This window comes from Lissotriton helveticus, chromosome 7, assembly GCF_964261635.1.
Source record: "Lissotriton helveticus chromosome 7, aLisHel1.1, whole genome shotgun sequence".
NCBI lineage: Eukaryota > Metazoa > Chordata > Amphibia > Caudata > Salamandridae > Lissotriton > Lissotriton helveticus.
In genome coordinates this window covers 1,035,217,211-1,035,361,389 of record NC_136068.1, presented here as the reverse complement: position 1 = coordinate 1,035,361,389, position 144,179 = coordinate 1,035,217,211, and the positions used below count along the sequence as shown (strand labels likewise).

General features: G+C 44.2%; 1 protein-coding gene across 2 annotated transcripts; it reads right to left on the bottom strand.

The window, feature by feature from the left end:
• Positions 1 to 34,817: 34,817 nt before the first annotated feature.
• On the bottom strand, positions 34,818 to 140,972 carry MAFG (MAF bZIP transcription factor G). 2 transcript variants are annotated; one of them, XM_078653784.1, is made up of 3 exons: positions 121,430 to 121,573; positions 92,011 to 92,075; positions 34,818 to 40,646 (listed from the first exon to the last, which is right to left on the bottom strand). In XM_078653784.1, the coding sequence occupies exons 2-3, from the start codon at positions 92,044 to 92,046 to the stop codon at positions 40,194 to 40,196; spliced, it is 489 nt and encodes a 162-aa protein (XP_078509910.1). In that variant the 5' UTR covers positions 92,047 to 92,075; positions 121,430 to 121,573; the 3' UTR covers positions 34,818 to 40,193. The 2 variants fall into 2 exon arrangements, with proteins under 2 accessions (XP_078509910.1, XP_078509909.1); XM_078653783.1 differs by lacking the exon at positions 121,430 to 121,573 and adding an exon at positions 140,839 to 140,972 and having other exon boundaries at positions 40,051 to 40,646.
• Positions 140,973 to 144,179: the final 3,207 nt, after the last annotated feature.

Here is a 144,179-nt window from a genome sequence, read left to right as displayed (position 1 = left end):
ATCCACTTTAAGATCTGCTGCACGGTACATAAATGTCTGTTTGGAGCAAGCCCTAAATATCTAGTCCAGTCTCTTGAACTGTACCAGCCCAGCAGGTCCCTTCGCTCCTGCAACCAAGCCCTGTTAAAACCTCCCAACACAAAGAAGACTAGGCATGGAGACCGCGCCTTCTCTGCTGTTGGTCCTGCCCTTTGGAACAACCTTCCCATTGACCTAAGAACCACCAATAATCACTTGTCCTTCAGAAAGGCATTAAAAACCCTTCTTTTCCTAGAAGCATTTCCACCCACATAAACCCAGGCTGCTCTACCTAATACCTTCTTAGCTGGCAAAGCGCGGAGATACCCTTACGGGATTGATTCCTGCGCTATAGAAGAAATTAAATAAATAAATAAATGAACTTGGTAATGTCACCCATACGAAACTGCCTTGGTATCGGACGCCTTTCATCATTAATGTTCATAAACCTCATGGGTCCTCCTCTTCCTCTTTGGAATCCAGTGCCATATGTGAACTGGTGGTTGATTGCTCATCGTCATGCAGATGATAATCAATCTAGAAAGGTCGATCCTACAGCCCAGCACAATAAAAGATATGCAGACGCATGGTTGTTTTTTAATTGATAGCTTACAATGATATAAGCTGTCTCACATTTTCCATGGCCAGACATCCTGTGGCAATATAACATGTCCCATAATGTCTGAAATAACAGATGTACAGAGTATCAGGCTTTAACTGTAAGTGTGCACCTTGCATTTTTTTCTCTCATGGTCACAGTGTATTATACTTGTTAATAAATGTAAATGTCGTGTTCTAGGTAGCGTAATAAATTTTATAGTTTTGATAATCACTATTGTAGTTTCTAGTATGTGCTTTTCTTCGGCTTTTTTCAACACACTAATTCTACTTTTGTCATTGGTCCCATGTTTTAGTATGCCTCACTTACAGCACTTAATGGCTTGACTAATGTAGTGGTACGCCAAACTTCATCCACATTTGGGCTGCTAATTCCTCCATACAGGGACCTTAAGTCACAGGCTTAAGTACCAAGCAGCTTCAATTGTTAAATCTTGCAATATATGCAAATGATAGATCTGCCTTACATGTGATGTCACTTCCTGTCGTGATGTCACTTCCTGTCGTGATGTCACTTCCTGTGACCACGCCTACCTTGGAGAGTCCCCCCACTTCTTTTTTTAGGACTTGTGCCCTGTCCAATTCGTACAAGAAGCTGAAAGACACTGGGTTGTCTAAAATATTCACTATTGTTTGAATTTGACTTGTAATGTCCCATAGCATTGTTTATTGAAGGTATCACTGGAATATTGTCTTGGCTACTACTATTTTGTGCAGTGGGGCTACGTTAAACATGACAAAACCAAAATGTCGGTCAAGGGGTAGTAGGTACATTGGATGCCTTTTTATTAAGGGCTGAATCTGCGCTCATACATGAAATTGACCTAACTGAGCGCAGACTGTCCCTAGATTCTCAACTATTACTGAGTCGCAATACCCTCAGTACTTTAAGCTCATATACAAGCCTGCCTGATGGAGTATTACGAACAAGCAGGTCGCCCTCACCATGTGCTGAGTTTGTTAACGCTTCGGAGAAAACTGACTCTCAAGTAACTTTAGCCAAGCCAACTGTAATCATGAAGGCTCAGAAATCTAAAACAAAAGATGTGTGTAGTTCCGCACCGCTGCCATAAAAAAGGAAAGGACAGGGAGCAACTAAGATACACAAACAAAGTCATCTTATACCTAAATCTTTGTGGAGTAGGAGCAATCAAGCGGACAGGGAGCCCACATCTCAGGTAAATCAAGCTATAGTCCCTGTAGAGACGGTCCCTAAGCCGACCCTGAGTTATAACTTGGAAGAGGGTTTTTGGGTTAAACTGGAAACTGTAATTACAGCTCATCTTAATCCTATTTCTCAAAAACTGACTGCCATTGAGAGCAGGCTATCATGTTTAGAGAACCAATTACCCAGCGATTCCACACTGTCTGTAGATCACAGAGCTAGGCCAAACAAGATCGTAAAAGGAGCAAATGGTGGGAGTGTTTATAACTTGGAATCCTCTAGTAAAACCATGATACAAGAGGGGTCCCATCAAGGGAACCCTGGAAAACAACTGTCCACAAATTATTGTTCCTCCAACATTGACAAGAGGTTTTGCGCAAGGTGACTGTCAGCCTATAAATCCTCAAAATACTAATCAAGTGATGAGAGTGTGTAATACTCCTGATGAAAGGTCCCAAAGCCTAGGCCCCTTTGTAGATCACCACCCACGCTATCCGCACACTAGTAGTTCAAATTTACATTTGCCCCCACAAACAACACCTTACATTGCTGTCTTAGCTAATGTTCCTCCATTGCTGCCTGGTGATAGAGAAGACTGGTTATCTTTGAGGAACAAATCTCTACACCTTGTAACTGAAAAGACAGGTATAAACAATAATCTCCTGTTTTCTGAACTTAGGATGGCACGTTGAGTTAGGCGGGTAGGGCCAACTAATAAGTCATTGGAGGGGGACTGCATTGTACTGACCTTTAGGCCACCAGGCCTGGTAAGATATATAAGAGATAGGATGGCTGATCAACCTATAGATGAGTCAAGGATTTCTATACTACCATTGGGTTTCTTCTACCGACCACCCAGATCGCAACCTCACTTAGGGGAAAAAGAGTGCCAATTAAGGACAAAACAAAACCCACAGTCTCAGCCATGGTATCATGAAAACCGCTTCGAGCCATTCAGCGGTCTCACAGATATAGACTGACTACAGCCAAGTGTACTAGAGAATAATGCTCATGTATCGAAGAGATCATTCCCAATTTATGTAGGAATGTTAAAGACTATACATTACTTGTGGATCCCTTATTTAATCATAGCCTTCCGGAGCAGTTCGATAAGAAAAGCCTGGGAAATAAAGAAGCTACCCAGATAGATCTGACTGCCACGCAAGCTGAACAACCATTGAATACGTGGGGATGGCAACTTTTTATATATGCAAAATAGCCAACCCAATAGGTGCAGCCTACGTTTAATTTCTTGGAACGTGGCAGGCATTTCACGATGGCTATTGGATGAGGTATGGGTTCAGTATGTCAAAACTTTTGATATTATTTGCCTACAAGAAACATGGAGTAGGAATGATTTCTCTCTGGACAGATATAACCCACTAACTGTACAGGCTGAACTATCACTGGCTGAGAGGGCAAAGGAAGGCTTAGCGACCCTAACCTCGGTACAGTATGAGTCACTAAGGATAGAAAAAGTAATTGACTCCCCATGGTACCAGTTGACCTTGTGTTTTAACCTGATTAATGTACCCATATTATTAGTCAATTGGTACTACAACATCTTTGATACACAGAATACGGACGTTATTGAATCTTTCGATATGGAGATTGTTAAGGTAGCAGGGAAGGTCTCCCCTTTGTGTATTATGTGGGTGGGAGATTTTAACTGCACCTTATGTCAGTATAGTAGGAGTAAGGTCTGTGGGATAGTAGATACTAATGACCAATCTTTGACTCATTTTAGACATACGATACAGAGTGACGCATTAAATTCCATTATTTTAGTTAACGATTTACGCATGATTGATACCTTGGCTAGTACCCCAACGGTGCAATATCCAACATTCCAGGGGGGGGTCGTGTAAGTACAATTGATTTTATGTTGATCTCTAGCAGGTGCACACACCTTGTTGATGATTTTGTGGTCGAACCTAATCCAGCTAGCGATCATAATCCTCTTACTGTATCCCTACACACTGTGGCGCGAAAGGGGAAAGCCTTAAATTGTTTAATTAAATATAGTCATAACCAAGGGATACGGCTAAAATGGGATAAGATCAATCCTCTGGACTTTGAGAAGTCTATCGTTAAAACTAACTTAACGCATGTGATGACATGTCGAACCGATACATCACAGCCAGACGTGATAATACAGTTTTGAAAGCATCTGTGATGGGGAGGCTAAGAACCTGCTTAGATCAGTGAGAAAGGGTAGTCATCCTGCAATAGGATGGTTTAATACTGAGTGTTCTGCAGCGCAAAATAGATTGAAGAAGGCGCTATATATAGTTCCATGTGACAGTTACATTATAAGAGTAGCCAGACAAACGTATAAAAAGGTCATTTAACAGAGAAAGGACGAATTGAGAAAGCAGGCCTGGGATGACCTGGAAAGAGCAAGTGCTCTGAAGGATGCTAAGAGTTTCTGGGAGGTGTTAAATCGCCCGCTTTTCAGTAATGAAATGAGGACCATGGATACTAATATAATGGGGGTGGTTTGGGAGGCTCACTTTTCCAATATATTTAATCCAGAGAGTGTTTCCTTAAATGAGTGCGAGGACGACATAACATTTAACCTTCAGACCGCACAACAGCTCAGTTTATCACTTTCCATGAGTGAAGTAGAGGAGGCTTTGAGAAAAGGTATTCCCCTAAAAGCACCAGGGCCAGATGGTGTGCCCTTGGACTAATTCAAAAATAACCCACAAATGTGGGCCCCTTTGTTACTTAATGTTTTTAAAGCTGCAATTGTGGGCCGTATTCCATCATCATGGAAAGGAGCAGTGGTGGTGCCAATTTTTAAAATGGGAAACAAAAATGACCCTAAATGCTATAGGCCGATTTCCCTAATAGATGCTTCTTGTAAATTGTTTAGGAGGGTAATCCTGGCATGCCTGGAGATATGGGCCAATGCATCCGGTATCATTGTAAATACCCAATATGGCTTCAGGAAAGGAAGGGGAATGACTGAATAGTGCCTCAACCTGTCTATGATTATGGACAAGTACATGAAGGCCAGGGGAGTTTCGATCCATCTGGCCTTCATGGACTTGTCCAGTGCTTTCGACACAGTTTGCGGGGGGGGGAAGCTGTTGGCGTTAATGGACACCATGGGATTTGAGGAACCGCTTGTTACTTTGTTGTGTAGACTGCATGCAGCCACTACGGTTGCCATCCGGTATGGTCCAAGAGGAGAAAAGACCAAGTCAATACCCTTAACTTAGGGTGTACGCCAGGGATGCATATTGGCTCCCCTTCTATTTTTAATATATACAAAAGGTTTGGAACATTTTTTATTACAACAAAAATGTGATTTTCCAAGAATAGAAGGCAAACAGGTACCTTATTGTCTTATGCGGACGATACAGTATTGATGACTTTAACAGCAAACAGCCTACAAAAATGTCTAAATGCATTTAATGAGTTCATGTTAGGATTGGATCTCAAGGTTAATTTTAGCAAATCATTTATCATGGTTTGTGGTCCAAATAAAACTAAAACACGTAAGTACACTGTCAATGACATAGGCATTGACAAAGTGTCAAATGTTACTTATTTGGGCAATCTTTTTAATAATAAGTTGAGCTGGGATCACTTGATTACAACACGGCTACAACAAACTAGCAGAACCATAGAGGGGCTCTTTCGCTTTGCCAGCAAACTTGGTCATAAGCCGATAGCTGAACTGAAAACACTGTATAAATCTAAATGTCCCCATACCCCTGCCCTATGGGGCAGGGGTATGGGGATACCACAAAAGTGCCCAGATTCAAATATTAGAAAACACATTTTTAAAACTGCTCCTATTGATCCCCAGTAGTACTTCTACTTTATTCTGTCATTCCGAGGTGGGTTTAGATTATGTGATTGACAGAATTCATGTTTCCCCGTTCCTTTTAAGGGGGGAAATCTGGAACTCAGAAGAGCTGTTATTTTCAAGAAGTATTTTAAGAGACTGTATGACCCTTGGCAATGCAATGGCGGTTCCATGGTTACACTATCAAGGAAACTTTTTATAAGATAGGCCTTGTACATTTTTATGAAAACCCGGAATCTATTCAATGTAATATGAAGACGATAATCAAGAATGCATATCATACCGTTTTAAGTTTGTGTAGTCAGGCTAGTAATACAGTGGAATATGTATCTTTAAAACAGCAACAATTTTACTTGTATTTTACTACTCAGGCTCATTTGCGCTTTTTAATGACAAGATTTCGTTTAAATACACTGCATTTTCTTGTGGCTTTTCCAAAACAGGGAGGATGGTATGAGAAACTTCCCCCCTGTCCATTTAATAACACAGCCCATCAGAGCAGAAGGCATCTCATGCTTTTTTGTTTACTTTAGAAAGACCCAAGCGCCCGTTTTATTAAGCCCATTCTAAGGGACATTCGTCCCTGTACTTATCAAGAAGGTTTTGATTACCTGAGGTCATTATCAACCGTTACCATTTGTAGCACTGTGCTCAGTTTGATCAGAATTGTTTTTTTAATTAGGAAACGTTATAAATTATGAATTTATTTTATTGATTTTATGTAACTCAACATAAATTTTTGTGTACTGTTGCTAAAACTTTTTGTATTTTAAAAATGAATGTACAAACTTTCTTGTAAACTTTTATGATTCTTTTGAATCGAATAAAGTTATTTGACCTGAACTGAACTGAACTATGTGTTGAGAATTATTTTGTATTGTATTTGTATGAAGCCTTACACACCTGAGCCCCTCGAAGCACTTTGTGGATGGTCAGTTACGTAGCTTCCCACTTTGAAGAGCGCGGTTAGTAGACTGAGTTTAGAGTGTAGCTTATTAGCTGATATGAACAATGTTGGGTGACAAGCATGTGGGTTGGGGGATTGTATGACAGAGGTATGCATGGCTGAACCACGCATGCCTCTACCATGCAGCCCCAACAACGAATGCGTCTAAACAATGCATTTCTTTACCACACATACCTTTACCATGCAATTTCCTGGTAAAGGGATGAGTGGTAAAGTTCATCCCCTATCCCCTCCGCCTTGAGTCCTAAAATCTTGGCTCCTGCCCTATAACCCGCCCCCTGAGCCCTAAAAACGACCCCACCCCTAAAACCTTATACTATCCAGACTCCCCTGCCCTGAGCCCTAAAATCTGCCCCTTCCCTCCCTGCCGATAGCCCTACAACTCTGCCCCTACCTTAAAACCTACCCCATCCCCCTGCCCTGAGCCCTACAACTCTGCCCCCTACATTAAAACCTACCCTGACCCCAGCCCCCCACTCTTGGCCCTAAAACCGGCCCCCTCCCTTAAAACCTACCTTGCTCGCCCCCGCCCTGAGCCCTAACCCTAGCCCCCTCCCTTAAAACCTACACCCCACAGCCCAGACCAACTTACCTTGCCACATCCCTGTCCTTCTGTGGTAAATAATTAATATTACCTTATCTTAGAATTTCTATATTATTAAATACTTTAGCTTAAGTAAAGAGAGGAGTCCGTGGTATTCGAGTAAAGAGGGATTTATTCAATAACTCGAGTTAAGGGAGAGCTCCTTCACCAAGCGGGTTCAGGAGTGGTCTGATGTTTTATTCACACAGCAGAATATTTATACAGTTTCAGGCAGTAGGCAAAAAGAAGTAGAAGAAAAAGAGAAGTGACAAGCAGTAATTTCCAACCAGATGTGTCAAGGTATGGGCGTGTCTTGTGTCTCGTGAGAGTGCATGTGATGTGTCGAAATGTGCTCCTTTCAGTTGAAGGTCCTTCCTCAGCCGGGGGGGTTTATCTCTGGCTTAGAGTCAAGAACAGGAACTATCTCTTAAAACAGGAACTATCTCGTTGGTTCTCGGAATTGGCCGAACCACAAGACTGTGTGGTCAATGAACGGGGGCCAGGTGCAGGATGTCTTGCTCGTGGGTCTGGAGACAAAATGGATGACACATGCATAAATGGGTGCTGTCTGAATCAAAATGGCAAACAGGCAGGGAAGGGAAACGATGGGGCACAATTGTTAATTTTATTTCCTCATTCCCTCCTTGCCCCAGAGTGTACCTGTATTTATATCTCAATTTGCATGAGATTGTCTATGCATTCCTGTAGCATAATTATTTCGTTTTCTTTCTGCTGGATATGTGGTTTAGGAATGCAGCTTGCAGCGCATAGCCCGCACAGGGCAGGTCCAAATTGGATGCAAAGGCAGCATCCAGTTATTACCAGGAATATTATGCCTGCTGCTGACAGCAGTTTCCATCCCCAGGATGATATTATTGTCCAAAACCAGTCAGACCAAGTCCAAGTGCCAGATTCTTGATGTAGGCTGGCGGCTATCTTGTGTAATTTTGTTATAGACGTATATACAGACGGAGAGTTATCAGGGATGAAAACACAGCAGCTAGAGCCGATAATTCTACAGGCTACGCCTCTGTCAGCCAGGATGACGTCAAGGACAAGGCGGTTTTGGAGAGCAAACAATCTTATGGCAGATTGTTCCTGAGTCAAGTTCCCCAGGGCAGACGTCATCTGATTTACAACAGCCTCTAAGGTCCTTGTCAACTTGCGTATGAGCTTGCTGTTCTTCACAGGGCCGATAAAGAAAAAGAATCCTTTGTTGAAGTCTGTATATTGTTCCAATGTAGTTTCCGTTTGATTAACCCCAGAGATATCGATCATTCTTTTATGTCTAACATGGGGCACTAGGAGGTCTCGGTGGTAAGTGGATGGGGCCACAAAGACAGGAGGTAGCAGAAATGCTATATAGCACGTTCCCCCCCAGTTCAAGGGCAGCCGCACATAGGCCGTTTGCCCGCAGATGAAATAAGTATGGCGAGATGCTAGAAATGATGATTTTCCCTTGTCTTCAAAACTCACAGTGGTATGGCAGTGGTATGGCAGTCACTGTGTCCTAATGGGACAGAGCCATTTTTCCGGACGCACAGGTGCCCATTTACTGTTGAGACCGAGATGGAAGGGGGCCCAGCATTCTTTTTAGGTTTGGTATTTAATATCCTGTAGGACATGGTCACGTTCCCCTGCTTGTATTCTTCGCTTTCTAGGACCGTACCTGTCGCCTGAGGATCTCCATCCTCATCTGGGTAGCAGACAGCATTAAGCACCTTATTTAAGTCCCCCCCAGGCCACCCATTCTTGCATGAATTATTTCCATCAGGGCAGGAGGTGGGGGTAGTCCTGTCGGCTGTTATTAGGGCGAACCAGGCCTCGCAAGTTCCATTATAAGAAAACAGGAAGGGGAAGAGAGGCATTCCTCCCTCCTTCTGATGAGGTAGGAGGCGGCCACATATCCAGCAATCTGTGATATTGCTGGCCTGATGCGTATAGTGTAGCATCTGTATAAAGGTATTGTTCCGGAGCGCTAGCCTATGGGCTTGCTCATGAGGGGGCAGGTCGTGGTGCATGTGCTCCTGAGTGTTGTTAGGTGCATGAGAGGTATGTGGTGCTGGCGGGAAAGCAATGTGGAGGACCCAACCGAGACACGTCATGATTGTTATCAAGAAAAACAGTGTGATCAAACATATGATAGGGCCGCTATGCAACTTCTTAACACTCTTCTTTCGGCGCCTCACTTTCTCTTTCTCCCACATAGTCAGGGTGTCTGAGTCTGCCCCCATGCTCTGACCACTTCACCACTGGACCTGTGTCCGTGGACTTAATCAGCCAGAATCCGGGTGGCGGACCTCAGCTTTGATTTATATTCCTGTTGTGGGGTCTGTTCCAAAGGCAATGAGGACTGTTCAGTCACAGTGTCACTAGGTTTGGCAATATCGCTGGCAACGGAGTCTATTTCTCCAAAGTACTTTTTACAATGACTGGCATGCAACCAGCCTTTTCTGCCTTCGACCTTCACCGCAGTTCGCGTAGTTAGGAGTACCAACTTCGGCTCTTTCCACCTGGGCTGGAGGGGATTTGTCCTTTGGAAGTTGCGGACCGAGACCCAATCCCCTGGTCGGATGGTGTTCTTCGGGGTTGGTTTTGTCTGGGAAGGCTGCAGCCACCTGTGAACGACAAGAACAGAGTGCAGACATCAAGGAAGCCAGGTAATCAGTCTATATTCTGCTATCTACATCAGTAATAGATTTTGGTCTAGGAACTCCCCACATGTTTGGTGGTCTGCCAAAAACCATCTCGAATGGTGCTAATCCTATTCGGGAGCGTGGTACCATTCGCATATAGAACAGGGCTACTGGTAAGGCAGTCATCCAATCTACGCCTTTTTCTGCTTTAATTTTGGCTAACTTAGTTTTAAGAGCCTGATTGTGTCTTTCTACCAATCCTGCTGCCTGGGGGTGTCTCACGCAATGAAATTTCCAAGTGTATCCTAATAGAAGGGAGACATGTTTCATTAGCTCGGAAGAGAAAGGTTGGCCATTGTCTGAATATATGACTCTTGGCAACCCATAGCGTGGGAAGTACTCTCTTACTAGAACCTTAGCAGTCGTCGTGGTGGTATAGTCAGGGACGGGGTAAGCTTCAGTCCACCTTGTTAACGCGCACACCACCACCAGTACATACTTGTAACCTCTACATCTCTCCATCTGAATATAGTCCATCTGAGAGCTTCAAATGGATGGTCAGGGGGTTGAAATCCACCCTGCTCCACCTTCGTGCCTTTACCTGGGTTGAACTGGTTACAAATCATGCATGTTTTCACTTTGTGTTTGGCTGCAGCTCTCAAATGTTTGTTATGCCATATGTTCTGTATGCTATCTAACATTGCTTTTTCTCCCAGATGCGCTGGTCCATGTATGGTGTTTACTATAACCTGAACCATAGCATCCGGTAGTTGCCATACTGCTCTCTCAGGTGTCATCCAACCCTGGTCTGTAAGGACCCCTCCTTTTTCTTTCCATTCTAGCAGTTCCTGTGGTGTGGTGTGACTTTGGACATCCTGGATGTCAGAAAAGGGGTCTCGCATTGCGTATTGGCGGTGTAGTGTATTCAATTCTGTGTTCGCCGCCAGTTTGGCTGCATTATCTGCAAAATCATTTCCCTGCGATATTTCATCTGTTCCTTTTGTGTGTGCTTTACATTTCAGCACCGCTATTTTTGTTGGTAACTGGCTAGCCTCCAAGAGGGCAGTTATGATGGCAGCATGTTGTATTTTGCACCCATGTGATGTGAGGAATCCTCTCTCCCTCCATAATGTGCCTAAGTTGTGTACAACCCCGAAAGCGTATTGTGAGTCAGTGTAGATGTTAACTGATTTTCCTTTTGCTAAGTGACATGCTCGTGTTAGTGCTACTAGTTCGGCTGCCTGTGCTGACAGTATCTCTATTTTGTGTGCTTCCAAAGTGATTATACCATTTGTGACGGCATAAGCTGCTGCCAGTTCTCCAGTGGGTAGTCTCATGCAAGAACCATCAACAAAAAGTGTCATCTCTGCCTCAGAAAGGGGCGTATCTTGTAAATCTGGTCTGGGTTTGGTCATTAAATCAATTGTGTCAATACAATCGTGAAGTTGTTCAGCAGGAGAGGTAAGTGGTAAGTGGTAACAGTGTTGCTGGGTTTAGAATGTTGCATCGTCGGATCTCAATGTGTGGCTGAAAAAGTGTCATCTCGTATCCTGTGAGTCTGGCTATTGTCAGATGTTGTGTTTGCGTTCTGTTTTGGAGAAGTTACACAGCGTGTGGGTCCTGGACTATCAGATGATGTCCCAATACAATAGCATCGCTTTGTCTAATAGCCTGTGCACTGCAGAATCTTCAGATGGATAACACCCAACACTCAAACGACCGTCACTCAGGCATGCGCCACTAGCCTCCTCGACTATGGCAACGCCGGCATTTCCACCCAGCTCCTCAAAAGACCATACAGAACGCTGCAGTCGGACTCATCTTGGACCTCCCAAACAAACCCACATCGGCCCTCCACTGGCTCCCCATCCAGAAAAGAGGTCAGTTCAAGGTCCTCACGCATGCCTCCAAAGCCTTCCACGACCCAGGACCTGCTTACATCAACCATTGACTTAACTTTCACCAACCTTCTAGACACCTGTGCTCTTTTTCACTCGCCCTTGCACACACTTCCCGCATCTGTCACAGCCACAGCAGTGGCTGCTCCTTCTCCTACATCGCTACTAAGACCTAGAACAACCTTCACCTCCAGCTCCCTTGCTGCCAGATTTCAGAAAGAGCCTGAAGACCTAGCTCTTCGACGATGACACAGCGCCAGATACCACTAGGGGTGACAGTTTTGCACTTTACAAATGCTTTTTTTGGTGTGATATATCTTTATGCCAAATGTAATTTTTTTTTTTCACACATGGGGAGATTATCTGGTTTGCTCAGGTCACAGGGTTGTTGTGCTGAGACCTAACAAGCATTGACCAAGCAAATAGGTACATTGTTTTAGCCCTTGCCTTCTGTTCATGCTGTACAGCATGGGCTTTGCCGACTCTGGCAATGATTTGTAGCCACGCTCTCCAGCAGCATAGCTAAAATATGATAAGAAAAAAGGTCTATTATGTATCCAACACCAATGCATTTTGAAAGAAAAAAAAATCTTATTAGCCCTGCTGTTAAATTTTCCAATGGAAAACTGCTTAGGGAAATGGGATCCCCCTGTGAGCAGGAAGGAGCTGAGAAGGCTTAACCTTTCTGTGGAAAGTTTTGTGAAGATAAGTCAAATGACGCCAAAGCTATTGGCAAACACAAAAAATCCAATCCCTACACACTGACAGACATAGACACACAAACATCCCCAGTGAGGAAATAATCAGCATATTTTCATTGAACAGAAGACACAGCTGGTCACTGGAATAACCTGTGGTCAGAGGGAGATGTTGGAGGCCTTGATCACTCAAGTTATTCCTGAAGCCTTAAGAAGGAAGGGTCGTAATTAAAGTGTGATCCGCAGGTAAGTATCTTGGAGGAGTTGAGCTGCAGGTTTTTCTGCAGCGTCAAGTGGTGGACTGCTTGAAGGAATTGTTTAATGGCATATGTCTCCACGTAAGAAAACTTTTATCACTTTAAAATGATTTGCAGAACACGTTTTTCTGACTGACATGCCTTAAATTAAGCTACCTATTTGTAGTGGGTCCGAATGAATGGGCAGGACTACAGGTCGACTTAGTGAGGGCTTTATTTTATGGAGCACCCATCTCCTTCGTGAAGCCAGTATCCAGAAATGAAAGAACAGAACAATAAAGTCTTCTTCTTGGCTCCTGGCCTTCAAGCGCTTCCCTTGTCATATATATATATATTCACTGAAAAAAACATAGGTTTCACTCGTTATAGTTAGGAATTAGCATTTAAAAAACCTTTCAAATTCACTGAAAAAACCATAGGTTTCACACCAGTTATAGTTAGCTGAATATTTTACTCATACAAAACCATTGAAATTCCCGCGTTATAGTTAGTTGGACTCACTATAACTCGCGCGCCCGCAATCCACTGCTGATGATGTCACATATTACATCATTCATGACATGGTCAGTGACATCACTGATGACATCACTGATGACATCTCAAATGACATCACTGATGACATCATCCAGTGAATGTGTGTTTCTGAAAAGTAAATATATGTTTTATATTTTGAAGAATGAGTGGATGTATGAGTGTCTGGATGAAGGATTTAGTAGGTGCGTGACTGACTGTATGAGTGAGTGATTAAATGTGTCTTACTAAATGCATTGGTTAGTGACTAAACTGTCTGAAATTGTGCATCATTGTGTCTGTTGTTGTGTAAGCTGCTGCGTGTGTTGATCAGTAGCTATATGAGTGGCTATATGGGTTATTGATTGGTTGTCCAAGTATTTGTATGTGAGGGTGAGTGTGTGTGTGGGTGGCTGGGAGGTGTGTGACTGTGCATATATGTGTGAGCAGTTGATTAACTTGGTATATGGATTCAACAGTGCATGTGGAAAGAGCTGTATGGGTGGTTGACTGTCTGCATGGGTGTGTTGATGAGTGAATAGCTATCTCAGTGCTCCATGTCCAAGTAAGTACATATGTAAAACACAGTGCATGTGAGAGTTGGCATATATAAATGACTATACATGAGAGCCTGTGATTGCGTAAGTGACTGTATGGATCAATGTGTACTTGTATCAGTGATTGTAAAAGAGAGTAAGTATGTGTTAGTATATGTTTGAATAAGTAAGGTTTAGTGTGTATAACTGTGTAGTTGAGGAAATGGGAGTGTGATTGATTCTTTGCATAACTGACTAGGTGTGTGAGTAACTTTGTGGATGAGTGTCAGCGTGTGAGTGTCTGTATAGGTGTATGAGTGGATATGATAGTGTTCTATTGATGAGTGACTGTATGTATGAGTGATTGTATGGGTGAATGAGTGGATGTGTGTGTAGACCTAGGAACCAGTGAGTGCGTATGTAGTTACGGGTATTGGTGTGTCAATAATTTCAGAAATGGTAGTTTGTATTTAACACTGGGTGTATCAAAGGTTTATTTATTTTTGCAATTTGTTAAGCGCGAACGTATGCCCTAGGGCGTCTTGGCGCACATGGATGATGTAATCAGTGATGTCATTTGAGATGTCATCAGTGATGTCATCAGTGATGTCACTGACCATGTCATGAATGATGTAATATGTGACATCATCGGCAGTGGATTGCGGGCGCGCGAGTTATAGTGAGTCCAACTAACCATAACATGGGAATTTCAATGGTTTTGTAGGAGTAAAATCTTCAGCTAACTATAACTGGTGTGAAACCTATGGTTTTTTCAGTGAATTTCAAAGGTTTTTTAAATGCTAATTCCTAACTATAACGATTGTGAAACCTATGTTTTTTTTAGTGAATTTCAAAGGTTTTTTAAAAGCTAATTCCTAACTATAACGATTGTGAAACCTATGTTTTTTTCAGTGAATTTCATTGTTTTTTAAAAAGCTAATTCCTTTGTATATCGACTTTGTAACCTACGATTTTTTTTATTAGCTGTTTTTATAAGTATTAATTATATTTTAAAAAAAAATAAAAATATTTGTTCAATGTATATTTTTTTTATCATTTTTTCCTGGTGCGCTCAGGGTGCGCGCACCGGTAAGCTTACCCGTATCATTTTGTCTTGGAGCTCTCAGGGTGCGCGCACCAGTAAGCTCTCCCGAGAGCGCAGCGAGAGCGCTATTTCTGCGTTCGTAAAAAAAAATATGTATGAAAAGTAAATAATAATGCAAGACATTCAGTACCATACTTATAAAAGCAGTATTTTTGATTTACGAAATGAAAATGATTTTGCATTTCCGTAAAGCTACCAAAACGTCACTCAGGCGCGCCGCGTGAGCCCCCCCGGAAGCGCCTACGTTCGGGCCGCGTAAGCACCCCCGGAAGCGCTCCGGTGCGTGTAGCGTAAGCGTGTCAAGTCATGTGACCTTAAAATAACACTTTTCATTGGTTGCTAACAGTTTTTTTTACAAAGAATGAAATCCCCACCCATTTCCTTCACTTCTTCTTTCACTTTTGTGACTGCAAGACCTGTCTTTTTGCTGCTTAATCTTTGTTGGATTATCATGGCTGCTACATGCTGTCACGGGGCAAGATGGCTGCCGAGACGCCGTAGAGGAGAGTTGCATCTGACCTCCCTCCTGTCGATATCGTATGCAGCGCATTTGGTGCTCTCTGCCAGAAGCCCAACTTCTTAGAATGGATGTCTCCTTTTGGGGGTAACCCGCTGACAACAGATCGATTCCGGATGGACATGCGGTGAAAGAGAGACAGGCGAAATTAAGGACCACTCAAGCGAAATATAAGAGAGCATGTGAGAGCAGCTACGGGAGGCAATGACCGGATCGTTATTATTGTGGCTTTTACGATCAGAAGTCGTCTCCCAGCTCAAGGAAAAGACTTTCTCTAAAGCAAGCTCTCTGCTCGCTACAGCAGCCCAGGCGGGACGGATCGATTGGAAGGTCCTGTTAAGATCAATGGCGCCTAAACTTTTGCGGTCGTCTAAGAAAGCTCGCGACCCCCAAGACAGATGCGGGAACGAAGAAGATGAGGAAGTGCTTACAGACGGCTCCGGGGCCCCTGCCTCTAATCTGACAGGAAAAGCACGAACAAAGGCACAGCAGAGGCAGGAGGCAGCTAAAGAAAATAAAATGCGTAAGCTTCGCGAAAAAGAAGCGGAGAAAAAAAGTATGATGATGGCTTCCAAAAAATTTTATGAGATGCAGTCCCTCACTGGCGAGACAGTAGCAAGAGAGACCCTACTCCGCCAAACCACCATAGTGGAAACATTTTCACCTTTACCCTTACCGAGTGCCCTGCATGTATTGAAGCCGGCTCCGCCTCGAGGATTCGAGGTTCCATCTTTGGCTTCTCTCTGTGGCATGGCTGGGGGGAGGCGGCTGGACGGCACGATGTGCGCGGTGAGTATGGTGAGCGCATTTGGAGAGACGTCCCTTCCGACTGTGCCCGGGAGCGGTCTGGAAGTTACAGAGCCCTCGAGATTGACAGGCTCTTCTACGGATCTCGCCGGGGGCGGGGCGGAGAGCTCAAAGGCAGGAGATATGGAAACTGAAGGTTCATTTAAAGGGACAGTGTCTGAGGCTGAGGCTGGTATACCATCTCTCATTGAACAAGGTAATAATGGCACTCGCGCTGACCTTCAACGACCTGATAAGCCTGGGCACACAGCCGCTAGTCCAGAATTAATACTAGAGCTGTCTCAGCGGAGCGGGGATAAGGATATAAATTCTGATCTGTTAAATTTGAGCACAACGCATAACCCTGGCAAAAATATTCTAGCCTTATTGGGATCAACCTTGGCTTCTCCAAGTGAGGATGTTTTTTATACAGGCAACGATGAGGCTGATGATGAGGACGAGACTGCAAGCACCAACTCGGATATTGTGTCAGCCTCAGATTCAGATTCAGATCTGGAAACATCTATGGGTCCCGAATCTGGTAACGATTCAGATACGGATAAAGAGACAGAAGGTGACAGCGCCTCATCTACTACAGATAAGGATTTGGGACCCAATGATCTGGAGTGTGAGACAGTACAAAAAGGTCCCAAGGTTTCCAGAGAGACGACCAAACCGGCACTTAAGACCAAAACTAAGTGCAGGAGTAAGACTAAAAGAAATATGCCCAAACAAAAACACTCAGCCAGGGCAACTTATGGGGGTCCGGAGAAATCAGTCGCAAAAAAGCTTGAGTACAACACACTAGAAAGTTGTACACCATCTATGACGGGAGCAGCCAATATAGCCACGAGTACGACAGAGGCTAACTCTCAGGGCCCTGAAACAAATGCTTCTAACTTCAAAGTTTTATTATCAACCTTAAAACAAATACAGGATGAGGCACGTCTTGAGAGTCAAAGGGCCAGTAAAAGAGCTAGACATGCCAATAAAAAAATACAATCCTCACTCCACAAGATAAACAAAATGTACGAGGAAGTGGTCGGGAGGGTGTCTGAGGTGGAGGCTAGAACGGGCAAACTGGAGGATGATGTGGTGAAATTACAGGACGTCAAGAGAGATCAGGATAAGACCACAACAGATATACTTTGGAAATTGGAGGAATCCGAAAACAGACAGAGACGCAATAATGTCCGGCTACTTGGCGTACAGGAAGGGAAGGAAGGTGGGGATATACGAGGATTCGTGATTGAATTACTGAAGGGAGCTTTCCCTGAGATGGCTACATGGGATTGGGAGCATGAGATACAGCGGGCACACCGGTTCCCGTTGACGCGGAAAGAATCACAGGCCAAGCCACGTGCAATACCGATTTATGTAGGAAATTTCTTACTCCGTGAAGAGATTATGGCCAAGGCAAAACCACAGGCTAGACGTACTTATAAGGACATTGTCTTCTTCGCCCGTCCTGACTTTTGCCACACCACAGTGGAAAGGCGATGGAGGATGAGACAAATGATTACTCCCTTCCAGAATATGGGGTGTGAGGCTTATCTTTTATTTCCAGCATGACTGAAGATTGGGTTAAACGGAAATTTCAGGGTCTTCCACTCCGAAATTATGGCTCAGGAGTATCTAAGCTTCCTGCGCAAGACCAGGAGTAAACATAAGGCACAAGATAAAGAATTGGTAGAGTATGACTCGCAAGTGGTGGTTGCCCGAGACACTCCTCGAAAGAAATAGAAAGGGAAAGACATAGCATTATATTAGGCAAAAGTAATGTTTACTGTTCTCCCACCTCTTTCTAGCCTTTTTGAGCTACTCAGTTTTTTAGGTGTCTATACACCTTGTAAGCAAAAAATATTTGATGTTTGTCTTCTCTCTCACTCTTATAAATTGTTGAATCAAGGACATAATTGGTGTAATGGAATACACCACACAGTGTTAGTATTGGTGATAGGGGGCGTAGACTAGGGGTTGGTGAGTGAATGGTTGGGGGGAGAAAGCTATGAGGTTTATTAGTATCGCCGGGGGAGCACCAAGCGAGAAATTTTTGGTATGTGAATATCAGGGGGAGGGAGGATGGAACACGCTGTTGGCATCGTCGGTCAGACATAGGTCCTTTCGACCTAATTGCCCGTAGGGGGGGTGGGTTTCTGTGGGTGGATAGTCAGGGGTGGGGGAGGGGGGGAAAAGGGGCAGGGCACATGAGCTTTGGAGAAAAATTCGACATAAGCTTGAATCTGGAGTATTATGTTTTACGTTTTGAATTGAAAGGTATAAGGTATAAGAGTGTCAAGATAGTACTGGAAAGCAAAGCAAGGAAGAACATATTTGTTAAGTTACTCATTATTGGATGGCACTCAGCGGTTAGTTTTAAACTTAGCTATGACACTTAGACTCGTAACATGGAATGTGTGCGGCTTAAACGATGTTCAAAAAAGACAAAAGATAGCTATTCGACTTCGTCAGATGAATGTAGATTATATTTTCTTACACAAAACTCACGTAATGAGCACTCAGGAGTTTTGCCTCAATCAGCTAGGGTTTCACTTAATAGCAAGATCTAGGCTTGGGGCGAAAAATAGAGGGGTAGCTATTTTTTCAAGAAGCAAAAATGTGGTAACTGGTAGAAAATTAGAGGATAAATGGGGCAGATGGGCAATAGCCGAGGTATTAATAGATGGAGTATGGACAACTTTGGTGGCTATATATGGTTCAACCCAAGACGACCCAGAAATCTTGCAGTTTCTAGATGCAGAATTAGCAGGATGGCCACCCCAGGTTGTTATAGGAGGTGATCTAAACATTAATGGGGCAGATGGGTTGGAGATAGGGTCTTATAAAGGTAGAAAGAAAAAAGTGCACAAGGCATTGATCAAACTTTTAGAGAATAATACTCTGCAAGATGTCTGGGGCAGTATCAGATCGGACCAAACAGGATTCACATATTACTCTGCACCACATTGTATTTGTGTTCGATTAGATTATTTTTTAATATCTAATGATTTATTGTCTAGAGTAGAAATTGAAAGGTTACCACGAATTTTCAGCGATCACAACCCTTTACTTTTAACGATCAAGGCAGGAGGGAGAACCAGATTAAGTAGGACCTGGACTTTTGAAAGAACACTTCTTTTAGATGATAACTATATACAACATATGTCTAAATGGATTAGCGAATTTTTCGAAAATAATAGAGGGAGCGCCCCTGTAGGGGTTGTATGGGATGCATTTAAGGCTGGTGCCCGCGGAGAGACATGCAGAAAAGCAGCACGTCTTAGAGATAGTAATTTGGAGAGGGCTGTATTCGAGGCAGAGGAAAAGTTTCATAAATGTGTAATAAGGGGTGAATCGATTGAACAATCAAGTATAGTATTGATGAAGGTAAAAAGTGAAGCTGAAGAGGAATTGGCGAATAGGGCAGCACAGTATTATACTATAAAAAGGGAAAGATGCTATGAGTATAGCGAAAAAGTAGGACATGTCTTAGCTATGCGGACTAGACAGATAGCAGCATCTGGCACCGTCAGGGAGATCAGGGATGAATATGGAAGGATACACTCAGATTCAGACGAAATAAGGGAAGTTTTCAGGAAATTCTATCAGAAACTATACGATCAGCAACATTTCTGTAATCCGGGAGAGATAAGCGATTATCTCCAGAATATCCCGTTTGAAGGGGTGGCTAGCGAAGACGCAGAAGGGCTGGAGAAACAGTTGGATAAAATCGAAATCCAAGAAGCTATGGCTAATGTCCCTTCTGGAAAGGCTGCTGGCCTGGATCAACTCCCTCTGGAGTTTTATAAAACATTTTGGGGGAGCTTAGGTCAGGATTTAACTAGTACGTTTCAAACTGCACAAACTGGGGAGTCTATCCCCAAATCTTGGGGTGCTGCAGATATTGTTTTAATATTAAAAAAGGGGAAAAAAGCGACTGAGCCAGTGTCTTATAGACCTATTACATTGATAAACAATGACACGAAAATATACTCGAAAATACTAGCAATAAGATTTGCAGGGGTAATTGGTGCTTTAGTTAGTAACAACCAACATGGCTTTATCCCCGGTAGAGGGACGACACATCATACCAGGAAAGTTATAACCCTGTTCGATGCTGCCGAGGTCACAGGAGACCCGATGGCCGTAATGTTGTTAGACGCAGAGAAAGCGTTCGATCGGGTCTCCTGGGACTATTTATGGCACATCTTAATAAGAGCGGGCATAAAGGGGGGCTTTGTGAAAGCCTTACAGACTCTGTACAAGGATCCGGTTGCAGCTCTGAGAGTTAACGGGGGGACTACAGATCAATTTCACATCAAGAGAGGTACACGACAGGGGTGCCCCTGCTCGCCCCTTTTATTTGCCATGTATATGGATCCTTTAATCCGTAGGATAGAGCTATGCCCAGATATTTCCCCACTAAACACTTTACTGGGTCCTTGTAAAATTTTAGCTTACGCTGACGATGTGGCGGTGACAACATCAAACCCCACGGAGGCGATAGAGGTGTTAGAGGCGGAAGCCCGCAAATTTGGGCATATATCGGGCTATGCCCTGAATACTACAAAGACACAGATTATTAAAAACTCCATGACAGTCTGCGGGGATATTCGAGTGGTCCAGGAAGGACTTTACTTAGGTATCAATATTTCAGCCAACCTCGATAACCTCGTGGGAAAAAACATAGCTCCAATTATAGATAAGGTAAAAAAAGACTTTGACCGATATGAGAACCTCCATTTATCACTAGTGGGACGTGTCAATATTATTAAAATGTTGGTCTTGCCGAAATTTTTGTATATATTTAGAGCAATTCCATTAGCAATAGATAATAAGTGGTTTAAAATTTGTGAGCAAATGATCAACCGCTTTATTTGGGCAAAAGGCAAGACGCGGAGGGCGTTGAGATTCATGTCACTCCCAAGGGAAAGAGGAGGTTGGTCATTACCAGATTTAAAGTTTTATTATTGGGCTGCAGCACTGCAATATATGGTAGGTTTGATTGGAGGGGCTGAAATGGAGGGTTGGGATAAGTTTGGGTCACTGGCAATATATGGTTTGGTTCTCGGTATGAATGCTGAAAACGTTTTTCTAAGATTCACAGAGGGCAGTTATTTCAAAAGAACACGCTTTAAGACAGTAATAGCTGCACATAATATTTGGAAAGGGTTCTCAAAGAAGGTGGGAATTGGGAAGTTTAATTTTTACACCAGATTAAAGGGTAACCCTTCCTTACCTAGCGAGGTTTTTTCGGGAGCAATTTTCAAAGAGTGGAATAGTCGGGGGATAAGAAAAGTGGGTGACTTGATGGGTCCTCAAGGTATCTTGCAATTCGTGGATTTGCAAAACAGTTTTTCGTTAGACACAAAACATTTTTTTAAATATCTCCAAATAAGAAGTTACCTTTTGAAAAAACAAGGGGGCACATTGGGCTTTGGAAGAAGCATATTGTTGGATCTTATAGAGAGTGGCTCTGACTGTACTATTAAAAGATATTATCTAGAAATGACAACCTTAAAGAAAGACGACCTAGAGAAATGGATAGATAGATGGTCGCTAGATCTGGAAACGGGCGGGGATATCTTTACTGAGTCATTGGAAATGGGGAAAAAAGTGTTATGTTCATCATCCCTCCAGGCTCAGCATTATAAGATGTTATATCATCTATATTATACGCCTGCGAAGATTGCTCAGTGGGGCGGTACATCAGGTACCACTTGTTTTAGATGCGGAAGTACAGATGCTGACTTGATACATATCTTCGCAACCTGTCCACACCTAGATAAATTGAAACGGGATATTGTGAAATTCTTTCAAATGGCAATGTCAACAACAATAGAGCTAACACCAGCCACTATGCTATTGGGGATAAGTGCAGAACAAACGAGTTGTAAAAATGTTATATTTGTGTCAATGGCGATTTTGAGACTGTTAGTAGCTTCTATCTGGTTAGACCCCAGCCCACCATCATACCACCAATGGTTAGGAAAAGTAATGTCAATACAAAAATTGGAAACAGCCATATATGCTAGGAAGGGGAAAAAGGGGAAGAAGTTGGGTATGCAAATTTGGGAACCGTTCATACGATGGAAGTTTGGAGTAGACCCCTAAAAGATTATGAAATTGTTTAAACTTTGTTTGTTGGTTTGTATATGTATGAATAAGCTTATGTTTTAAGGTATTGCATTTATTGTGTCCTGCTCATGTTACAATAAAATAGGGGAAAAAACTCTCAATAAAATAAAAAAAAGGATTATCATGGCTGCCAGAGCATCCAGCAGCAGTGATGACTCAGATGGATTTATAGATGAAGAGGTTCCTCAGCCTAGAGTTAAGGAGCATTTTATCTGGAATTTTTTTTCCATACCTGCAGACCAAAAAAAAAGTAAATGCTCCAAAGGAGGAGTGTCGAATTTGTCACACTGTCCTGTCACGGGGTGACCCTCCAAGAAAATATTCATTTGGAAATTCGACCATGATCCGGCACGTCCAGAGGAGGCACCCTCAGAATTATGCCCGGGGGAGTGTCAGGGCTCTGGCACGAGAGGCTCCAGGCGATGGTGCTTCTACATCAACTGGAGGACCAACTGCATCGGTCAGGGGGCGACCAGAACAGCTGATCCCTAATATTCAGCCTGCTTTTAATGAAGCCACAATTAAATGCAGACAATGTGATCAGCTACTTTGTTATGGGAAACAAAGTGTTATGCTCATGGTTCGAGCAATAGAGAACCACCGCTGCCGTCCCCAGCCCTAATTTTGATTTTTTTTTTGCTCCTGTTGAGCAGTTTGCTATTCCCTGTTTTTGTTTAAAAAAAAAAAAGGAAAAAAGAAGAAAAAAAAAAGTTCTTTTCAGAACTACCTCCAATTCTCATCAAAGAGGTGCATTCTTAAAAAAATAAAAAAGAGTAACTGAAGTGGAGTGCAGTGAGAGAGGAGAGGAAAATGAGTGAGAAAGCAAAGAAAGGGACCAGAGGGGAAGGGAAGTGAAGTAGGGGGACTGAAAGAAGGTGTGTGTGGGGAAGGAGAGTGAGGAGGAGAGTGAACATGGGGAATGAAGATAAGTGAAGAAAATGTAGTAAAGGAACGGGGGTGTGGAAGGGTAAGAAAAGAGCAGTGATGTTTAGGAAAGAGTGGAGATACAGACTGCATAAAGACAAGTGAGTGTGAGACAAGGTGAGTAAGGCAGTGAAGAGACAGAGAAAGTGAAAGAAAAAGTAAGAGTAGAAGACTGAAGACCTCATTTATGAGGCCATGCGTCACTTTTACGCCGCCGGTGCGTCACTTTTTGTGACGCACCAGTGGTGTTAAAAATGCACTTTGTTGAGTCATATTTACAAAGTGACGCATCTAGGTAGATGCGTCACTTTGTAAACCCCTGCGCCACATTATACCTGCGCCAGGTGTAATGTATGCAAAGGGGGCGTATTGACGCAAGGAAGAGTCGTAGAAGTGACGCAGTGAAATCTATGAGATTTCACTACGTCACTTTTAGGACACAGTTGCGTCAAAATCTTGCGCCTGCCTCACAGCAGGCGTAAGACTGACGCAGGCCCTTTCACATGGGGCTGGCCCCATGTGAAAGGATGCCTTGCTGGAGTTGCGTCACTTTTGTGACACACTCCAGCAATGCATCACTTTTGCGCTTACAGATACGTCAGAAATACTGACGTATCTGTAACTCCTTGCGACATAATGCGTCATACATTAAATATGACGCATCAGGAATGTCGCAAGGAGAGCGCACTGAGAAGTGATGCATCGCTGCTTTCACGCAGCAATGCATCATTTCTCATAAATGAGGCCCTGAGTGAGAGAGGAAAGAAACATAAGTGAGGGAGTGTGGCTGTGTTATAGGGAGTGAGTGTGATAGAAGAGGAGTGACAGACTAAGGGGTCAGAGAGAATGAGGCTAACAGAGAGAGAATGAGGTAAGAGGAGTGTAGAAGTAAGAGGACAGAGAGAGTAAGAGAAGGAATTAGTGAAGTAGAGTAAGGACAGTAAGGGAAGGGAAAACAGTGAAAGAGGAAAGGATGGGAAAAGAGAGGAAGAAAAGAATAATGGCATAGATTCTTTCTCATTTCAGACCCATATTCTTGTACCTAACCGATTAAAATTGTTCCCACATAAATTCAAAACCAAACTGCACATTTTAATTGGTTGTACATTTCAAGACTTTGAAACTCACATAACATTCAACCATCCCCCCAGTGCTCATTCACCAAGTAACCATGGTAACTCCCTCTTAAACCAGCACACAGTTCATAAGTTCATCATACTATATTGCAAAAAAATCCATCAAGGTTGTTTGACCTCTCAATCTACTAGCTAATGAAATGCAATGTTTCTTTAAATGACTTTTTCTCAACCATTTAAATGACTTCTTACAAAAAAAAAAAAGCATGCAGCCTAATTTTCAGTGGAGATTTTTAAGAAAACACAAATCATTTCTGGTTTTTCAACTGCACTGATTCCCAAGCACTTTTTTTCATAATCAAACTGCCATTTCATTTCCACAATTCATCTGACTAGAAGCACATCTACCTTCAACATGCAAAAAGTCTGGTTTGTGGGTCATAGCTATGTCCACTGGAGTCAAAAATACGCAGCTAACAGAGGTATTTACAACCTTGATTTACCAAATGTGGACATTGTATGGATTGGACAGAGAGGATTGAGAAGTCACCAATTGATACCATTGGTAAAATCCTTTATGCATTTACCACACCCTGACCTTATAATTGTGCACTGTGGTGGCAATGACTTGGGCACTTTGACTGGGGTAGGTCTGGAAATGCTTTTAAAGGACATCTTTGGGCAATTTATGTCACTTTTTCCAAAAACTGCCTTCCTATTTTCTAATATATGCCAAAGGCAAAAATGGAACTGGTCCAACCAATTTTGTCCACAGATTGAAAAAGCAAGGAAACATGTAAATAAATCTGTTTCTGCTTACCTCAGAGACTATGGTATGGGTTCCATTTACCACAACAACTTGCGTTACAACATGCAAGACATCTATAGGAGAGATGGTGTGCATTTTACAGATGAGGGGAATAGAGTTTTCCTCTTGAATATGAGACTCTGCATTGGTACCTACTTGTAGGTACAAAAAACACCCACATAACACAACAGCTCTTTTCAGAGCTACCCTACCTCTAAGCACTCTAAATTATTTTTTTACTATAATTTTTTACACTGTTTTTCCCTGTGGTGCGCTCAGGGTGCGCGTACCGGAGCGCGCACCTGGGAACGCACCCAGCGCTTACCCCGCGAAAATTTAAAAAAAAACAAACTTTTTTTGCCCTTTAGGGTCCTTCTAGGCCCCCCTCAGAAAACCTAGGGGGTCAGGGGGTGTCTACTCTGCCCCCTTTTAATTATTTCCCCCTTTATTTTTCACCTCTTGTGTCTCGATTCTGCCGAGACACAAGATGGCGGACTCTCCGGACTGTTTAGAATGTTGACAGACATCCGACAGCCAATCAGCTTTCCGCTTGCGCACTCCCGTAGCGCGCCGGGTGCGCTCCCCGGTACACGCACCTGTGAGCGCTCAGAGAGCGCCTATAGATATATATGTGTTTTTGAAGTTAATTTAAAAACAAAACACTGGAGCAATTTTCACCAAATATAGCAAAGGCACATCTGCGTACCAGTCCCTACAATTTTGCAAAGTTTGCCGTAATTGCGTTCAGCGGTTCGGGCTGTAGACTTGTCAGACCGTCCTATGGAAATTAACATGGGGAAAACACTTTGTGGGACCCCCCTTTTTTCTCAGCCCCCACTCCACGAATCCCCCCGAAACTTCTAGGGAAGGAGCGGAGCGGAGCTGGCCAAAATTTTGGAAAATTACACGCAAATTTCTCAACCGGCACCAGAGTTTTTCCCAACAGAATGTTGCGGATTTCCTATGGTAGCCAATCCTAACTATAACTACCTACTGGCGACCGCCAGTAGGTAATAGGTATATATATATATATATATATATATATATATATATATATATTATCAAAAGTTTGCCTCGTTGTAGGAACGCCCACAGCAGCTGATGGTTGCAAAACCTTTATTTCATGAAAACCGGCAATGCACAATGTGGAGAGCATTAAAATCCGACGCGTTTCGGAGCTGGCAATCGCTCCTTCTTCATGGGATGGCAGCTTCACAGTGTGCTGGAAAGCTCGTAACAGCACCCTCTTTGCATGCTTCGTAATCAATCCCAGTGGACTTTTCAGGTGAGTCACAGTAATAAGCATGCTGGTACTTGAAGTTTATGTCTCTTCGAGCAAGTATTTTCCCAGTGGAATCAGCACACTAGCAAAGTCAATTAGTGCATAAGTATTTACCCAAGTGGGCCTCCTAGTACAGTTTGCCGGTAATTTCTGTATTCAGCTGCGCCCCAAGGTTGAGAAAGTTCGCAGCCTCTGGCCCCGCTGGAAGGCGGTGGTTCGTTCCCCACGGCCGGGCAGCTGTGTGTAAATCCATCAAAAGTTTGCCTCGTTGTAGGAACGCCCACAGCAGCTGATGGTTGCAAAACCTTTATTTCATGAAAACCGGCAATGCACAATGTGGAGAGCATTAAAATCCGACGCGTTTCGGAGCTGGCAATCGCTCCTTCTTCATGGGATGGCAGCTTCACAGTGTGCTGGAAAGCTCGTAACAGCACCATCTTTGCATGCTTCGTAATCAATCCCAGTGGACTTTTCAGGTGAGTCACAGTAATAAGCATGCTGGTACTTGAAGTTTATGTCTCTTCGAGCAAGTATTTTCCCAGTGGAATCAGCACACTAGCAAAGTCAATTAGTGCATAAGTATTTACCCAAGTGGGCCTCCTAAATTACCGGCAAACTGTACTAGGAGGCCCACTTGGGTAAATACTTATGCACTAATTGACTTTGCTAGTGTGCTGATTCCACTGGGAAAATACTTGCTCGAAGAGACATAAACTTCAAGAACCAGCATGCTTATTACTGTGACTCACCTGAAAAGTCCACTGGGATTGATTACGAAGCATGCAAAGATGGTGCTGTTACGAGGTTTCCAGCACACTGTGAAGCTGCCATCCCATGAAGAAGGAGCGATTGCCAGCTCCGAAACGCGTCGGATTTTAATGCTCTCCACATTGTGCATTGCCGGTTTTCATGAAATAAAGGTTTTGCAACCATCAGCTGCTGTGGGCGTTCCTACAACGAGGCAAACTTTTGATATATATATACCTACCTCTCTCTATATCTCTTGTGGCTAACACGAGACCTGAAAAGAAGCCCCAATCATTCAAGTCATATTAGAATCAATGCAAAAGGATCCAGGAAAGATGCAAAAAGTGAGATTTTTTTAAAGATCTTTTATTGGTCATATACAAAATAAAGGACGCCTTGTATCAACAAACATACATTATATACACAAATAAATTAACATCATCTCCAACTGGAGTGGGGAAAAACAGCCCCAGACACAAAGCAACAGACCAGAACAGTACAATAATTTATCAATAAATACATATTATTAAAAGGACGTTGCTGAATAAGCCACTTTATTACGCTACTTCAATAGATTTTATTTTGAAAGTCAACCAAATATCACGTCAGTACCATTTATATTTATTTTTTGGTGCGCAATATTTACAGATTTGCCACTGTTTCATTAATACTTTACATTTCTGACTTTGCTTCCTCGACAAAAAATGTAATTCAGTACATTAAAGAAAAGCCAGTCCCCTCCCAAACACCAGCAACCCCGCTCTATTTGACCACAGCTTTGCGGTCAAGACTGGTGCATGAGGGAGACCCCGATAGCAGCCAAGGCAGCCCTTTTCACAACATGTAAGTGCTTGGAACATTATTTCTCATTTAATATTCCAGTTTGGCAAAGGGTTTTCAAACACACACATGAAACAACCCTGATGGACAACAAATCAAAAAGAAACTAATAGTCACACAAGTTTAACTTAACATTTAATTTGTCACACATGTGAGGGACATAGCTGTGCGTCAATGGGTCTCGCAAACATACATTAAATATGAATCTGAACCTGCAGGGCCCAAAGAAATGAGAAACTCCTACTTTGGTGTAAATTTTCCTGCATTCTTGTATATTTGCGCAACGATTCATGTGTGTTGGTCAGTGCATGGAGTGTGTTGGTCAGAACAATGGTCCATTCTACGAACAGTGCTGGGCTGGTGGTCAAAAGCACTTAAGCGCCTAGCGTGCCAGAGTCTGGCATGTTAGATATATCTGCTTTGGAGTTTCATGATTGGTATTTTATGTAGTTCCAAATATTTAACTAATTGCCTGTCCGAGCTTCTGCTTCGCCATCTTTAGGTCATTATTAACAGCAAATCTAACTCCACCAGGGCAGAACCAACTTTTTCATAGTTCCAAATTAGATGGGGAGACCCGGTGACGCTGTTTTTCTCAGTCACTCAATATGACATAAGAGTGACTCCCTTTCCTGAGTGCTAGAGAAGGCAGCGCTACGCATCCCACACGCACAGTATCAGAAGATCAAGCAATGCAACAAATGTCAGAAGAACTGTGTCAGCAGATCAGGCAGGGCCACAGCACTGCATCAGTGTAGCAGGTTCTGCCACACACCTAAGGAAGACAGTACCAAGCCATGTGTGACGTGTTAGCAGGGCAAGCATTACTGCACTTCAACAAGTGCCAGGAGAACAGGAAACACTAGGTGTACAGTGCCAATAGAGAAAGCAATGCTGCACCTACTGGGATCACACCACCTACTCAGCCATTAGCAGTGCGAGCAGAGCAGGTAAAGATGCAATTAATACCAAGCACACAGAGTAGGCAGTGTCACAATTTATGAGCACAGGACCTGAAAGGAACGCAACGCTGCACATGTTTCGAAGTGCGGTACTAGCAGGACCACAGAAGAGCTCACAACACTTCTAGAAGAGCAGGAGTTTCATACATTGTGCCAGAAGCACAGTCCCTGCAGTGCAAGCAGGGACACCTGATATGCTTGCACAGCATTTAGTGGTGCATTTTTAGCACAATACCTGTAGAGCAGGCAGCAACACCTGACACGCAGTGCCTGCACAGCATGTAGTGGTGCATTTGTTTGAAGTGTCACTTGTCAGGGGAAAGGTACCAGAAGACCAGGTTCAGCAACATATAGGCCCAGAGCACATGCTAAGCCATGTGTTCAGTTCTACTGGCGCACAGTGCGAGCAAAGCAGGCAGTACTACTCCTCCCAAGTATAGTGCCAGCAGACATGGTGCCCAGTTATGGCAGAGAAGGCAATGCTGCGCACGTCAGAAACATTTTGCCAGCAGATCAGAAAGATCAACGGATGCCAAAACCCTTTTAGAAGAGCAGATAGTGGCACATGTCATGCTCCAGTACCAGTACAGTTGGGTGTGCTGCACTTGAGCGGTGCCACGCATCATGAGAAAGGTACCCGCAGTGCAGTCCTTTCAACATCTACTCAGAGCATAGCACATGTGGCTAGACGCGATGTGCTAGAAGTGGCAAATGTAATGCTTGAAGTGCCAGTATAGCAGGCATCTCTGCAATGCTAGCAGGGCAAGCAGTGCCAAACTTCATGTTCAGAAGATCTGCAAGTGCCATGAAATACAGGACCACAGCCCCAAGGAGAGTAGGCAGCAGTAGTCCATGCTGCACATCGGATTCCTGCAGTGTCAGTAATCCTTAATGAGCGATGAATCTCTGGACCTTACTCCACCAATGACGACGAACACCTATTTTTGAGCTCTGCAACCATAAAACCACTGGAAGAACATCCTGTGGCGTTCAGAGAGCTCTACCTTTTTCACTCTGGTTTACAGGACCAAAGAAAAGAACCCTTCCAACTTACTCAGTTGAAATGTCCATTCTGCAGGCGTCCTTTGTCAAAAATACCTAAAGGAGCAAAGGGTTGTTTCCTAAGACTATTAAAAATAGGGAAACGCAAATTAGAGAGAGAATCATGCATTCATGAGGAAATAACTACCAGATAACAAATATATTTCCAAGTAATGGGCCTCAACATCGAATGAAGCCACCGTGGTGATGGAGATGCACAGGGCTATCAGGTCAATGTTATGAAGGTCATCACTAATAGTTCAGATGTGAAACACACTACACTGAATACATGCACAGTGTGTCAATGTTTGGATGGTAGGAGAAAAGATGCAGGAAGTACCACATGGCCGTCATGAACAGCTGTCTCAAACACTATGCCAGTTTACTGTTTCAGCAACAGTATCAAATATGGAAAATTGCACACCACACCAGGACCTGCCAGCTGCTGACAAAAAGCTTGATATGCAGTATAAGCACTTGTTGGAAGAGTGGTCCTAGCACAAAACTTGGGCACAGTGTTAGTGAGAGACTATTTCCACACCAAGGCTCCAAATGAGTGCCAGTAAAAAAAAGAAAAAACAAAGCTGCAGACAGTACCAGAATGCAAGGCTGGAAACAGCCCATGGGTGACACTTAGGCATTGCGCTGGTATTGGCTGATACTGAAGCATACCTCCATAAAGGCTCATCCATGGCATAAGTGCAGGCAAAGATTAAAGTATGTCTTTAACACAAGCTGCAGCATATTCCAAGTATGGGTCAAGGTGGAAGAACAGTGTAAATGCAAAGCTAGGGCACCGTATCAGTACTGGCTGAGGTGAAAAAAGTCTGCTAACACAAGTCTAGAGCATGGTGGCATCAATAGTTTTTGAGAGGAATGCCGCTAACACATGGTAGGAAGAGCTTGTAATAATTTTCAAAGCCCCAGGCAAAATTATATTTTGCCTTACAGCTGCTATAATCTGTCACCATTTTGTGGTCATTTGTGGTGGCAGGTTAAGACAGCTGCCAACACTGGTTTTCAAGTAGCACCGGCCCATAAGCTAGGGCATGGTATCAGTGCTGCGACAGACGTATGTCACTGATAAAAATCAGCAGTAGAGTGGAAGACAACCCGAAGCTTTGGCACAGTGTCAATACTGACATAGATGGAAGAAAGCCATTACCATAAGCAGAAGCAAGATACTGGTACTAGTTAAAAAGGAAGAGGGCCTGCTGAAGAGCTTCAAAAAAGCATCTGGAGTATGGATGAGGTAGTAGCTGAAGGGTTAGCAATCATGGAAGTACTGGCACCAGTTTACATGAGGCTATCTGCAATCTTTTGTCCCTTCTGAGAAGTCCCTGCAGTGTAAATCTAGCCTTGCAGGTGCAGTGCTAACACCCATGCCTTTGGGGTACAGGAAACGGCAAAGACATGCGCACACCTAGGAAAGCATTTCAATGAAATGGTATGAACCCCTATGAAAGTAGAGGCCAGTCATGTAGCGGTTTGGAGAATTCTGAGCTGTCCTCAAAATACACGTTATTTTCTAGGTTTTCTAAATGCAACAATCCACAAACAAGAGAGTGGTCATAACCTGTCTCAAAGTAGACAAGGAAGTAACAGAAACAATGAGGGCAAGCACCACATGTTATGAAGGCCAGTCACAATAATGTAACTCAAAGCGAAAAGAGACTGCATCATTGTCTAGTTCTGTGTCCCTAAATGGAAATAAAGAGCAACATTTCACAGTGACATCTGCATGTGGAACTACATTACCACATTACAGTGCTGCACATACTGACACACAGATACGCATAGGCACATACTGATACGCACCAAAAAGCACCAAGCTCACGACCAGGGGAAAGGAAGTTAGTAGAGTAAGTCACTTTTGGTACAACTGTTAAAAAAAAAGTTCAAATAGGATCTTTCTTGTAACTGGTTTTTACAAAGCATATACAATTACAGTTTATAAAAACAAAAATTACAAACATTCAGACTTGTCTGCATCTTCGTAAAAAGGTTTCTTGCGTCTTTTGCCAACAAACTGTGGCTATGTTTCTATTAATACTTATTTTTTAATCTCTGTAGTACAAAAGCTTCACATCAAAATGAGCAAGATACCATGGCAAATCCATAAGAGGAAGCACAGGCTTCCGCTTCACTGGTGTGCAGGAGGAAAAGCCACCTCTATCAAGATTGATATCAGAGTGATAAGTCAACTCTCGAACGTCAAAAGCAATACTAGCACCTGATCAACCATACCATCAGAACATATCACCATATTCACAGCGACACCAGGGAAACGGGTTTCCCCCATCCTCCTCCTTCAATACCTCTAGGGAACGTTAGGTAAACTGGGTACCAGCAGTAAAGGTAACCTCTCAGGCATAATAGATAAATGCTACCCCATCCAGAGTGAAACCTGCAATACATGCCACCTCAAGTATGGGACACCAGCAACACATACCACCAATATCCACGGCAGTACCAGAGGGACATGCCACCTCTATCTACAATGGTTGATACATGCCACTATCCCATTCCAAAGGTACACCAAGACAACATATTTCCTGCAGCTTGAAGTACCAGTAGAATATGCCACCCTAAGCCACTGCTGCTAGCAGGACATTCCACCCTCCCCTGCGATGCCTGAATGATTTAAGTGCTTTATCAGTCTCCCATGATGCTAAACCATTGGAACTTTTTTTTTTAACTCAACTCTCTCAATACCTAAGAGGTGCCCCAATATCAATCAGGCAGATAAGAGCTACCTGCGTATTTGCAATCCCAAAAACAAGGCGCGTTGCTCTCCACAATAGGAGAGCATACATTACAAATTGTGGGACAGTTATCCCAAGCAGAAGTAGCATCAGTCACCAAGCCATGCTCTAGCAGATTTTCTTTGCAACCCCCTTCATTTGGAAAATGGGTGGCTAAACATTATTCTGAATGCTGTTGCAGAGTTTTGACAATGTGGTATAGTCAACTGTGAGCACCGTACCAGAACATCACTGTGGTATTACCCCATGGTGAAAGGCTAGCAACACCTGTGCAATATGTATACGTAGGCATCCCTTCACGCCTACGAACTCGAAATTCTTCCACTGGATCATACTGAAGAGCAGGTGCCGCAGCAAAATCACTTTAAGAAATCTAACCTACAAAAGACAGCAAGGAAAGATCCATTTACTACTCGCTACTCTTCTTGTTACTCAGCAAGCTCCCTTACACCACTTGTTTTCTCCACCTACTATGATATTGCTTTTTTGTCTAAGGAGAGGAGAAGGAAAGTCGGCCACATACCTGAATGGAATGATGGGCGAAAAATAACTTGCTGGCAAAGTTGCTTCACAGTCACTCCAAATCTATGAATTGAAAGATTCTCAAACAAGTAGTACTTCAGTGGAAGAGAGGATACTCTACATCCAGAAGAAATAATGAAATATTTCCAATAAGACCTGGTGGTTTCATCTCTGGAACTAGCATTCTGAAAATGGAGTCAACAGAAAGCTAGAAGTCAAACTTAAGAAAATGCTTTATAAGAATCAGAGGACCCCATTAAGCTTACGGCACAAACATGCATTCCTTATATAAAGTGCCTTGAATCGAGCAAGCAACTCTCAGGAATAAAATGAAACAACTTCTGAAAAATAGCTTATTCAAGCAAGACAGAAACGAAGGGCCCACTCAACATCTCAACAATGTAAAGTAATTTCTGCTTCAGAGGAAGAACTGGAAACATGTAGGTAAATGTCTCCTGATTGAAAGGAAAGTCAGATTATCTTATGAAACATTGGAAGTGTTTTGCCAATTAAACTCTCTTCTTCTGCTGATAAGATTAAATTTCACTTACTCTACATGCAGAGGGTATGGCAACTAGAAGAACTGGGCAGTATTACACAAAGTGCCCTGGGGGTGCAATGGGTGTTTAAGCCCGCTTTTTCGCCACTGGGGCACTTTGGTATTACAGAAGGGGAAGGAGATGCTTGTATGGCACCTTCTGTAAAACCGATAGTGCTGGCACACATTCAGCGCCATCTTCGGGCGGTCCTTCATTTGGATGGGGGCGTGCCCCATGCAAATAATGGAATCCCTTTGCCTCTGCACCTGCATTCTATTACAGGCCCAGAGGCAAAGAAGCTCTCAGGAGACGCACTAACAGTTACACCACCTAAAAGGTGGCACTCTGTGTGTGCGCCCCCTGAGAGCTGCCCTCTGGAGGGCGAACCCCAGACATCTCCTTACAGGCGGGTGCAGTCACTGATTTTGCGACTGCCCTGAGGGCAGCACATTCATCATAATATGGCACATTTTCCTTCATTGTGCTGGGCTCACCTTTTAAAAGGTGGGCCCAGCGGAATGAATGAAAATGAGCTGCATGTTTAATACGGATCCAGGCGTCCATGTCACTAGTGTATTGACTGAAAGCCATCGGCTAAAAAGGCTGAGGTAACTGAGTGTCACATTGGGGGTTTAAGTAGAATGTCTTCCTGAAGCTAGGAAAAAACACTAAGGGCAGACACTTAAACTGCCATTCCTGTATAGTAGTCTTCCCCTTGCTCTATATCCTATGCCCCACGCACAGACACCTTGTTTCCAATCCTGGGCACTCATGTGACAACCTAATGAATTTTTGATTTTGTAGTTTTATTTTATTTCCATAGAACTAGACTAACACAACTGATAGCACTGGTTTGTTATGAAAAGCCCAGGGCAACGCTGTGTCCTAGAGGGCATGGAGAGAGATGAACATCTTACACGGTAGTGATCATTTCCGAGGAGCTGAAAGCAACCTGCATAGCCCATTTGCACTCTCATCAGATCTTCTGCTAAGCAAACTGTAAATAAACAAATTACTTTCTCAGAGATCATCATAAATAGGACTCCCGGTGTTATGGTATTTTTTTTTTTTTATATTTCCGTCTGTATTTATCCAGATTTATTTTTTGTCAACTTTATCTGTATTTATCCATATTTATTATGGGTTTTGTGAAAAAAATAAAGCTGGCATTGGTATATTTCCACATTTATTTAACCAATAAATATGCAGTCATGCTTGAATGCCTGCCAAGTTTTAGTGATATGAACACCTGCAGAAGTTAAATCAATGCACTATATGAAAATGTGCACATTTCTATATCAGCCTTGTGCATATCTACTACTGTGTAAGCCTCTTTACGAAAATTCCTTCCTTTTTTAACCCCCATACCTCTCAATTCACACAGTTATTGGCCTTGCAGTCATGGAAAAGTGTATTTAGAATGACTCGACAAGCACCCAATTTCCGGTTTTTTTCACATTTAAAAATAAATACAGACAAGAAAAAAATGGCTGTCTGTATTTATCTGTGACAATCAGTGAAAATTAAAAACAGGGCGCCTTAATCATAAAGCCTGACTGCGCCCGTGTTTGGAGAGTGTCTGTTACCTTGCATGTTGATATAAAGCACTGCTGTCAGATCGTCCACTTACATGTGCAACCTTCATTAAAATGACTTTCAACTCCAGACAAGAGATCAAAGGCTCTGTACTTTGTGTGGATCTAGAGAGGCTCCGCATACTGACGTACCGCAAGCTAATGATCCTTTTGTATCTAATGTTTTGAAATAAATAGCTTTACAGACATCACTACTTAACTCCGCAGTTTGAAAATTAATCTCAATCGCAACTTCACTTGCCATTTTGCAATGGGCACTATCAGAGTATATACTGCCATTAAGCCCGGATGTCATCTCCTTCTGAAAATAAGGCACTGTTTGCTGGAGGAAGGTAAACTCTTTGTGGTGGTAGAAACAAGAGACACATCAATGAAACAACAGACAATCTAATGCAATACAAAGTAGAAGTAGGTAACAATTGATTTAGTCCAAATCACAGACATCCTTACTCAGTAAATGCTATCAAAGATGCACATACTTTCTACAGGAAATAATGATTTTATTAGCCAGCCCTCTAACTACGGGTAAAAGTGAATGCGTTGTTTTCATAGTTGGACGGTCATCGCCACTGTCACCATGACCTTCGCGAGACCTTCAATGTTGAAAAGTAGCACCTCACAAAGAGAATGGGAGCCTGCAACCAGGAAAAAAGAGATTTCCAATGTTGTGGCCAAATTGGGATAGAGAACCTAACCTGCAGCAGGCTTATAGAATACATCCAGCGATCAATTGGTAGAAGCTGACTGAAGTCGTAGAGATCTAGACTCTTACAAAGATCCAGTCAAGTACCTGGAGGAAAATACCCTTCCCCTTTCTTTTAACAGAACCTAATACATTTCACTGAATTCTGAACGTCTTACCTTGACTCGCCACTAGTAGAACCAATGTACCTTAGTACACCTTTCTTAAATGATGAGCATACGTTTTAATTCAGATCGCCTGAAATTGAAGTGTTTGATCTGAAATAGGGGGCACAATGACACATTCAGTTCTTTTGGGGTTAACATTCACATTTGATAAGGTGAAGAACACCTTTAATTGAAACAGATTTTTATTTTATTTTGAGACGATGGATCATACCTAAATCTACAGTATTTCTAATAATTCGGAGCTATATTTAAAATGAAAAGCAGGATTTTGAACTAGTCTATGGAGGTTTTTATTGACACTAGAGATGGGCATTTTACACTGGCTAGTCCAGTTAAGATATAAGGCTGGTGTACCAGTGGCTGCCTCGAAAGATAGCCCACCCTTGTCACTTTGTTGGATGACAAGTAATGCTTAAAATTTAACATGCTAAGACGTAACTTTTTAATTGCTTTATTTTTTCTCACATTTGGAAGGCCCATGTCAGGATGGCTTGTTAATCTGCTTCATGTAGAGTTATTGCACACAACATCAAATTTGTTCCCTACGGCATATAAAGTTTTTCCTCAGGAGGAGGCAAAGCAGAGGCCAAGCGCTGCCAAAAATGCACGTTATTGACCTGTTGGCCTTGAAAAAACACCAAAGGGATCCTTCATGGGTGTGAGACATTGATTATTCAGTGCCATTGACAGGACTCTTGAAAATCTGCAGCATTCTTCTCCATCAACTAACTTGGTGTGAGCAATGATCTGTGCAGCAACTATTTGACAGGGCTGGTCAGCAGAGAAGCCCAGCTTTGAGCAAGCATGAAAGTCACAAAGAAGTGTGGAAGTCTACCAGGTACTCCTTAGTGGTATCACTATTTACAGAGTATGGGGCAGGGACAGATGTACTGAGGCTGTCTTTCCCAGGAAGGACCACAGAAAACAGTGGTTGTGAGGGAATAGAATGTCTAACCACTTATTAATTCAAATGTTTTGTCATTTCAGACTGAAGCTCGTGAGGTAATCACATTAGAGTAATTTAGGACAGTCGATACCAAAGCGCCATGCGCCTCAGACAAACCGCCGGTCATTTCACTGAAAGGGGTTTGAACATGAACGTCAGAGGACGCCCCAACTGCTTTGTTTTGATAGTTCAGAAAACAAACAAACTCACTAATTATCCCTTCATTTCGCTGGTATAAAACATTATTTTGGCAGATCCTATTCAAACACAATATTAACACAAACATATACACAAAAAGCACCCGGCGCACTACTAAACACAAAGGGTTCACGTACCCGATCGATGTAAAATGGGTAAACTTTCCAACAACAAACCAAAGGAATGGATGTCAGGGAACAAAAAGGCCCTCGTCCTTTTCCCACAATTTTTCAAGGAATATGATAAGTACAGGAGTAAGAGCAAAAACCTGTGAAGGAACCCACCAATTCTCTCTACATACAAACAATAGAGAGCTGGGATGCAGTACTGGAATGGGTGACTAGCAGGAGAGAGTATCAAGTGGGCAGAGTCTCCCAGTCTTGGGCTTCTGCCTCTGGGTTGCTAAATTCCTAAAGTGACAGAGCAACGGCACCTGCTCGACAATAAAGCCATCTAAGAAGACTTTCCAACAGTAGGAGAGAAGCGAGTAATAACAGTACAATTACACAAATAAATTAAATAAATAAACTGTCCCTCTTCCGGATCTAATAATAGTTACTACCCCTTTGTGCCCTCGATTCTGCCCAATGCACTTCAATGGGAAGCCTGAGTGTCGTTTGAAATTCAAACAGCTGGCCCCATTAAACACCTGAATATGGGCGGTATCAGTGACCCAGGCCTCGCGCTCACTCCGGCTGAGGACGCTCGTGCTCCCTCTGCCCTAACGAGATTTCAGTTTCCACATTTTCTGTCAATATTTTTAGCTTTTTTTAAATAAAGATATTCAACTACAAACAGATTATGTAAACGATTACACCATAAATAGCTCGAAAAGATACTTTATACGTTTAAACACAGAGCCTTGCTCAGTGCAAGTCGTGAGGCACCCCCCCATTCTTTCACGTTAGACAGAAGCTCCCTTCACAGCCACATGAGATATCAGCTTCTCCTCGTTCCTAGCCAGGCACAAGTTTAGCTACTCCCGCAATCAGCTCCCCCACCCTCACTTCCGGCTTAGGACACAAACTCCCTCTTTTCATTTCCAAATTAGAAATTAGTTTGGATACAGACTTCCGGTTTCCACCTTGGGTGCAGGCCTCGCCTTTCCTTTCACATTAAGCATACCCACCTGACCTGGCCCTCAGTCCAACATTTGGCACATGTCTCTTCATTACTCTCACATTGGGCACAAGACTCCCCCCTCCCCAACTCACTCTTGCATCACGAGCAATCATTCATGCAACAGGCAAACCCACCCATCAACAATCCCATATTAGGCAGAAGCTTCATCTCAATCTGCATTAGGCAAACACCCCAGTTCACTTCACATTAAGGGCAGCGTCCCTCACTCACCATCACCTATCGCTTTAAGCCCATGTACTCCTACTCACAGACTTAGTCACAGTCATATCACTATTGTCATTAGACACACACGAGCTCCCTTTACTCTCATATTGGGGACTTACTCCCATCTCACGCACATATTCAGTGAGGGTTATCCTAGCCCTGTCAGTCTCCCATAAAACACACGCCTTCTAACCATTCCAGATCCTTTGCTCAGATTTAGGAACAGACCCTCTTGACATATTTTCGGTTACACTCATCTACTATGCATAGGTCTTCCTTTACTCAAAGGATTTCCGCCTCACTACAGAGCCTAACGCTCATCCTCCATCTTGCCCTCACCTTAGGCACAAAGTCTACCTGACACTACACATGATTGCATTCGACAGAGCTCCTCTCACTCCTAGTAGTTGCAATAGCCTGGATATACAAACTTCCCCATGCCTTTTGCTAGTTCATCCCACTACATTTTGTCACGGCTTTCTCTCTTACCCTCCCATCAAAGCCTCCCTCTATCACCCCCAATAGCTATCTCATACAAGAGCTAGCATCTCTTGAGTCTAATGTATCCTGCAAGGCCAGCAAACAGTCTCACAGAGCTAAACACACCACAGCTCCTTCTGGGTAGCTATTTGGGCCCTTTTCTCCAACTTGTTCAAAAGAAGTCCAGAGGAACCTGCTGGCATACCATAAACATGAACAGAATGCTTGAAATGCACTATTTTCTCCGATCCATCCAGACTGCGTCCTTAGAGGTTTACCAAATCTTCAATCTGCCCAGCAATAGAGATTTGACTGGAATCAACCTTTATAAAAGGACTGGTCTATGAAGGATTCTTCCATTATAAATACATTTCAGTTAAGAACTGATAGTTACCAGTAAGAGGGGAAAAAATAAAGACATCCAATAGACACTTTCATAATTTTGGCTTCCTTCTGAGACAAGCTAGTATTTACCAACATAAGTGCTACAGTACTGCTGCGAAGGGCTGCTATAGTATTGTGTTAATAATGACAGAGCCTACTACGTCAAAACACTATTTCCAGGGAAATAAATCCGATATCCGATGATACAGGAATGGCAGCATAAATCCTCAAAGAAGTTGGCGATGATGCAGAACTTCCCAGGGCTTTGCAAGATGTGTATCAAACAAGTGTCCAAAAGCATATATTTACCACTCCTTGGGCAGAGTGGCCAGTGTTTGCCAAACATTTAGGAAACTCAGCTGGAGATAAGAAACACCCTTTTGTCCACCCAGAGGTGCAAGAGGAAGTAGGAGCCACCAACAAGCTCACAAGAAGTTAAAGCAGACAGCATCTCCAAGTAGTGGGAGGGGTAGCCACGTGGGCTGCCTTCCATGTACCTTTGGCCAGGCAGAATTTAAGAGTTGATATTTGTGCTCTGGGGGGAGTCGTGAATAGGTTCATGCCTAAACGCTCTCTCAGCAAAGACAGTCCGGTATGGCACCTTTCTTTCACCTACTATGACCTTGCGTCTGTTTTCGATTTCACTATCGTAATCACACTTGTAGCAGCTACCTTGCCAGGCAGGAGAGGTCCCATACTGGAGTTGATGGGTCCCCGTGCAGGGGCTACAGGACTACGGGCCACAGTCCTGGAAAAGTTCTGAAGTGCTTCATACTTGGAGCGGAGAGCATCAAGTTCCAGTTTCATGTTCGCATTTTCGGAGGCTAGCTTCTCTACCTCCTGCTGTAGCTCTGCTTTTTGCTTCTCAAGCTCCTCCTTCTGTGTTACCCGTTTTACACGACAACTGGCAGCATAGCCACGATTTTTCAAGGTACGCCGTCGCTGCTTCAGCTGAATGATCTCCTCTTTGGAAAGGCCGCGCAGGTGCTGGTTCAGCTCCCGCACAGACATGGTGACCAGCTCCTCGTCAGTCAAGCTGGTCCCATTCTCCCCTGGTTCCCGCTTCACCTATTGAGAGGGAAATAAATGAAATTCACTAATTTAAAACCACCACACCAGGCACTTGAGCATCAAAACATTTTTCAACATAATACATACTCAGATCTAACATATTGACTTCTCTTGATAAGCGACAACTCTGACTTTAAACCCATCCATATTGTCTAAATTCGAGGTAATGAAACAAAAATATGTTGAAAGATTCACACGCCGGAATGAGAATGTATGGCATTTGTAGGTCCTTCAGAAAGATTAGCGTTCATGCACATACCTTTATATTCTGCAACTGTGCTTCTTTATCACAGTCAGGTTGGGTGTCACGTCCATGAAAAGATGAGGCGGCCTTATACCAAAGGCCCACATATTTCAGAACAAAAACAGTCTGATTCTATAAGGTAGTTCAAGGATACTTACACTGATGAATCCATAAGAATCTATAAACCCTGTAGCCATATCAAAGCTACATTTATTTATAAGGTAACCAAACTAATAAACAAAGACAGTCACCAAGATATTACATTGAGTACCAGTTGCATCAAGCCTTTCGTGAGAGAATCAATTTCTTAAAGATCCCCTCCCACTGATACGTTGAAGTACTCATTGTATATATAGATAAATATACTCTAGATACAAAACTGCTATTTCCAACATTCATTGCAATGTTTCATTATCTTGGAAAAGACACAGCAACATTTAGGCAGTCTGGCACAGCGGCCAGATAGAGAAAGGATCTTTCACATTCAACATGAGCACTCTCATTACCCACTGGTTCAGCACACTGCCGAAAAGAAGGGTAACCTCCATACTGCAGCCTGTAAAATGACACAGCTGACATAAGCTTCTCTTTTGATGGTCAGTTACACCTCCTGGCAATAGGTCATGGAAGCTAACCACATGTGGACTTCACCATTAAAAAAACTTTCACTGAGGAAAAAACCCTCCAAAGATTCCACTACAAAAAAGTATTTAAACAAATACCCTTACAGAAAACCAACTACAGTGAAACTTCAACAATGCGTTCCTTAATTGCAATTGGAAGAAAGAACTGAGATTTCTCTTGCACTGCCTTTTCCTTGCTCCAGTTCTTCAATGTACTGGACAACTGAGAAGGCTGCCTTAGAATTCTACCCTAGGAGATACTGCTAAAACAGGGATGGGTATCTCCCCGGGGAACTTTTCTGAAGAATTACTTTTGACCCTTGCAATGAGTAGTAGCAGTGGTTGTGCAACAATTCCTAATCGTTTTCCTACCTTTACAACTTTTGATCCACTCACATATTTCGGCAGGTTTTGCCAATCTGTGAGGGGAAAACTAAATAGGCTTGAGTTAAATACCAAAATTGTAATGAAGATGAAGGGAGAAACAATTTCTGCGTGCTTCAGAATTACCAGGCAACTCTTAATGAGAGCAATATTTATGCTGGACAGTGATTCTTAACCCGGGGTCTAGAACACCTATTGGGGGGACAGTGCTGTGTGTTGGTGATTGTTTCGAAAATTAAATAATACTAGCAGATTAATAAATTATCTGTACATAACAAAAGAAAATGTCAAAACACTGTAAATGTGAAAGCTTGAAAACTGAAGGCTAAATACTAAGAGGGAATATAAAGTTTTAAAAAGTGGGAGCAATGCAGATACAGCAAACTAAATCTAGGATGGACGATTGGGGGCCTCATTTGAAGCACTTTTAAGGGCCGACAATAAGAGAGCATGCAGTAAGAGCTATAAAAAAAAATATGATATGCTGAAGTCAAGCATGTCGCTTCGTCTTTTATAATAAAATAACATTTTGGAAAGCTCCAGCTGTCACATTACATTTAAAACTTTGATTCTTGTACGTTTTCTTGTACCTTTTATGCTTGTGAAAGAACCAAAATATTTTCATAATTGTGTGTATTTGGTCTATGTATACTTGTTTTGGTATTTTGTGCATTGAATTGCAGACATTGTTTAGGCTGGGGCCCCTGGTTTCCAGTAGTGATAGAGTGTGGGTCCATCGAAGTCAAAAGGTTAGAAAACGTTGATTTGGAGAGTTTTGTATGGAGTATTGAGTGGGCATAATAAAGTTGTGCAGTCAATTCAAAGCACTTGGCGGGGAAGGGACAAGATGAGTTACAAACTGTCCTAGTTCTTGTCTGTCAGGGCGCGGCCCCTGGTATTTTTGAGAGGGGGGTGGGGGTGTTCAGTTTAGCCTGTGCGGTACCAAAACCGTTACTTGAAGAGTGATTTTTCCACATCTTTCTCGAGTTGGAGTCAGTTTGGGTATGATCTTCAAGTGAGTTACAAATCATTTGAAAGACTGTTATTTCTCTGTTACAACTGGCTCTTTTGACATGTTTTACCCCCCAACTTTTTGCTATTTGCCTCCTATTTTTGTGACCTTATTTTTGTTGGCTATATGATTCCGGGAACTTTACCACTGCTGATCAGGACTAAAGTGCATATGCTCTCTGTATAAATTGTGACAGTGGTTGGTTAGCCATGATTGGCATATTTGATTTACCGGTAAGTCCCTAGTAAAGTGCACGGTGTGTGCCAGGGCCTGTACATCAAATGCTACTAGTGGGCTTGCAGCGCTGGTTGTGCCACCCACATGAGTAGCCCTGTAAATGCATCTCAGACCTACCACTGTGGAGTCTGGGCACACAGTTGTGAACTGCCATGTTGTCCTGGCAAGTGCACCCACTTGCCAGTCCCAAGCCTTCCCTTTCCTTACATGTCAGGCACCCTATGGTAGGCCCAAGCTACACTCATGGGCAGGGTGCAGTGTATGTGAAAGGTTGGACATGTACTTGTGTGTGTGACATGTCCTGATAGTGAAATACAGGTTATTTCATTTTTCACTGTTGAAAGGCTATCTTTCCCGTAGGCTTATAATGGGGTTGCACTGTTCCATATTTACATGGGTAACTTTCCATAGGGACAAAATAAAACAATCATGTTAGGACTCTCTGATCTCAGAATTCATTAACGCACCTTTTGGTAAAGGTGTTTTTTAAATCCTGTGTTTGAAAATGCCACCTTTAAGAAAAGTGAGCATTTTCTTACTTCACTATTCTGTGTGCCTGTGGCTGTTATTGGATTCAGTGTCTGGTGTGTGTGTGACAGGAGCTGAGATGTGCATTCAATCTAGACTGTCAGTTAGGGGGGTTGAGGTGTGCCAGGCCTTGTCTGGGTGACTCGGTATAGGGCTGAATAATCCTGGTCTGCATTTAGAGTAGTGGGCGGAGAGTTACTAACACCGGAATAGGCGGTCTCCTTTTGCACAATGCTGTCTCCACCCCCTGTGGTCAGGCTGCACCAGTGAATGCAGAGCTAGTTTTATCTGGGTTCAGAGACCCTTGCTACAAAGACATTTTGGGTTATAAGTATGCGTCCTAAGACCCCATGAATTTGGATTGCTTCAAGAAACAAGAGGACCCTGCCAAGAAGAAGACCGAAGGACTGTGTGAGGAGCGCTGCCATTGCTGAGTGAGGGGTGGGTTGGCCTGCAGTTGCTGCTTCTGTCTGTGGTGAAGGAAAAGGACAGACTCTTTTTGCCCTGCTATGGTATCCTGCTTGTGAAGAACCTCCAAGGGCTTGTGTGTGCTGGCCCCCTTACTCCCCCTGAGGACAATTTGGGGGAAACCTAGGACTCTTCTGTGCCCTCCCCCCAAAAAAAACACAAAGGAGAACTGACACAGGGAGTCAGAAGGACCAGCTTTTGGAGAACTACACCACGTTAGAGGTGAGGAAGGTTGCTGCCCTGGTGGACAGAGCTGGCCGTCGGGAGTAAAATGAGCCCAGGATCATCCAAAGCGGTCCAACGGGGCCCAATTTATCCTCCGCGAGTTTGGACTTGGGACGTCTTTGTAGGATGGACGGAACTCCTTTATAACGTGGCGACGGCTCGGGTGATGACAGGCATGACAATTTCCTCGGCCTGCAGGGTGGGGCAGGGCACGCGACAGGGGTGCCCGCTCTCCCCGTTGCTGTTTGCATTGGCCATTGAGCCGCTGGCTTCTCATGCGCGACTGGGAAGGAATTATCCGGGATTATTCCTTCGAGGGGCCGAGCAGTTTATTTCCCTTTATGCGAATGATCTGTTGATCTTTCTCGCTAATACGGCCGTGGCTTTAGAGGGAGCGCGAACATTGCTTAAGGCATTTGGACAGTATTCGGGGCTGAAGGTGAACCGGGGAAAGACCTATTTATTCCCATGGCACTGGCGGTGCAGAACCTCCTGCATGTGGCGGGCAACCGCTGGAAACCCCGATATTTACCTTATTTAGGCACAAACGTTTATCACACCCCAGAGGATTTGTTGGAGGGTAATTTAGGCCGGGCAATACGCAGACTCTGGGGTAATTTTGGGTTTTGGAGTACACTGCCATTGTCGGTAGCGGGGTGGGTGGCACACCTGAAAATGGTGGCGCTACGGAGTTTATTGTATTATTTTCGGACGTTGCCAGTCTGGGTGCCGGGCTCCCTGTTTCGGCAGCTCCGCTCTATGGCAGTGGGATTTATCTGGGGAGCGGGAAGACGGCGAGTTGCTATGGCTACAATGATACGTCCAAGAGCTGACAGTGGTATGGCCGTGCCGGATTTTGAATGGTATTATCTTGTGGCGCAGTTGCAGTGGCTCACCAAGGCTGTGGGAATTCCGTGGCCCGGATGGTCCTGAGGGGCGATGGATCCTGAGGTACGTTTTATCTTTTATACTTCTCAGGCAGAAGATGCGACTTAAACCGCTCACTGCGGAGGAGAAGACGTGATGGTTGTGCTGGAATCGGAGCCAGAGGATGGTTGGTTTCAGTCGTCCGTATGCCTCGGAGATACCGCTGGGAATGTGTATGGCCTTACCACATGGCGGGGACTGGGCGGCGTTAGCCGCCCGGGAACATCTAGGGCTTCAAGTGCTGGGAGACCTCTATGAAAATGAAGCTCTGTTGGCGTTTCAAACTCTTCAATAGAAATATGATCTACCGCGGGGGGACTACTTGTTGCATTCAGCGCTTGTTTCCGCTATACAGCGTTATTGGGGGATGGGTCTATCAGAACCACGTACATCCATGGTGTGCCAATATGTGGTGATAGCGGCGGGAACCGTTAAGGCCATTACATGCCTTTACAGGCGCATGTTAACTGAAACTCAGGAGCCACTGCGTACGTTGCAAGGGAAGTGGGAGCATGACCTGGGTAGAGAAATTCCGGAGACAACGTGGGACCAGCTAGTTAGGAGGGCCTGGAAATGTACGAGGAATGCTAGATTCCAACTGGTACAGTTCTACATCCTGGACAGGGCGTGTTTGACACCGGCTAAGCTCAATCAATATTTTAGGGCGGTAGCTGCTCAGTGCCCGAGGTGTAATTTGGAGGGAGCCGACTTTCAGCACATGTTATGGGGATGTACAAGCCTAGGGGCATATTGGAAGGAGGTATTGGATCTACTGTGCCATATAACAGACCGGACACTAGAACTAGATGTGGGAGTTTGTTTGTTACATTGGTTCCCGCATACCACCAGAACGAAAGTGACAAGTAAGTTTATAGACCTGGACCTAGTATTGGCTAAAAGAGAAATCACAATGCGCTGGAAGTCTGCAAGGGGGCCAGGGTTGGGAAGGTGACGGGTGGAGATGCTAAAATGGGCGCAGAGTGAAAGTGCACTTAGGCTGAAACAGGCCCTGAGAACAAAGAATGAAAAGGCGCTGGAGGCGGCGAGGGAGGCCTTAGTGGGACTATTGTTGACCCCAGAGTCAGAATCAGGGGAGGGGTCAGAACTGGAAGAGGAGCAAGACCCACAAGAAGCGTTGATTCAAGGTGAAGGTACCTGGACTTGATTGATGGACTCAATGGTGATTTTTGAGTAACTATGTTTTAACCTGTACTGTAAAACAACTATTTCACAATCATTAATACATGGGATTCTAATGTCCAGTAATAGCTGAAAGACACCGGTGGTGGGGTGGAGGAGGGGGGGCGGGGTAGGGATACGGGAGGGGGGGATGTACCACGTCTTGATTGGTGATATCATCAGTAGAATTCAACGGGCGATGATTGTGGTACATGGGAAGACCCATTTTTGATATGTTAATATTTGGAAAATCAATAAAAATATCTTTTTAAAAAACGGGGCCCAAGTTATGCCCTTTTAAAGTTTGGCGACCATTGACCTTTACATTTCTGGAGTGCTTGGAGCTCCGCTGCTGTGCGATCTGATTCCCCCGGGGTGGGCCAGGGCCCTGGGGAGAACTACGGTGGTTGTTACATTGGGGGAGGGGTGTGCATGTGTCCCCCCTCCCCGTGCCTCTATCCCACCCGGTGACCCCATCCCCCAGGCAGGCTCATGGTAACCGGGGACCGGTACCGTATCCCTGGCCCCCATGTGCTTTCTGATGCGGGGAAGTGCTGTCGTGCTTCCCCGAGAGTAAGGACGGGGGAGGGCCGCTGCCAACCCCGTATGGTCTGCTCTCCCTGCTTTTGTGCCAGTGTCTTGCGGGAGCCGGCGACAACAGTGAGGGTTGCAGTCTGCCTGCCGGAGCAGGCAGACCTCCACATAAGTTCCCAGCTGCTGTGGTAGGGTGCTGATGGGGCAGGAAGCCGGGGAGGACAATCGGGTTGGGCTCTCCAAGCTGCCCTCCACCATGAGACGTGGTTTGAGGTGCCCGGTGGGACAGGTCGCTCCTGCAAACCTCCAGAACCAGGGATAAAACCATCCAAACCTTGAAGCGGCTCTCCCTGGCTCAGTGGGAGAGCCAATACTATGATATTCACTGCACTAAGAAATCTCGCCCATAATGCTTTGCTGGGCCTTTTGTTTGGATCCTATTTTTGCCCATAACATTGCTTGGGGTGGGAGAATGGGACCATCACCGATTCATTCAGCATGATGTGCTCTTCTTGTTCAAGTCATCTGCTTGGTCCTCGCCCTAGGTTAGCGGGACCCCAAAATCATCACCTCCCTCATTGTTTGATGCATTTCCAAGCTCACTTTTGTTAGGGCTATATGCTCTTCAGCATGTTACGGTAGATTTGTCTTACCAAAAGTGTTAGGAGGTTTACAAATGAGTAAATGCTTTTTGTTTTGATAAGATATACTCTTATTGGGATATAGGTCAATTAATAATTATATAGTTATATTGACAAATGAGTAAGTGGTTTATGCAAAGTTATAATGATAATGACTTATTGGTTTAAGTGATCTCACATGGACAATGACAAAATGGTTTATGTGATCTCATAACAAGTGCTTAGTGCAAAGGAGTTTGATGTGTTATGTGCCTTCTTAATGACAAGTGCACGCACAGTGTTTTATGTGGTTATGGTCCCATGTGGTTTTCATGCATCTTTATGACAAGTGCCTAGTGGCACAATGATTTATGTACTTTGGTCTAAAAGTGCTTTATATGCTACTGTTTTGATGTATATATAATACAAAGGTTATTTGTATACAACGTTGTGCGCAGTCTCTTTTTGTGGCTTGCCTTGTGTGTCACTGGTATGTGTGTGTTGCGCAAATGCTTTACACAATGCCTTTGAGATAAGCCGGACTGCTCTGCAAAGCTACCAATGGGCTGAGCAGGGGTTATCTTGGGTGTGTAACTCCCTTACCCTGACAAGAGTGGTGGGTTCCGCATGGCAAAGGTGTGTACCCTAGCCAACCAGAAACCCAATTTCTAACACAAATCATTTGAAAAACTGTGTTTGGGCGTGGGATAACTGATTGTATCTTCATAGTTGGAAGGGTGTAATTGAAAATTCCTGTCTCAAGTCGGGGAATGATTTGATGGAGCTGTTAGAGACAAGGTTCTCAATGTGGTGGATACTATGAGTAATCCAGGTGGACCAGTGAAATTTCCTCCCCACCAGCCATGATGGCCACATCGCACCACAATGGGGTTTAAGAGTGAACCTGGCTCAGGACGTGCACCAGCCTAAGAGCCCTAAGCAACGTGTACTCAGTGGGAGAGCCAATACTATGATATTCACTCCACTAAGAAATCTCGCCCATAATGCTTTGCTGGGCCTTTTGTTTGGATCCTATTTTTGCCCATAACATTGCTTGGGGTGGGAGAATGGGACCATCACCGATTCATTCAGCATGATGTGCTCTTCTTGTTCAAGTCATCTGCTTGGTCCTCGCCCTAGGTTAGCGGGACCCCAAAATCATCACCTCCCTCATTGTTTGATGCATTTCCAAGCTCACTTTTGTTAGGGCTATATGCTCTTCAGCATGTTACGGTAGATTTGTCTTACCAAAAGTGTTAGGAGGTTTACAAATGAGTAAATGCTTTTTGTTTTGATAAGATATACTCTTATTGGGATATAGGTCAATTAATAATCATATAGTTATATTGACAAATGAGTAAGTGGTTTATGCAAAGTTATAATGATAATGACTTATTGGTTTAAGTGATCTCACATGGACAATGACAAAATGGTTTATGTGATCTCATAACAAGTGCTTAGTGCAAAGGAGTTTGATGTGTTATGTGCCTTCTTAATGACAAGTGCAGGCACAGTGTTTTATGTGGTTATGGTCCCATGTGGTTTTCATGCATCTTTATGACAAGTGCCTAGTGGCACAATCATTTATGTTCTTTGGTCTAAAAGTGCTTTATATGCTACTGTTTTGATGTATATATAATACAAAGGTTATTTGTATATAACGTTGTGCGCAGTCTCTTTTTGTGGCTTGCCTTGTGTGTCACTGGTATGTGTGTGTTGCGCAAATGCTTTACACAATGCCTCTGAGATAAGCCTGACTGCTCTGCAAAGCTACCAATGGGCTGAGCAGGGGTTATCTTGGTTGTGTAACTCCCTTACCCTGACAAGAGTGGTGGGTTCCGCATGGCAAAGGTGTGTAAACTAGCCAACCAGAAACCCAATTTGTAACACAAATCATTTGAAAAACTGTGTTTGGGCGTGGGATAACTGATTGTATCTTCATAGTTGGAAGGGTGTAATTGAAAATTCCTGTCTCAAGTCGGGGAATGATTTGATGGAGCTGTTAGAGACAAGGTTCTCAATGTGGTGGATACTATGAGTAATCCAGGTGGACCAGTGAAATTTCCTCCCCACCAGCCATGATGGCCACATCGCACCACAATGGGGTTTAAGAGTGAACCTAGCTCAGGACTTGCACCAGCCTAAGAGCCCTAAACCACGTGTACTGAGAAGTATGAATGATCGAGTTGATGAGGGAGGGTAACCGAAGGCTTCGAACAACAAGACCCCTGGATGACTGCAAAATATGATGCTCCAGCTCCATCCATAAGAGTGTGGCCCTAGAAGTAGGCAACCAATAAACAGAATGGGCCAGCTGTTGTGCCAACAAGTAACCTCCAAATGTGGAAGACATAAGCCACCCTTCTCCAATGAGGAGTGGAGCTAAGCTCCCTTTATACTTGGTCTAGCCGAACCTCGAATAAATAAGGCTATGGAGTGCTGGATGCTCCACAGCCGGGAAACCACTTTCATCTTGATGATTTGGACAGGGACCACATAGGGACAGGTTCAGGGCAGACCACTTTTTAAAAGTGTGCTCCATACGATACACGATGGGTGGCACATTGTCCAGATCCATGTCTGTCAGACCCAGATTGATATGCACCCGAGGTTGTTTAAACGGGACTGAAGCCACTTGAATGGTAGATTACCCAGAGAGGTGGTGGTCGTTAAGGGCCCGGCCTCGCATTTCGACCAATTTATCGGATAGTCAGAAAACTTGAAAAAGGAGTCCAGTTGAGAAATCAGAGTGGCTGCTAAAGCCGAGAGGCTTGATAATGTCAAGAGTATGTCATTTGCATAGTCGAAGGCTTTAACATCACTCGCTGTTGTGTGAATAACTTTAATGTTGTCATTCGATCTAACTGCAATCACAAGAGGCTCCAGAGCCAACAGAAACAACAACAGGGACAATGGACACCCCTGTCTGGTGCCGCAGTGGATGTCAAAATACAGAGAAGAGAAACCCCCACATGTGACAAATGCAGCGGGATCACAGTACAACCCCTGGTCAAAAGAGGAATGTTGTGACCTTTGCCCATCCTCTCCATGGTTCGAAAGCAGTAACCCCAATCGACTCAGTCGAAAGCCTTTTTTGCATCCAAGGAGAGGAGGACCTTCTCTTCCACCTCGTCCCTCACCTGCCAAATAATGTGCGAGAGAGTGCACAAAAGTTGACTGAGGAGCGTCAGGGACAAAGCCCACCTGAGATGAATAACGGTTGTAATAACATTATTCAAGCGCATTGCCGAAACCTTCGCCAAAATGTTAACAAATGCATTTATTAAAGAAATTGGCCAATAGCAAGAGTACTCCAGGGGGTCCTTGCCCAACTTCTGGAGCACCGAAATTCGAGCCCTGAGGAACTCTGAAGAGAGGTGCCCATCTAGAGCCTCCTGACAAACTGAGACTAAGATGGGGATGGTCTGGGGTTTGGAAGTTCAGCCGGGAGGCCGTTCTCACCAGGAGCCATCCCAATGGCATGGCATTGATCGCCGAGGCAATTTCCTCTGCCGTGATCGCTACTTCCAGTTATGCAGATTGGGTGAGGGGTCAGCTTTTGGTAGTTCAGTGGCTGGGGGAGATCTTTGTAAAGGTGTTCAAAATATTTCCGAATTTCACAACGATTGCCATCAGATAGTTGACGAGGCGAGCCTCGGGGTGTTGTAGGACAGGGATCATCCTATAAGAGTCTAGTTGGTGGAATTGGTAAGCCAACAATCTACCCGCCTTTTCCCCTGTTCATAATGTCTCTGTTGTATGCGGAAGAGGCATTTCTCTGCCTCTGTGATACAGAGTGTATTCAGTTGGAGTTTTGCCCGCAAAAGCTCTTGGGCAAGGGTTGGACTTGGAGAGGAGGAGGAGTAGGCAGTAATCAGGGACCCAATCTGTGCTTTCAGCTGCCATCTGGAGTCTGAAAATGTCCGTATGGTCAGTGCCGAGCCCCTCGTCAGCATGCCACGAAGAACAGCCTTCCCTGCCCCCAGAACATCTGTGTCAAGGTCAACAAGCACCTATTAGCCTCCAAGTATCTTTCTACATATTTTTCCTCAGGGACCTTAAAATGGGAGGCATTGAGGTGCCAAGGTCAGCGTGGGGTGTATGCAAACACAGAATTAAGGGCAGCTCTATATAGTCATGATCAGAGACCCCGCAGAGGATTACAGACGATCACAAAAGGGGTACAAAGGCAGTAATTAATTAAAATCCAAACGTTGTGGGGGCAAGAGGTGAAAGGTATAGTCTCTAGCTTGTGGGTGCCAGAGTCTCCAAGAGTTGCAGAGAGCATGGTCCTGCATTAGGTCTCAAAGGGCATGTCTGTCCCTGTCATGGTGCATGTCAGACCTGCCCGATCTGTCCAGGAAAGGGTCAAGTGTCATGTTCCAATCCCCTCTAATGATGACTCCAGAGGTGCCAAAAGATGTCAATAACATACCGATGTCAGAAATAAACCCAGACTTAGATGTCTGTGGGACATACACATAGCCCACAATAATAGTCGTCCCCTGTATTGAGAGCTTTGTAAACACATAGCAACCGTAGGTATCCGACCAAGTTGGAAGACGTCTATACGAGAGGTGTTTATGGAGAAGTATAGCACTTTCGAGGTGGACCATCCGCCTCAACTCAACCCTGTGATGTGGATGAGATGCTAGATCCTGGAGGGCCCAGCCCACGCAGTCTCTCTGCAGTTTGTCGATCTCTGCCGGAGACAGGTGAGTTTCTTGAAGGAATCCAATGTCTAGTTTGTGGTGGCCCAAAAAGGTGAGAACTTTCTTCAATTTGATGAAATGCATCAAGCCATGTACATTGAGGGAGAGTACTTTCAAGGGTCTTTGCGGCAGGGGATACGCCATGAGACTGACATGAGCTGTATTGTCGCAATGACAAGTCCAGAGGGAGAAGTCAATCAACAGGTAAGAAGCTCCCAAAAGAGGGATGCAAAGTTAGGGCAACCTAGTGGGAGCCCTGTAAGGGATGTGGAAATGGGCAGGTGCGCGCAAGGTGGGAGAGGCGATTGGAGAGAAATGACTACCAGGTATACCCAGTAGAAGTGGAGAATCCAGCGTCTAGTGCAGAAATAGGTCCCGGGCCTTGAAAGGACTCAGACAGACCCAGAAATTCAACCTTTAAACAGGGTTCGAGAAGAGGCGCCAGTACCAAAGGGAGTGTAGCTGCCTGCCGCTAAGATAAACCCATTGTGGTCCGCTGGGGAGGGAAGAATGCGCTGGAAGGAGAAACAGTAAGAAGGGGAGTCCGCCCTGGAAAGCAAGAGCAGGAGCCAATCACCAAGGGTGCAGCGGCTGTAATCAAATTCACTACTTCAATACTATCTCCATATCCCCCCCCCAGTATTTCACCCAAGAAAAAGAACATCAGCAATAAACTATGAACAATATACCAGGTGGTCTACAACATCCATCTTACGTGAGATTATACAATCATGAAGTGATAAGAACAAAGGAGGAAAAAGGTTGCCCAATCACACAAAAAAGGCTCAAGTAAACATTACAGAGCAAGCACCACCGGGTGCCCCCAGAGGCGAGGGTCCCATTAAGTCTTAAAGGATAATCTTGATTTATCTCTTAGGTGGAAGGACTTTCCAGATCGCAACCGGGCAATTTGCAGCCTTTTCTGTATGACCGAGTCCCAACGTTTAAGTTCATCCAAGGAGGTGGAGGCATCCCCTTGGGTCACACCCTGTTGGGGTAGGGAAGAGGAGGTCGAGGGAGTCACAGAGGGAGCAGCCTGTTTACTAGTGTTGTATAAGGCATCCAAAAAGGACTCCAGATCTTTCGGTTTGTTATATTAGGATGTTCTGACTTGGAAAGTGATGAGCATGGTAGCGAGTTCCAGTAACCCATATTTAATGTCCTTCTTAGTCAAGGGGAAAGAGCCAAGAACTGGGAGGTAACATCCATGACCCATGGAGGGCAGACTAAAACACGGTATCCAAATCAGGAACAACACTCAACTCGCAGATGAGGACCCTATCCCCAAGTATTTCAGAGAAGGGGAGGAGCCCACAAGTCTAGAGGACACCTCTGGGAGGATGGGAAGCTGGTCACAGTATGCTCAGGAGAGGAGAATGAGCTTCATGGTGGAAATGAGACCTCCGGAGGCCTGCTTGCAAGGATGATACTAGAATACTGCTCCACAGAATGCGACCCCCCCCTGGGCCTTTGCGAGGGTGTACGACTCACCAATGGAAGCGATGTGCTGCTGCAGTCTATTCAGGAGCAAGGCACATTAACTCCTGGAGCCCACCTCATACCATAGCAGAATCAGAAAAGGTAATCAACATGGCCACTGCTAATTCTCTACGCCATGGCCGCTGCGACTCCTATCCCAATAAGGTAAGTCCATGATGCCTGGCTCATATTCAGAATCTAGTGTCATGAATTTTAGCACGATTTGTTTGGTCAACAGGCCTTTTCCATATTTTATTATATAAGGAAAATGCTACTTACCCTGTATGCATCTGTTCTTGGAAAATAGAGCTGTAGAGTCATATGCTTTAGCATAGATCGCCATCTGGTGTTTGCACTTTGTTTTTGTTGGAAGAAGTCTTGTAGTCACGAGGTAGGTGGCTCCTCCTTTAGGTGATAGTGCACATGGGCATCGACTCCATCCCCAGATTGTTTTGCCATAACTGGTGATGATGGAGTTAGTGAAGCAAGAAAAGAGATGTCCAATGTAAATCTAAGTAAGATATCACTGCAACAGGTAAAGGTACCCAGGGAGGCGGGTGGGCGCATATGACTCTACAGCTCTATATGCCAAGAACAGATGCATACTGGTTCAGTAGCATTTTCCGTTCGAAGCATATGAGCTGTAGATCATATGCTTTAGCATAGACTATAAAGCAGTTCTTTTAAAGCGGTGGCTAACCTGTAGCTGTTTTAGTGGTTTATAATAGTGTTTGTAAAACTGCAGCTTTGCAGATGTCGTCTATGGGTATGTTTCCTAAGAAAGCCATAGAGGCCCCTTGTTTGCGTGTAGACTGTGCCCTAGGGGGAATTGTTAGTGTGCGTTTAGCTTTGAGGTAGCATATTTGGATGCACTTAACTATCCACGTTGCAATGCCTGATTTTGAAATAGGATTGCCTTTATGTGGTGGAGCAACGCCACAGAGAGTTGTTTAGTTTTACTAAAGGGCTTTGTTCTTTCTATGTAGTAAAGGAGTGCTAGTGAATCTGGTTTAGGGAAGAAGACAGGCAACTCAACAGATTGATCGATATGAAATGCAGAGATGACTTTAGGTACGAATTTGGCATTAGTCCTAAGAACCACTTTGCTTTGGTGTATTTGTAAAAATGGTTCCACCAAGCTTAATGCCTGAAGCTCACCCACTCGTCTTAGAGAAGTGATGGCTATGAGGAAGGCTACTTTCCAGGTAAGAAATTGTATTTCGCATTTGTGCAACGGCTCGAATGGTGGGCCCATGAGTCTTGTAAGGGCTATGTTTAGGTTCCATACCGGAGAAGGTGGAAGTCGGGGAGGAATCAGTCTTTTGAGTCCTTCCATAAAAGCCTTAATAGCTGGTACTTGAAAAAGAGACAAGTGTTGTTTATGTTGAAGATATGCAGCTATTGCAGCAAGATTAAGCGTATGGATGTGTACACTATATTAGAACGTTGCAGGTGTAATAAATAACAAATTATGTTTTATAGTGAAGCATCTAGTGGATTAATGTGGTTGTTGCTGCAATAAACAACAAATCTCTTCCACTTTGCTACGTAGCATTGTCTTGTGGTAGGATGTCTAGCCTATTTGATAACATTCATACAGTGGTGGAAGATTAAGGTAGCCAAACTCTAGGATTTCAGGTGCCAAATCGCAAGATTGAGCTGATTGGGATCTAGATGTATTATCTCTCCATGGTTCTGAGTTAGAAACTTGGTAAGGTGTAATTTTTGGTGGGGAACTACGGATAGTTCCAACAGGGTTGTGAGCCAATGTTGTCGGGCCCATGCTGGAGCAACTAAGATAAGTGTCAGGGAGTGTTGTTTGAGTTTACGAACCACTAATGAAATGAGTGGGAGAGGCGGAAAAGCGTAAGCAAATATCCCTGACCAATTCATCCATAGTGCATTGCCTTTGGACAATGGATGTGGATGTCTGGACGCGAAGTTTGGGCATTTTGTGTTTTGGTGGGTGGCGAACAGGTCTATGTCTGGGAAGCCCCACATTAGGAAGAACAGCAGGAGAACTTGAGGGTGAAGTTCCCATTTGTGTATCTGCTGTTGTTGATGACTGAGCAGATCCGCAACTTGGTTGTGTACTCCTGGAAGGTGTTCCGCAAGGAGATATATGTTTTGAGGTATGGCCCATCTCTAGATGCTCTATGCCAACTGTGACAGCTGTAGAGAGTGTGTCCCTCCTTGTTTCTGTATGTAGTACATAGCTGTCATAATGTCCGTGCGGACCAGCTTAGCCTACTAGATGAAATTAAAAGGCTTTCAATGCTAGAAAAATTGCTAGCAGTTCCAAGTGGAATATGTGGAGTTGTTTTTGTTATACAGTCCACATACCCTGAATGATATGTTTTCCCATGTGTGCTCCTCAACCAGTATGGGATGCGTCTGCTGTTATCACTATTTGTGGATCGAGGAATGGCCGTCCCTTGGAAAGGTTTTTTAGGTTCCACCACTGCAGAGAGCGATGAGTACGGCCATCTATCAACACCAGATTTGATAACTGACCTTGAGTCTGGTTCCACTGTCGTGCTAAGCATTCCTGTAGAGGACGCATTGGAGTCTTGCATATGGAACGATTAAGATGCAAGAAGCCATCAGTCCGATTAGTTGCATGATCACTCTGGCTGAGTGTTGAGGTTGAAACTGTGAAACTAGAGTTTGCATGTTGCGAATTCTGACTGGGTTGGGGTAAGCTAAAGCTTTGAGAGCGTTTATTGTGGCTCTTAGATACACTTGTGTGTTGGATGGTGGAGGTGAGACTTGCCGAGGTTTACTGTGAACCCAAAGCCGTGAAGCAGTTGGACTGTCTTTAGAGTGTGCTCTATGCAGCTTTGTTGTGATCTGGCTTTTATTAACCAGTCTTCCAGGTAGGGGAAGACGTGAATATGTTGTCTCCTTAGATGAGCTGCGCCAACTGCGAGGCACTTGGTGAAAACTCTGGCTGCCGTTGTTACTCAGAATGGGAGGTCTTTGAAATGATAGTGTTGTGCGTCCACTACAAACCTTAGGTATTTTCGGTGAGCAGGGTGAATGGGAATATGGAAATAGACGTCCTTTAGATCTAGAGTGGATAGTCAAGTCAATTTTTATTGTATAAAATTATTAAAAATTATTACAAAATGCATTTAGATCATCATAGGACATAAAACACGTGTTAAAATATTGGCAAATAGAACTGTTTATCAAATGACAAAGTAAATGTCATATTTCAGTTTGGTGGTGTGATTCCATGTTCAGCTTGCTGCAAGAGAGATTGAGCTTTCATCATATATTTGACCCCCCTGCAGGCCAACATAGGACATGATCATCTAGCCATAGAATTACAGCTTGCCTACAAGTCCGAATGTTCAATTTGTTAAAAATGTTCTTTAAAAGCAGTCTCCTCAAATCCTTAAGCGCCGGGCAAACACATAGTAAGTGCGTTAATGTTTCATTTTGGTATCCACATAAACGACAATGGGGGTCAGTGTGACAATTTTTCCAGGATGGTAACAAATCCTTTTAAACCTGTAGTCCTAGTCGATGTTTTATGTATCTTTGTTTTAGGGAACTATTAAAGTGGCTTTCTAGGTAGGTCTGTGGTTTTGTCCCGGAATATGAATTTATCACAGTCCACCCGTGTCGTCTTTTTGCGGTATTTATTTTGTCTTCCAGGTAGGATTCCCATTTGACTGCGTTGTTTGCAATTTTGTCAAAAGTATGTCTATCTGGCCTCGTGTCCCAAGTTTCTTCAATTCCTATACAGTTCAGAGATTGAGACGGAACGTGCTGTTTCTGCTGGGTGTCGATTTCTTTCCAGCACAGGTTGTCCAATGAATTGTCTTCCGGCATGCGTATTTTATGGCAGAGTTTCACAAAGGTTCCCATACTGCAAAACTTCTGATTTAGAAGGCCAAATTCTAGACAAACCTGCGCCGGTGCCGACGATTTTGGGAGGTTTAAAACTGCCTTGTACACTTTTGTTTGTAAGCTGTTTAACAGCCCTGCTTCTTTGCCACACCAGGTGGCCAGTGCGTATGACAAGGACGGTAGGGTTTGTGCTTTTATCACTTTCAGCAGGTGTGTATAATTTGGACAACTTCGTTTTTTTTGTAATTGCCGGTATGCGTAGATCAGAGACTGTGCTTTAGCTTTTAGATCGATTTTATATTCTTTATTCGTCGGCCCTCTCCCCAATTTCAAACCTAAGTACTTGTATGATGTTTCCTCCTTTATTGGGGAACTATTTGCATACCATTTGAATGTTGGCTTTTTTGGATCCACAATGCGGACAACTTTAGTTTTATCTTTATTCAGTTCCAAACATTCGTGTTCCAAATAAGTTGTCAAATTGTTGATCGATCTTTGCAGGCCTATTGGTGTTTGACTCAGAACAACAATGTCATCTGCATACTGCAGGAAAGGGATAGGGATTTTTGACATGTGGGGTGGGTGGCATTCCCCGACCTCCATGTGGCTAACAATATCTGCCATGTACAGGTTGAATAAACTTGGGGCCAGTACACAGCCTTGTTTTAAGCCCTTTTGTGTTCTTATTTCGGCCGTTACGCTGCTACCGTCTCCCAGTTTTACTTGAGCCCAGGTGTTGCTGTACAAGACTATAATAGCCTCCAATAGCTTCTTCGGGATACCCCATGATCTTACTTTTTCCCATAGCCGGGTTCTGTTCACTTTGTCAAAGGCTGCTCGCAGGTCTATAAAGCAAGCATACAGTCTCGTCTAACTTTTTTCAGCTTTTTCTTTCAAGAGCGCCAGGGTTATCAAGTTTGTTAGTGTACCCGTCCTTGGCCGGAAACCAGTTTGGAACATTGGTATTATGTTCGTATCTTCCATCCAGTCCTGAAGAAGTGATAGTAGGCATGATCCGTATAATTTTGCCTCGACATCCATTAGCGATATCAGCCTGTAGTTCCCCGGCTCGTTGTGATCACCTTGTTTAAAAATGGGGTGAATTATGCTCCCATTCCAGGATCTTGGCAGTTTGTTCTGATCGTAAATTGAATTAAAGAGTGGTGTTAAGTATTCTGCCCAGAATTCAGGTGAATATTTAAAGATAGAGTTTGGAAGCCCATTTGGACCCGCTGCACCCTCTTTTTTCAGGCGATTTATTATGGCTTTAAGCTGGTCTGTTGGTACTAGGGTGTTGGGCACGGCGTTCACTAGTTTTTCTGATTTGCTAGACAGTGTGTTTTCAGGTTTGTTCTCGTTTCCACTACCCAAAGATTGCTTCAGCTTTTCTTCTGGTGGATTATCTCCTTTTCCTAGGATAGTTTCTGTATGTTCGGAGTTTCTAGTGCATACTTTGCACTCCGGTTAACCTCCCTTTTTTCACCATCCATCCTGTCGATAAACATGTTTTCAACATGCTGGGTCCATGTACTTTCTCCGATACCTGCCTCCTGTCTTAGGTGTTCCCCCTTGTCAGTTTGTTGATAATACCCCAAAATGTTCTGGCGTTTTTGTGTTTACCAGCGATTAATACGTTTGTCCACATTTCCTCTTCGTACAATGTTTTTGCGCTACTTAGCATGATCTTATATCTTTTTCGCATGACTTTCAATTTAGATTTATTTGATTTTATTCCACTTTTTATCAATAATGCCCGCTTGCGGACTTCTCGTGCGATTTTTCTTTTTTCTTCCCTCAGGGTGATTGTATACCAAGGCTTTTTCCCAGTATTGAATCTTCTTGAATTTTGATTTGTAATTGGGGGATTTCTTGTTACTGCTTCACATAGATGTTCCCATGTTTTTACCGGATTTTCTTTTTCTTCCGATGTTAGACTAAGCATTTCATTTTTGAATTTGTCCATTGTTGGTTTTATATCTTTTCCTCCCCATTTCAGTTTGCGTAGATTGAATTTTTCGGTATGCTGTATGACGGTGTTTTGTTTTTCCGTCTTGGTGACCAACATTTTCATTTTAGTAATTAGTGGGAAATGATCACTTTCCGCGCGTTGCACCACTGAAAATGCACTCACCATCGATATCAGGCTGTTGCTCAGTATTGTGAAGTCTGTTGTTGACTTTCGGTTACCGCTTAAAAAAGTTATAGGTATACCACTATCCACACTATCTTTCTTATTTAGGATAAAAAGGCCCAGTTCTTCAAGAGCTTGAGTTATTTTGTCATCTTTTGCTAGATTGCTATTAAAATCACCTGATATAATCATGGAGTGCGACTCGTGAGTTATTTGCAAGGTCCTGATCAAGGTTAGTAGTGTAATCAGTTTTTCATTTTTCTCCTTCTTTTCCGGGTGAACATAAACGTTGAGCAATAGTAGATTGCAAGAACCTGAACCAGGGACCAACTTCTCCGTAAGTTTTATTACTTGTATCCAGTTTACTAATCAATAAATAACAACCTAGGCAATCATAATTAGTGTTCACGATCAACATAAGATTTTAAAAGATAGAAGAAATGTTTTAAAGAAAGGAAATCATTTGAGGCAGCTTGGTTATTATCCTATGTATATCGTTCAGAAATGTAAGTATATCAATAAAAACATTTTGTGTTAACTAGAGATAAAAACTCCCATAAATAAATATATAAACTCTTGGTCCTTAGTTCTCCTCCATTTAAAGGACTAAGATAGAAAGATGTCAGTGGAGGAACCGATTATCTAATATTGTTTCACCAAACGACGAAAGAATAGTATTTATCAATTCTTATATAAAACTGTCCAGTTCTCTTGTTCTGCCATTGTTATAGTCCACTATTGGAGATATACAGGAAAACGAAGTAGAATGCTCTTGTTGAAATGGTTAAATGAAGCTACTAATTCTAAAATGTGTTGTTCTTTATCATGTTGATGTTGTTTTTTTGCTTTAGAATTGTTTATAATTATCTGTTTTCTGTGTCTTAATTTTTTGCATTTATAGAACATATTTGGCTTCTCCAGAAGAAGGCGCTGGTCGCCGAAACGCGCGTCGAGAATTATTAAGCCATTTCTATTGTTTTAATGAATTTTTATAATGAGTTGTGAATTATGTATGATATTTATAAAAAAAAATTCCATGTTCTATTGCTTTGTTATTCTTTTTATGTATATATAAAATTGTGTTAATTTTTTAATGTATGTGTAAATAAATATCAGAATTTGAATTCATTAGTAGCTCTTTTTTCCTTTTAAAATCTTATGTTGATCGTGAACACTAATTATGATTGCCTAGGTTGTTATTTATTGATTAGTTGTTTTTCCCTGACCTAGGAATCTCAAATCCACTGTAATCAGGGGATCCTTGTTAACTATACACCACATTGTATCCAGTTTACCACAGTGTCTACTTCTTCCATATGCCATCTATATTGTTGGGCAATATACGTTGATAAGCCTCCTCTAGGGTGACCAAAGTTAGAGAGTTTTTCTGCGAGGACGTGAAACTCGATAAAGCCCGGGATTGGGATTTGGCGCAGGTTCCAGGTTTCTTGTAGCAGTATTAAGTCATGTTGATCCAAGAAGTTTGCGGTTTCGTGGTCATGCCACATACTATTAAAACCGTGAACGTTCCAGGAACAGAGGCTGATCGTGTGTGGGTTTGCAGCAATGAATTCCTTTTAGTTATCAGCTATTATCCGTGGATGTAATATTGTATCTTCTTTTAAATGACTCGACATGTTAGGAACATTTATTGCTCAAAGCCGATGCCACCCAGGACCTATCAGTTATCTGTTCCTGAGCGCCTCCTTGCGCCACTGCATTTTCGTGTCTACTTTGTGCTATGTTTTTTTGCGGAGATACCGCACACGCTCCTTTTAGATATGATTTTTGGGTGTTCCCCTCTGCCTTTTTCTTTTTACCTATGGTTAAGGTTTTTAAAAGTGGAAATGGATATTTTTTCCGTTCATCTCGCCTCAGTGCTCTGCCCCAGGCTTCAAAAGACAAACTCATTTCAAGTATTCTATCAACTATGTCTTTGGATGACCAGGTGGTTAAGGACTCTTCTACCTCTGACATATTTTTTGTGCACCTAAATTCTACAGACAAAAGATCTCGGGATTCCATGTCGTTCAGTTCTGGGATTTCTCTTAATAGCCGCATTATATTACCTCTATTCAGAAAGTCTTGGGGCCCTGATGTCTGGTATTCCGGTATAAATGCCAGTTTATTGTTTGTTTTTACTTGTGATTGTGAGCTCGTTTTAGCTTGTGTATCTTCTTCTAAATTTGTATTTTGTGTTGTTTCCCCATTTACGGTTATTCTTCTCCCTTGACTCAGAGTTTTTATTATTAGTTCTTCATATGAACCGTCTGTTCTTTTAAGGTAAGTGATTGGTTCATTAATCCTGTCCGTATTTTTGTCGATGTTCGAGTTTTGTAGTATGTGAGTACACCTTGTTTTTTTGTTTGCTTGTTAAATACTGCAGGTTCGTCCATCTTCGTTTGAATTAATTGTTATTGGTGTTCTTTTATTTACCTTTTCATCTGCTCTTATTATGGATTGACTTTGGTTATATTTATCTATTATATTTTGTTTGGTATCCACGAAGATTGGACCATTTTGGTACCTTGTTTCCTGGTTTGCTGGTTTGACCTGGAGTGATTGCGTTTCGTCTATCTGGTGGATCGTTACTATCTGATTTAAACTGGCTTCTTTAGTTAAGACCCTTTCGTCAGTCTCATCTTGAATCTTATCTTTAATCTGAGTTCCTGGGTTTTTTTTTGTTTCTTTATCTGACTATTTGGTTGTATAATCCCTTGTATCTGTTTTGGTTTTGAGGAGGTTTGGAGGGGTGGGGATTCTATAATCAGGCTGGTCCCATTCACAGCATTTGACTGGGTTGATTGGTCCGGGGGCGTGTCAATATGTTTTGAGACAGTTACTTCAGAAGCTGGTTTCTCTTTCCTAATAGCGGTATGATGAAAGATAGGGTAGGTATGAATATCTGTTGAAGGTTGGAATTTAAGTTGAACCCTCCCTTTCCTTGCGCGCTTTCTTTGTCTTTTTGTTAACTTGACTTTAGTATGGATTATTGCGTGTTGTGCTTCCTCTATTTGACCTGCTTCATTATCAGATTTTTCTTTACATAGCTTGCTTATTTCTTCCTCTACATAGCTGTTTAGGGTAGAATCTCTTACTATGTGTTGGCTTCCAATTTCAACATCAGATTTTATTGCCTCAGTATTGCTCATAGTTTTGGTGTTATGTTTTGTATCCATTGATGATTGAACCGCCCTTAGTAAGTCATTTAATATTACTGGTAAATTTGACATATTATCCACTAGTTTGCCACATACACAGCTTGGCTGGATAGTCTCTGTGCGAAATCCCTTTTCAACCCTCCCTAGAAGCAGGGTTGCCATGTGGTCCAACCTGGTGTTTATGCCTGAAATATGGCCTGCTATGAGATTTATTAAGTCGATTTGAACGTCCATTTTATCCGACTGGAAGTTCAGTGCTTTGATTGCCTGGTCTAGGGTGTTTAATAATGTTTTGCTCCATGGGGACTTATCTTCTTCTTTGGGCGGGGTTTCCTGGACATCTAATTCTTCGTCTGTCCTGCTCATTGAAGATATCGTAATTGGAGATTCCTGGTTTAAGTTGTTGTTTGTCCATCCTTTAGTTTTGTTTTGGCCTTTGTCCCGTTCGTGGGAGTTGACACTTGGATGCAATGGTGTAGATTCCAGTCTTCCGTTACACCCTGGTCCGTTTTTCTCATGTTCTTGTGATCTATAATTGGCATGCAGACCTTGGCTGGTCTTTAGGTGTGCTTGTAACTGAGATTGGGTGATTTTTTCCATTCCTGTTTGTATGCCCAAGCTTATGTCGTCAGGTAGGGAGAAGGAGGTTGGCCATAAGTCATCCTGTGCAGCAATTTGCCCCGCCACCGATTTATTCCTTGGTGTTGCTTCTTCCACCTTGCCCTTGTCCATGCACTTTATTTCCTTATCTCTTTCATGAGATTGGGAGTCGTTCTTATTTATTTGGGCTATTACCACAATGGAATTGCCACAGACAATGTTACTTTTTTGCTTGACAAAAGACTGAGAGATTTATTTCTGGTCAGCTGGATTATTAATTGGACTACTCTCACTATGAGTGTCCTGTGAATCCTTATTCTTCTCCTTTATATTATTTGATTGTAGCTGCACATTCTCTTTTATACAAGGTGCCGGTGTGATTGGGCTTGATTGGAGGGCTTGTTCCTGCGTTTGCCCGTAAGTTGACGTCATGGGGTCCTTTAGAAAAAAGAATGTTTGGATCCCTATATTACTTTGTTTTGAACTAGGGGTTGTTAGCTCAGGTGTCGACACTAGTCTCTCTCTTTGTTGTGCCATCCTCTTCCTTTTTCTACTTGACTTTTTTGAGCCCTGGTTCCTGTCTTCTTCGTCTTTTCTTGACCTTGCACTTGTATTGAGACGCACTTTTCCAGATCTCATTTTTTAAGTCTATTTAATAGGATTAAACCTGGCAGCCTGGTGTCCTGGTATCCTGGTGTCCATTGTGCCACCTCTACCACTTCTCCTCCAAATCCCACTCCACCTACACACGCCCCCTCTTCCCAAGCCTGTCTGCCCCTCTAATAGGAATAGCTGCCGTCAGGGAGGATAGCGAGATGCGGTTGCGGTTTGCGGAGTCTTGCGAGGTGTAGCGTGAGAGGTGTGGTAGCTGCTGGCTTTGAAAGTCACTTTTGGAAGTCAGTTTTACCAGGTATTTGGTAAAGCCAGGTGGAGCCCTGTGTCTGGAGTTAGTCCGCCATTAGTCTGCCAAGAGTCTACCGTGCATGATAAGTAGTGTCAGGAGGATATTACCATTAGTTACGTGTTTTGGCCGAAGGGGCGGTTTGATAATGCTTAGTAGAGTGCTTAAAATGCGAACAGTAAAAAATCATATAATGCTTGTTGACACGATAAAAATGCGTTTAGGTTGTTTGCCAGTAATGCCGCCAGTGCGGGTGCCTCCCACCCACGCGGGCTTGCTGCAGCTGTGTCAAACAATTGCCAAATCTTTCGTTTTTTGCTGATGACTTTTTGCTTGGTTGGCTGCTGACTCTATTATTGTTTCACTGAGTTTTTTTTTAGCTCCCTGCTGCACTCTGCTGGCCACAGGCAGCAATGCTCATTGAGTCGAAAGATAAAAGGATCGAAAAGTTGGTGGAGAATCAGCTCGCACCCCAGTCAGCTTGCGTGGGATCGGTGATACAACAGGCTCTCCCCCGCCCCCCCTTTCTCATTTGTTGCAGGCAGGCAGGGGGAGTATGTCCAAATATGACCAAAAACGGCCGTGTACAGAGGCCGAGGTCGAGCTGGGGGCAGAGATGGCAGAGATGGGGGGTTCCCGAAAACGCTGGTGCTGTGAGCCTCACCTCGTCTCGCCGCTTCACCACCGCCGCTTTGCCTCGCCGTCTCCCACAGTCTGTCCGATGATCACTGCAGTCCCTGCAGTCCCTCGGTTAGCGCCGCTCGCATCCAAGGTCCCGATCCTTTACCGGCGAGCAGCTTGGGACCAACGGCACTGCAGTGAGTGGTGACGGAATGGCGACGGTGTGCTCTGAACGGGATCGCAGCTCTGGCACTGCTCCGCTCGCTCTCTGCTCACACTCTGCTCGCTAGCGCCCTCCAAGAGTTTGGTGGACAGGATCCTCCGGCACTCCAACAAGTCACCTTGCTAGAGTGGATAGAAAGTCACCTTGCTGAAGTAGTGGGAGTACCTGTTGGAGTGTGACCATGTGGAAGTGGTCTGACTGTATGTAGAGGTTCAGCTGTTTGAGGTCTAGCATAGGCCTGAGAGAGCCGTCCTTTCTGGGGATTAACAAATACAGGGAGTATACTCTGGTCCCCTGATGTATTAACGGACCAGGTTCTATAGCGTGCTTTTGTAACAGAGATAGAACCACTTGCTTTAACAGAGTGAGATGTTCCGGTGACATTGTATGTGCTCTTGGAGGAACGTTTGGTGGAGTGTTTGTAAGCTCCAGGCAGAAACCATGTTGGATAATTTGTAGTACTCATCTGACTGAGGTGATTGAGTTCCAGACACGTAGGAATTGGGAGAGACGTCCCCCGACAGGAGTGGGATGATTGGGGGGTAGTGGAGGGAAGTCATTGTTTGTTTGCGGGGGAAGAGCGTGTGGAATTGCCTCTTCCTCTAATATTGTTCCCTCTATAATTTCCTCTAGAATATCCTCTGTGGGATAGGGATTTATTTTTGCGTTTGTAAGAGGAGGAGGCCCGGTCAGTAGAGACAGCTTTTGATCCACCCCTGTAAAAGGAGCACAAAAGGAACATCTACTGGCCGGTAATTGTAAAGCCCCCATTGACTTTGCGACCTCGGTGTCTTTTTTAATCTTTCCCAGCATGGTTCCAACAGCTGGGCCAAAAAGATGCTCCATGTCAAATGGCTGGTTAAGGATAGAGGTTTGTACCTCTGGCTTAAAACCAGAGAACCTGAGGCAAGCGTGTCTGCGCAGTAAAACGCTTGTGTTGACAGCACAAGATGCTGTGTCTGCTGTGTCCTGTGCACTTTTTATGGAGGTGTTAGTAATGAGCTTACTCTCTTCTATATGGTCGTTGGCTTTAGATTTGTATTGGTCAGGCAGGTGTTAGATTGGTTTTTCCAGCTCATCGTAGTGAGCTCTGTCATAACAGGCTAACAGTACTTGGGCATTAGCAATGCACCAGTTATTTGCAGAATGTGAAGCTATCCTTTTGCCTGAGGCATCGATAAGCTTAGATTCTTTGTCAGAAGAAGGTGTGTCTCCTGTGGCCTGGGAGCTAGCTGTCTTGCGTGCGTTGGACACTACAAGAGAGTCTAAAGGTAGTTGTCCTTTAACATAAATAGTATCTGTTGGAGCTGATTTGTATTTTTTATCTATCCTAGGAGTGATAATCCTAGCCCTCACGGGATCCTTAAAGACCTCATCCGTATGTTTAAGCATACCATTTAAAATTGGCAAGGTATAAGTTGTTCTTTGGGAGGAGGAAAGTGGTTCAAAAAGAAAATCCTCTTCTAAGGGTTCTTTGTGAAGTTCTATCCCATGGTAATTAGCGGCCCTGTTAACGAGTTCAAGTTAGCCGATGTTGTCATCAGTTGGGGAAGGTCTAGAGGGGTACAAATCAGGGTCATGTCTGTATTTGGGTCTGTGTGGTAATCATCCCAAGCATCAGGGTCCTCATCCCTGCCCCCTTTATCCTGTGGGTCAGGTGTAATGGGCCTAGTAGGTGAATGTATAGGTCTAAGGAGCAGGTTAGGATTAGGAGGAGGAGAAAGAGGTGGAATGTAGGGAGGAGAAGGGTTAGTACCCACATTCTTTTTTCAGGAGGGGCATGGTGGTCTTCTGGCAAGTCAGCTTTCCGTTTTTTGGAATAGGTGCTAGAATATGTCCCTTTTTAGGATTTATGAACAATTTCTTCTGTTTTGATTCGTAAATTGGGTCATTAGATGGAAGTTCCTTGGGGGAAGTGTCTTTATCTTTCCATGGAGACTTTGGCACTGAAGATTTCGGTTCCGAGCTCTTGGGTACTGGTATTTTCAGCTCCGTGTGTTTGGGTTTATCAGAGTCTTTGGTTTTTGAGGATTTCGGTTCAAAGTCTTTGGTTTTGGAAGTTTTCGGTTCCGAATCCTTGGTTTTGGATGATTTAGGCACCGAGTCCTTGTTTTTGGATGGTGTCGGGTCCGAGTCTTTGGACTTAGAATGGCTCGGCTCTGAGTCTTTAGGCTTGGAGGGTTTCGGCTCCGAGCCTTTCGGCATAGCAGGTGAAACCTTGGTCCCGAAGGTAGGTTGTTTTTATGTTTCGAAGCCGAAGGTGTCGGTTCGATGTCGGAGCGGGGCTCGCCCGAGTTCAAAGGTTTTTCTTTTTGTTACGCCACAGGGCCGGAAGGCGGGGCATCGGAAACATGTTGTCGGTGCCGACCTGAACTCGAAGGTGTAGGAGGAACCGGATCCTTTGTCTTTTGTGGATTGGGTACAAGGGGATTTGTACTCACGGTACGCTGTCCCACAGTGATATCTTCCTCTTCTTCCTTGTCAGAGTCGGCTTCGGAGACGGAGACCTGCTCTTCTTCTGGCTCCGAAGCTGCAGGTTGGGTGCCAGAATCTTCTCCAAAGAGGTCCGGAATGGAGCCGCTGTGCTATTGCATTTCGTGGCACCAAGACCCACGATCACAAAGTGTCTTTTTCGATCGGAAGGATAGACATGCATCACAACTTCTTTCGTCGTGTTCTGGGGACAAGCAGAGGTTGCAAACTACATGCAAGTCGGTGCGTGGGAATTTAGCACAGCACACGGGACACAGTTTAAATGGAGTCCGTTCCATGGACCGCTATCGCTGTCGGCACGGGTATGCCCAACGGCCTGCCTCAAGGATTCCAGTGGAAAGTTTTTCCAAAGTCAAACGATGCGCGTCGAATGAGGGATCGCGATCGATAACTATACCGTAGAGGGTAGTGGATTGCGCGTCGAAGGGGTCTGAAAAACTGTACCCAACCGGAGCGCAGCAATACACATCCGAACCCGATGGCGGAAAAATACAATCTGGGGATGGAGTCGATGCCCATGCGCACTATCACCTAAAGGAGGAGTCACCTACCTCATGAATACAAGACTTCTTCCAACAAAAACAAAGTGCAGACATCCGTACCCAACACCAGATGGCGATTTATGCTAAAACATATGATCTACAGCTCATATGCCTCGAACCTATACTTTCCTCATTGGCTTTCATCACCACTAAAAGTAGGGTGTAGCAATTAAATGCGCATGTGACCTAGTATAGCCTTGAATAGTTCTTGAACACACTTTCTAAAGATGATCTTTTTCAGTTCACTGAAGATGTTGCTCTGCCTCTGGGTGGGATGATGGTAGTAAGTGTACCCTGCCATGTAACGGCCTCCAACAGTCTCCAATACTGCGGGTAGGATACACTTTCAGTTAATTGAAGCTGCCACTCTCCCCATGGGCCGGATGACTGTAGTCAATGCACCCCTGAAGTAACATGGGTGCAGCCGCCACTTCACACGGGAGGAAGAATGGCAAGCCCGCTCAATCCAGCAGCTAGTCAGATCTAGAGGAAACTGCTCCTCTGCCTTCCAGAGCGCCAACCCCCTCATTCTATGAATGTTTGGATCCTTCTCAACAGTCAGAACAAGCAGGAGGCCCCCACTTCCTCTAGGGAGCTAAGGGTGAGCAGCCATCTTCATCTAGGCATAGCTTGCCCCCAGTGGATACTTTGTAAAAAGAAAACGACAGGGCTCTCGTCAGGGAGTTTGCACCAGGCCATTTCTCCTATTAACGCTGCCTAAAACAGAACCAACTACTAACCATGTCAATCCCCCTTTTGCCTGATATCAAAAAGACCAAGAATGCTGTGGATGGCATGTAATAGAGGATGTTTGTATGTCGGAACACCGTGCTGATAGAAGTGAAGAAGTGCATTTCGGTATGGAATAATGCTACTATTGCTTTTAGTTTTGGTGTGTTGGACTTGAGGCATTGCCCAGCAAGAACATTATGTAAAAGCAGGATCATGTTAATGTTAGCTTTGACCACTAAGATGAGGACCACTATGTAGTGGACAGGTAAGCAAAGTTCTCTCCTTTATGGAAAATATCATGTTACCAGGCGTGCACTCCCACTGCGACCATTGGTTAAGTTGATGTACACAGAAACTAGTCTCCCAGTGCTGGTGGCAGTTGTTGGAATTTAGCTCACATTTAGACTTTGTATAACCATTTCCAATCAGGAGACATGAAAAAATATTTATTATTATATTTTTCCGCCAATTGGGTTAAGAGGAAATCACACTGTTATCTGAGATCAAATGATTACTCATGTAAGTCATTAACTTAATAGTCAGGAAGGCACATCACGATGGATGACTATCAAGATAAAAGAGAGTGATTGATGTAGTAATGTATTAACTACAAATATCTAGTTCTCTCCTTTCTTGCAAGTTTTGTTCATACTAGCTGGAAAAACCAAGGTAGACCTAGTGTCGACAAATGCATAGCATGAATGTTGACAGCTGTTGCCAGGAAAGATTGTTATTCAGGATGCTTGGATAATGGAGGATTGCTTAACGCCTGCAATGATAACTAAACTTGAGATCATTTCCTTTATCACACTGGATTTTAGCAGCACAAATACCTCTGATAGTTTTTCAGCCACAAAGCATACTTTCAGAGGAGGAAAGGCATGTCACTATACAATTTTGGGAATACTAGAGAGCAGTTTCCACCTAGAGCATCGGCATGACTAGTTCTCAGAATCACATTGGAACATGGAAGAAGAGGGAAGGGATGCTCCTGCCGGTCCTGATGAAGTAACATTATTCAATAAAGTCTAGCACCATGCTTGTCTGAGGAAGGTTCTAAAGTTGTAAATTTTTGTAATTTGTTTTATTTAAAGAATTTATAGAGCGCGCAGCTACCCAAAAGGGTCTCCCGGCGCTAGTGCGGATGCTTTGCGATGTGGCTAAAACAAACTTAGGAAAGTACTGACGCAGCTAGGGCTTAAGCGCTTTTTTTTTTTTTAAGTGCAGTAGGGCTGGATGCATCATAGTCTTTTTTGTATTGTTATTTTTACCCAGGTGCACAGAAGTCACTCTGCTATACAGCATGGCTACAACAATTGCCAAAGTCAGAAATGCCCATGCTCTACAACATGAACACAAGGCAATGGCAGAGGCCATAGTCTTAAAGGCAAGACCTTTTGGCTTTCCAATGCTTGTTAGGATGCAGCACAATACCATTGTAATTGTGAGCAAATCAGTTAATCTCCCCATGAGTGAAGCAATCAGTACTAGAAGGCAGCAAATAAGAGTGACAAAGAAGCCAACGAATGTTAAGCAACGGGCGTGCTGCAAGCCCCTCTTCATACACAATATCTCTTGCAATCAAGAGCACAGGCAGCGCATGCGCTGTCACAGGTGAGACCTAAAAACAAATGGAGGAGCCCAAGTTGTTGGCAAGGGCAATAAACTTGATTATCTACGCGAAAGGACTTGATCTTACTTCTTTTCAACCTGTTACATTTGGCGACGATCGGGAAACTGCTCCACCTGCACACACGCAAGAAATTATTGGTTTTTAATCATCCTCATGCTTCCGAGTACGAGTTTTATGAACACCATCTATACCTCGAGATCATTCTGGTAGGACTGATCTATCTTCATCTCGTTTACTCGGAAGAGGTATGTACTGTTTATAACGTGAAGAGTGATTGGTAAGCCACAAGCTTTTCATTGGCTTTTGAATTTTAGAGGCGTGTCTGGAGATATCCCCTCTCCTAACTAGATGATTGACTGGTTATTACGGGATATCCTTCACGATTGGCTCGTGACACTCAACAGTAACTAATTAAAGTTACCTCCTCGTTGAATGACAGCGATTCATCGAGTAAATGTTTATATACTGGCGCATCGTTACAGCGATGCGCACGCTTAATGGTGTTGGAAGCTCTTTGGATTAAGTTGAATTGTTTTAAACATACCTCTACAGCGATACGCACGCTTTTCTTTTAAGTGATTAACTTTTTTAAATAAAAGCGTATTTCTACAGCGATACGCACGCTTCCCTACAAATTGATTGTGTCCTTGTATCAGCGATCCACACGCTTATTTTCAATTTGATGACTTCAATTAGAAGCGTATTGTTACAGCGATACACGCGCTTACCTGTTAATTGATTACTCCATTGTTTTAGCGATGCAATTTTTATTTTAAACGTTTGGATACATTCTTAAGTGTGTAATAATTTAATGTGAACTTGGCAATTAACATAATTGTAGTAGTTTACATAAGAAGTGATTATGGCAAACAACCAATGGCATCAGATTACTCAACCACCTCCTTTCCTAAGTAAACCAGGTACTCCAGATATTATTTGGCCTCAGTGGATTGGTTTATTTGAGAATCATCTTGTTGCAATTGATGCTTCAGAATATTCTCCTCAACGCAAATTTGCGATTCTTTTTGGATGCCTTGGCCACAAAGAATATTCAAAAGCATTACTCCCATTGCTCCTCCTCCAACTCAAGATGAAAGTGGCGACAATCCATGGAATGTTTACGTTGAAGCTATAGCTAGGTTGAAGAAACAGTTTTGTGATGAACAAAATGTTATGCTTGAACGTCATAATTTGTATTCAAGGAAACAAAAGGAAGAGGAGAAAGTAGAAGAGTATATTTCTGCTCTTAGAGTTCTAGCTATTACATGTGATTTTGATCCATCACCAGACAAATTCATCAGGGATCAATTTGTGTTTAACTGTGCATCAAGAAAAATGAAACAAAGGATTTTAGGTTGTAAAAATCCATCTTTAAATGAAGTAATTGATCTCACCTTAAGTATTGAGCGCTCTACCTTGACAAGTAAGGTAGTGATGGATTCTCCTAAACAAGGAATAAATATGGTCGACACTCCTGACTGTGAACAAGAAAGAGCCATTTGTGCAATTAACATAAAGAGTAAAACGCAGTTTGTACCTAAACCTTCTCAGAAGATACAGTCTATATTCTGTTCTAGGTGTGGCTCTAAGAACCACATTGGCAATGCTCCGATCTGCTCAGCACTTAAAAGACGTTGTACAATTTGTAAAAGGATTGGTCACTTTCAAGGAGTGTGCAGATTTGCTAGGAAACCTCCAAATGTGAACTTTATTGAACACGATGTTGATGAATGCACAAATTCTTTTAACAATATTGTAGTGACTCTAGATTGTAATGGGGGTGTTGACTCTATTAAGGGACCCTTATGTTCTGCCATAATAGATAACATTCCTTTGCAGGTAATGGCCGATTCTGGATCCCCATTTTAAGAGACTCAACCTTTTATGAAAAGTGGAATAGGAAAGTTGATCTAGTGAAATCCGATGTTAATCCCAAGGCATTTGGTGAAAAAGATATTAATATGATTGGTTATTTTTCAGGTTTAGTTCAAAGCTTAGGAAGAGAAACTATAACTAAGATTTATGTTGCAGAGAAGGAAAAGAACATTATGGGGTGGAAAGATCTCGCTCGCATGGGTCTGTATCTGGTACCTGGTGATTACAACCCTATTAAGGTTGGCGACTTACCCAAAAACATAAGGGTTGACCTACCTGCCTCCATTGTTGATTGTTCTAATTCTACAGCTGTTCAAGATATTCTTTCTGAGTTTAAACCTGATTTTAATGATATAGTTGGAAGCGTAAAAGGGTTTGAGCACAAAATCAGACTGATTCCCGGAGCACAATCGGTTGCACATAAAGTCCGGTCGGTTCCCTTAAGTGTCAGGACCGAGTTAAAAAAAACATTGAAAGACTTATGTGATCAGGGTATCATAACAGCTATAAATTCTTCACAATGGGTGGCTCCGATTATAGTTGCCCGCAAAAAGACAGGAGAAATTAGGCTATGTGCAGACTTGCGCTCCCTAAATAAAAATATTATCGTTGACTGCCACCCACTTCCTAGGATACATGAGCTTCTTGCGAATATAGAGGAGGCTAGATGGTTTTCGCTGATTGATCTTAAATCAGCGTACCATCAAGTTTCATTGTCAAGAGTCTCAAGAACGAACATCTTTTATCACCCCTTTCGGAGCTTTTACGTTTTTACGGCTCCCTTTCGGTTTAGCTTCGGTCGGAAGCGTTTTTCAGAAGCTCATGGATCTTTTATTTCAAGATATTACAGGGGTACAAGCAAATCCTGATGATATCTTAATTTTTGCAAAGTCTTTGGAAGAGCACAATAAGATTCTGAAACGTGTTCTTTCAATTTTAATGTCTAGGAACATGACTGTCCACAGTGAGAAATGTAAATTTGCTGTAAATAAAATTGACTATTTAGGCCACACAGTTTCTGGTCAAGGTATCACTCCTACGTTCTCTGTTATTAGAGCCATCGAGGATGCTAAACATCCTACAGATAAGGACGCTTTACAGTCTTTTCTCGGTTTAGCGGAATACTACGCTAGGTTTGTTCCATCCTATTCTCAGTTGGTTGAGCCTTTACGGTCTCTTTTGAGGAAGGGTTCCAGTTTTGTGTGGTCTGAAGAGTTAGACAGAACTTTTTGTGAAGTGAAAAAAATTATTGTGTCAGCTAAGGCCATACATGCTTTTAGGGAGGATGCTGTTTCCATTATTACAGTAGATGCTAGCATATCTGGTCTTGGTGCTGTACTTACCCATAAAGTTGAAGGCCGCGAATAAACTGTTGCGTTTGCATCTAGAGCACTGAAAGAGTTTGAGCAAAGATACAGTACTATCGAAAGAGAGGCATTGGCATGTGCATGGGCAGTTCACAAATCCAAAATGTATATTTGGGGAAGAAAATTTGAATTGGTCACGGATCACAAGCCCATAGTTTATATTTTTAACAAATCAAATTCAGCTTCTATGTCTGCAAGACTTATGAGGTTAGTTTCCAAATTACAAGAATTTAATTTTGTGATAAGACATATTCAGTGGGGCAAGAACTCCACAGCGGTTTGTTTGTCAAGGTTGTCTACGTCCAAGGATGATGAGGAGGATGTTCTGATGGAGGACGTGGAATGTGTTACTTTAGTGGATGCGGTAAATGAGATGAGTAATATCATTTCCGAGGGCGACTGGAAGGCTGTTGCCATGGACGATGATATGTTGCAAAAAGGTATTGATTATTCTACTCATTGCTGGCCCGAACCCAGAGGTTTAAGTGGAGATTTGCGCAGATTTGCACAAATAGCAGAGGAACTTTCTGTAGAGAATGGTATAGTTCGTAGGGGGGACAGATTTGTTCCTCCCTTCAAACTTCGTGCTTCGATCATTAATAAGGCAAATCAAGGTCATTTAGGAGTGACTAAAACGGTTATGCGTATTAAACAACATTATTGGTGGCCTGCGATAGATAGTCAGGTCAGAAATTTAATTGATTCATGTCCTGAATGTTTGATGTCTGACAAGCATTGGTGCACAGTAAAGATTCCGTTACATCCGACTGAGTTTCCTGACTCAGCTTGGGAGAAAGTTGGTATTGATTTTTCCGGTCTGTATTCCATTCTGAATCAGGAAAATAAGTATGTAATTCTATTGATTGATTATTTTTCGAAGTGGATGTATTTCGAATTCGTGAAATCTCCTGATTCGGATTCTACAATTTCTTTTCTCAGAAGGATTTTTGATTTGGAGGGGGCACCGAAGATAATTGTCACAGACAACGGGACACATTTTGTTTCAGAGAAGATGTGTAGATTTTTGAAAGAATTTGACATCAAACAATTGAAAGTGGCTTTATATTCACCAGCGTCTAATGGCCTAGTAGAGAGGGGGAATAAAGTAATTAAAGAAGGTGTACAGACAGCAGTGTCATGTAATCTCAATGTCGAGGAGTTTATCAAACAAAAAGTATGGCATTATAATACGTCTCCTAATTGTGTTACAGGGGTGTCTCCATTTTCTTTGTTAAGAGGGAGAGAAAATCGTTCACTTATGTTTCCTTCCTGGTTAAATCAGAATTCTACTAGAACTAAAGTAGATTTAGACTTCATTAGAATGACAGTTCAGGATAAACAAAAACTAATGAAATCACATTTTGATGGTAGCATGGATAGTAAATTGAATGATATTGTTGCAGGTGAATGGGTTTTAATTAAGAATCCAGGAAGAGTTAACAAAGGTCGTTCAAATTTTTTGGGACCTGTTCAAGTATTAAAAGTCAGTAAGGGAGCTGCATTTGTTGGCAAGAAGGGTTGGCGGAATAAGCGTCAATTAGTGAAAGTAACGCAACAACAAGCTGAGATCATTAGGGAAAACATAAAAAACGATTTTTCGGATGGATTAGATTGGAGTTTTTGGTTGAATGAACCAAATGGTAAAAATGATCCTTCTTATTCTGAATCATTACCTGCTCAATCAGGTAGCCAACAATGTACTATTGTTATTTGTCAAAATGTTACAAATGATCAAATTCATTCTTCTTTTGGCAGACCAATTAGAGTACCAAAAAGATTTAATGAATTTGCTAGATTTTAAATTATTTATTTATTTTTCCTCTTTATTTTTGGTTGTTGTTGTAAGGGGAAAGGTGATGTAGTGTAGTACTAATGGTATACATCGCGCGGTCTGTCGCGCGATGTATACTCGCGCTGTTGCGCGTGTTGTAAACATGTTATTAATTGAATGGTAACACTCGCGCATGGACGGCTGTTCTGCGGTTGGCCTTTGTCACAGTTGGCGTTACCGCAGAGCAGACGCTTCATGTTCGGGTGGAGTATTGGATTGCAATAAACTTGATTATCTACGCAAAAGGACTTGATCTTACGTCTTTTCAACCTGTTACAGTTACTTGCGCAAAAGAGTGTCCCAGTGCCCCTTTAGCCTTTCTTAACATCACAGGGAGGTGAGAAAGATGATGCCCGTAGCCTCTGGCTGAGGCTAGGGATATCCCCACATTGCAGCAACAAAGGCCAAGCCAGACAAGTAACAGATGACCCCCTAAGTTTTCACACACGGCCTGTGGACCTGGCCCTTCACAGATTCTAAACTGCACAGATCTACACTACAGAAAAGTGAAGGAATGCTGAGGGATCAGAATAACTGACAGACCTGCACTTGCGCTCCCTCACACTCAGAGTACTGTGCTGGTATCAAAACCCAAGAAGGAAGAGACGAACAGAAAAGGTCACTGTGGTCTAAAACTCAGAGGTTCTGAGAGGCAGGGATGATGTTGAAGTGATGCCATTACTGCTAGTTCAAGGTCCATGTGATCCCTGCTACCTTAAGACAGGAAATATAGCATCCTATATCGAGGAAACTTTGTTGAATGAGCCCTTTGGCATTACCAGTAGAAGGGGACAGAGGAACCCATTGATCCCAGAGATGGGAAATGCTTGCAAGACCAACAAGCATTTTCAATGCAATCGGTCTCGCATTTGTTAGAGTTATAGCTATTGGCGCTGTAAATGAAAATGTCTTTCACCCATGTGTTTTGGTTTAGAGTGGAGTGGAATTATGCGGGTTGGATTGCTATTGTTAGTTGTGGAATTGTGTGTGGTAGAATTGTGTCGTGTGGAGTGGATTTGTGTTGTGAAATTATGTGGCATGGTGTGCAGTGGATTGTTTTGAGAGTAATGATGTGGTATTGAGTGTCCTGGAATGATGCGATGTGGAATTGTGCGATATTGAGTGCAATTATGTGGTGTGTTGTGTAATTGTGCTGTTGAGTTGAAATATGTGGTTTCTTGTCGAATTATGTGGTGTGGAATGGAAATGTGAAGATTTGAATTGTATGGTGTAGAAGTGTGTGGTGTTGAGTGAAATTATGCTGATTGTATTAGGAAGAGAAGGGGATGAGCATGTAGATGTGAGGTAATAGGCGATGGAGATGAGAGGGAAGAGAAAAGGGTGATGGTAGAGAAGTAGAAATGATGCCGATTGCAAAAGGGGATGGAAAAGAATAGAAGAAAGACAACTTGTAAGGGGACTGGTAGAGCTAAATGGGATGGCCTGGCAGTTTGGTCTGGACTGTTCCCATGGGGCACAGGGTCAAGACTGATTTGCATATGACTGGGTCCAAACTGGGGTGGCGTAGTGGGCAAAAGAACATTGGATTTAACCCAGATCCTTAGACTGGGGGAGAATGTTTGCATTGTCAGCATTCCGTCCATCATTTGTTTGCTGAGCCAACAGTGGAAGAGTGGAGGTGGGAGAAAACTAGAGCATGAAAGCGAAGCAGAGGGAAATGGGGAAGAGGGGGAAATGGCCTGACCGGAAGTGAGAGCGAACAGTGGAGCTTACCGGTTATTTTTTTTTTATGGGTGATTTGTTTCCCCTGTTGTTTGTGTGCGGAGTAAGTCACTGAGGAACGTGAATGAGAAGGAACGACAGGAGAGAGCGAGGTAAGGAAGAGAGGGGTAGAGTTAGTAGAAAGTGAACTGGTAAAGATGGAGACGAAGAATGAGTCAGAGCAAAATTGTTAAGGGGGAAGTAGGAGAGAAAACTGAAAAGGGAACTGGGACGGAAAGAGTGGGACTGATACAGGTGTGTGCAGCACCGAAATGAAGTGCGGCGCTGAATAAATGTGCATCCCCGAATGTATGTTCCGTGGTTAGTACAGAGCTGGGCAACTGTGTGTGGACTTAATATGCCCAGAAAGAAGGCATGCCTGGCATAGAGTGTACGCACAATCTAAATTACGTCAGTCACAACATATAGTAAATGCCTGCTGTATCAAGTGTCTGAAGGGCATGTTCCAAATACCGTGGTGGCAATAGTAGTTAGTATAAATGAGATTGCAAAACTCACTGAGGATCAGTTGACAACACAAGCCCTAGCTAAAACATGAAAGCGTGTGCCGTGCTGAAATAAAGTGCGGTGCCCATGTACATCAAATGTATGTGTGTGGCATCCCGTGAAGTGGGCGCCATGGCAATTAAAAAACAAAAACATAAAAGCGGGTGGCATTTCATGAATGGTCGACATATGTAATTTATATGCATGTGAGGGACAGGCTATGGAGAGATGAGGGGCCTTGCTGGAGGGTGGTAGTGAGGGAATCCATTGAGCATGAGTTTCTTGTGGGAGGCGGGGGCGCCAAAAGAAGCCTGTCGCACCGGATGCCACCACCAAAAGCCGACCCTGGTGGCACAGGTGTGTGTGTGTGTGTGTGTGCATGCGCATTCCAGATTAATCTAGATTGGACCGTTTTTTCTAAAATCTATCCCGGGACTTTTCAAAAACTCAAATACATATCACGCTATGTAGGTGAAATGCAGGAGAGGGGATGTGTGAGTATGTATGTAATTAAAGTGACCTTCCGTCTTCGCAGCATGCCGAGACAGAAGTTAATTGCCTTTAAAGACTCCACCGACGTGCTTCCTCGCCTCATAAATGCAGCACGGCTTACTGAAATCAGATGTGAGGGGGAGATGGGAGGCAATTATTGCTCCATCAGTGCGGGCTGCCTCGTGCATGGATGTAAACGCAAGGGGCGCTGTATTTGAGGACCACTTGACATTTTATTTGAAGGCACGAATAAGAGACTTTATAGAGGCTGTTCTTTCCTGATGAAGTTGTGTAGCAAACTCGATTTACCACAGACACTTTACCGTTAAAATCATCTTAAAAGTGGTGAAATGTGTTTTTTACTTTCAGTTTTATTTAGTCAAACGGTGCCTCGTCAGTTTGTCGTACGTTGCTGTTCCCATCGTGGGCGCCCAATTAATGTTGTTGAGAGAAGACCCTGACAAATATGAAAAAAAATAACTATTTACCCACCCCAAATGGGACTTGAACCCCTAACGCCCCTGGCTTAGGAGGCCAGTGCCTTAGCCATTAGGCCACAAGGCTGCTATGCAAATCATGAAACCATTAAGCTACAATTCTTTCCTCGTGTGTGCGCACCTGAATACAAAAATATCCCGGGAAGCAAAGCGCCGCAAAAAGATCAACACTGTACAGTGGCACAATGAGAAGTGAAATATTATCGCGGCAGGGCGAAAAGCTACGCACTAACCAGAGAACAAAGCTCTGAGATATCGCCGCACAGATGCCAGTACCAGATAAAGCCCAGCATGTGACGCCGCTAGTACACAATCCAGTTCACATGGGTGTGCTAACAAGGAGACAGGGCTTAAACAAACAAGTGTGAGCAAACGAAAACTGTAGTTAGGTGCCGCTGCTTCGGGACTACACGAAAGTTCTTAACGGATCAACAGCCAACAGAAAGCAAGATAAGAACAGAAATGCCACTGTTCAACGAATCGCAAGCGGTATGACAAATTACATGGAGTCCCAACATACAGATTACTCTATGTCTCGCTGAGACAGCGCATGTGCTGCCAAGGCGAGACCTAAAAAGTGAACTGCAGATGTCTAGCAAGATTGCACACGTAGAATGGCTGCCTTTGGAGCTCTTGGAGTACTGCAGAATTCCACTTCTAAAAGCACAAGGAAATTATTAGGTCACTTCCAAGGGGGACAGATTAGGATAATGTACAACCACAACAAGATTTGACTTTATCAAGACTAGGTGGTGCAATATATTGTATGTTCAAAGTTTCTATACATCGTGGATGGGAGGGGAGGACTACTGGCACATTTGTATATTGTAGTTTTATGCAGTTTTCATTGGCAAACACAGTAGAAAGTGTTATAAAAAAGGACTGGGTGGCGCCGATACATAGGAAACAGAGTTTTGCACCATCACAGATACCCTACGTTAAGACAGCACGTCCACAAGATGCCTTATGTGAAGGCAACATTCCAAAGCAGTAGAGACACCCATTTCTGTAAAAGAATTTATGGAAGTGGGAGAAAATCTCAGCAAAATCAAGAGAGGAGGTGAAGTAGACACCAAATCTATGAGAAAAGGCTATTGGTGCAGAATAAAGAGGTACTAGAGACACCCATATGAAGTAGAATCCCATTTAGCTAGAGATGTGGAATAGCCAGAGAGAAAGGCTTCTGCCAGAGAAGAGCACGGCTTAAGGCAGGAAATGTGCCAAAAGTGGTGAAAAAAACTAAGGATTCATGCCAAGTGCTGGTGGTGTCTGTTTTGACTGAGAATTCTTACTACGTTAGGTTTGCGGCAGGACAATTGGAGACATGTTGAGTGGAAGGGAGAAGTTCTGTGATTCAGGGTTGGAATATATCACCTATCCTAAGTGATCGATTCAAGGGCCTTTGGTCAGGGAAGTTACTTGATATTCAGCTTTGCCGAAATTGTATCCCCTGCACGGCCAAATGCACTCAGAGCAGCGAGATCCCCCGCCATGCATACTGGGATCCTTCAAAGTGGTGGGAAATCCTCTGCTAACCAGGTAGTCAGCTGGGTTGCCCACCACACTCTAAATGAACAAGTTACTAACCTTCAGTAACTCTGTTTCTGATAGTTACTCCAACTGCAGATTTCTCAAGGTTAGAATATTCCCAGGCGCCAGACTGGATCCTGATTTTTCAGCATAGCCCCTGAGCGTCCGAGGTGGCATTATGCAGCTCATCTCTGCTTTCCCCTGGAAGTGACGGATGTACCTACATATGGTCGTCACCCAACCACGCTGGTGTCAGTTTCTATCTGGATACCGTCCACGGCCTCAGATGTGGAACCTAAAAACCAATTGCTAATGGCAGTGTGCTGATATCTAATTTGGGACCCTTTTAAATGAAAAAGAGTCCATTCTACGGAACAGAGAGGTAGGAGGGCAATGAGGAATCTGCAGTTAGACAGAATATCCACTAGAAGGAGCATTACCAAAGGTGAGCAAATTGTTCTTCGATGAATTCTGATGGATACTTCTAAACACAGGTTCCTCACCTTTGAATAGATATCAAAGCAGTACCTTCCCAGTGGTGTATCTATGAATGACAGACTCAGGATGTAGGGAACAGCTGTGGAATGGCTCAAAAGAGGGACAAACAAAGAATGTAAGGACCAAATTAAGGCTAAACTGTTGCATTACAAAAGCTTTAGGAGAAAGCATGTGGACCAAGCCTTTGAGAAAACGCATTACAACATGTGATCTGGACAAGGACAGTTGGTCCAGTAAACGCATAAAAAGCTTACACTGAACAGGGCCCACTGCATGTACTTGCTGGGTCAAAGACAAAACAAACAGTAACAAACCCTGCAGTTTAGCTGCAACGGGTCAGATTTCTGGGTGTCACACAAAGCCACAAATTTGCAAAGCACCCGGCGTAAACACATTTTATAGGAGGATGTCTGGCTGCCAGGATTAAATCCACTACTTCTGGAGTAGATCAAATGCAGTCAACTGCTGCCACTAAATCTCCATGCATGGAGATGTAGATCGTGGGTATAGGACCCTGTCCTGCTGCTGCCACAAACAATCCTTCCAAAGCAGCAGCCTGATCAGAGGCCAGATACTCTTACTCAGAATGTCCGGGTACTACACTCTCCTGGCCTCTAGAATGAACTAGGCCCAGTTATTCCTGATCTTCTTCATAAGTCTGGACAGGAGAGATAGTGGCAGGAAAGCATACAGGAGTCGGATACTCCACACTAGGTGGCATCATGAGGACCTGAACCAGACTCTCCTTGATGGACTGCAGGAAGGCTGTCAATGCCAACTGGCTGATGTGGAGGCAAGAATCCACTGGAAACCAGAGTCATCTGATGGCCACCTCTCCCAGATGGCCTCCCCAATCCAGCAGTAATGTATCGGTCCCCACCGTCAGCTCTGGGTGGGCAGGTGAGGGGTCTGTCGCTGGTCCAACTGCTGTTGAGCAGCCACCACTGGAGATCTTTTCTAGTCTCCTCTGCAACCTAGATGTAAGTAGACAGGTTCCTTTGGTGCTGGGCCCACTGAGATGTCAGATCCCACTGCAGAGCCTGTATGTCCCTTCTGACATGGTCGACAAGAAGGATGCAGAAGTCAATTTGGCCAAGAGGACTCTGAGCCATCCTCCCTGAGATGTACCACCAAGGCTGAAACATCAGGATCATAGCACAAATGTCCCCAACTCGTTGCTCCAGAGGGATGACCCGAAACTGCACCACATTAATGGTGACTACGATAAAAGGGTGCCTCTGTGAAGGAGTCAGGGGTGTGACTTCAGCACGTTGATTGTGAACCATAGCCATGCAAGGAGGTTCGCTTTCATCTGGGTTTCGTCCACGACGGATTGTGGTGAGCCAGCGTTCAACAACCAGTCATCAAAGTAGGACAAGACGGCTACACCTATCTTCAGAGGTACACTACAACCACCACCATCAACTTCGTGAAATCCCAAAGGGCAATGGTGAGACCGAAAGAGCATGGCAAACTGTAAATGCTTGTAGCCAACCTTGAGCTGCAGGTAGCGTCTGAGGGCATGCAGGACGGGGATAGGAAAGTAAGCACCTTGCAGGTCCAACACCACCCTCCAGTCTCCTGTATGCAGGGCAGATAGAACGAGGGCTAACATGAAAATCTTGAATTTGTCTTTCCACAGGCAGAAACTGAGAGGTCAAAGATCTAAAATAGGATAAAAACCGAAACCCCTTTTCAGCACCAGGAAATAAGAGTAAGATCCAATTTGATCTCCGCGGCTGGTGTCTCTTTCTCCAAAAGAGTGTGAACTTCCTGCAGCAAAAAAGACAAATGGCCCTTCGAAAGCCGTTTTGATATGGGTGAAAGATGTGGCGGAAAAGAAAGGAATGGAAGGGTGTACCTTGTTGGAGAACCTGCACGTCCCACCTTTTTGATGTTATGGCTTGCCATGGAGAAAATGACTGATTCTGCCTCCCACGTGGTGGTCTGCTAAGGGAAAATTAAAGTGCTTGGAGGATGCTGCCAGAGGGGCTGGGAACTGAGAGGTTTGCTGTCCCCGCGAGCCAGGACACTGTCTGCTAGATCCCTTACCCTAACCCCAGAAGGGCTGCAGTGCCTGTTGATGGGGTGGTGGGCTTGACAGTTTCTGTAGGCAAAGCCCCAACAATACCTCGAAAGGAATGAAATTGTTGTGGATAATGTTTTGCAGCTGTTGAGCGACAGACGGAGTGCTCAGTGATTACAATCTCTTTGAACCACTTGAGGGTCGAGTAAGCCTTCTCGCCAAAAAGGCAAGACCTGTCAAAAGGCATATGAGTGATGCTTGAATGTACCCCGAAAAGCTCATGGATCTCAACCATGCATGGCGACAGAGCATCACTCTAGTGCCGATCCTTCTGCCTAAACTGTCATTCATGACCAAGCCTGACCATATGACATACTTGGCCGCATCTTGAATAATCTGTGCCAAGTTGGCATGAGATTTTCGCAGACAAGCTTACCATCTGTGGAGGTTCCCGGCACACCCGCAGTCAGGATACCATCAGACTGCAGACTAGTAAGTGTAAAAAAAGAAAAACACAAGACAACAGGCCTTTGCCAACTATCCAAGTAGGATCAAGAACAATATCTCCGTATCCACCAGGACCATCCCAAAGCTACGCTAATTTAGGAAAGAGTAGAAGACTTACCTCTTTAAAGAGCACTACATCGCAATGTATTAACAGTCCACAACTCAGCTTCTCATCCTATTACTCGCTGATTTTAAGCTAGCCTTTGACAATGTACAGCGCTCCAGTGCCATATGGCTAGGTTTGAGATATGGAAATAATATACATACATATATCTAGAGCTGCTTGCAAGATATCAGTGACCATGTCACATAATGCATGGAAGTACCTTCCCAGCAAACAGCTGCCGCTGACTGAACACAAGGCAAGTTTAGCTAAAGAAAACACCCTCTTCCCAAATAACCCAAAGGTTTTTTACTCTATTTGGGTAGGAAGTAGGAAAAGAGATGGAGTTATCCTTGCAATTGGTGGCCTGTACTACCAGGCTCTAAAGAGTTGGATATGGAGTCAGGAAGGCAGGGTAAATCGGAGGGGGTCTGTGATGACGTAAAACCTGTCTGTTCACAGATGGGCTGAAGCAGAGTTTAGCCCAAGTTCCAATGAAAGTGTGGGTCAGGGCTTTGTTGAACTGCAGTAGAGGTTCAGATGAGCTCTCTCTAGGTTGTAATCCTTTAGTGAGGATATTGTTTTTTAACTCAAGAGGGCAACTGGAAATCTAACAAGTCAGCGAGCCGCTCATCTAATGACCAAGGCGAATAAAACAGTTTTTTCCATGGAGGGGGCGGGGAGAATGCAGCCCCTTGTCAGGAGACATATCAAGCCCATTGGCCTCTTGTAGGTCCAGATAAAAACGGTCATACTTATATTGTGGGGACAATTAGTCTTCACCATCACCATCCTTACCATCATCACCAAAAGCTGGTTGGCTCAGGTCAGAGTCCAATCTGAATAGACTGTTGGAGATTCACAGTGTATTGGGATCGGACGTATCAAAACTGTCCAGAACGTGGCTTTGGCCGAGGTAGAGAGAGAAATATGTCTGTGTCAGACAGAAAAACTGGATCAGCGTACTCCTCTGATGCTGGCAGCATGTGGACTGTCCTCACTGCAGCAGGAACCAGCATGATCCAGGATGTGGAGTCAGCTTTGAAGTGAGTTCAGGAGGCACAGAAGGTGCCGTGGCAGGACCCACCAGCAGTAACCTGACTGCAGATCCATGGGGCCTGAATGTGGGCCAGAGAGAGCCTGTAGGGTGATAAAGATGTGGAGCATGGCCTCCTTAAATGCCTCAATCTGTTGTGGTATCGCCGAAGGACACGGAAATCCTGGGTGCATCTGCATCAGCAACAGAATCGGCTCCTCAGTAGGGAGCAGAGAAAAAACACAATGGGGCACCTCAATGTCCTCATGCCTTCTAAGACAGGAAGTGTCAGGGCTGAGACAAGGCTTATTTGGACTTCTTGCGCTTCTTTATGGATTTCGACTTACCCAAACACTTTGACCGCAACAACAACCTGTCGTGAGAATGGCTCGAGTGGGAATGAGTCTGTGTCCTTGACTTTGAGTGGGAGCGACCTAATGGGACTTCCTACAGTACTCTGAGACCTACATCTAGGCTTTGCATTCCAAGATCACCTTCGGGGGCATCAGGGCATTCTCCTCGCACAACGGAACTCAAAAACCAGAGCCACATCTCATAGAGATCTGTCACAGACATTTGTTTGTGACTGTCCTACAAGGCTAAAACCCTCAAGTTTAGGAGGGGACATGTTTCCTTGCACACGGAAAAGACATTTTGTAGAGATAAAGTTTGTCAATAGAGCATAAAAGGTTTGGAGCAAGTTACGAATCAATGTACAAAGGCGTGGAAAGAAAAGAACTGACTTCTGAGCTTGAGCGGTGCCTATATGTGGCTCCTGCTGTCACTTCCCGGGTGCAGTGGAGTCCATGCATAGCCGCAAGAGATCACCTACTAGCGTTCCGGGGCTATGCTGAAAAATCTACCAGATCCAGTTTGGAACCTGGGGATCTTCTAAAGGGGAGGAATTTGCTGTAAGATAGAGTATCCACCAGAAAGAGCAGCTAGAGGTATCTCTCTGAAAAGTCCCTTACATTATGAGGCTACTGAAGTGGAGCAAAGCGGATATGTTTTTTTTAAAGAAATGCATTAGTAGAAAAAGACTGAAATCAACCTAAGTCATGATAGTTCCTGCAACCATTAATGTTCTGGGAAACCCAAGGATGGGCAAGTTTTCATTCTCTGACCAGCACTTTCCTGGGAGAGAAGAGTGGGCTTGGAAAGTTAAGGAAGGGTGCTCACGAAAACTGTGTCATCAGCCCAGAGGACATGACACTTTGTGCTTGTATTCTCTACAAATCAGGCCCAAGAAACATTCATGTGTTAGGCAATCGCTTCCCTTTTGGGCAAGACGAAGGAAGAAACTATCACTGGTGAGATTTTGAGTACTATAATGGATGTGATCAGAGACAGGACGGACCCGATCTAATGGGACTGGGACACTTTCGGCCAAAGGAAACGCATAATTCCAGTTGATGGTTCTGAAAGATATTAGGAGGGTGACCTGTAAAAGTGAACCGGAGTGCAGCCGTACACGAATACTGACCCACCTTGATCATTTCTTGATGAGTGACACACCCCATGATAGAACAGAAGTTCTTCCCTTGACCATATTTCACTGTCAAACAAAGGCAATTTATATTGTTTTAATAGAAATGAGATGGGTGGGGTAGGTGAACTCCATGAATGCAATCAGTAGCGGATTTATATGAGCTGTGTTACTTCTTTCCTAAAAGGAAAGAAGTTAGAGCTAAGCCGACTAAAATGTTGAGCGAACTCGACACATAGCATATACAAACTTTTGCCCAAAAGACAAGGAGGAAGGTCGTGGGCTTACACTAACAACTACGAGAATTAGACATGGATACAACAAGTGCTTAACTTCAAACAAAACAGCACTTCTACGAAGGGGGGATAAAAGCAGGAACCTACTGACAAATAAGCTTGGGGTACAGGTAGTGCATGTAAGGAATGAGCAGCTCAGGAGACCATGCAGCATCCCCTTATCTTATGGAGACCTTTGCATGGCAGACAAAGAAAAGAGACGTGCAAGCATAGATTGGTGATCACTTAGAAAAGCTAGCAAGGGAAACAGCAGAGAGCTTAGAAGAGCCGGTGAGAGTGGACCAAGTATCCTGCACAGTAGGGAAACTGACACCAAAACTCACGGTCAAAGACTGTTTCACAGTTTTCTGTTATAAGATTATCTTGGCCCTGCAAATAAAGTACTCTAATAACTTTTTAAGGAAAGATTCAGTTCTGAACTCAATGCTCCGTAATCCGAAAACCTAGCAAAGAAGCCACCTTATGCAGTTCGTATTATCCCACTTCACTGTTATACCCCGATGTAATACTGTTCACTAGTCTTCTGGTCTCCACGTAAAGAGAATGTGATATCCACATTTATTCACCTAGACCAATTGTGGCTTAATGAGGTACGGCAGTTAGCAAATTGTTCAAAATGTCCACTACAAGAGGCTACTGCCAATAATAATCAAGCTGCTAGATGCTGATAATAAAAAGCTGAATGGTACTTTATGAACAACACTATGAAAGCTGCAAGTTTTAAAATAAAATTGCAAGTAAGATTTAGGGCAAATGTGGTGATAGCAAGACCATTTGGATTGCCTCAACTCGCTGCTCCCGAATCTCTGTATTTCCCACAGATTTAGTGCATGGCCCGCAGGAAGAATTTGCTATTAAAAGCACCTCTAAAGCCATCACATATCTGGCCATCCATAATGGCTCAACAATACCCTAAAGTATGAATGTCAAATACCTGTCCCTAATTATGGCTTCTGAAAGCTTGTTGTACCATAGGAGGTGGTGGCGATTAAAACGTTGCTTTTGAAATCCATTTTTAATTGAAGCATGCTGCCGCAAAGCCACTTCTGAAAAAGCACAAGCCTGAGCCTGACATATTGTTGAACTTCACAACTTATTGCGTCTCTTGGGTATAGTAGAGAACCTAGAAATAATGGTCATTTTTAGGTCTCGCCTACACAGCGCGCAGGTGCTGTTTATTAGGTTTCGCCTACACAGCGGGCAAGCGCTGCTTAGGGGGACCTTTAGCCATCGCTCAGGACTTTTGCCTAAAAGCGTGCATGTTTTCCATTAGTTTGTATTGCAACTTGTGCACGTTTGGCGTTTCCCTTGCGGGAGTGAGCAGGGGCGCCATCTGTTTTTAATGATCTTGAACGCACTCTCAAAACAGATGGCGCCGCTGCACGAGTGGCAAAACAACCCAATGCAAAACATGCACGTGTTTAAGCAAAAGTAAACGCGGTGCGTGTCTGGTCCCTGTTACCATGCAGAGATTGCTTGTTGTTTCTAATATTCGGCTTCTTTCTCCTCTCCTATGTGCCCCCTTCGAGATCCTCCTCTCCTTCCGCATTCTGCCAGCACCCTCCTCCCCGATAGTCGTCTACCACCACATCCCCCACCACGTCCCCCACCACCACATCCCCCACGACCACGTCCACCACCACGTCTACCACCATCACCACGTCCACCACCATGTCCACCACCACCACCACATCCACCACCACATCCACCATGTCCACCATCATCACGTCCATCACCACCACGTACACCACCACCACGTCCACCACCACCACGTCCACCACCACCATGTCCGCCACCACCATGTCCGCCACGTCCACCACCACATTCACATGTCCACGACCACGTCCACCACCACCACGAACACCACCACCACCAACACGTCCACCACCACGTCCACCAGCACAACCTCCACGTCCACCACCACCACCACCACCACCACATCCATCACCACCACCTCCACGTCCACCACTACCACATCCACCACCACCATCACCAGATCCACCACCACCACGTCCACCACAACCACCATGTCCACCACCACCACATCCACCACCACCACGTCCACCACCACCACGTCCACCACCACCACGTCCACCACCACCACGTCCACCACCACCACGTCCTCCACCACCACGTCCACCACCACCACGTCCACCACCACCACGTCCACCACCACCATGTCCACCACCACCATGTCCACCACCACCATGTCCACCACCACTACCACAAGACCACCAGCACAACCACCTCCACCACCACCACCACGTCCGCCACCACATCCACCACCACCACCACGTCCGCCACCACATCCACCACCACCACCACGTCCACCACATCCACCACCACCATGTCCACCACCACCGTCTCCACTACCACCACCACCACGTCCACCGCCACGTCCACCACCACCACCCGTGACGGGTAAAGTGTCTCTGGCGGGTAGGGGTAATAGGAGTGTCAACTCCGGCTGTACATGGGACATTTAAGGATGCATTGGGTGCGAGAAGACGGGAATAGGGGCTAGAAGTATTACACCAGACCCAAGATACATTTTGAAGAGGCACAATGTCAAAGGGGCTCCTATAAAAGTACTCACAGCAGCTCTACCTCACAGTGGCATACCTGCACGAGCCACTCACTCAAAACCAGCATTCGCATAGCCAATAGGTTTTGCCTTTGGGACCTTATAAGTATTTAGCCATGCAACACTTGATGTTGTTGCATCAAGGATATTGTGCTGGATAACTAAACACTTATAAAGGTCCAAAGGTGAGACCTATTGGCTATGCCAATGCTTGTTTGGGTCTGTGATTACCTTGAAATACACTACTTATTTAGCAACTATGAATCTGGCATCTGCTATCAATCAATCAATCAATCAATCATACCATTTGTATAGCGCACTACTCACCCGGAAGGGTCTCAAGGCGCTTGGGGGAAGGGTTCTGCTATTGCTCGAACAGCCAGGTCTTGAGTTGTCTCCTGAAGGCGAGATGGTCCTGGGTCAGCCGAAGGTGGATGGGGAGGGAGTTCCATGTCTTGGCCGCCAGGTAGGAGAAGGATCTGCCTCCGGCGTTGGCTCTTCGGATGCGTGGTACGGCGGCGAGGGCGAGGCTAGTAGAACGTAGCTGACGGATGGGCGTGTAGAAGGTCAGGCGGTCGTTGAGGTACTTGGGGCCCAGGTCGTGGAGAGACTTGTGTGCGTGGGTGAGGAGCCTGAACGTGATCCTCTTGCTGACGGGGAGCCAGTGCAGGTCCCTCAGGTGGCCGGAGATGTGGCTGCGTCGGGGGATGTCCAGGATGAGTCGGGCGGAGGCGTTCTGGATGCGTTGGAGTCTTTTCTGTAGCTTGGCTGTGGTTCCGGCGTAGAGGGTGTTTCCGTAGTCCAGTCGGCTGGTGACGAGTGCCTGGGTGACCGTCTTCCTGGTTTCGGTCGGGATCCAGCGGAAGATCTTGCGGAGCATGCATAGGGTGTTGAAGCACGATGAGGAGACGGCGTTGACTTGTCTGGTCATCGAGAGGGAGGAGTCCAGGATGAAGCCCAGGTTGTGTGCTTGTCTGGTCATCGAGAGGGAGGAGTCCAGGATGAAGCCCAGGTTGCGTGCGTGGTCTGTTGGCTTGGGAGTGGTGCCCAGGGCGGGGAGCCACAAGGAGTCGTCCCAGGCGGAGGGCGATGGTCCCAGGATGAGGACTTCCGTCTTGTCTGAGTTCAGTTTCAGGCGGCTGTTCTTCATCCATTCAGCGACGTCTTTCATCCCTTCGTGTAGGCTAGTTCTGGCGGTGTCGGGGTCTCTGGTGAGGGAGAGGATCAGCTGTGTGTCGTCGGCGTAGGAGATGATGTTGAGGTTGTGCTGGCGTGCGATGGCTGCAACAGGTCTCATGTAGTCGTTGAAGAGGGTGGGGCTGAGTGATGATCCTTGCGGGACGCCGCAGATGACTTCGGTGGCCTCGGATCGAAACGGGGGGAGGCGGACTCTCTGTGTTCTTCCGGCGAGGAACGAGGTGATCCACTCCAGTGCCTTATCTTGGATACCGATGTTGTTTAGGCGCTGAACTAGGGTGCGGTGGCAGACAGTGTCGAACGCTGCAGAGAGGTCCAGGAGGATGAGTGCCGCTGTTTCCCCGTTGTCGAGCAGGGCTCGGATGTCGTCGGTGGCTGCGATGAGGGCGGTCTCGGTGCTGTGGTTGGCTCTGAAACTGGACTGCGAGGGGTCAAGGGATCCGTTCGTCTCGAGGAAGGCGGCAAGCTGTCTGTTGACGGTCTTCTCGATGACTTTGGCAGGAAAAGGGAGGAGCGAGATGGGGCGGAAGGTCTTGAGGTCGGTGGGGTCCGCTGTTGGTTTCTTCAGTAGGGCGCTGAGCTCGGCATGCTTCCAGCTCTCCGGGAAGGTGGCGGTGTTGAAGGAGGTGTTGATGATGTTCCGGAGTTGGGGTGCGATGGTGGATTCGGCCTTGTTGAAGACGTGGTGGGGGCAGAGGTCAGTTGGAGATCCGGAGTGGATGGTGCTCATCGTGCGGGCTCTGTCTTCGGTGGTCACCGTGGTCCAGGTGCGGAGGGTGGCGGTGGGGGCGTTGGTTCGACGGTAGGGTGCGTGGATGGTGCGTCGAAGCTGTTGTGGATGTCGGCGATCTTGCGGTGGAAGAACGAGGCGAGGGAGTCGCAGAGATCTTGTGAAGGAGTGATGTCGTTGTTGCCGGTGCTGGGGTTGGAGAACTCCTTGACGATGTTGAAGAGTTCAACATCTACAGAAAGGATGTTCACTATCAGAGATAAGCAAATTTTCTATGCACTAAACCACACACTGCATTCTTCTGCATCGACTACTGGTCAAAAGATATCTGCTTAACTTGCAAAGCTGGGCACCCCTACCTCATACAGGTCCAGGACTAGCCTTGCGTTTTCTTCATTAAGTAAACTCGACGACCATGTGTGTCCACTGTAGGCACTCCATCTTTTAATGTCCTGTTGAAGCTCTCAATCACAGGTTAAGCCCACAGCAACAATGGTTTGTTGCAAGGCCATGAAATAGTGAGGGAACTGAGCACTTTAATGGGCTTCAGTTATTGGTAGGGCCACTGGAATTATGCAATTGTGCGGCCGCAGTGATTTTCGCATTGGTATGAATTTGTTGCATTTGCCACATAATCCATCATCTGCAAATTTTAACAAATAAAAATGTTTCTAGCGCAAACAATTCAAAAGTTACAAAAAAAACTCTGCAACACATGTTGCCACACAGTTGAAGCAAATCTGAAAATTTTGACTGGTCACATAACTGTAGCTTATTGCTATATTTGAGTGTTAAACTGGTACTAAGGAGGTGCAACTAAGTAAGTGTTAAGTTTAAAAATGTAAAAATATTGAAGTAATACTATCACAAAATGTGAAGCATAATTTGCCTTTTCTTGCAGCATAATTTACTCAATTGCCACATAATTTGGTCCTCTCCTGCCGCATAACTCCAGTGGCCCTAGATATAGGTGGAGAAAGCACAAAAACAAAAAACAAGCTGCACTTTACCTTCAAGGCTTTGTTTCCTTTGTTGGGGGTCGTCATACCACGAGGTCCGCTTCAGTCAAGCAGCCCTAGAAGGAGCAGATGGACAGGACAGAGGATCAGAATACAGAACACAAAAGCCCTTATCCAAAACGCAGTGCTCCCCTCTCCACTAAGCACCCCAAGCAATCTTACTCGAAACAAAGTGTCCAAACATAGCGCACCGTAAACACTGCTCCAAACCCTCCCCACCCCCAAGAGACAAACATGGGGTAAAATTGGGGTGTACTTGGTTACAATAATCACTATTCTGGCTATGCCCCTAAACACACCATGCTTCCTTCCTCCCACGAGAAAGACTGTTTTCCAAAACACAAATGCTCCCTTAATACCCCAACCGAACCACCCTGTCTGCAGAAGAAATATTTTGCAGCAGTAAATAAACATAAGTGACAAGGAAAATGCATTAAGGGATAACAAAATGGTACAGCTAAAAAGCACGAGTTGCATCGATTGTATGGCTCCAGACAAGGTTTAAAGGTTTCACGGCAATCATGATAACTGAGCCATTTTAAAATATATATCACACGTGGTTCATACCAAGCAGATTCAGTGATATTATTTGCCCTCAACACCAGGTTTCTGGAATACTGCTGCAGCAGCGGCCCACATTGTAAGACAGTGGTGACCCACATTATACGCCAAGCAGATGCACGTTATGTGGCACTGAAGGCCAAACGCACTGAAGGCCAAATTACGTTATCTAGCTCGTTTGACAGACTGATACAAAAGGGATTCGAGTGTTATTCAAAAACAGGTGAAGAAAACCATGCACTTTCAGTAGTCCCTATTCAAATGATTAAACGCAAACAATTTAAGGTCTTTTTATTAACACTTTCCTTCTTCCCAGAGTAAAATATATCAGGTAAAATATATACGTCGCAGTCAGCAGAAAACGACCCTACATGTACATATTTTGGCACTAAACGGTGTACAGGAATATGAGGTTCTGGAAGGTCGGGGAGATCTTGGATTGGAGAGCCTGATTAACAATGCAACTAAAAACAAGAAGGACTTCTTGGCTAGATGGTGACCAGTCCTGTTAAACATGGAAGGAGACTGCAGAGATGTGACATGCCTCCCAAGTTGACGGTGTTACCTCCTTTAGACAGAAAAGAGTTGTGGCTTCCCCCCCAAGGGAAAATGTATGGGGAACTTGGTCATGGCGTCGTACATATAACGTTACTAACAATTTGCCAGTCTTCCTCACTGATTACATGTATTGAGCCGTCCAATGTTGTCGAACTGCTGTCTGATGCAAACCTGCAACGTGGAGGTAAGGGGTTTAGTGAGTTGGTACACCATGCTGATATTACGGACATCTTGGATACTTACATACATATATATGTTATATTCTATTTAGGTACATTTATTTTAGCAGTCTCTTCTGTAATGTAAATATTTTCCCTCTAATTTCTTCCTATTAAATTTGCCCAGCTAGCCCTATTCCTTAATTCTGTCCTTGTTGCGTACAGAATTGGAGACCTTGCTTGGATCTCAGCGGAGGGAGGTACGTGTACTTATATCATCTTTATAATAAATCTAGTTTTGCTTCCTGCATTTCCTACTTCACTAGAGTTGGTGGTGAGTTGGTGGACGAGGTGTGTATGCTTTTGCAGTCATCGAAACGCCACCCTCAAACATCCATCCCCACTGAATGCGCTCTATTATGTTACGCTCCACACAGGCACGCAACTCCCCCTCGTTGTGCGTCTCAGCCAGGGCTGCTTCAGCTTCAGCTGCTGTGGGCTCGGCTGGGCAGTGTCTGGAGTCTCATCTCCGGCTCCTGAGTACTTACTGAACCACTTGCAGGTGGCTCAAAATGCAGCAGCCAGAGCTATTCTCATCGTGAGACCCAGAGCACACATGTCTACTCATCTAAAAAACCTTGCACTGGCTCCCAATAAGCAAGAGGATCCACTTTAAAGCATTGGTTCTGGCGTTTCGGGCCTTTCATGGCACGGGCGCCGTTTATCTCAGGAGACGGGTTCAATACTATGTGCCACATCGTGCCCTGAGGTCCTCTGGTCAAGCCCTGATACTTATTCCTAAATGTTCCTACTCACGGGAAGGCGGGTGCTCATTCCAACTGCTGGCCGCCCGCCTATGGAATAGTTTACCCCTTCATCTTAGGCTGGTCCAAGACCCGCTTGTTTTCAGGAGACAGCTAAAAACCTGGCTTTTCCGGCTATAATGCCTCTGTCCTGGCTTTAGTGCAACTGTTTCGAACTCTGATTTCTCTGTCCCTAGTCGGTCCTGTAGCGCCGGGACACTCTATGGAGTAGCCGTGTGCTTTACAAATAGAAATGTTCATTTCATTTCAATTATACCATTGTCAACTAGTTTCTGGATCTCTTCTTTACAACTTCGTCCTTGACACCCAAGGGAATGTTCCTAACCTTGTGGATGCATTGGCACGCATTTTCTATCAGAATTATTCTGTGTGAAAAACTTTTAAGCTCACCGATGCTCCCAGAGAAACATTGGTACAGGTGACAGTTTAAACATTAGCAAGTTTCATTGTTTCTTTCTATACATCCCAAAAATTCAATACAGAATATTGAAAATGGATCAAGGGGACTTATGCACCTCAACATCATCTGGGCGCGTCGGGGGGCACAAATATCCCCACGGTAATGATTCCAGGCCTCCCAAACCTTCCCCCACTTTTCAGGACATCCCCTAGCCACATACACAGAACGCTCTCTAAACATGCACCAATCCAAGTCTTCCACCCTTTTCTCTATCCGGGTCAGTTGGCTAGCTCCCCACAACTGAGCAATATGAAGCTTCGCTATCATACATGCCAACGTCACCCACTGCTTCCTGTGTGCATTCAGGTCTGTGGGCTCCTAAACATTGAGGATACACCTACGGGCCTCTGGCCTTATCTCCACCCCCAGGACCTCTCGCACCTTATTGTGTATCTTCTTCCAATACGTTTGCACCTCTGGACAGTGCCACAAAATATGTAGAAACATTCCAAGTTCCCCGCATCCCCTCCTGCACTCTCGACCTTCCGAGCGACCCTTCCGGACCAGACCCGGCCCCGTAACATATGGCCTGTGTAAAATCTTTAATTGCACCAACCTGATCCGCATCTGTATCGCCACCACCCGTGGAGAGGAAACCGCCTCCCGCCAGTCCTCATCATCCAGCTCCAGCCAATCTCCATTCCAGTGTGATTTTATAAGTACCAACGGGTCCTCCATATTATTTATGAGTTTCCTGTATATTAAGGAGATGGTCCTCTCAGGGAGATGACCGTCTAACACCCTGTCTTCCAGGGGGGAAGCGTCAGGAAGCGACGTGCCCCTGGGAATATGTGCGAGCAATGCATGACTAATCTGGAGGTAGCATAAGTGTTCCCGGTCATGAAGGTGGTATTGTTGCTGAAGAGAGTGAAATGTGTGGACCGTGTCCCCTCCCCAAACATCTTTAATCTGTGAGATCCCAATGTGGTCCCATTTGTCAAAACCTTTAGACTTCCATAGACTTCCCAACTTCTCCGAACTCCACAATGGGTTGGCGAGCGTGAGCCTCCCCTCCCACTTAAGGTACCTTGTAGCCACATGCCACACCTGAACGGCATGTGCAGTAGGTCCCGCTAGGGGGAATCGGTGAGGCCGAGCATAGAGCGCTCTGGTAAAATCACCCCCTGGCACCTGCCAGCGGTCCATGGCGTATCCCGGGTCCCCGGGGGGGCCATAAACTGCATGATTCACCGCAGCCAACTGCGAGGCCCAGTAATATTTACGTACATCAGGTAGCCCTATCCCCCCATCGTACCCAGACAGAGTGAGTTTAGTGAACGCGATGCGTGGCTTACCGTCCCACAAAAGCTGTCTCTGTAGGGCTTCTATTTCTTTGAAATAGGAGACCGGAACCGGGTCCATCGCATTTTGAAGTGCGTATAAAAACCGGGGAAGAGCCATCATTTTAAAAAGCACTGCTCTATTTATTTTTATTTATTTTATATTTTATATTCTTCTATAGCGCCTGAATAGACCCCCGAAGGGGTATCTCCGCGCTTTGCCAGAAGGAACGTAACTTCAGATGGTTTGTGGTCAAATAAGATGGTATAGTTTAACAGGGAGAGATCAATTGCTGGTGAATAGGTGCGTTTTTAAGATCTTTCGAAATGCCAGATGACTGGTGAGTGATCTCATCTCGAGGGGTAAAGAATTCCAGAGCTTTGGTCCCATATGGGCTAGTGCTCGGCCTCCTTGTCTGGACTTTTTTATTCTAGGCACCTGCAGAAGCTGCAGGTTACCAGAGCGCAGGGTTCGCCCAGGGGCATATGGCTGGAAGATTTTGGCCAGATATTTAGGACCTTCTCCTATTGCACTTTTATGAATAGTGCACAAGGTCTTAAACTGCACTCGTTTCTTCACTGGTAACCAGTGGAGTCTGGTCAGCAGCGGGAGAGAGGGAGTCCTGGGGGGGGCATTAAGGACTACCCTTGCTGCCGTGTTTTGGATCACCTGTAACTTTTTGAACTGTCCTTCATTTGCTCCTAGTAGAAGGCCGTTGCAGTAATCCACTCTGCTGATGACTAATGCCTGCACAAGTGTTTTCCTGTGGCAGTCTGGCAGATAGGGGAACACTCTCCTTAGCATCCCAATTGCCCGAAAGCAGGTGCTAGCCACTTGGTTTACGTGGTCCTTAAAGGTGAGTGCCTGGTCTAGTAACACGCCAAGATTTTTAACAGTGTTTTTAGGGCTGGGGGCAGGGCCTAACTCTAAAGGCCACCATTCTGGTGACCAGTGGGTTGCTGCTTGTCCAAACAGCATGACCTCAGTTTTCCCTACATTACATTGGAGACAGTTTGATGACATCCATGCAGATATTGCTCTCATGCCATCTGCAAAAGATCTTTTTATTGCAGGTGTCAGATCTTTGCAGGGAAAGAGAAGTTGGGTGTCATCGGCGTATGACACCGGGGTAAACCCAAATGATCTTGCTAAGTTGGCTAAGGGAGCTACATACACGGTAAATAGTGTTGGGCTCAGGCAGGAGCCCTGTGGCACTCCCTTATTGAGCTCCCTATAGATGGATTTGTGGGAGCCCAGCCTAACTTCTTGGGAGCGACCAGATAGAAAGCTTTCCATCCATGACAAAGCCGCTCCTTCCAAACCTACGTCCTTCAGTCGCTCAAGAAGCACCTTGTGAGACACCGTATCAAAGGCGGCGGAGAGGTCCAACAGCACCAGAATCATGGAGCTGCCCTCATCCAGTGCCATTTTGATGTTATTGGTTACTGTTTGAAGGGCTGATTCGGTGCTGTGGTTTGGCCTGAAACCAGATTGTGAGTAGTCCAGGCCCTCCGTCGCTTCAAGATGTTGTGAAAGATAGGTGTTTACGTGCTTCTCAGCTATTTTGCCGATGTATGGCAGGAGTGAAATAGGACGCAGGTTGGAGAGGTCGGTCCATGGGGAAGCCGCTTTTTTTCGTATTGGGTTTACCACCGCTCTTTTCCAATCTGCTGGGACCTGTCCTTTGATGAGGGAGATGTTAATAACACTCTGTATGGAGGGCCCCAGGAGAGACATCAGAGGAGGAACCATTTTGGCAGGGAGGAGGTCATTTGGAGATCCAGATTTGATATGAGTGATAAGAGGTGGGAGCTCTGTACTATCAATTAGAGGAAAGGATGATAGTGGATGTACGTTATCCTTCCGCAGAATTGGGGTTATAAGCTTATTAGTGTCACTCATACTGTTACTATTGCTGGCCGTCACTATTTTTTCATAAATAGTGTTTATTTTGTTCTCAAAGAAAGATGATATTTCGTCGCATAAAGTCTGTGAGAACTCATCTGAGCTCTCACATGCGGCGGGTTTAACAAAATTTTGCAGGATTTTAAAGAGCTCCTTGGGACAGTTGCCCGCTTCTTCTAGCTGTTGCAGTAGGCGGTTTTTCCTAGCCTGCTTAATGTTTTTGTAGTATATTAGTTGAGCGTGATAAAAAACCGCTCGAGTCTCCTCAGTCTTATTTTTCCTCCACTTTTTCTCTGCTCGCCTACATTTCTGTTTTTCCTCCCTTAGCTCCTGTGTGTACCAGCTTTCTTGCTTGGAGGAGGGATGCTCTTTATATAATTTTAAAGGGGCCAAAATATCAATGGCTCGCTTGATTGAGTCAGTGAGTTTGGCCAATGCCATGTCTACTGTATCTGCTGTTAGTATAGTAGGTTGTACCCAAATTTCCTTTAGATTATTTAAGGAAATTTTATGCCATTGACGGCGCCAGGTGGGAGGAGATGGCGCTTTATTGGTGGGTCTCTTAAGAGTCAGGAGTTGAAATTCTAAAAGGAAGTGGTCTGTCCATAGAATCTCTCTTGCTGGGAGACAGGTGAGCTTGGTGCAGTTGGAAAGGACAAGGTCCAACGTATGGCCACCTCTATGTGTGGGTCCGTTGTTTTGTAATTTTAGACCGAAGTTGGATAAGTCCGTGATAAGGGAATGGGATTCAGGTAATGTTGGTTGGTCAACATGAATATTAAAATCCCCTAAGAGGATAAAATCTTCGTTGGATTTAAGTCGGGGCGCTAGCAGCTCTTGAAGAGTGAGTGGGAACTCTGGGTTCGGTCCTGGAGGACGATAAACTAGAGCACCTTTCCAAGAGGTGTGGCTGGTTAGGTCAACTTTGAAAAACATGATTTCTTGTTGTAAACTTTGATGTTGTGCAAGTATAGTGACCTTTATATCGTCTTTGTGTATTACCCAGAAGGGAGAGCTGGAGTGCCTTCCAACGCGCCACATGACCCCTAAATCGAGTCAGTGGGGGGCCCAGGTTGTTAACAAACCTTAATTTCGGATCAAGAGTGACATAAATGTCAAGGTACTTAAACCCGACCGGTTCGATCCGAATCGGACAAGCATGCGGAATTATTGGCGGATCCCCCCTAAGAACGAAAAGAACCGACTTTGACCAGTTGATTTGCAAAGCCCGAGTATCTCCCAAAAATAGCTAGCACATCTAGGAAAGATATCAGGGATCCCCTCAGATTGGTACAGGGATGTGGAATTCCTATAGCCCGACGCCCAGGACATATTGTTTGGGGTCAGGGCAACAAGTTTTAATGTGTATTTTGTCCTTGGGACAAGTAGGCCCTACCCCCTGCAGCACAAACCCTTTGGCTGCCAGTTTGCAATACCACGTTAAGGATCAGGGAAGGGTACTGCCTGTAGTTTAGTTAATATTTGTGTGCATGTGTTAATGCTGTTCAAAATTTGTATTTATGGTTCATTAATGGAAAGCCTTTATTATTAGGGAGCACGCTCTAAGTAAATGTACGTTCTGACTGCACTACTGACAGTGGTTCCAGTATGAAAATGTGTACACACTGTTTCAAAGTTTAGCAACATGAGGCTATGCATGATGCTCACAGAATGCTCTCTGATTAGATGCAAATATTTGCAGAAGCTTGAAAGCAAGATTAATGCTTCTATGCTTTCAATATAAAATGTTCCTAAAAAATGAGTAGGGAAATAACATTTTGCTAAACTACTGTAAAATTTCAGGTACCATTTCTTTGCAGCATCATTTAGTAAAATGTGCCGATGCATGCTAGTATTTCCCAAAAATATTCATATTGGAAAATTTGTGTAACCAGTTTCAATAAGATTATGAGAAACAAAAATAAACAAGCCTTGGCAAAGCCAGAAGGTCTGACATTGGTGGTCAGCTTTTTAGTTTTGGCAATGAGTGACTTGTTTTGGCATGGCTTTTGTAAAACCTTATTGATGTGAGAGCTGCCAGGCCCTCACCATTATAACAAACATTGGCAAACACAAAAATTGTTTTTGGTCTCAAAAACACACACACTGCCACATTAGTTACTGGCACTGAACAAAACTACTTGGTGTACTGATATGCTCCTTGTGAAAGAGCAGAATGCTGTCACTCACAGTGAAGCCAGCTGATTCAGAGAGAGAGAATTTTAATAAACACAAAAGGTCATGTTAACTCCAGACCAAATTAGGGGCCTAATTATTAAAGAAAGTCTCAAAAGTGCACCTTTGGTATATGGCTTTCGTGAATTCACAAGAATTTACATTAGTAGTGCAAGAAATTGTACTTCTACAAAATATTTGTGAACTGCATTTTAGCATGAGCAAATATGCATGTGTAGATTTGTTCATGTGAAAACATGGATGTTTGAAAGTTCATTTTCCCTCCAACTACTTTTTTCCCAACTTTGAAAGAAGGTTTACGTATGCCACTCTCAGGAGTAAATTTCCAACATTTCTCAGTATGGGAAAGATTAGAGAAGATTTGTTGAAAACCCTAAAATATGCAAGTTAGTAGGTTTGCACAGACACAATAGGGCATTCCAAGCCTGGAACTACTGCTTACCACCATCTTCAGTCCCATTATGTGGAGCAGCGGAAACGTGGCAACCTAAAATGATTACTAGTATTCAAACACTACTATGGGATATGCCATGGCATTTTCCCTCCAACTACTTTTTTCCCAACTTTGAAAGAAGGTTTACGTATGCCACTCTCAGGAGTAAATTTCCAACATTTCTCAGTATGGGAAAGATTAGAGAAGATTTGTTGAAAACCCTAAAATATGCAAGTTAGTAGGTTTGCACAGACACAATAGGGCATTCCAAGCCTGGAACTACTGCTTACCACCATCTTCAGTCCCATTATGTGGAGCAGCGGAAACGTGGCAACCTAAAATGATTACTAGTATTCAAACACTACTATGGGATATGCCATGGCATAATCCGAGAGGCTATATAAGAGCTCTTAAATAATGAGATTGCTGCCATAATATGTGGCAGCGCTACATGGCACCAAAGGGACAAGTAGATTTATGAAGCAACCTGCCCCATGGACAAGTAGATATTTTAATAAATTCCACACCCCTGTTGGTAAAATAAAGCAAGATATCATCCGCATACAATGAGATTTTGACCTCCCACTCCAGCGTCCAACGCATACCACAAATCGATCGGTCCCAACTTACCCAAACTGCAAGTGGCTCTAAGGCTATGGCAAAAAGGAGTGGGGACAGGGGACAACCCTGTCTCGTACCCCTGCCAAGGGGAAAATCAGAGGACTTTCGGTTGTTTACAACAACTCTGGCCAGAGGGGACGCATATAGGAGACGCACCCAGGTGATAAACTCAGAACCAAAACCCATCTTCTCCAAGACCGCGAATAAATAGGTCCATTCTACCCTATCAAAAGCCATGGTGGCGTCTAAGGAAACAAGTACCGCCGGCTCCTGAATTACGGAGGCTCTGCCCAGCACCCCATGCAGTCGGCGCAGATTGAGGGCTGTATTGCGCCGTGGCATGAACCGGACTGATCCGCATGTATCAGGGAGGTGACAACTTTGACCAGCCGTGTAGCCAACAGCTTCGCCAGAACTTTGGGCTCGACATTCAGTAAAGAAATAGGTCTATACGATGAACAACACGTCTTAGGTTTGCCCACCTTGTGAATGACCACAATATTGGCCACCCGCTGATCATACGGAAGCTGTCCCATCTCCCTGCTCTCCTCACACATGAAGCGGAGGAACGGAGCGCTCAACTTATACAGTTCTATGGGGATTCCGTTCGGACCTGTAGCTCTCCCTGAGTTCACCCCCTTATAGCCTGCGCCACTTCATCATCTGTGAGTGGTAAGTCACATTGGGAAATTTAGTTACAAATTCTTCGCATAAATCTTCACACTCTGTCTTTCCGCTCAAAAGAGGGTCTGGACTATTAGGATCCAAACGTATTCCTAATTCACCTTGATCCCACCAACCTTAAAACGCAGGGACCAGAAAAAGACTCATACAGTTTGCACTCAGCTTGTCTCCCTTGAAATTCAAAGGTGAGTTTACGAAAACCGAGAAGCTCAATAGGTTCACCTGTATAACTTATGGGATGTACATCAGGTCTTTCCAATTCAGAACCGATTGCTACACTGAACACATTTTCCCATTTGTTTTTGTTGACAATGGAATAAGGTGATCCAGAGTCTGTCATAAGAGTTACTTGTACCCCATTCACAAACTGGCTTTTTCCTTTGCTTACCATAAGCTTCATCACTCTTTTCATGCAGACAACATATTTTGTCCTCATCACTATCACAGTCAACGCTCTGGTCCTCATGTTCACACTCTCAAACACATTTTACAGACTTAGATTTGCGGCACAGGGTTGCAAAGCGACATGACATTTTACAATAAGCACATCTCTGGCCTAAGGCTGGACATTTCCTATTATTTGCTAAATGGGAAAGAGCTACCACAACAGTAAACATTTCCCTTTAACCTCAGATAATTTCTCTGCACCTTTCTCTTTAACAAATTGTTTCTCATTTTTCTTTTTACTTTGGTCACTTGGGCAGGAAAAGTTAGCTTTGACCACTTTAATCATATCCTCACTATTATCAATTTTGCTCTTTGCAATAAAAGTCTTGGCACATCTAGAAGTTAGTTCAGCTTTGCTGATGACAGCACTGATTTCATGTAAGCTTGCATCACCATTAATCCAAAGTTTATCTTGAAGATTTTGATTATTACAATGGATAATCAATTGGTTGCGGATTAACTCCTCAATAACTCCAAATCTGCAGGATGAAGCAAGCCTTCTAAGAGAAGCTATGTAATCTTTGACTTTTTCATAAGGTTCTTGTTTCCTGTGATAAAAGTTGAATCTATGCACTGCCTTGCATACAGTAGGCGCAAAGTACGCGTTTAAATCTGCAATGGCTTGGGTGAAAACATTCACCTCACTTCCCGACAAGGGTTTCTTTTCAATTTGATTATAAATTCTTAAGCATCCAGGTCCTAAACAATGTAAAAGGATTTTCTTTTTCCTTTCCGGTGGGAATTCTTTACTTTCAAATGTATCTAAATCATTTATAAGGTAATCTCTCCATTCCTCTCAACTTTGGATTGACACCTCACAATCTTTAACCATAAATTGTTGTGGGGCAGGTAGATTCATTGTAGCCATAGCCATAGATAAAAATAAGACACAAATAATATTATGGAGTATAAGGAATTAAGTAATAGAATAATATGCACGCTTAAGATATTGTAAATCCAAGTTCAAACCACAAGGAAATGTACCGTAAGAAATAAGCGGTGTGCGTATCACCTTTGAAGCAAAATGTACCTTTTTGACACACGGTGAGTGTATCACCATAGAGAAATTGGGAAACGTTGGTGAACTTCGTAGAAATAACCGATGAAATGTGCATTCTCCTGCCGGTGTGAAATACTTCATGAAGTAATTGCACTCAAAATTGCTGCACATAAGGTCACCCAGCGTGACCTTGTGTGTCAAAGCGTTGCTCCGTTGTGCATAGCTAAGTTGCTGCGCTTTCACCATACATCACTGTTGCTTGGGGAGAATGCAGGACGGAGGTTAGTCAGCACCGCGAGCATAGAATGGTGCCACCGCTCGAAGAATTCGGTCGATGGCAGTTCCCCCAATGCTTCAATTACTGCTTAATCCAGGTAAAAAGTAATGTAAGTCTATGCATACCTCAGTAAAGATAGATGAGCTCGGTTCAAGATCACTGCTGCAAATATTACCCAGGAATGGTAGACAATCCTCAAAATGTCTTCTTTTGCTGTCCGAGTTTTGTCACAGTGGACGGTAGTAAAAAAAAAAACTCTCCAAGGCGTGGGTTTGTGGGGTTTATGGCCATCGTCGCCATTGTTGAAATGAATAATTGTACACAGGAAGGATTCTTCTTAAGATTTATTCCGATACTTAAAGCTCCTTTAGAGCACCACAAAGCAAACACAACCGCCAGCTGGCAGCTCCGTATATCGAACTGCCAAGCATTCTACAAACTCAGCGCTGCCCAACTCTAGAATCAACATCAATCAGGGTGGCTCGAGCAAACGCACGAGTACCAACAAAACAACCCACATAGCTCAGAGGGTTAATGTGCCTGCTACAAAGAACGTGTACCATGCAGATCACAGAACAGAGTGTGAGTAAACTACGAGTAGCCCCATAAACAAAATGAAATGATTGTCAGAAAGGGGCTATAGAGAGATGAGGTGCATTGTTGGTGAGTGGTAGTGAAGGAATTCATGGAGAAGGTGGAAATGGGGAAGAAGCGCCAAAAAAGACTGTTGCACCTTGCGTGACCAGTGCTAGCCTCCCCCCACTCAACATTCCCCCTCCCCAAAGTTCGAGTCTAGTTGCTTCCGTGGCTCATACCCCTTCTGCATGAGGCTCATTGATATCCGTAATTTCTCAATTGCATATAACTTGTATACTTTTGCCATGCAACAAAGAAGCCACCAAACTGCTGATGCTCACGCGACACCGTCCACGCATTCCCCATTCCTGTGAGATATTGCTGGGACTCTGCGGGCCATCTGGAGGATCAGTGGCCTCCCTGCACAGTAGGGTCACTAGCCAATAATTAGGGCAGCTCCTGGAAGAGGAGATGGTGGGAAAGGAATTTGCATGTGCTCATTTCCACTCTCACTGCACCTGCCTGCCAAAGCTCACTCCCAAAGAAATAAAGGAGCAAACTTGTTATTTAGCTTTCTACCTTGTATGCTGCTTTGCCATTCATGCTGTGTTGCTTCTCACAGCACCGGAGATATTTTTGCTGGAGTATGGATGAAAAGCATACTATAAAGTTTTTTTTTTTATTGATCTCATGCATTACACATATTGCATAAAAGCACAAGGCTAAGATAAGAGCTCTGATAATAGCCTCTTTGATTAGGCTAGAGCTTATACCACAGTAGGGTTTGAATACTAGCAATTCCCTTATTTTGCCGCCTTTTCGCATATCTACGTACTAGGGCTGGAGGTAGCAGTAAGTTCTCCATGGTTGGAATGCCCTTTTGAGTCTGTGCAAACCTACTAACTTGCATGGTTTATGGGTTTTCATCAGCTTGCCTCCAATATTTTCCCATACAGAGAAAGGTTTGAAATGTACTCCTGATAAGGGCAGAAGTAAAACTTCCTCCAGGGATGGGGGGAAAAGTGGTTGGTGGGAGTGTGAACTTGTTACCGCTCAACAGAATTTCGCACAAGCAAATCTCCACATGCATAATATTTTCTTGTGCTAAAATGAAGTTCACAAATATTTTCTAGGAATGAGAATTGCTGACCTACTTCTGAAAATTATGGTGAATTCATGAAAACTGTACATCTGCACTAATGCAGGGATGTATGCCATGGGACCATATTGGCATGCAAAATGTTTTTTGTTAACCAAAAATATTTTGCTTTTGCCAGTGTTTGTTGTAATGATGAGGGTCCGGAAGCTCCCACAACAGTACAGTTTTACAAAAAATATGTCAAAACAAGACCTGCATTGACAAAAATAAGTCTGACCACCAATATCATACCCATTCGCTTTGCCAATACTTGTTTTTTTCCAGTTTCATATAATTTTGTTGAAACTGGTTACACTGATTTTCCATTATCAATATGTTTGGGAAATACTAGCATGCATCAACACATTTTACTAAATGAGTCTTCAAATAAATTGTACCTAAAATGACCAAGTAGTTTAGCAGGAAGTTTTTTCCTTGTTGCCCTTTTTTAAAGAATCCGCAATCTTGCTTTCAAAGCTTTTGCATATATTTGCATCTAATCAGAGAGCATCCTGGTAGCATTATACTTAAAGCCCACTTATTCCCCAAGGACTGATGTCACCTACTTTAACAGTCCCAGCCCTAACCACCACCCTCTCGCTCCATTAGCGCCATTATATCCCTATGGGATAAATGTTGCGCTTTATAAATAAATAAATAAGTAGCCTCAAAATGTTAGACTTTGTCAAACAACTGTACACATTTTTACACTGGAACCACTGTCTGTAGTGCAGTCTGAACTTATGTTTCCTTATAGCGGTCACCCTAATATTAACAGCTTTGTATTAATGAACCATAATTACTAGTTCAAACAGCATTAACATGCGAACATAAATATTACCTTAACTGCAGACAATGCCCTTCCATCATTCATAACGTGCTAGTATAATCTGGCAGCCAAAGTGTCTGTGCTGCAGGGGCGTTGGACCTACTTGCCCCAAGGACAAAATAAACATGAAAACGTGTTGGCCTTGACCCCAAACAATATGTCCTGGGCATCGGGCTATAGAAATTCCACATCCCTGACCCTACACCCACCAGGAGTGGAATGCGCAGACCCCAAACATTAAAATCACATGCCAAGATGGGAGTCAAGATACCCAATGAAGTCCACATGTCATAGGGTCTAATCAAGAGTGGAGTCTACTGACCCTCCCTCCAGCACCTTCACGAAGACACCTTGAATCTAGAGTCCACAGATCAAGGTAGTTAAATTTACTGGCCTCTACTCGCCTTTAGGACCTCGGAACCCAAGAGTTTGAATGCACAAGCAAGTAGAACAGACTCTGTAGAGCCTTAAGAGCACACCGACCACATCTGTTAGAACTCGCATCTTGCCCACTCTCAATGTTAGGAGCAGACTACAAAATCCTTAGTAAAGTACTAGTGGTCTTGTGGTAAATAAATAAATAATACCTCTATTTTTGACTGGATATAACAATAACAGATAGCTCAATAAATAAGAGTCAAGATTCGAGGTAGTAGGAGTTTGCAGGTTTAATACAGCATAAAGGACAGGAACAGGACAACCTGCACGGGCAAGATCTGGGATGACTAGCAACTTTTAATAACAGTGCACAAGCATATATACTAAAATAATTGCATTACAGTGCATACAGTAGGCGTAGCAGTGGGTGGGGTTCGTAGCAGTCGCGAAAGATAAGGGTGAAAGTAGGTGTAACAGGAGGCGTGTACATAGACATGTGATGTAAACGTAACAGAATATGTCATAAATGGGGCGGAAACATGGAGGGGGCTACCTAAGGAGCCGGGACCTCTAACCTAGTGGTGCGCGCAAACTGGCAATGACGTGTGACTAGGGAGAAGCTGGGGGCTATGACTTCTGCGCTAGAAGCAGAGACTGAAGTCTGGAGAGTCAGAGCGACATGTACCTAAACACTATCTAGTATCTGATGTTTAGAGAACATGTTGATAGAATCCAAAAGTTATCAGGGTAAAGGCTAACAGACACTAAGACTGGTGCATGCATTATTCTACATGTAGTGTGTGTTGAGGAATATTAAATGACCATTAATACAGTATTTCTCTTACATGGAGACGTAAAGGCTAGACTGTGACTGAAACTATTGATGCGATTCAGTAGCTTAGGAATGCAGAGAAGGAGGGCTGGACTGATAACTAGAATCATAACATACTCTTGGCAGACTGGCAGGCAGAGCCAGGCTGAGCCGGGCACTGTGAGGCAGGAAGTAAGTGAAGGGTCATGGATACAGGTGGGGGCTGTATCGCTCCTCGGAGAGGGTTCAGGAGACAGGAGCTGAATCTGAGTCCGGGCCCTTTTGAGGCCTAGAAACGGAGACTTTTCAATGAATTTAACGTGTACACTGTAAAACGTGGCAACATAGCTTTACAGAGGCCTAATACTCATAGCTTTCACGAGAACTGGAAACTGGCATACTAGAGATGGACACAACTGTAATTGCGTCTTTAATCGATCATGGGGAATACATATGCATATTAATCATGCACACATAACATAACATGGGGAACACGTAGGGACACAGAACATGGCAAAATGTACTTTTCCACATTCCCTCCTTGTCACTGCGTTTCCATCAAGAAACATCAATATTCATGATACCATCTATCATTTCATACAGTATCATTTGCTCGTCTCGAATTTTCTTGGAACGGGATCTAGGACGGGACTTGGGACTAGGAATACAAGAGGTAGCACAAATGCCGCAAATCGCAGGGCCACATTGTATACAGAGGCAGCAACTGAATATGATCGCTACTGCAATACCTAGAAAGGACAATACTTTCCATCCCCAGGCAGAAATAATACTCCAAAACCAACCGGACCATGTCCAGGTGCCTGGATTCTGGTGTAACTGATGGGCAATTTTATGAAGTCTGGTTATAGCTGAATAAACAGACGGCGCGTTATTAGGAATGAAAATGCAGCAACTAGATCCGATGACTCTACATGCTCCTCCTCTATCGGCCAGTATGACGTCAAGAACGAGACGATTTTGGAGCACGACAAATCTCATAGCAGATTGCTCTTCGGTTAAGTTACCTAGGGCAGAAGCAGTCTCATTCACTACTGCCTCAAGGGTTCTGGTTAATCTACGGATTAACTTACTATTCTGGATAGGTCCTATAAAGAAAAAGAATCCTCTATTGAAATCTGTATACTGTTCTAGAGCAGTTTCAGTTTGGTCGACAATCGGGGACTCGATCTCCCTTCTATGTCTAATGTGTACTAGATGTGTGTTTCTGTGATAATCAGATGGGGCTAGGAAAACTGGTGGCAGTAGGAAGGCAATGTAACAGGTTCCCTCCCAATCGAGGGGCAGACGAACATATGCGGTCTGACCACAAACAAAATAAGAATGACGTGAAGCTTTGAAAATAGATTTCCCACTGTCACTATACTTGATAATAGTAGTACAATCACTATGTCCTACATGTACGGAACCATTATTTCTGACACATACTTCGCCTTTGACTGGTAGTACTGAAATAGCAGGTAAGTCTGGAGTAGGATCAGACTGAACATTCAGGACCATGAAATTCGAAGAATAATTACCCAAATTATAAACTTCATTTTCTAGATCTAACCCTGTTCTGTGGGGAAGACCTTGCTTGTCTGGAAAACATGTACTGTTCAGAAAGGACATATCCATTGAAGATGACGTTAACGTGGACCAGGCTCCACAGGAACCATTATGTGAAAACGGATAAGGAAACAGTGGCAGAACTCCCTTAGGTATCTGGAAAGGGGGGAGTCGACCACACACCCAACAATTAGTGGCATTGCTGGTCTGGTGTGAATAATGTAACATACGGATAAATGAATTGTTGCGCATAGCAAGACGATAGGATAGTTCGTGAGGAGGCAGATCACTAAACGTGTGCTCTACTGTAGCATTAGAAGACTTATTTACATGAGAAATTGGAAAACATAAATGAAATGCATAACTCGTGCAGGTAACCATTAGGCTGAGAAACAATATAAAACTTAGAAAAACGATACATCGGATTGAGTTTTGACTAACTCTCTCACTATGGGGGTCTATTTCATACATGTCAGATACCTGTCTAACCGTTTCACCTAGGGGAGGACTTAGACAATTAAACTGGCTGACTTATTTTACTAGACCGGAGCTTCTTTTTATACTCCTGCTGCGGAGTTTCCTCTAGCAGGGGAGGCTTTGAATCAATGTCATTTGCGGGACAGTCCTTAAGAATAATATCTCGGCAGTCTTTAAAATCGTGACAATCCTTGGAAAAGTTCTTGGAAACAGTTTGTAGTCGGGATCCGTGAAATTTCTTAACATGAGACAAATGGACCCACCCCTTACGGCCCTCCAACTTCACGGCCGTACGGGTGGTCAGAAGGACTTGCTTCGGTTCCTTCCAGCGAGGCTCCAGCGGACTTGAACGATCAAAATTGCGGACGAGGACCAAGCTTCCTGGAACGATTTCATGCGGTTTCACCTCGGTATTGTCTGGAAATGCGGCGGCAACCTGTGAACGACAAGAGTGGAGGGCAGACATCAAGGAAGCTAGGTAATCTGTCAGCATATTACTGGAAACATCGGTAATACTTCGGGGTCTGGGTGTACCCCACATATTTGGGGGGCGGCCGAATACGACCTCATACGGGGACAGACCTGATCTGGAATGTGCGACCATGCGCATATAAAATAGGGCGACTGGCAGAGCTACTAGCCAGTCCACACCTTTCTCTTGACAGATTTTAGCAATACGTATTTTCAAGGTTTGATTATGTCTCTCAACGAGACCGGCTGCTTCAGGATGGCGTACACAATGAAACTTCCACTGGTACCCTAACAAAAGGGAAACGTGCTTCATAAGTTCGGATGAGAATGGCTGGCCGTTATCAGAATACACGACCCTAGGGAGTCCATAGCGGGGGAAATATTCACGAACCAGCTGCTTGGCAGTGGTCGCGGCTGTGTAATCTGGGACTGGATATGCTTCTGTCCACCTGGACAAAGCGCATACAACTACAAGGACATACTTGAAACCTTGACATCGCTCCATCTGAATATAATCCATCTGGAGGACTTCAAAAGGGTGGTCAGGGGGTTGGAATCCACCTTGTTCCACCGGGACACTTTTACCTGGATTAAACTGGCAACATATCATACAGGTACGGACTTTCTGCTTGGCTGCAGCTCGTAAATGCTTGTTGAACCAAATGTTCTGGATACTGTCTAACATGGCTTTTTCCCCTAAATGTGCTGGACTATGTGCGGTATTGATAATGACTTGAACCATTGAGTCGGGGAGAAACCATGTGGCTTTTCCCTTCGTCAACCATCCTTGATCTGTCTGGACCCCTCCTTGTTCGGACCATTTCTTGATTTCATCGGGAGTAGCATGTGACTGGATATCTATGACATCTTGAGTAGGGTCCTTAACTGTCATACAAGTAGTCTGTTCTAGAGTGGATGTCGATGTCTTGTTAACTGGTATGTCTGGTGTCTGTGCTGTAAGCTTGGCTGTTCGATCTGCTAGATCATTACCTTGGGAAATAATGTCAGTAACTTTAGTATGTGCTTTGCATTTCATGATAGCGATAGATGTCGGTAAATGTATTGCATCTAACAGAGCTTGAATGAGGAGACCATGCTGAATCTTGGTTCCATGAGAAGTCATGAAACCTCTCTCCTGCCAGAGCACTCCAAAGTCGTGTACAACTCCGAATGCGTAGCGTGAATCTGTATAAATATTAACTTTCAGGTTCTTAGCGTGTATGCAGGCTTGAGTCAGAGCAACTAGCTCTGCTGCTTGAGCAGACAGGGTGTCAATACGGTGTGTCTCAATAACTTTAGTGTCAGTGGTCACTGCATACGCGGCTACTAGTTCTCCTGTACTTGTTCTCATACATGAACCATCCACATAAAGTGTCAGGTCAGGATCTGGTAATGGAATATCTGTCAGGTCTTGTCTTGGCTTGGTCATGGTATTAACTACTTCCACACAATCATGTGTGGCAGGACTTGAAATAACTGACGGTAACAGTGTAGCAGGATTCAGAACATTGCAGCGTCTGATTTCTATGTGAGGCTGGAACAGTGTCAATTCATAACCTGTTAAACGTGCAATTGTCAAGTGCTGAGTCTGTGTTCGATTTAAAAGAACTTCCACGGAGTGTGGAACTTGTACTGTCAAGGAATGTCCTAATACTATGGAATCACTTTGTCTGATAGCTAGTGCTGTGGCTGCAACTGACTTGAGGCACGCAGGCAGAGCCTGGGCTACTGGATCTAGTGTGCTCGAAAAATAAGCACAGGGCTTGTATTGTCCTGCTTGATCTTGTGTAAGAACAGATAATGCTGTACCATTACGTTCTGTGACAAAAAGTGTAAAAGACTTACTGTAGTTCGGTGTAGCTAGAACGGGAGCTTGGCATAAAGCTTTCTTTAGCTCATTAAAACTAAGTGTATGTTCAGATGTCCAAGGGAGAACAGTCGATACGGCTGCCTCCTGTGTCGTTAACTGTATCAGTGGCTTGGCTAGAAATGCATACTGAGGAATCCATTGTCTGCAATAGGAAGTAAGGCCGATAAAAGCACGTACCTCCTTCTGGGTCTTGGGCTGAGGAAGACTCGCTATTAACTGGATACGATCGGGTGTCAACTGCCTACCCCACTTGGACAGTAAGTGGCCTAAGTAGATCACTTGCTGGACACAGAATTGAAGTTTTGAAGGGGACACCTTGTGCCCCATCTCGGCTAGGAAGTACAAAACTGTAAGTGATGCTCGCTCGCAAGCACGTTCAGAACGGGCTGTGATCAGTAGATCATCGACATACTGGAGCAGGGCAGTGTCAGCTGGCATGTGAATATTGTCTAGTTGTCTCTTAAGTGCTTGACTGTAAATACTAGGACTTTCTGTGAAACCTTGAGGAGCTCGTGTGAATTTATAGCTCCTTCCATTTAAACAGAAACCGAAAAGGTACTGGCTATCTGGATGAATGGGGACACTGAAAAATGCGTTCTTGAGGTCTATGACTGTAAAAAATGTGGCTTCAGAATCAATGGCTGTCAATAGGGAAGAAATATCTGGAACAACTGGGTACTGGGGAATGATACATTTATTGAGTTCTCGAAGGTCAATCACTAATCGATATACTGGGGGTGCATTTGGATCAGTACGTTTCATGACTGGAATGATCGGAGAATTATATACATTGGAGTCAGTTTCTACAACTACTCCTTGAGCCATGAGCTCGTCAATAATTTTGGATAAGGCTGCTACAGCCTCAGGTGGCAGTCTGTACTGTCTGATTCGTGGTAACACTACACCTTGCTTGAGAGTCACACGATGGGGTGTGATTTGCATAAAACCAACATCAGTTGGACCTTGCGCCCATAGATGCTGGGGGACATTCAATAATCTGGGATCAAAATCACGTAAAACATAGTGACCCTTGAAGTCACGTAAAAACAAACGTATTCCCTCTGGGGAGCAGCAAATAACTGCACCTAATTCTTTCAGTGTCTTAATGCCTAACAAATTTTCTGGACATGACTTCGTAAGCAGTAGATCAGTAGTTCGGGACAATGGACCTACTTCTAGAGTAACTGGTTTGGATATCTCGTTTACAAAAGGCTTTCCTGAAAATCCAAGGGAAACATTTCTAGAGCCTGAGAGCGGAGCCCCTGGAACCTCGTCGTGACTAATAGTCGTCCTACTTGCCCCTGTATCAATCAGAAACTTTCTGTCTTTCCCTAATACTTGACTATGAACATAGGGACCTTCTTGATCTACAGGAATCTCGATGAGAGGCAAGCCTACCTCCCTCTCTAGGCTGTTTCATGAATATGGCTGATACTCTGGATACTCTGACTGTGCATACTGGTACATCTGCTGTGTAACATGCTGAGTTGCAGCAATAGGCTGCGGTGGTGGAACTGTCTGTTGTGCATTCTGTGGCTGAGAAGTCTGTGAAACTTGTTCTTGTCTAGGCGGACGTGGTCTTTCTTTAGTTTTACCAGTGGCTATGTTGTGTTTCAGAACTGCACACTCGTTTATAAAATGACCTGGCTGTTTACAATAATTGCATGTCCCTTTAACGGGAGCTGCAGGATGACTGGCTTGATTCGTACCCCTCTTCTGACTGTCTTGAGGAACAGATTGTGCAACTAGTACTTTCATTTTCGTGTCTTTCATACGTTTCCTTTCATGATCTTGCTCTTCTCTGCTTCTATTCTGATGATACTGGAGCATCTGTAACATTTGGGACGGAGTATTAGCTTGCCAGGTACTTTCGACTTTCAAAACTCGATTCTTAACTTGTGGACTCGAATTCTCGACTAGTTTAGTAACAAAAAGATGAGGGTATGACTCGCTACTCGTCTTGAGACCACTGTTAATGCTAAAGCATTTCTCGAATCTAGAATAAAAATCACTAGTGTCTTCGTCTTGTTTCTGTTTACAGGCTGAGATTGCATCCCAGTCTTCCTTTTTAGTGGCTAATAATCTTGGCAAAACTTGTATTAATAATTCAGGTAATTCTTTACATTTACCTCCTAGACCGGTACCTGGTACACGTGTATTTTCTTCAGCTTCTAGAGCTGTCCAATCTATCTTTTTCTCTCCCACCTCCCAATCTTTTTCCTTGAGTTTTTCGTATATGCCCGCAGGTAACAGGACTTTTAGCATTTTAATAATATCTGGATACGTGTATTCTCCCATACGGAGCATGTCCTTTAATTCTCGGTGGAACCCTGCTGGATCTTTGTCGTGACAGTGAATTAATTTCTTCATTTCTAAGAGTTCCATCTTGGTAACTGGGGTGTAAACAAATACTCGTTGCATTTCACCACCTGCTGTCCTAACTGGGTGTACTTCTCGTAACGGATTCTGTCTATCTATGTAAAACGGTTTACTTTCTGGGGGTGAGACATGAACAAAATGCGGGTTCAGAAACGTTCTATATTTGTGGCGCTGTTCTAGAATGACACTAATTAAATCGGTACCTAAACCTTTCCATCTATACTGGAGTAACTCGTTCAGGACATCATGTAACGGACCTGGATCAGAATGTTGACCCTCATACAGCGTAATGAGGTGCTGGATCATATACATACCCACCAGTCGCTGCTCGGCTGGGGGCAATTTCAGAAACATTTGTGCCACTATTTCGTCTGGAAAAGTGGTAGAATCAGTAATCCATCGGACTGCTGATCGGGCTAGTTCTTGTTCATGCATAGTACTTAATTCACTATAACCGATTCGTGATTTCAGAATTTGATCGGTAGCTTGAAATACTTGTTCTAGGGAACCTTGTTCTGGTGCTGGAAGATGAAAGACTTTCTTGTGTTCTAGGCGTAAATGTCGGTCTGGAAGTTTAGATTTACCTACATACGCTATTCTGGCGGTATTCTCGTCGTCTACCTCTTCAGTAGAAGAGTCATTTTCTTTCTCGCTTACTTGTGCTTCTCTGCGTTGTTCGTGTAACCTTATTATTTCTTTACGTATTTTCTTGTACATACTCTCTATACTATTGAGTGTCTTGTGCTTACCCTCGGCTATATTATCACTCCACCTTGTCAGAACTTTCATTTCGACCGGATCTTTAGTCAGGGAATCTTGTTCCCGTATTAAACAATTGATCAGAAACTTTAATAACATCAACTGGATCTCAGCTTTTCTGAGAGACATGACTTCACCAATACTTTCTGGATCTTGTCCTGTACGAATGAAACGATACATTCTGTCTAGATCTTCTTTCATATTCGGTAAGGTGACCAAATACTCGGACACCTGTCTTATACGTACGGAATATAGAACCATACTATCCTCGCCTGGGACTGGATCATAACAGCATTCAGTAAGAACTCGCCTGATTTCTGCAATGGACTTATATTTGGGCGTACGCTGTAACGCACGTTCATGTAACTCGATTGCTCCTAAACGCCTACTTGGCGGCGGGGTACCAGGAGGACCTCCTCCCGCGGCCCCTATACTGGAATCATCGACTGATACTCTTCGTGCTGGCAGAGTGGCTGATGTGGCGGGAATTTGTACTACGGGCTGGACCGGGGGTGCCGTAACAGGTACTGCACCAGGTGCCCCGGTGACTGGAGGAGCAGGAATTACATTATTTACAGGAGCTGGCAGAACAGGATTTGCATATTCTGGGACTGTGTCGTCCAAATAGGACGAGAGAAAAATATCAGCTGCGGTCGGTTTGTGACGCAGATTGGTCGGGACTAAGGGTGGCGGAAAATTACTGGATGCTTCCGGGGTTGCTTTTGGCAAGCCCTCGGCAAGAAGAGGATACATACCCTTAATAAGGGCATTTCTCTGTCTGTCTGACTGTTCGGTTTTAACTCGTTCACCTATTTCGATTAATTCCCTTTCTTGGGCTCTTTCTGAGGATTCTCTACTTAATTCTGACTTTCTGATTTCTTTTTCGGTTCTTTTATGAGATTCTTTGCGCCATAACTCGATGGCATCTTTCTGTGACTGTCTGGCTTTCTTTTTCCATAATACTTCTTCTACTCGCATGATGCACTCGGCATCCCACGTACCTGATACGGGCCATCTATACTTTTCCTCTAAGTTCTTGGTGTACTCCACCCATAAATCTAGATATAATATGGCGCTTATGCCATGCTTCTGATACATAAAATGACCTGGACTGTCCCTAGGCGGGACAGGAACTGCTTCTTCTAACAGACCTTTCCTAGTTCTTAACTGACGTAATTTGGAAAACAAAGGCATGACTGGGCTGGAGCCTAGACACAATACAATACACAATAAACACAATAATTACACCACTTTCATACCACGACATTGAAATACATGAATGACATTTAAAATAACAGTTCGGACAAAATTCCACCTGGAATACTGAAAACAGAATACATGAATTTCTCGAGAACAGAACAGACTAGAACAGAAACTAGATGCACTGCTAAAACAGTACGAAACTTACCGGTCTCATAAAGAGACACGTCGGGACCCGCATCCACCTAAATGGACACTTCGTGTTGGATCTGTGTACCCCAAACCCACGGACCAGAGACAATACAATTGACCCTGTCTAGATACTACCCCAGCAACGGTACTCACCGGGCAGCAAGAACGGAAGGCCTCGGACTGGACTGGACTGCTACGACGCCGGACGGACGAACTTCGGACTTCAGTTACGGGTGGGCCTCCGGATACCTCGGACCTTGGACTCTCGGCTTGGGCTCTGGTCGGGACTCGCCGCGTTCCTCCACCGCCTCGTCTGGATGCTGGACCGCAACCTCCGTCTCCTCCGTGGGCCTGAGGGATACTTGAAGCAGAAATATCTGCCACTGCGCAGGATGGTTCCGTCACGACTGCAGAGGATCAGGGGGCTTGCGTGGCTTCTCCGGCGCGTGGGGAAAGGGCAAGTCCCTATTCGGGCGCCATTATGTGGTAAATAAATAAATAATAACTCTATTTTTGACTGGATATAACAATAACAGATAGCTCAATAAATAAGAGTCAAGATTCGAGGTAGTAGGAGTTTGCAGGTTTAATACAGCATAAAGGACAGGAACAGGACAACCTGCACGGGCAAGATCTGGGATGGCTAGCAACTTTTAATAACAGTGCACAAGCATATATACTAAAATAATTGCATTACAGTGCATACAGTAGGCGTAGCAGTGGGTGGGGTTCGTAGCAGTCGCGAAAGATAAGGGTGAAAGTAGGTGTAACAGGAGGCGTGTACATAGACATGTGATGTAAACGTAACAGAATATGTCATAAATGGGGCGGAAACATGGAGGGGGCTACCTAAGGAGCCGGGACCTCTAACCTAGTGGTGCGCGCAAACTGGCAATGACGTGTGACTAGGGAGAAGCTGGGGGCTATGACTTCTGCGCTAGAAGCAGAGACTGAAGTCTGGAGAGTCAGAGCGACATGTACCTAAACACTATCTAGTATCTGATGTTTAGAGAACATGTTGATAGAATCCAAAAGTTATCAGGGTAAAGGCTAACAGACACTAAGACTGGTGCATGCATTATTCTACATGTAGTGTGTGTTGAGGAATATTAAATGACCATTAATACAGTATTTCTCTTACATGGAGACGTAAAGGCTAGACTGTGACTGAAACTATTGATGCGATTCAGTAGCTTAGGAATGCAGAGAAGGAGGGCTGGACTGATAACTAGAATCATAACATACTCTTGGCAGACTGGCAGGCAGAGCCAGGCTGAGCCGGGCACTGTGAGGCAGGAAGTAAGTGAAGGGTCAGGGATACAGGTGGGGGCTGTATCGCTCCTCGGAGAGGGTTCAGGAGACAGGAGCTGAATCTGAGTCCGGGCCCTTTTGAGGCCTAGAAACGGAGACTTTTCAATGAATTTAACGTGCACACTGTAAAACGTGGCAACATAGCTTTACAGAGGCCTAATACTCGTAGCTTTCACGAGAACTGGAAACTGGCATACTAGAGATGGACACAACTGTAATTGCGTCTTTAATCGATCATGGGGAATACATATGCATATTAATCATGCACACATAACATAACATGGGGAACACGTAGGGACACAGAACATGGCAAAATTTACTTTTCCACAGTCTGACTGATGAAAGACGTGACCTGTCTGGTTCACGCTGACCAGAACGGCTTTATCCCTGAAAGATCCACCACACTCAATATCCGGAGACTTCATTGAGTGATGGAGCAGGCCTCACTACGGTGTTAGACTTAGAAAAGGTATTTGACACTGTTTACTGAGGCTACCTTTTTCCCCACACTGAAAAATTGGGAATAACCTGGGGATTGCAGAAGCTGATCAGGCTCTTCTACATTAACAATAGGCTGACTTGTCTCGCCTCCAATTTCGGAGAGTAGGGGCACCCATCACGGTTGTCCCCTTTCACCGCTGCTATTTGCTCTGCCAATGGAGCCTTTGTCTCAATGGCTTTGCCAGAGTGGTGAGGAGTGGGTTATCCTATTGAATGACGAAGTGCACATGATCTTGCTTTATGCGGACAATATTCTCTTGTATATACGTGATATCCACACGGGGGTCCCCGAATTTGCAGGAAAATTTGAGGAATATAAGAGGGCATTGACACTGCAAGTTAATTGGGCGAAGTCATGTGTCTTTCCACTTCAAGGTGGCTGTCCTTCACAAGAAATAACTGTAGTGACCACTTGATGAGATGGTAACCTTGTATGTTCCAGTATTTAGGGGTCAATATATACTGGAACACCCAGGACCTTATAGATGGGAATTTACCCAGGGCTATTTCCTCCTTGTCCGCAGATGGCATTCTGGAGTACCTCACCACTTGAAGTAAGGGTTGCATATCTTTTCTTTCATAACCTTCCGGTGTCAATCCCAAGATCCACTTTCCCTCCATTGCATGTGATGTTGGGAGTTTTTATATGGAACAAGGGTAGGAGGCGAGTGGTGGCACTGTGCAAGCTACAACTGCCAGTGGATAAGGGTGGCCTTTGAATATTACTATCTGGCGGCACAGCTGCAGTGGCCAGCGAGGTGGCTGGCAGGTAGGCAGACTGATGAGGTAGGTAGAATGTCAGTGGAAAGAGCACAGGCGATGATAGGGGAGGCACTATTCCCAGGGGCAGGACTCCCCGCTAGGCTAATAATCTAGTACGCATCGCCTGCAAGAGGTATTAGGAACTTATAGGGTGGGATGGCCTGGCAGCACGCTGAGACGCTGGTGTAAGTACTCTAGGGGATGTGTTCCAGGATAGGGCACTTATACCCTTGGGTCAGCCGCAGGAGGAATGTGAGCTACCAGCAAGACACTTCCTGGTTATTGGCAGATTGGTAGCAGAGCAGGGCAGTCTATGGAACATCACTGACAGTGAACCAGAGCAGCATCCCCTTGTGTACGCTTTACACATCATGGGAGGTGGCTGCTGTTTGGTCACTTGGTTTGCCAAGGTGGGAGCACACAAAATTGACCCCCTAATAGTGATGCTTAGAAGTTGGGAGAAAGACAAAGGACGGGAAAGGGCACATAAAGAGTGGAAAAGGGCCACACAATATCCACGGAAATTGGCCCGCAATGCTAAGTTTCAATATATCCAATATAACATATTGCCTAGAGCTTACCTCACAAGCCTTCACAAAAGGTTTCATGCTTCCCAACTCAGCCCTAGGTGTCACACGCACAATGCGGATTTAGTTCTGTAACTGCCATGCAACAGCGGCATTGTGGAGAGTGGTTACGAACACATTAGCAACACAGATGGGTCGTACTGACCTACATACATTGGAAGGGGCATTGCTATTTCTGTACAGACGAAGGAAGTCCCAAAAGATGACCACCCAATTCATAGACTTGGCGTTACATATAGCATGCCTTCAATTTTTTATTTATTTTATATTTTTATATAGCGCCTGAATAGACCCCCGAAGGGGTATCTCCGCACTTTTGCCAGGGAAGAATTAAACTCATGCTAATCCATGGTCAGAGGAAACAGTTGGGCTATGATCGTGAGTTTAGATGTTCATAAATAGGTGAGTTTTAAGGGATTTTCGGAAGGCTAGGTGATTAGTGATTTGTCTCAGTGTATGGGGCAGTGAGTTCCAGAGGACAGGTCCAGTGTGGGCCAGGGCACGGCCTCCCTGTCTCGATTTTTTAATTCTGGGTACCTGTATTAGCTGTTGATTGCTGGAGCGTAGGGATCGTCCGGGAACATATGGTGAGAAGGCTTTCGTCAGATACTTGGGACCAATACCTGACAAACATTTGTGGATGGTACATAGGATTTTAAACTTAATGCGTTGCCGCATTGGGAGCCAGTGGAGTTTAGTCAGCAGAGGGCGGGAGGGAGTCCTAGGTGGTACATTAAGGACAAGCCTCGCCGCGGTGTTTTGGACTATTTGCAATTTTCAATTTGCAATTTTCAATAACAATACATTGGAAAGCACATACTCCCCAGAGTGAACAGCACTAGAGTGCCGCAACATTAAAATTGGATAAGGCGGAGAGAGTGGCACTAAGAAGAGAAGAGGTCAGAGGGTTGCGAAGAATACCCTTAGTTGGGCTGTGGGAGAACATAATGCAAGAGTTGCTATTGCTGCATAATACCCCTTCAGAAGGACAGACGATAAGCAGACCTTAATGGTGCCAACATGGGGTGCCGCATGTCCAAATTCGTCTGCGATGACCCTGACCACGCACCCTGCGGTTCGGATGGTCTCTGCCTCAGACCCTGACACATGACCACCCATTAGCACTGGACGCCCACATAAGGGGAGAGGATGAGGGGTTAAGCACACCAAAATACAGTAAATAGGTACACAATGAAACAGTGTAGGAACACCACAAAGAGATATGAGATAAAAAAGAAGACATACATAAAGTGTGACCCTACTGTTGCGATCTGAAGCCAACGTTATTTATTAAAGACCGTTTATGATATACTGAACCATTTGCTTCAGCCAATATCTTATGATGGTCACAAATGTAAGCTCTGAAATACATTTTCCTATAATATACCTCATGATACCTTGTACTGTGACAAAATCTAATAAAAATGGTTTACAAAAAAAAAAAAGAGCACAGACCACATGCCTGTGTGATTGAAGCCTTGAATGCGCAAAACCTAGAGGTTTAGTACAGACAATGAAAGGGGTGTTCAGGGAACTCCAAGAGTGGACTCAAAGACCCCTAGATTGGAGGCCAGAGGACTGACAGATGCAACTTCAGTCCCTGAGAACTGAGTGACAAACCCGTAGCTAGTTCCCAGATCTAATTGTCAGGGTAGCAACTTTACACTGCTCTGTTGAGCTATATTAATTCATGTTTAATGCATGTAGAAAGACACAAACGTATATTATCTCATATGGAAACTATCCATCAACCTAAACCAAAATCTTTCTGGTAAAGGTGATCACGGCAACTCCAGTTTCATAACAAACGTCAGTGGTATTGAGATAGTCACGGGCACAAAATGCTATTATTGCAGCTGTACAAATACATGAAATATTTTTGCATCCTACAATATTTTTTAAAGTATTCACTACAATATATAAACCTGATTCTCCTAAAACGAGGTTTATGTTGCATTTCTCTGATTTACATTAAAACTATGATTATGGTATGGAAACGTGCATCTTGCAAGTCGTTTTAGTATTAGACATATTGCATGGGGGTAGGGAGTAAAGTGCAGGAAAGAGTAAATGAGAGTGAACGCCAGCGAGGCGAAACCTACAAGCACAAACGGACACAGAAGGCAGACAGAAGAGAGGAGTAAACTTGAGATAAAAGTCTGAAATGGAGGGAGAGAGCGAGGCACTGCTGGTCCCACCTTTGAGAATCCAATGAACAATGGCAGAATGGGCGGCACTCAGCAGCTGCCACACTCGGTGTCCACACTCACGGCACGCTCGAGGGTCTGCTGAGAGCAGGACACTGGGGGTAGAGGTCTGCGGGCGACGGCTCGAGCCAGACCAGGAAGCGCGCGGGGACGAAGCCTCAGTCTCGTCACGCTGACTCAGCACATCCTACTATCAGTGAGGCCTCACACACCCAGTCACATCCTGCATAATGCCTCCTCCCAGGCACTCGAAACACTATGCTGCAGGCCCATCTCTCATTGGGGGGGCTTACAATTGGCCCTGGAGCCCCTACTTGTTGCCCACAGTGCAAACTCCAGAAGTGACTGTGTGCAACCGTGAAGGGGGAGGCCGCAGCCTGCTCTGTCCATCTCATGTCGCTGCACCCTCGGGACCGACTGAGGGGACAACACTGAGCTGAACTAAAGGGGCGTGGGGGGACTCAGAGAGGGGCAGAGTCCCAGATCTGTGGGCACTGCACAGCTGCTCTCTGAGTGAGACGGTAGGGTATAGCTCACCTGCTGTCCAAGGCTGCCTCGTGCAGTCATCACGGCTTAAGGGCACCCTTTACCTTAAGTCCACATGCCCAATTTCCTACGCATGCACCTCTCCTTGTCTCCTCTTATGGGCAGGATTTGTCAAAAGTCTATTTAGTGCCATATGCAGAGGCTGGGCTGCTCCGCACACACGAGGAAATGAAAAATCCCCACATTGGTGGTGCCATGGCTAGTATCCAACAAAGGTGCTCTCTGGCATGAGGGTCGAGCTCAAACATAACTTGATTAAATACTGGAACTTCACATCTAAGTGACATCATTCTTTGTATAGAACAAAAGCTATAGTGTGCTGGCAGTGAACCAAGGCATGATTGGACATCACAAGGGGTGTTTCATTTGAACACCTGACTGCCTCTTCAAGCAGTCACAGACCGTAAACTCCTGAAGACAGATAGGCTCCTGGTGAGGATGGATTGGCGACACTTCCCCTCTGAAAGCTTGAAGAAGGGACAAAAGACTCAGTCAAATACATTTGCATGGAGTACCTTGATATCAGAAGGCATCATCGGTTTCAAACTGGTCAAGAAACCATCTAGAATTTTCTAGCATTGTTTAGCCGTGTTCTTAAGATGAAAATAACTTTATCCACCCCCCCCTTTGCATCGGGGTGAAAAAAGACCTGCACCAAATTGTGTTTGAGGTATCGTACATCACATATTCCCCAGAACTGATACTTGACTTTAAATGTTGCATTTCGTCTCTCTGGCATGTGTTTCTTTAAATTAGAGTGTGAATCAAATAATCTATTTTTTATACAATCAATACAGTCTTTCATGTGGGTCAGAAGAGCCAATGGGTTTTGTGCAAGATGTTTTTAGACACTACAGTAGAGGGTCATTCCTCATAAAGCATGAGGGACAACAGAAAAGTCAGGGAATAAGTGAGGAAAATCAGACCTGATCACAAACTGGTAAGTAGCTCAGTGGGTTAACCTGATAGCAGAAAATACAATATGGCCAGCAGCTCATATTAATGTAGGTCAGCGGTGATGATTCTGTGTAGAGAAGTGGAATGCAGCCTGGGGAATATTGGGTGGATACATTCCTTTTGATTGGGATCTCCACTGGTATGCATTTTATGGTTCCCAGTCTTCAGGCAGCACTGTTCCTGTGGGCCATTTGCACAATTCTGTTATTCTTTGTCTGGGTCTCTCCGTAAGGCAGGATTGGAGGCTCACTTAATCCATGGTTAGAGGTCCTCAAGAAGGTATGTTGGATGCTTTCACTGGCCTCTGAATGTAGATCTCAACTACAGCACAGGTCGGGCAGCGTCAATCCCTTTGGATGTAGTTCTTTCTGGAACTGCTTCATTCCTCTATTAATGCATTAAGAAGAACATCCCAGGAACATTCTGTTTATGGGGGAATCTTCCTTGGGGCATCATCGGATGCATCCCTTCCTTAAGGAGTGGGGTCTTCCTTAGGGTGTGATGGGCAGCTATATGTCTCTGAGTTTGGAACCTGCCCGGGTTATTGCTGTGTGGTTCCAGTCTGTTCTGGAAGGTGGTCTCCCTGCTTAAGCGCTGCTGGGCATCTTGAAAGGGGATCCTTTCCATGGGATACTCAATATGTTTCCATTCTTCACTGAGATTAACAGGCAGTTTCATGTTCCTTTACTTGCACGTCATCCTAGGGTATGTCAGGTGGCTCCTTTTTTTCATATGGTAGGAATTTTGTCTGGGGTATTTTTTTTTATAGTAGCTAATGTCACAACGCTGTAGAATACACTGGCCATCCAACTATGACACACAGATCAACTACTCCTGTTTAGGAAAGCACAGAAAATGTTATTGTTGAGAAAGAGTTTGTCTGCCACAATGCTCTGCTGCCTCTGGTCACCAATGCTCCACAAACACCATGATGATGATGATGATGATGCCCTGATAACTTACTGGTAATCCTCATTACTCTTAGTCCTACCAATCACACTTGTTACAACATGAGGCTGACTCCGTCCTCTAGACAGAAAACAAAATCCCACACACAGGAGTATTCTAGTTAGCTTTACCCATCCACATGGGTACCATATAAGCACGGGCTTACCCAGAATCCTCCTGAAGTATCGAAACAAAATCAAAGGCTCGTAGGGGGGAGCAACGTAATAACTAAGAAGGAAAAATTGGACCAAGAGTCCAGTCATTGCAACATGAGGTACACCAAATAATCAGCCTTTGAAAAAAAATGCATTATATAGCAAGTATGCACACCCGTTTTGATGCACTGAACCTGTGAACTAATAGAAACTGTTAAGCAATTCATTTCAAAACTGAACTTAACACCCCCAAAAAGTTCTTAGAACAATCCAGAACATTTTTCAGGCTGTAATGTCTCCCAAAGTAGAGCACAAAGACCAAGCGGATGCTCTATAAATCTCTGAAAGAGACACATCATGGTACGCTGTCCACGATGCAGCAACGCTCCCAGTAGATTGACCCTGAATCAAGCTGCCTCCAGACAAGCTCTGTTGAGCCTCCAGGTATACTTCAACCACCTACTCAATGTGGCTATAGTTGCAGACATGTCTTGACCTGCTTGCCCAAAAGTCACAAAAAGTCGATCAGTCTTCCTAAATGCTTGAGACCTGTCAAAATAAAATGGAAAGGGTACGTTTAACACCCAGAGAGTTTAGAGCCTTCTCCTCCTCTGAGAAAGGAGAGAAAGGAAAGAAGGGAGAATCGTCGCTTGGGAAACGTGAAAGAAGAGTGAAACTTAGGTAAAAAAGAAACATCCAGACGTAGGACGGCTTTATCCTTGAAAATCTGAGAAAAAGAGGACAATAGAGTAAAGCAGAAAGCTCCCCAATCCTTAGAGCATGTGTGATAGCCACTATAAAGAGAACTTTATAGGAGAGAAATCTCAAACCAACTTCCCCTAGAGGCTCAAAGGCAGAGGTTTGTGAACAGACAGTAAACCCCAAGTGGGAGAGGATTTTACCATAGGTCATGAAATAAAGAAACTCTTTAAAACTCTGTGAATCAATTTCTCCCAGAGGCTCAGAAAACTCTCTAAATACCTTGACACAGATCGGTGAGAGTAGAGAGAAAAAGATCAAGTTGATTGCCCTCCAGCAAAAACTACAAGATTGTTGAAAAAGAACAGAACAAAACCAAGAGATCATGCTAGGAGCACCATTTGTGAAAAATATACCAATGACTAGAGTAGGCTTTGAGAGTCACAGGGAGACCCTTATTTAACAGGTTCGCCCTTTCAACCTCCAAGCAGGGAACGGGATGAAGATGTGGAGGGCAAGAAGTCTCGAAAGGAGATAGAGTTTAACAGGAGAGGCCAAGTGGCCAGTTGCTGTAGAAGAGGAAACCATGAACCCCTTCGCCAGAACGGACGGATCAAGATCATCTCTGCTCTCTCCCGTTGAATCTTTGCCAACGTCTTTGTGATCAACGGAAATTAAGAGAAAGAATAAAGGTACCTCTTGGGCAATCCACCAAGCGAGTGTCCATGCACTGGGCTTCCTCCTTCTGAAACCCTGAACAATACCTCAGAACCTTGAAATTGTACCTTGATGCATAAAGCTCCAGAAACGGCCAACCTAACTTCCAACAGAGCTGGAGGAAGATCTTGTGTGACAAAACTAGGTTCAGTGATGAGGGGAATGTCATGCTCAGCTGAGCCACATGAGAGTTATCTGCATCCTTGATGGGAGATGTTGTCAACTCAGAAGATTGAACTCTCTGCCCAGCGACCAATTGATGACTGTACATGATTCAAGGTTTTGGATTTGGTGCTCCCCTAATGATTTATGTAGGCAATGTAGATCGTGTTGTAGGAGAGCTCTGTAGACTGCCATGAGTTCCCTCCAATTGGACGACTCCCTCTGCTCCTACCACGGCCACTGGTTGATCCTACCGCATATGCATGCCCTTGATCAGGTTGTGAGTGTCCTACCACCATTCCAATTCCTAGACCTGGCTGGCGAGAGTAACCAAGTGAACGAGAGAGTGAGTCTTCTGAGAGTAGAACCTGTGTAGCTGCCAAAGGAATGGTCATAGATGTAGGCGTGCCCATGGGACTAGGAATACAAATATCTCCATATGCCCCTGAAGATAGTCGTCTAACTAAGGGTAAACTGGACTACCATGTAAGTGAAGATAAGACATAACTGGAGCCATCATCTTGGTGAAAGCCCTAGGGGCTGATTGTATGACGAAGTGGAGGACCCAAAACTGCCAATGACGACTCCCGAAAAAAATCTCAGAAAACTCCAGTCCTGCTGAGCAGGAGGGATATGCAGGTAAGCATTCATTGGATCCAGGGTAATCATGAACGTTAGAGATGGAATTAATGGGGTATTCCTCTGAAGGGTTTTCATCTTTGACTTGGACATCGGTGATGAAGAACTTCAGAGCCTTCAGGTCTATCGCTAGATAATAACCCTGAGATGATTTATTGATCAGGAAGACAGAGTAGACCAACCCCCCCAGCCTCCTTCCCTCTGAGGCAAAGGGCAAACTGCTCTTCTCTTGAAAAGAGAGGAAACTTTCTCAATTGAGGCCTGCCTTTTGATGGAATCCCGGGGAACAGGGGTGAGGATTATTCCAGACAACATTGAAGGAGTCTGGAATTTTATGTCGTAACCCCTCTTGACAATGCCGAGGACCCATCTGTCTGTGGTTATGGAACTCCATGCACAGAAAAAAGTCCCTGCTACCCAGCATAGTCAAGAATTCTATTTTGGAAACAAAAGCTGCATTACTCATGACTTTACAACCAAGGGGACAAAGCCCGGAATGAAAATTGTGCTAGAAGCAAACCTCATCCAAGTGCACAGCGCAAACAACGTAAAAACCCTGTCTGTAGACAAACCCAACAAGAGCTTCACAGATCTCGGCAATATTGCTAATGACAACCCTTGTGAGGAAAATACACTCAGCACGAGCAACAAAACCAACGCACAAACGAACTGCGAACCAAAAAGCAACAAAGCACCTTAGTGAACACAAGGAGGCAAACACAAGCACCGAAAAGGAGCACTGGGCAGAGAATGATCCAACTCTGGGAGGCTCAGCTTCAATTCAAATCGCACAAGAAACTGATAATAACAGAACATCGAGGCCGGGGAGTGATACAGCAAACACATACAGGCCACCAACTTCCCCGTCAGAGGTGATAGAAATATCCTCATATCTGGGAAAGGAAGAGTGGGAAGATCTACTAGCTGCATACTCCCAAAATAAAAGCAGAAGTGAGACAAGCGCTAATACACCGATTACGATAAGTGATGGCTCACACGAACAACCAGCGACGAGTGCAGCGGCGCCAGAGAGGGGTCACAAAAGACCTATAACCTCAGAAAATCACGCAGAAACCCCAAAACACACAAAGCACGAAAGCGCTTGGCCTAGTCTGCTCAAAACAATACAACTCCTGGTAGAAGCCCTCAACTATCAATCGGACAGAATGGACACTCAACTAACATTATTGGACACACTGGCTGTATTTGTGGTCGCCATTGACGGGAAGCTGGGCACGCTAAACTCGCTTCTTCAAAACAAGCTGGATCAGCCGCAACACGAAACCAGGCACAACAAAGGTGGATGTGGATGCGGCCCAATCATCGACAAATTGTTGACACTTCCAACAATATTGAGCGACCTGTGCATACAGCTCAAAAGGCCTGCCCAGGGACAACAAATTGATCCCTGCAAAAAAGAAGAGAATGATAACTCAAGGATAAAGGATGAGCCGGCAACTAATGAACATGGAAACTCCAAAACAAGAACCCCCTTACCCAATACACCCAAAAGCACAGGGGCCTGTGAAATTGGAACTTCTGACCCTCTGCTCTCTGAAAACCTGGAGGAAGAAAAAGCACATACAAAAATGAATGCTAAACAAAGAAGAGCTAAAAAACGCAAAGGTAGGAAACATAAGATACTCTCGAATCGCGAAGGCTTCATGCACCTCTTTGGGAATATTCCAGCCACAGAACAAAATATAGTTCGATCTGATGGTGGCAACTGTACATCAGAGACTGAGGGATGCACCAGCACACCAGAGATGCCAGGCAAGGCAGCAGCCCCAACCCAACCAACTGATGGGAAGGGGCAAAAAATTAAGAACTTGGAAACACTTGGACATATCACAGAAGAAGACTCCGAAGCTGGACTACAAGACTCATGCCTCCAATTCTGCGAGGCCAGTAAAATAACCCTTGAACCCAATTCGGAACGGGCTCCAAAAAGCAGTAGGATGCCTAGCACTAATCTCCCTCAACTTATTCAACAAGAACATACTTCGGGCAACAAGTCTGGGTACAACCAGGGACCAAAACATGCGGGGAAGGGCAAAGGGTCGTCAGATAGCCAATTATCTAAAACTACTCAAGCGATCTCGACCACACAAATTGAAGAAGAACCAGCTATCACAGTGACAGCGGACCTAATGCGTCACCCCAATCGGCCTGGTGAGAACTACCAACTGGCCGAACCACTTGCACCAAATCAGCATAGATCTTGCCGAGAGCTAAGAGTTACTGCAGCAAATAATAATCAGGCCAAATCAACTACAACACGACTAGTAGAGCATATGCCACCAAGCCAATTTAAAAAAGAGATTGGGTCCCTAAACGAACAAAGAACCGTAACAGGCGTCACATGGTTCAACCCAGACTACATCTCGCAAGGAAGACATGACACTCTCAATAGAGGCAACATCCTACGGCTGCTATCCCATATTCCCTCTCTGGAAGAAGTAAAAAGCTCTGACCTGATATCCATCGAATTCATAGACGAAGACGGCACTGGCAGAGAAAAAACGAAAGCCACTTGGACATCTTTGGCAATCTCGCAGAAAATTCAAGCTGAAGCAGAGATCTTTAAAAACTGGGGGATCACAGTAAAACCATACTCAAAGCCAAGATACCCAGAAATACTAATCCCGGTGGAAAAAGCGGCAGACCCAGCTATCGTAAACAGCCCCAGAATTTCGGTTCTGAGAGGAGCGGTAGGGGCAGTTGGAATAAACCACGACCAACAAACCGGCACCTCCGGAAGGACCAGAGAGGAAAAAACACGAACAGCTGGATTATCTGACCTAAGATGGACAGCCAGAACTCTAAATAACAACAATTGACAAATCGGCCCTGAGACAAGTGAGGGTTCTCATGATCTATTAAGAATATGCTCGTGGAACATCAACGGCTTAGCCTCTAAAATAACTGACTCAGAATTCTTGCATTACATTAGAACTTTCGACGTCGTGGCATTTCAAGAGACATGGCTTGCAGATCCCCCGCATCTTCAGGGATACTTGCGCTTCTACATCGGCGCAAAAAGGACAGCTAAATATGGGCACCTTCAAGGCGGCCTAGCAACTTATGTATCAGTCACAAGCATCTTGAATGTAAAAGAAGTTGGACCATCCTCAACAGCCTCGCTGGCAGTAAATTTCCCCTTGGCGCAATTAAAAACAGGCCTCGCTGATACCGACTTCACCCTAATCAACGTCTATGTTCATCCGAGGAAAAAAAGAAAAGCAGTCGAAGACCTATGCAACTATATAGAGGAATGCATAAGGGAAATACCTACCACTAATGTCATGCTAACTGGGGATTTCAATCTCAACCTCATGGGCACCACGCAAGAAGATGAGCTCCTAATCCAAAACTCAATTTGGGATATCCCATCACAAGGGAAGTCACAAATATCTAAACAGACAAAACTAGGCAACAAGACCCTAGAAGAACTGGAACATTTCAACATCAGGGCCCTAAATGGAAGGACTTCTGGAGACAACCCTCCGGCCTCAACATTTCACTCAACAAGAAATAGCAGCATTTTAGATTATACTTTTATTTCACTACCATTATTTCAATACATAAGTTCCTATCGGATAGGCAGAAGTGGAGACAGTGATCATTGTCCCCAAGAAATCACTCTTGAAACTGTAAAGCCGAACTTTGAGTCGTCCAAAGAATCAAAAGAGTCAATCCACACTGTCAACTTTAAAAAAATTAAATATTCAGCAGCAACAGATGAAACCCTAGTTGAAAGGGCAAAACAGCATTTTGGGGCCCGCACTGGACCAAGCGAAACTGCCAAATGGGAACAATTTACAAACACTATGTCCAATTACGCCACAACTCCTAAGCCACACGCAAAATTGGGCTATGACAGATCGAGCAAATTCACTCAAGAGCACAAAGAAAAAATCAGAGGCACAAAAACATCAATTTACCGTACAATGAGAGAACTCCAACAGAAACCCACGGATACAGTAAAGCAGGACCAACTACAGAAATTAAAATCAACATTGAAAAAACTAAAATGGGAAGCAAATAAATCCGTGGAGGACAATCTTTGGGCAAGACTTCACTCTGACATTAAATGAAACGATGGGGCAAGATTTTGGAAATCGATAAATTCGTTTTTAAGACCTACGCACCATGGGGTCTCATCTAACATCACAGAGGAGTCATGGGCAAATTTCCTCGGAACCCATTTCAACCAGGCAACGGGAAAAAACCAAGTGTTAACAACGGACCGCGAGAGGGATACTCACAAAATACTATTACCTAACTGCGACAACAGCCGCAAAGAATGCCATAACTCGACTCCAAACGATGACTGGCCGGAATTACAAAACACTATCCAGCGCCAAATTAAGAAAGGAAGAAGCGAGGGAGCTCCGGGACCAAATGGTATCCCGCCAATTCTTTATAAACAGGACGTGAAAGGCTGGGCTGCAGCACTCGAACCCCTTTTTTTGGAGATAAGATGCTACAATACCCTGCCAAGCTCCTGGAAGGGCTCCATCATGTCTCCAATCTATAAGGCAGGAGATAAGGCTTCCCCTCAAAATTACCGATTGGTGGCTCTAATCGACAACGAAGCAAAATATTTTGCAGGCATCCTCCTAGAAGAATTGTTGTCATGGGCCACAGAGAGATCCTTAATCCCTGTCAACCAGACAGGCTTTGCCAAATTAGTAGGTACAATGACCAATATTTTGACCATGGGCATGCTCATAGACAAGGCAGAATCAAACAAAATGCCCATTCATTTCTGCTTTATAGACTATAAGGCTGCCTTTGATCACATAAACCGGAACATTTTATGGTCTAAACTGAACGGTTGGGGGATATCGAGACCTCTGTTGGATCTGCTGATCAACCTTCACACAGAGACCTGGGTACAGATAAAGGTGGGGGGTGGATCAGTTTTGTCCATGCGTATACCGACCAACAAGGGCCTGAAACAGGGCTGCGTCCTGGCCCCCACTTTATTCAACCTGTTTTTAGGTGACCTTGTTCCGATTCTAAACAGCTGCAATTCCCACGCTCCTAAGCTAGGAGGACTCAAATTACCATGTTTACTATATGCAGACGATATTGTCTTAATAAGCCACACAAAGGTAGGGCTTCAACATCTCCTGAATGCAACATACAGCTATTCAAACGAAAACGAGCTGACAATAAATCTGGAGAAAACCCAGACGATGACCATCAGTAAGAATAAAAGGAAATTAACATCATGGTTCTGGAACAAGACAAAAATTGGAGACACCCCAGTATACAAATATCTAGGAGTGAGGATCGATAACGGTGGGCAGTTCTCTACTCAGAGATCAAGTATACGAGGAAAAGGTCTATCTTTGGCAATTTCACTGAAAACATTAAACAGCAAACTTTCTGGTCCCTCTCTTCTTCCTCTGGTGCAAGTAATTCGCGCTAAACTCCTTCCAACAATCACCTATGGGAGTGAGGCACTCAGAGGAAGGGACACCAAGATCCTCGATAACACAATTACAGCTGCTTACAGAATCATTTTTAGCCTGCCAAAGCGAATCTCACCAGCACAAATCATGCTAGAATTCGACATTGAACAACAGCTCTTGGCAAGACAGGGAGCCTATATCTCAGCCTGGGACAAAGTGAGGAAATCTAAACATGGAACGTTAAACGAATATTTATGGACGGAGCTAACGCAACATCCGTCCTCACCAGCAGCCAAGTTCCTCACGGGAGTCTGGTGAACACGGGATTGAAGCAGCTCTGGGACACCCCAGTAAACCATACAACACTTAAGAAACTGGTCAAGAAATCGATCAAACAACAATCGTGGGTCCAAGACAAGGCAGCCCTTTCAAAAAGAACGCACGGCTGGATGACCCTGAACTCTTACTCAACGATTGCACCACAGAGCTACTTTGGCGTGGGCTATGCAAAATCCGTCAAAATGTGCTTCTTAAAGTATGGGTTAGGCGTGCTACCGTGCATTCAAAACTTCCCACGCTGGATAAAAACCAAAGCTGGCTCCCTTTGTCGGTTATGCGGCTCAGCGCAAGAGGACATGCTGCACCTGATTTGCTCCTGCGAGAAATTGTTGGACGAACGGAAATATCTGCTGAAACATCACTTTAACCAACGGGAGATACGTACACGAAGGAACGCAGATCTCGCCTGCTTCTCATCCCATGATCCCCAGCTGAACTGCAGTTTTGTAAAAATTTATGAAGGCAGTGGAACGTAAGATGCCAAAAAACTAAGCTCTAAGGGGTGCGATATAGTTGACCAAACATTACATCATCCACTGTCATTGCTGATTTCATAAGAACATGAGGATACCGGGATAACAAAAACAAACAAAAAAATATATATATATATATATATATATATATATATATATATTTTATAATAGAAAACAGAATCAAATCTCTCAAAATAAAATTAATCACACCAGGAAGACATCCTGCGCAAAATTGAATTGAGGGAAAGTGACTGTGATATGCTGATTTTATCAAACATGTAGTTTTAACAAATTTTTCTTTTAATCTGTTTTGTACTGCAATGGTTTTAAGTAACTGTGCTAAATAAAATTACTTACTTACTTACTACTTTGGAACCTGCTTGGTTTCCTGAAGTAACAAAATATGGAATCTGGAGGAAGGATATGATGTCTGTCTCCTCAATGGTTGCCGTAAAGATTTCTAACTAGAGGACGTGGAAGAAATGGAAGATGTAGGCATTTTTATTTAAGGCAAGGAGTGCTTCCTTTCCTTAAAGGGGGGATGGAGCTATTCTTCTAAATCTGCCTCAAACAATTTGTCGTTCAAAAAGCCTTTTAACAGAAGTTGCTTTCTAGGCCATATGTGTATTCCAGTCCTTTAGATACAGATTTTGCCTTGCCAAAATGGATGCTCCACACGCCAGAACAGAGGATCTTGCCACATCAAAGGCTATGTCATAGAGGAACTCAATATGTCTTTCCAAAAACCCTAATAAAGGAAGACAATCTTTCCTATGTCAACCGCCTGAAAGAGAAGCTTTAAGTCAAAGACGGAGTTGTATAAGCCCAATAAACATCAGCTCTAAGCGCAATGTGAGATCCAGAAAAAAACTTCTTTAAGACACAGTCCATTTTCTTTTCTGCTGGGTCTTTGAGAATATTCTCCTTCGCCATGGAAGAACAACTCCTCAAATTGGCCAAAGCGGAGTCTACTTGGACAGCATGCAGAAGAACACTCTCCATGTCTTTCAAAAGAAAAAACGTTTTCATAAATCTCAGCAAAAAATAATTCTCAGGATCTTTCCACTCATTCTTGATGACATCCAAAATAAACTGGTGAACAAGAAGACTCACATTAAGAAGTTTGAGAAACTGCAGAAGTAAATTATCCGGAGATGAAAAAGGTTGTTCCATTGGAGGAAATCCCATATTCTACCGAAAAAGAGAAAGAATGCCCTGTAATACTTTCTTTGAGATATATATTTACCTTTAAGGTCAGGAGCGGAAGAGAAGTTTCACTGTCTGAGGAAACACCTGCTGCTGAAAGGAGATCATCCGCAGGATGGCAAACAACCCCTCTAGCAGAGTCCATCCTGGAGTCCTCTTTAAAGTTTCCACACCAGTACGCTGAATCCTCTCCTTTACTTCTGCTACCCCCATGCTTATGCTTCTTAGGGGTGGGAGAGAAGGACTCATCAGTGAAAAAGGAAGGGGACCGGGAAAGAAGTGTGATGCCTTTTTGAAATTTGCTTCCCATGGTCAAGAGCAGCAGCAAAGCAAGCACCAACAGGCAAATGTAAGCTAAAGTATAGAAATCACTCCAAATACAGGGGAAAAATACAAGAGAAACCAGCCAACTAATCGTACAAACATTGCTTTCCTGCCTCCAGGCGCACTGTTTATGTGTGCGCCAGAGGTGCCTTTGAATGCACCAGCCAGAAGATAAAAGACACACATGCTCAGACGGCCCATTCATGAACATGCACATTCATTGTACTGGCTGCTAATCTCCTTCCAAAACCGAAAAAAAGCAGGTGGACAAAAAGAGGCATGACAAAACACACACATCCCCCCTATGGATGAGCCATAAGTCTCACTGACCTGTACCAAAAGGAAGGGCTGAAGATAAAGAACTTCAAGAACTCCACTTACAGAAATTGCACACTCCAGCCTGCTGAAACCCACCTTAAGAGCAGGTGGAGAAAAGGGATCGGAAGGAACCCTGACTGCCCCTCAGCCAATTTAGACCAATTTCCAGGCTACCCGTCCTCAAGCCGGAGAATAGATAAAGATGGTCCCACCCCCAAGCCACACAATGGCCATGAAGAGGAGCGGACACATGCGACTTGAGGAGAGACACATGGTAGGACCAGGGCACGAGTAGGTGGTACACACGGGTGGAGAGCGTCCAACCACTATTTATACAGGATGAACGACATCCACCCTGCCAAGAATTTGGCCCCCACTGAATAATGTGCTTAACTCGTCCCAGTGTAATTTCCAAACACCGGGACACTTTCAGCAGTGCCTGCATGTTGTCTGCTTTCCATCTGCAACAAGCAACAACGTGCAGACGGGACGGGGCTTTATTTTGTAAGACTCGTGCAGGGCCCATAACAAAGGTAGCAAAACCAAAGGGGATGATGGGCGGAGTGTTGAACATTGCAAGCACTCACCCCCAGTCAACTGATCTGGGTCTAATCCATCACCATTCTTTAGCTCACTCCTCCACCCCTTTGGTTTTGCTAATTTTGCCCTAAGTTGGCAAGGTATGCCCAGACGTGGGTCCCTTGCTCACTTGGCCACTGAATTCAAGATAGCCTGGCTGATGAGGGTTATGAAGCCAAAACTGGTCCCAGGATGCTTATTTATGGTCCAGGGAAGACATGGCTTGGCAGTTCGGGCTGGACTGTTCCCATTAGGCACAGGGTCAGACTGATTTGCATATGGCCATGTCTGAACTGGGGTGACCGAGTGAGCTAAAGAATGATGATGGATTTAACCCAGATCAGTTGACTGGGGCTGGGTGCTTCCAATGTTCAACACTCCGTCCATCACCCCTTTGGATTTGCTAATTGGGCCCATAACAAAGCCAAATTTGAGGGGTCATCAGGTCTTCTTTTGTGAGTCTCTTGGCTAGGAGCAGTCAGGAGCCTCTCGCCTAGATGCAAATGAAGTGGAGAGGAAACAAAGGTTAGCACTTCATACATACTTAAGAAAGCCAGCTTTTCACTTTGTTCAGTCCCTGTTTCGGAGATATGCATGCAGTGTAAGGATGTCAGATGTGTTGGTCTTTTCCAGTATTTCGACAGAGCAAATTGCATTTAGAGCTTACTACACCTGAGGAGGCGTTGAAATAATTTAAGTACTACTATTTTTTATTGTATAGCCCTACTCATCTCAATGCAGGGTGTCAGAGCGCTTAACATCAAATTACGCATATTACATGTAAAATACATTATATAAGTTTGTGAATTTATGTACAGGATGTGTTACATAAAACTGGGGGATAGAAAGGTATAGAAGTCACATATCTTCTTCCATAGCTCACTGTACTATTATCCTCGCAATGCGCTCAAACGTACACTATATCACTCAGGAATCACTTCAGGATTATTTAAAAAGTTCGCAGCCTAATCCTGCTTCAGATTTGAATACTCGCATCGCCAATTTGGACGACTGGATTGGCCAGGCTATGGAATCTTTGGCTCAGCTGAAGCCGATTAAAACCTATAGGTCAGCACCATCAGCCCAGTGGTATTCAGACGATCTCCGACAGAAAAAAGCCTCGTGTAAAGTTCTGAAAGAGCTTGGAGGCAAAATTATTCCTTGGAAAGCAAAACCACCTATAGGATAGCCCTCAAGGAGTACCGCAGATTGATCGTGTAACATAAAAGGACCTATTTGGCCACCAGAATCAATAAAGCCAGCAATGGTGCAAGAGAGATCTTCAGTATTGTTAGATCCTTCACAGACCCTCAAGCTATGATTCGGAGCCAGCCTGCCTCGCAGTCTCTTTGCAATAAACTCTCGGAATATTTCGAGGAAAAAATAGAGACTATACATGCTTCTTTTCCCACATCTGACAGCCTTGGACAGGAGGAGGAATCAGCCACTCTGAACTTGTTGTCCCCCGTCCTCCTAGAGTTTGCAGATATTTCAGAAGAGGATACTCTTGCAGAATTACTTAAATGTAAATCTGGATCACCTAATGACCCCTAGCCGGCGAAGCAATACAAGGCACAGGCAGTCCTTCTCAATCCTTTTCTTAATCCCATTTGGAATGACTCTCTGAAAACGGGGAGCTTTCCTGACAAATATGCTTCCTTGGTCCCTATTCTGAAGAAATCCAATGCGGACCCGGATAATCCAAGTAATTACAGGCCGATTTCCCTCTTGCCCGCCCCGGCAAAAATCCTGGAAAAATTAGTACACTCTCAACTTTTACATGATTACCAGCACGGCTTCCGCTCCGGCCACAGCACGGAGTCGGCCCTGATTGAAATGGCCGACTGTGAGATGGACACTGGATCGTGGATCGAGGGCGGTGTTAGTGCTGCTGGATCTTTCGGCAGCATTTGACACCGTCTCTCACAAGATCCTACTGAAGAGACTGGGTGCTCTGGGCATTGGGGGTACCGTACTGAAGTGGATCGCCTCTTTTTTATCAGAGCGCACTCAGCAGGTTTTTACCCCCACCTACACATCTTCCCCCAGGCCACTCAAATGGGGAGTTCCTCAGGGCTCTTCCTTGAGCCCGCTCCTCTTTAATGTCTACTTCACCCCGCTGGCCGTAATGATCGCACAGGCGGGTGTGAAAACTACCTCCTACGCGGACGACATTCAGCTTCTCCTCACCTTTGATGAGCCCACTGACAAAGCTTTTGATCTTATGAAATCCTGCCTCAGGAATATATCGAAATGGATGGACTCCAATTCCCTGAGACTTAACGCGGGGAAACTGAGGTCCTGTTTTTTAATACACCGTCCCCTCTGGCATCAAGTGTATGGTGGCCGGAAGACTTGAGTCAAGCCCCTCTACCCAAGGACTCAGTAAGGAATCTCAGGGGCCGGTGGGACAATGCCCAGGTGCAAACAGTAGCAGCATCCTGCTTTGCAAAGATCAGAACAATTAAAAGGCTTATAAACTATCTGCCCACTGATTGCCGAAAGACAGTAGTTCACGCCCTGATCACCTCCCATCTCGATTACGCCAATGCCCTTTACATTGGCATTACGGCAGGTCTGTGCCACAAACTACAAACGGTTCAAAATGCGGCGGCTCGTCTGGTGGAGGGAATCCCTCCCAGACACCACATCACTCCGCATCTCCGTAAATTACACTGGCTTCCCATCGCTAAGAGATGCGAGTTTAAAGCCATGATATTGGCTAATAGAGCCACACAGGGTAAAGGCCCTGCTCATCTTAGAACTAGCCTACGTCCCTATCGCAATTCCAAAACATTGCGTTCAAATTCTCAACTTCTTCTGGTTACCCCCAGATTTAAGAGAACTCGAAAGGGAGGGAAAACTTTCGAAGTCTGTGCATCCCAGCGATGGAATAAACTCCCCATATCCCTTTGCGCATGCCAATCAGAACCTGCTTGCCGCAAGTCTCTTAAGACTTACCTCTTTGGCTTATAACCCGTATCTTGTGCCTTCTGTTTCTGGATCTATCAGCGCCGGGACGCCCCGTTGGGGCAGCTGTGCGCTTTATTAAACACACAAATAAATAAATATAGCCCTGCTACAAGTGTAATCACAAGAAGTACATTTGATGTCACTTCTTGTGATTACACTTCATGTAAAGTTGTGGCTTGTGATGCCACTTTCTATGATGGCAATTCCTGTGATGCCATGTGTGATGTCGTGCGGTCACTTGCATACTGCCTAACTAGGTTAGTCCCCCCACTTCTTTTTTTTAGGACTTGTGCCCTAGGTAGGACGTGTATTGCCGCCACGTGCAGTAGGTCCCAGCGAGACACAGCAGAGGAACTGAGACTACAGAGCCCGGCAGGGAAGTCTCCAAATCTCCAAACATCTAGTCCCGTGTGTCCTCGCCCAAAGGTTAAAAAAAAAAAAAAAAAAAAAAAAAAAAGGAGGATTCTGGGTAAGCCAATTCTTCATATGGTACCGAGGAGCATGGATAAGTAGGACTTACTAGAATACTCTTGTGTGTTTTCTGTGTGCAGAGGCTGAAGTCACCCTCATGTTGAAATGACTAGGGTGAGGGACTTAGGTTGCTTCTGGTCACCAATGCTCTACAAATACTATGATAACGGTGGTTTTCTGACGACAAAGAACACTTGTTTAGTTGAGAACTCTTGGTGAGCACACTACATAATTACTTCTCTGTTTGGAAGGCACAAGTAATGAACTCTGTTGAGGTGCTAAGGGTTATCTCCACTGCTCTGTGGAGCCGCTGGCTACATTCGCCAAGTACATTGCTCTAGGAAGTGGGGTCTCAAATGATACATTTCTATTCCTTTAGGCATGAAGTCTTCCTTGGAGTCGTTGGGTGGTAACTTTCCAATGATCATTGTTGGTGATTCTATTGCTCTGTGGTCGAGCATCTCCTCACAGTGTTCTGTCGTTTGTGTCATTCTGGGCTACTTTATTTTTACTCTATGATTATTTTGGGGTAAGACAGAACTGCTGGGAACAAGGAGCTCGTCTCCAAGGGTGCATCTTAACCTACATGCCAATACTTAAACACACATAGGAGGGGGATTCAGAGGCAGAAAAACTGAGCTTTTACTGTCCCATTGCATGGAAGTGGAAGAATCCAATATATCACAAATTCAGCAGCCTAGATAGAGAGTGTTGGCATTCTGCTGTGCCGAGTCTTGAACAGTGCATGAGACACCAATGCAAATTGGATGTTTAATTAGAGCTCCCCACAGTATTACAATAGCAATGCATACTTTTCAAGTCTCTATAGTCAATTTTCTTTGTGTGACTTGTTTCAGCTTTGAAATGTGGTGGAAACAATAAACAACCAAACTGCTTTGCAGTTTCCCATATAAATTATTCTAAGCTGCCACTTCAGACACTGGACTCTACTAGTCTATGTATGTGGTATTGGTATGTCATAACCAGCTGGTGTTTAATGGTAGAGACGCAGTTATCAGATAATGTTTAAAAGAGCAACGTCTACTGCTGCGAGTAAATCAAAACGAGTAATTGCTTTTAAAGGTTTATGAAATATTTGAGTACGTTTTTAAAATATTTTTATTTCGCTGAGAGTGTCAAAAATAGTGCTCACGCTGCAGATACCGTATTTGTATTTTGACCCTTGATGTAGAGAAGTAGAGACCATTTATTTCTCACTGAACAGGAGTGTATTTTCACAACATATGTACACACTTCAAATATGGAGCTAAGAAAGAACATATAAAGGAACGACGTTACATTGTAAGCACTCAATGATTTAACTAAAATAATGACGAATCAATGGAGGATGCGACTAGATGGATGGTCTTTAATACAAGAAAAGGTTTTCACATACGTTACAGGATCGCAAGATTTACGAACATATGGAGAAACCTGCACGAACATAAAAATAAGGAGCAGGCTGAGATCTACATATTATGTACACTGTAAATAAATGCCAGGCGCGATTTGCTTCACTATTCCAAATAAATAGGTGTCCAAGAGATAAAGAAGCGCAAACGTGAAATGGGATCGGATCACAGGGCCGGAATTGGCATGGCTGAGGGTCCTAGATAAAGGACGCCAGTCTGTATGGGGAGCACAGAGGTGTTTCCATTCTGTTCTTCTAGCAGACAGCAGCATGTCCCTCCCTCTCGGCTCCAATGTATCCGATAACTGTGTTATATATATATATATATATATATTTTTTTTTTTTTACTTGCGGCGGGGACCGTTTTACACCACATTAGCCCCCTTCCTTCCACCTCTCTTTTTCGTCTCACCCTCTGCTGCCCCGCAACAACCCTATCCCCCATATCAACAACTGACGGAGCTAAATTGTGAAGTGATCAGGCCAGTTCCTTTATTCACCAGCAGCAGCGAATGCGCAAAATTTCTATCCACCAAGGGTGTTACCCTGCACTTGTCATATGTAAATAGTTTAATTAATCATAATATGTTTATTGCAGTTTGCTACTTATAGTTTCATTATCAACATAAAACTTAATGTGCCCTAATCTAATGGGAAAATAAGACTGGAGTTACCAACACAGCACCACCTTCTTGTCTGTAATAAAGTGTCACATAAGAGGCATGCACTTGCCATTAATAGGCGCAAGGCACGCAGAATACTTGGCGCCGGTGGGCAATGTGGATTTCAGCGGTCTCCCTGGGAGTACGTCAAATAATTCATGTTCTCTGAAGCTTGGGTTTACGGGAATACTAGTTCCCCTAATTTGGCTGTTCTGTTTTGGGCGACATATTCTGTGACTATACGGTTAGTAATGTCATTCCCCCCGGGGAAGGTGAAGACTCTTACTACCCTATAAAGGGGTGTGTCCCCTCTCACTAAAAAATGTTGTTACTTGAGGGTACAGTCGCCTAGAGGAAGTGGGTGGAGTGTCCTGTAGAAGAGCCAATTGATCACTCACCACCGCCACTGAGCACCTCCGCCGGCCCGAGGCGCTCCAGGCCTAGACGCCGCTCTCGCTGTCCGCCGCTCCGCAGACGTCACATGATGTTTGGTCATGTGACCCCATTCATGAAGCCTGCCCAACCCACCAGGACCCGAAGAAGCAAACCAGGGGGGTCGATCGAGAGAGCGATGCTACGTCTTAAAGCCCCAGGCACACACGAATACAGAAATAAAGAACTAGAGTGCTAACAATATCAGAATACCAAGCAGAAATAGAGGCCATGTTTAGTGAAGAGTGAAAATTCACAGCATTTCCGGACACCTGTCTACAAGAAAATAAACAACAGAGTTTCAACGGCCACATCTGGAGTTTTGTGTCTGGAGTTCACTATTGTCATACTGTAATCAATTCGAAAGACTACTCTTGGCGTGTTGTGTCTCGTTGTAAATTGTATTTATCCAGGGGACTAGTCCTAAAAAAAAGAGAAGTGGGGAAAATTAACCAAGTTAAGCAAGTGACATAATGGCATGTGACATCACAGGAAAGTGACATCACAAGAAGTAACATCAGATCTTAACACCTCACATATACGTTTCGCAGATCCATCATGAGTATATTGGAGCGCATTAAGAGAGTTAGCAAATGAGATTTTGCATCATGGCTTTGCCAAAACAAAAGGGGATACATCCTTTACAACGAAACTTTTACAACGCAGTGCTTTTACAACGCAGGTTTTACAACGAAAACCATTACAACGCATTGCGCTGGGGGGCGCTCTAGGATAGGGAATAGATTTAATTTACTATCCAACACCTTCCCTAGTGTCCACGGGGACTGGAGTTGGAATAGTAAATTAAACTATTCACTATCCAGCACCCCAAAGCGCCATGCGTTGTAAAGGTTTGCGTTGTAAAAACCGCTTTGTAACAGCGATAGATAATACTTTATTTGATTTAAAAAAATCATAAAAGGGTGGACTTACCACCATGCAAGCAACATTTTCATCATAAAAACAACACAAAATCAACTTTGAATCAACTTAAAAACTAATATCATAAAATATGCAAAATTAGCGGGGAAAGGTCTAAAAGGAAAAAGAATAAAAGGAGTCTTGTGTGTTCGTTCTGGATACACATTATTTTGAACTCGTAATAAGAAGGGGAGAGGTGAAAAGGTATGGGAGAATAATAGGAGTTCACACAGGGGGCACGTTAACTCGTAATACAAAAAGGCGACCGTTTGGAGAGGAGGGGAAAGGAGTGGAAGAGTCAGTGGCGGCGAAAGCCTGGCCTATTGTCCGGAGACCTCTTTGATTGCTGCCCTGTTTTCCAGCTCTATAGCAGCGAGGTTCAAAAATTTTATGGTTTTACATGAGAGTTCTATCCAAGTTCCACTTAGGCATCTTATCACCGCCGCCCTACAAGTTCTCACCTGGGCTTCTCTTAGAAGTGATTGAAGAAGCATTTTTCTAAGATTCTGAAGTGCCGGGCATATGCATATAAGGTGCAGTAAAGACTCTGCGCCGTTGCCACAGAGGCGGCAGTCGGGAGTTTCCCACAGCCGTAGCCATCTTGGAGTGAGATCTTTTGGTTGAAAAGCAGCCCAGCCTTAACAGGGTTAGTTTCCTTTTGTAGTGGTCCCTAAAGCATTCTTTCAAATATTCCTGAGGTTTTAGGTGGGTATATGACGGCAAAACGATCCAGGCATGGTTTTTGCCAGCCATTGCCGCTTTATCCATGAGTAATGATGCTTGTTTGACTGCTTTCTTGGTTATCAGCTTGAAAGCAGAATAAGTCATGGGCAAAAGCCAGGATTCTTCCAGTTTTAATGCTTTGAGAGCTTGCCTCAAGGTCTTATATATTGAGCCCGGAAGCCCGGCCTGTTTTTCAACTTCTAACCAGCAAAGGTGCGCCAGGGATTCGTCTGCTGCGTCCCTCATGCGCCAATAATATTTGACGAGTGCTCCTTGTCTTGCTGGGAGCTGGTTAGTAAGACCAAACTCCAAACGAATTTGGGCTTGAGAGATATGACGCGGGATTGAGAAAAGGTTTTTGAACAGCCTGGATTGGGCGAGATTTAACACTGCGAAGTCCCGGGTTGCCAATAATTCAGAACCATATGTTAGTGATGGCAGAAATTTAGCGGCTGCAATCTTAAGAATGTGGCGAGTGGAATGTCCGTTTAATTGCTTTTGGACAGTTTTAAAAGCAAATTGAAGCTGCTTGGCTTTGGATTTCCCCTGTTCCAAATGCTGTTTAAACTTTAATCGGTGGTCCAATAGGATTCCCAGGTATTTATATTGAACTACCTGGGTTAGAGAGGTAGAATGTATCTTCCAGACGAAGTTTTGTTTTTTCTTTCTTGAGCCGCAGAAGCATAGGATGTTTGTTTTTTTTAGGTTTATAATCAGTTGTGCGTTGGAGAGGTACTGCGACAGTTTGGAGATCAAGCGTTGTAGACCGATGGGGGTTTTTGAGAGGAGCACAATGTCGTCTGCATATTGAAGACTTATTATAGGTGAGTTGTCCAATTTTGGTGGATCCCCCTGAATGGTACGCAGGTCACTTTCTAGGTCCGCGGTGTAGATGTTGAAGAGGCTGGGGGCTTTGTAACAGCATGCGTGGTAAAAGCATGCGTTGTAACGTCATACATCCAAACAAAAGTGATGAAACCTGACGCAAAAATGTGGGTCTCAACTTATACATTATTTCTTTTTAACTCTGCCACAGAGAAATTGGCAACAAGGAGAAACATGGCAATACATCTATTCTATTAATTAGTTGCAAGGTCTGCATTTTAAAATATCTTAAGGGGTTAAGGCACTTGCTGCAGAGATCTTTGTGGGTGGACGCTATGTACCAGTGTGTACCCTCCAACTTGAGCCTTGTATTTATATGGTGCTTACTACCCCTGATGAGGCATTGAATCACTTTGCAGTAAGTAGCAGACTGCTATGTAATCCAAGATTAGAGTTAAGTGGTAGATTAGTAATATGTGTTTTTTTCCTTGTGAATTATTTGGGTTCAGTTTGTGCTATCAAGTTTTTTTGTGTGTAATGGGGATAGAATTATGGGAAAGGATTAACAAGCATTGGCATAGCCAATAGGTCTCGCCTTTGGGACCTTATATGTGTTTAGCCATGCAACACTTGTGGGCCGATTCCGATTCGGTAAAATCCCGTACGAATAGCCTTACGGAGCAATTTTCCCATACGACTCGTATCCTCTAACGTCCCCGTACGTACGATGTAGTACGATGTAGTACGATGCGTACCCAAAGCAGTTATCCGTCCGAATTGTACGAAAGCCCGTACGACTCAATAATCTGTACGAATCGCATTTGGAACGCACAGTACG

Excerpts from the sequence above, each read along its gene's own strand:
- MAFG (XM_078653783.1), bottom strand. The coding sequence starts at position 92,046 with ATGACGACCCCCAACAAAGGAAACAAAGCCTTGAAG. Across the intron at positions 40,647-92,010 it reads AAGGAAACAAAGCCTTGAAG|GTGAAGCGGGAACCAGGGGA; the intron begins GTAAAGTGCAGC and ends CCCTCTCAATAG.